Source organism: Taudactylus pleione, unplaced genomic scaffold (assembly GCF_031769625.1).
Source record: "Taudactylus pleione unplaced genomic scaffold, aTauple2 ptg000959l, whole genome shotgun sequence".
NCBI classification, from domain to species: Eukaryota; Metazoa; Chordata; class Amphibia; order Anura; family Myobatrachidae; genus Taudactylus; species Taudactylus pleione.
This window is the reverse complement of record NW_028285360.1, coordinates 4,250,467-4,394,645: the sequence shown is the minus strand read 5'-3', so window position 1 is coordinate 4,394,645 and position 144,179 is coordinate 4,250,467. Positions and strand designations below refer to the sequence as shown.

The window sequence follows — 144,179 nt, the reverse complement described above, 5'->3', positions numbered from 1 at the left end:
CGCACGTTTGAGCATGCATAAACTTACCTACCAGTAGGGTGCCTTTGGTGTGGCATTGCATCTGGGGTATTATGGGTCCTGACTTGGATGAACGATGAAGGCGCCGTGGAAGCAGTGCTGCAGTATGCGTCTCGCCTGGGGATGTGCGTCCCATTTGAGGAGGTCATCCGTTTACTTATGAATGGGCATTGTCGCCAACTTGCAATCAGTGTCCCTTCATGTGGTGGTGGGGTCTGCCTACCCAGGCCCTGGATTGGCGCCGATCTCTGGAGGTGTTAGCGGCTGGTGGGTGATGCAGGATGGTGTGGCCGACAGGGACCGGAGGGGTGGACATGCACCGGTTGTCCTGTCGATCAGAGTGTGGCTGCTGGGTGAGGGGAGCTGAGCTCCGTGCTGTGGTGGGATGCACGCGCCTGGGCGCGAGGGGGGTGACTCCGGTGCCGGTAGCCGGGGTGACCGTATCCTTGGTAGTGGGCGGAATGGGTGGCGTAGGTGTATTTAGCAGTCACCAACGCGTTTCGGCTTGTGACCTTCAAGGAGGTTACTGAGGTGTTGTGAGGGCTGGTGTTTTAAACTGTACTTCCTGGTCTGTGTGGGGTCATGTGACGTGGGCTGGCCAATGGGAAACTTCGTAGCATGGGGTCATGTGCTGTGGAAGGTGGGGGTGTGTTGGAGGAGAGGATGGGCGGAGGCGAGTGGCTGGTGTGTAAAGGCTTGGTCAATCAGGAGGCTGTGGTGTCTGGTGTAAACAATTGTGACGGGGAACTGTGGAAGGGATGGTGTCAGGCCGAGAAATGTGTACGGAGGGGGACGGGGGTGTGATCGAGGGAAGTGGCTGGGCGTGGGGTGTGTGGATGAGGCAGTTGGGTGCAGACTAAGAGGTGTGTGCGAAAGAGCGGTGAAGCCGGGTCCCGTAAGCAGGATGCAATGGTGGAGTGGGCCGGGGGTGGGTGTGTGTTTGTGAGCTGGTGTGTGTCCTAAGGGGTATGATGTGGACGGGTAAGTCTAAGTTAGCTGGTCTGCCTATGTTGTGAGGGGACAAGGGGGGGCTGGAGGCATTTGGTTTGATGACGGGGGAAAAGGGCCATTCCGGAGCAGCACTGTGCCTTCTCATTAAACGGTTTGGCCACATACGACTTTGTCGGTCTTTTATTCACGCAAAAACCTAACAATACGCACACACAACCCTCTACCCCACACTTGGAGAGCACACCCGACCCACCCTTCTTTCAGATTGCATTACCAGTAGGATCAGGTACCACTGCAGAAGGTGCAGCACTCTCCCCCTCCAATTTCCTGCATCCTCACATACAAATACACACACATAACCCCTACCCTCTCCCACCACCCGTCAATCTCCACCCCACACCCAACCTGGCCTTGAAACCACCAGATCCCCCCTGCCCCACTCTCACCACCATCCATCCCCCCACTCCGGCCCTACCCAACCCCCTCCCCCCCAGTCAACTTGTATACAACCATTGAATGAGCGCGGTTCCCCACTACCATATATTAAATGTACCAGTGTCTAAATACCCTCCAAATGACTGTACTAATCATGACAAAGTTATCAAAAGCATGAGAGGAATAAGGTTTCATTTAAACTGCGAGGTACCAAAAACCCCAAATGGTGTATCCATTTTGCCTCACACTGCGAAAGGAGACGTCCTTGGTCTCCTCCTCTCAGTGATTGTGGAATATGGTCAATGGTGCGGTTTCGCAGACTGACCAATCTATGGCCTTTTTCCACGAAATGACGTGCCACTGGATGTTCACTGTTCCCATTAGAGCCATTCTAATACTAGAACTATGCATTGCCATGCATTATTTAAATTTCCTTTGTATTTTCTCTATATACGATAACCCGCAAGGGCAGATAATTTAGTAGATTACAAAAGTTCTATTGCAGTTTAGGGAATGTTGAATATAGTGTTTCTTTCCGGAATGAGGGTGATAAAAAATATCACCTGACAACAATTATCTGCAAGTGACACGTACACTTAAAACATCCTTTTCTCTTAGAGGACAAAAAATGTTTAGGCCAGTATCAGTGGTTTTTCTAGAAATATCTGCTTTAACCAAAAAATCACGTAAATTGCATCCATGAGTAGCTAGACATCAGTTCTGTATCAGTGAGAGGTAATGTCTTATCAGATCTGAAAACATGCTAATGCTTTTTAGCCACATTCTTAATCTTAGGGGATATTTTATTTTTACTACCTTTATTAAGAAAATCTATACAGTCAAGTCCAAGAGCCCGTTCCTTCACATCAGCTAATATTTATGTGGATATCCTCGTTGTATCAATTTAACAATAAGCTTGTCAATTTGGAATGTAGCCATTGTCTTATCAGAATTTATTCTTACTATTCTAACCATCTGAATATGGTAACCCGATTTTTAGGGTGACATCTGTGCATATGGAGTAAAGTATTTCGAGCAGTAGTTTACGAATCCTAAGACCATCAGATGCATGCGCAGTAACATTGGCCAACCTTGAAAATATTGGGTTTGCATTGATCTCTGAATCATGCCCTTAGTAATGCTCTTACAATTGGACTTCTTGGGTTTCTGCAAATCAAGAGGCTGCTTCTGAGGTGTTTTGCCTCAGCCATGTCTGCTACTTTATGCTAATGCCAAGATTGATTTTTTTCATCCTGATACTCCCACTTACAGCAGAGGTAATCCATCAGTGCAAAATCAAAATTTACACCAGCCCTATATACAGTAGGTGCAATTTCTGCATCTGAACATGGCGCGATATGTCAGTGCTATTGCGACTTTAGATGCAGTCACTGTCAGCGACTCTCCGGCATCTGCCTAACCTCCCCCGGTTACCTCTCAGGAATGCCTACTGACATCCAAAACATCTGTCTCATGTCCTTTGGATTTTTTATCCAACATTCATTTTTTATTGAACTTTACAAAAATTAGATACAGGAAGTAAATAGGCAAGGGAAGAAATTAAGGTAGTAGGCAATATTACCCCAAAAAATCACACAAAATTTAAATCAAGAACAAGATAACTTTAACATTAGGTACTAACATCAGAAGAGGGAGACAGGTATATAAGATATTGGAGTAAACAGGTGAATAACATCACATAGGAGTCAGAGTTAGAGCTGATATGCCTCCCGCTACCATCATCCAACCATTTATCGGCCCAGTATTTACTCCATCCAAACCATGTCATAAGCGGGCACCCCGCCATCTCAAACACAAAGTAGTCTTGTACCTTTACCTTAATAGAGTCTAGACTAGGCTACAACAGCTGTACGCAAATGACACGCAATCAATACTTAGTCGCTATTAGGAAATGCCCTATAAACATACCTATCATATGATTTGATTCTGTATGTATCTCTCTCTTATTGTCTACTGGGCCTGGTAAATAAATGCTGAATTCCACTTTCACTCTGTCATTTTACCCAAGTTATTTACACAACGCAACAAATTTATCCAAATAACCATTACTGAGGTTGGGCAGTCATTTTGAATAAGGCCTAGCTCAGTCAGCATTCCAATTATTCCCAAAATGTGTCTGGGCTCTGTGCAGTCAAGTTGTTCCTCACCAAACCATTTATTGATGGACTCACTTTTGTGCATGGAGGCACTGTCATACTAAAACAGAAAAGGGCCTTCCCCAAACTGTTACCAGAAAGGGCCTGATTCAGTACGGATTGCAACTGCGATTGCAATAGTTATTATGCACACAGTCTCACTGCGAAGATATGCTAATCCACTTCGATCACTATGCCATCACAGCACAACATAAGGACGTCCACCTTACCTTACACACATCCGTAATACTTTGCAAGACTGCGAAAACATCTGTAACATCGGAGCCTCACGCACACTGGCATAAGGTCTGACCTTATTCAGAAGTTGCTAACCTCATCGCACGCAGTGGAAACCCAATGCACATATGGCATTGCAGTGGCTAATTTATGCACGCCTCTGCAACGTCGTTCAAACTGTCGAAGCCGGGTGATTGGCTGAGATCAGTTCTTTAAAAATATCTGAAGACGCCATGTTTGCGTTGTCTGCACGACGCCATCTGGCGTAGTCAGTATATCATTTAGCATTGTGTACATCTGCCGTGTTACTGCACACTGTTAAAGTCTTTACATAATAAATGCACACGGATAAAAGACTTTATATATATATATATTTAAAAATGCAAGGTTTGGCCAGTGCTTGGAGACAAGCCCTGTGGACATGTCTGTGACTAGTAATTGAAAAACACACATTGTGAGGTACAGACGAATGTTTTGAATGAAACATTGTCTTTAAGACTGACTATCATTGTATGCCTAAAGGAATTAGTATTTACCTTCCAAATAGGCTGGAAAGAGGCCTTTGATTACCTTGTGATTCCATCAAGTATCTGCTGGCCATCTCTGATCAGGACAACTCCTTTGTCTGTCATTTTTGAACTTAGTTCAGACAGAAGTAAATGTAATATTAGAGGTTTTAGTAGCATATAATTATGTTGTGAAATGTATGTATATGAAATTTAAGGTATACAACATAGTAGACATGGCATGTTTGGTACTATAATGACACCCTGTTTATTTCCAGATATTCGAGTCTATCAGCGAGGGAGTCGCATCCTTGTGTTTCATGGTTATGGATCATAGGAAATTATTGGTTAGAATGTATACGCTCTGTATGTAGTGTCTTAAACCAATTATAGAAAGACAATGTAATCTCAAAAGACTGTGGAGAATTGGGACATACCCTTAGTGAACTGTCCTATGAACTACAGCGTACTACAAAGACCAAGAACCAATGGAATTAATGTTTGTCTGTCTACATAGTTATCATGATCTGTTAGGGTATATAGCCTGTGTCCCAGTCAACAGCCATTCTCTTTGGATGACCACAGGCTTCTGGACTGATAACTGTATGCTGGGACCAGTGCGCATGCGTATGTATTGGGCTGTATCGTATATATTCTGTATTTAATTGTCTTTGCGGTAATTGTGCTAGATCAAAGCGTGCACCTTTCTTTTTTATTGCAATAAGAATTTTTGTGCTTTGGAACCACAATTAATGTCTGGACAGCGATTATTTCTCTCTAGCAATTAAAGGGTATTCATAAAACTCACTGGCACGCCTGCGTTTCGCCGGCCAGCCCCCAACGGTACTTCCTCTCAATCACTCTGCGATGGATCTGCGTAGTCACTGCAATTGTGATGCATGCGCAGAAAGCAACAATCGGCCGATTGCGTACATAATCACAGTTGCGATCCTTGCTGAATAAGACTTCCCTTAACAAAAATTAAACTTACTAAAAAGGGGTCCAGGCCAAACCAAAATAAACCACTGCAGACCATTATTCTTCCCCCACCAACTTCACAATTGGGCAAGAAGCGTTCTTCTGGCATCTGCCAAATACAGATTCATCCGTCAGACTGCTAGACGTTATTCATCACTCCATAGAACAGGTTTCCTTTGGCATTGTACTTGGTGATCTAAGGTTTGTGTGCTATTGCTTAGCCATGGAAAACCAATCCATAACGCTCCTGGCAAAGAGTTCTTGTGCTGATGTTGCTTCTAGAGGCAATTCATAACTAGGTTGTAAGTAATGCAAAAAAGGACTGACAATTTTTAGGTACTATGCACTTTAGTTCTGTGAGCTTGTGTAACCTACAGCTTTGCGCAGAGCTGTTTTTTCCACCTAGCCATTTAAACTTCACTATAACAGCACATAGTGGGCCTCATTCAAATATGCATGCAGATGCAACCGTGTCTGCGTCTTTATGCTAATACTGCGACCAATTCTGAACCAACTGAGATGCCCACTTGCGGTGGCTCTATTCTATCTCGGTGCATCTTTAGACGTGGTAATAAGTCTTATTGGTGAAGAACAAAATGAACCTACGGAATGTGAAAAGGAGGTTAGTCTTTAAGCAGGTTTGGAGTTTATACAGGGTAACAGCAGTAGCACAATGTAATACAGAGTAAGCAGTTATGGCACCAGAGACAGCAGTAGCAATGATATCTGCGGTACTACTTGCCCAGAGGAACATGTGCTACACATCCGCGCAGTACATCACAATCTCAGAGACACTGTCTAAGATGGCGCAGAAGCGCTCTCTTGGTAAAGGTGGCTGTCTGGCTTCAATAAAGGAGCAAGAGAAAGTGCTGGAGCACAATGCTTTCTAACACCCCCCTCACTACAGACTGTCTCCGGCTACTATAAACATATAATCTCATGGACATATGGTATGCATCAAAAACATGAAACTGTGAAAACATATCAACATGTCAAATATTTTTCACTCCACATTTCCCTATGAACATATCCAGTAAGTGAGATGTTAGTCCCTTTGTGAACATATTGGCAGGATTATCTTTACTTGCTACAAAGATAACACTAATAGCTCCACTCCCACTAGCTAACTGATGAAGTGGTGTCTAATAGCAATCTGTTTGGTCTGTCTGTGGAGCTTGGTGCTATAGAACAGATCAATTGCTCATTTGTTGTCACATCCTATATTAATAGTCTCATCTTGGTCCAAAAAAAAAAAAAAGTTAATTCGCAGAAGTCTCTTTTGTAAGTTCCATGTACTCCGCCCTTTGATAGCTCTCATGTCCTCTAGCTCTGAATAACTTGTGGGAGACATGGCTTTGGTTAGTTTAGTGCTCTTGTCAATGTCAAGACATTGGTTTCACATCTGACATTCTATACTTCTCAAGTATTGCTTCAATGTACTGTATGTCTGCTGATCAATGGTGATTGTTCCTGTCTCTAAGATTTGTGATATCCTTAGGCCTGACAGATGATGTGCAGGTCCCAGGTCTTCGAGCTTAAATTTTTGCTTTAACAGCTGCTTGACACTTTTTATGTGAATGACCTGCTAGTAACAGGTCATCCACATATATTACAATGTTGAACAATTTCTGTTCTATGTATTTGTGGTAAAGACCATGAGCAGTCTTTGACCCGTACAAAGTTAATTTCAATTAGTGCTGCATCTAGCTTAATTTACCAACAATGACCACTTTGCTTTAAGCCATATTATGCTTTCTTTCCTCTTGAAACATATCCTCAATAGTGTTGGGAGGTACCATGTAAATTTTTTATAGCAATTCTCCATTTAAGAAAGCTGAGTCAAAGTCTAATTGGTATAGCAATAAGTCATACATGAAAGATATGGCAATGACTGACCATAACATACTGTAACTCACACCACTGGAGAGAAGATCAAACTGGAAATCAGTCCCACAGTTCTGTGTATATTCCTTTGTGAGCAGACATGCTTTATAATGTGCAATGGTTCAGTCTGCATTCAGCTTTTTATAGAAGATCAATTCTTGACTGCTTTGCTATATGCTTTGCATGCTGACTACAGTCCATGTATCATCGTAATTTAAAGATGTCATCTCGTCTATTGATTTCCATTCTTCCCAGTCATTGCTTGAATAATTTGATGTTCATAGAATTTCTCCTGGGTGGTTTTCCCTTGTTGTTTCTGATAGAACTTCTACTTTGTTGTTGAGTCAGGATATCTGTACTGTCAGCTTCTAGTTCAGGCATGTTTTCTGCTGCTGGCATATCCAATGTAACAAAATCGTTGTGTAGTAGGTGGTGCAGTTTCTTGGAATATACAGTCTCTTGAGTTTATGAGTTTTTTTTTTTTTTGTGGTATCCCAAAGTCTGTATCCCTTGCTCTCTTGGCAATATCCAAGCATGATGCATTGCACTGATTTGGGATCCAGCTTGTATCTTTTCTGTTTAGGTATGTGAGCATATGCTTTGCATCCAAATACTCTGAGATGATTGATGCTTGGCTTACTTCCAGTATTCTAATTATAATCAATAAATATTAATATGGTATAACAGTGGAATTGAGTGCTCAGTGTGGGCAGACAAAATAGTGCACTGCAGTAAAGACTACTTTTTTCTTTGTTCCTTTTTTCACCACCATTATCTCCTAGAAACACCTATTGAAATCCTCAGCTCTTAGGTCCAATTTCATGTGTTTTTTTTATACAGTCCAGGACTCCATTAGTCTGAGCAGTCAGAGGCTTTGCAAGACAGTCTACAAACAATCAAATCCAGAGGCAATGCCAGTGTTACATCAGATCAGTAGGGGAACAGGTTTCACTCCAGGCTATTCTTGTCAAAAATTCCACAAGAAACTTTTGTACCATTCTGGACATGTGGATACTCAATAAGATTGTCAATGCCATACAATTTAACATGGATTCAGTAAAGGGGATTTTCAAGATGCTTACATTCATGTTAAAGCCCCCATACATCAGAGATTGATTGCAGCAATCGTGCAATTTGCAAATCGATTGAAAAAGGGAAAGAATTTTAAACACAATCGATTGTGGCAATTCTGCAATCGATTGTGTATAAAAAATCTTTCCCTTTTTCAATCGATTGCAGAATTGCCACAATCGATTGAAAAAGGGAAAGAATTTTAAACACAATCGATTGCCGCAATCAATCTCTGATGTATGGGGGCCTTCAGAGTTGCAGTTCAGCACAGTGAGTTTCTCAGGTTCTGGATTAAGGGAAAACACTTCCAATTCAGTTGCCTGAACATCATACAAAAAGGAGAGTTATGGTAAAACTTACCTTCGTTAACTCTTTTTCTTCGAAGTCCATAGGGTCCACAGGGAGACATTGGGGTGTAGGTGGAACCTGGAGGACCGGACACCTACAGCAAAGCTTTTCAATCCCAGGATTCTCTGGTCCTTCCCCCTATACCCCACAACACAGCCTGAGAGCAACTCAGGTTTGTTACCAAGCACAATGCAGGAGTGGAGAGAAGGAAAACTGGCACACTGAAGAATCACTCTCGCACAGAGAAGGAAATAAGTTACCAAGAGAAGAAACCCATAGAACCTAAGAGCGTCAGGGCGGGTGCCCTGTGGACCCTATGGACTTCGTAGAGAGAGTAAGCAAAAAGTTAAGTATTATCTTAACTCTCCTTTTCTTCTTCAGGGTCCATATGGCTCCACAGGGAGATATTGGGGATGTCCAAAAGCAGTTGTTCAAGGGCAGTAACGCTCCTGCGCTGATAGAACCTTATGCCCGAAGGAAGCATCCTGAGAGGCAAATGTATCAAAGGCATAAAACCTAAGAAAGGTGTGGACAGAAGACCAAGTGGCTGTCTTGCATAGCTGTTCAGCTGAGGCACCATGCCGGGCCGCCCACAAAAGAGACTCACAGAGCAGAGCATAATGAGCAGAGATTGTAGTCGGCACAGGAAGGCCAGTCTGCATGTAAGTCTGTGAGATAGCCATGCAACACCATCTGGCCAGAGTCTGTTTGTTAGCTGGCGCTCCCAATCTTGTGAAAACCATATAGGACAAAGAGTCCGATTTCCTGATGGAAGTAGTACGGTCCACGTAGATCTTCAGAACATGGACCCCATCCAAACAGGCCTCACCTGCCGAGAGGTCTGAGGAAATTGTGGTTTCGGCCTTTAATTCACCATTCAGGTTGAAACGAGAAACCACCTTGGGAACAAAACCTGGGCGTGTTCAAAAAAACAGCCCTGACCTGATGAAATATTAAAAAAGGGGCGCAACATGAGAGCCCCTAAATCCGATACCCTACGGGCAGATGCTATAGTCAGAAGAAACAGTCTTCGCAGTGAGTCCCTTGACATCCACTGATTCCAGGGGTTCGAATGAAGGTTCTGGAAGTGCTTGGAGCACTACTGACAAATCCCATGGAGCCACAGGAGAGATAAAGGGAGGTTGTATATGTAGAACACCCTGCATGAAGGTGTGAACATCCGGTATAGTAGCAATTCTGCACTGAAACTAGATAGACAAAAGTAGAGACCTGCACTTTCAGAGATGCTAGGCGGAGGCCTAGATCCAGCTGAAGAAAGGCAAGAATTCGAGAAACCTTAAAGACTTGAGGGCCCTAGTTTCTTGGAGCGCACCATTGGAAATATGAATGCCATATTCTGTGTTAAATTCTGACTGAGGCCGGTTTATGTGCTCTGAACATGGTCTGGACCTAGAGCTGGAAAATCTTTTAGCCGTTCGGAGGGATGTCTCAAGAGTCAAGCCGTTAAAGACAGACAGGCTAGGTCCGGGATGTAGACATGGACCCTGAGACAACAGGTCTACTCTTAGAGGAAGTTGAAGAGCCTTTGAAGATCGGAGTACCAGTGACATCTGGGTCAAGCCGAAGCTATCAAAAGGACTGTGCCCCCCTCCTGTCTGAATTTCTGAAGCAATCGAGGAACCAGGAATATTGGAGGGTAGAGATATGCCAAAAAGAAGTTCCATTTGTTCTGGCTCCATAAATTGGAAGTTTGTTGTTGTGTCTTGAGGCCATGAGATCCACTTCTGCAAGACCCCATTTGTCTACCAGAAGCTGAAAGACTTCTGGATGTAGAGACCATTCTCCTGCATGCACGTCATGACCGCTGAGGTTATACGCTTCCCAATTGAGAATCCCTGGAATGAACATTGCAGAGATGGCTGGGAGATTGAGTTCGGCCCATGTGAGAATGCGGGTCAATTCTGTCATTGCTGACTGACTTTGAGTTGCTCCTTGGTGATTGAGGTAGGCCACAGCCTCGGCGTTGGACTGTACTTGTACTGGCCTGTTTTTCAGAATAGTCTGAGCCAGGGTGAGAGCCCTGTAGATGGCTCAAAGTTCCATAATGTTGATTGGTAACACTTCCTCGACTGGGGACCATCGGCCCTGGACGGAGTGCTGGCCGGTTACTGCACCCCACCCTCTGAGGCTTGCTACCGTGGAGAGGAGAGCCCAGGCCGGGATCCAAAAGGGACGACCATGGTTCAAATAGGAAGTCTGTAGCCACTAGGCTAGGGACAGGCAAACCTCTGGGGGGAGGCTCATCGTCTGGGATTTGAGCAGATGGGTTAGCCCACTCCACCTGGAGAGGATCAGGTGGTGTTGGAGGGGCCTGGAGTGAAACTAGGCAAACTCCACCATGTCGAAGGTGGACACCATTGATCCAAAAGGCGTGCATTGCAGAGTGAATCAACACTCTGCGGTTGTGAAGCAGTCTGCATAGTCTGTGTTGCAGTGCTGAAATCTTGTCTGCCGTTAGGAAGATTGTCTGAACTCGAGAGTCCAGGACGGCTCCCAAATGTACCATCCTTTGAGAGGATGTCAGGGAAGACTTTATCCAGTTGATCAGCCAACCATGCATTTGTAGAAAGGCAATGGTTACCTGTAGATGGCAGTTAAGAGTCTTCGGGGAGCTGGCAAACAGCAAGAGATCATCCAAGTATAGGAGCAATCTGATCCCTTGACGATGAAGAGAGGCTGTCATAACTGCCATGATCTTAGTAAAGACCCGAGGGACCGTTGGGAGACCAAATGGCAGAGCCTGAAATTGGTAATGTTGCTGCAGTGTAGCAATCCGGAGATATTATTGATGAGAAGGTGCTATAGGTACATTTAGGCAAGCGTCCTGAATGTCTAGGGACACCATAAATCTCCAGGCTTCATAGCTAGGATAATAGAATGGAGGGTTTCCATACAAAACCTGGGCACCCTGATAAACTTGTTCAGAAATTTGAGGTTGAGGATAGGCCGATGAGACCCATTGGGCTTCTGAACTAAGAAAAGGGTAGAATAGTCCTTGCCCCATTGTGGAGTAGGGGACCAGAATTATTACTCCTGAATTCAGTAAGGACTGAATGGCATTTTGGAGCAGCAGGGCCTTGGTTGAGTCTGTTAGAGGTCATGTGCAAAAGAACTGTTGGTGGGGTCGCCTCAGGAAGGAGAGGGCGTATCCGTGGAAGACCACTTCTCTTGCCCAGGCATCTGACGTGGTTTGATGCCAAACCTGGGTGAATTGAAGAAGTCAGCCACCCACCCTGGGAGCCCCCAGGGAAAGGCCTGTCCATCAGGCTGCAGGCTTGTCCTCAGACTTGGCAGGTGGACATCTAGTAGCCCAGGCTTTTTTGGCCCTAGGCTTGGAGGACCTGGCTGATGTCTGCTGCCGTGGAAAGGACTGACCCTTGACCTTGCCTTGAGGGCGAAAGGACCAAGAGGATGATGTCCTAGGTTTTTGTATTACATGTAGAGGGTAGGAACGCCGTTTTGGAAGCCACCAAAGTAGTCACAATTTTATCTAATTCTGGACGAAATAGGATGTCTCCCGAACAAGGCAGAGACTCCAGAGCCTGTCTTGAGTACAAATCAGCTTTCCAGGAACGGAGCCAAACAATACAGCGGGCCACTACCGAAGTGGCAGATATCCTGGAGGCTAGGAGAGCCGTATCCATAGCTGCTTCACCTAAGTAGGAGGCTGCATTCCTAATGTGAGATATGTAGGATAGTAGTTTCCTTGAAGCATCAGGTGGAAATGTCTCTTCTAGGGCCTCTGCACGACTCTCAATGGCTTTCACCACCCAGGCCATAGCCCTAGCAGGACGAGTAATAGCTCCTGTAAGAGAGTAAATGGATTTATGACAAGCTTCTATACGTCTATCTGTAGTCTCCTTCAAGGAGGTTGCAGTATGAATGGGTAATGTGGCATTTTTAACCAGACGTGTTACATGAGAATCCACTGCTGGGGGAACTTCTCATTTAGTGCAGTAAGTAGCTGGAAGAGAGTAAAAGAACCTAAATAGTTTTGGAATTTAAAACCTTTTACCAGGCATATTCCATGCTTCACTCGTGATCAGATAGCTGATCCGATTGAGGGACTCTGGTAAAACAACCTTTTGTCGTTTAAAAAGTGCATTCTTTTTCGTAGGAGCGGGTTCATCCTCTTCTATTTGTAAAATAGATTTTACAGCTCTCACAAGAGCAGTTCAATTTAGTTTAGAGGGTGGCTCTTCTCCTGAGACGGAGTCAGAGTGAGAGGTCTGCGTCTTCTGCCTCCCCAGATATATCAGAATCAGATAACTGAGTGGACTGGGAAGATAACACAGCACGTTTAGTAGGTAAAGGCTTTTCCTTTTGCAGTATTTGCTTAAAAACTGTAGAGGTATTAGCCAAACTCTGTACTGAGGTAGACAGTGTCTAACCATGGGGGAGGCACAGGATTTGCAGAGAGTACCAGCTGTGGCCATTCCACAGGGGGAGCCATCACGGGGACTGCTACATGGTCCACAAGTTTTGGCAGCATCTGTGAAAAATGCGCCTAGGATGGGTCATGATGGAGAGACACCGGGGCTGTGTAACAATTTGTACAAAGACCATCCTGTATGAGGTCCTCTGGGGCTAAGCCCGCAGAGCAGGACTTACAGCACAACAGAGTAGGGGCAGCAGCCTCAGGCTGCTTGTTATTCTTTCCTGCCAGACATAGCCACAAGAATAGAATACACAGTTTGATACAGTGCAATGAACACCCTGCAGTGTGTGTAATATGGAACAAAGTAGTGTGCAATCGCGCTATATAGTATGTGATAGTCCTCACACTTATATAGAAGATGTGAGGTACAATGAACCCCCAATACCTTAGTATGTCAAGAGTATAGTAGAAAAAAAAAATTAGTTATGGCAGACTTACCTAGATAACTTATTTTCCTCGAGGTCCACAGGGATACCATGGGGATATTATGGTTGGAGACCAGGTACCAAACAGTTAAATCTTCAGCTGCCCAAACCTAGCTATATATCTTCAGTTTAGTTAACAAGCCTCAAGGCAGGAGAAGGAAGAGCAATCGTACACCAGAAACACACACAAAATGAGGGAATCTGTGACTAAAAGAAAAAATACTCAATGCAGCCAGGTGCGTCAGGGTGGGTGCCCTGTGGACCTCGAAGAAAAGAAATTAGCTAGGTAAGTCTACCATAACTCTTATTTTCTTCTTCCTTAGAGATCCACAGGGATACCATGAGGATGTTCTAAAGCATTTCCCCTAGGGTAGGGGGTGCTCCTGAACAGAAAAGAGAACATCCAAAGGAAGCATCTTGAGAGGCAAAAGTATTATGGGCATAGAAAAAAAAAAAAGTGTGGACAGAAGACCACGTGACAGCCTTGCACAATTGTTCAGCAGAAACACCACGGCTAAATGCCCACGATGCCCCTACAGACCAAGTAGAATGTGCTGTCACCGTGCTTGGGACAGGGAGATCAGCCTGTGTGTACATCTGAGATAGTCATGCGTAGCCATCTTGCCAGTCTTATTATTAGCTGCCCATCCTCGTTTGTGAAAACCATATAATACAAAAAGAGCATCTGATTTTCTAACAGAGGGCCTGATTCAGACCTGGTCGCAAGCGCTGAGCACTCGCAACCGGGTCGATGGTGGCCCAGAGAGCATGCGCACGACGGAGCCGGCTCCGTCGTGCGCATGCGCGAGACCCGGATAGCGACAGGCAATCCGTCGCTCCGGGTCTCCTACCAAAGGGGGCATGCTGTCGATGTTGAGTGACAGTACACCCCCTTTGGTGGGCGGGCCAGGGCAGTGGCTGCCCAAACGGAGGCGTTCCCATGTGAACGCCTCCGTTTGGGGGCAGCCCCACTGACATCACTAGTGATTTCAGTGGGAGAGATTTCGGCTCTGTTAGAGCCGAAATCTCTCTGGGGCTTGCGGCAACGAGACCCTACCACAAGGGTCTCGTTGCAAGCCCAATGGTCGCGATGGTCTTGTCAGAGCATCCGGCTCTGGATCAGGCCCAGAGTTTGTACGCTCCACATAAATACAGAAAGCACAAACTACATCCAGGGAGGCTTCACCTACAGAAAGATCTGGAGCCTGAAAAGCTGGAACAACAATTTGTTCATTCACATGAAAACAGGACACTACATTAGGAAGGTAACCCTCCCTAGTACGAACAGCAGCTTTGTCCTGGTGAAAAATAAAAAATGGGGAGCGACAATAAAGCGCTGCCAAATTAGAGACTCTGCGTGCAGAAGAGATGGCAAGGAGATAAAGTGTTTATGGCATTTGTCACATTAGTAAGAGAATTAATTCCTGTAAGGAGATCGTTCTGAGAGTTTGTTTCAAGCGAAGACAAAAGGTGTGAATAAGGTGGTAAAAAAAAAAAAAATTCAGGAATTTTCTAACTTTATCAAACCTCTTCCCAATATAGCAGTCTAGTGGTAGCTGTCAGGATTAGAGAACAGGCGGCAGCTGTAATATCTGAAGAGAGTACTGTTGGGAATTACACATACTCCTCATTGGATTACTACATAGCATGCTGTGTAATACTGTGAATTATAAAGTACTCAAGTTTGTGGAATAGTATCATCATAAACAATTACACAACTGTGTAAAACTGGGTACATATGGGTGATATAGGTTTATCTTCTGTGTACTCTGCAGACCATTTGTCAGGCTTATATGTGACATTGCAGTCATTATTGGTTGTGGATATTGCACTACAGGTCTTTGGCATTACCTATACGACTGCCATAACAGGCTGTCGACACCTGGCTACAGTATGCAGCATTGTGTGATACCTACATACTCAGTTATAAGAAATGTATTAAATTCGAGTTTTCTTAATAATCTAAAAATAAACAAACAGGAAAAACAAATGTACAGCACATTAACCCAAATATATATACTGTATATAAATTATACATTTGCCTACAGTCAACTGTACTCCGTGCAAGTTTATTGGATGTTGGCCAGGTGGCTAGAGCTGCATCCTTTCCTGAGCCGGCTACCACTGAATACAGTATCATGCTATTTTGAAATTCAAGTTACAGTCCACCCACTATAGCACATTGTTCCTCTGGAAGTCACATCTGGACTGACTCAGCTCAGCAGGATCCCGCCAGATGATTGCACTGGGTTCTCCTAGAACTCCTACCTCTACCTGCTTTCTATGTCAGTTACAGAAAATGACCTCATAATGACCAGGGCTTTATCCCAAAGCTTGGCCAGGCTGCAGCTAACAACCCCACTTAGCACTACACAAACAAGAGTCATTGTGTGGGATTCAGTTCTTTAGTAGGAAAGACAGTGTACATTGACATGGTTGAAAAGCTAGGAACTCCGACAAAGGTGCAGATGTTAAAAAGAAAAGCAAAAAACAAAAAAATGGGATTTTGGTACCTACCGGTAAATCCTTTTCTCCGATTCCACAGGGGACACTGGAGGTGCTTACGCTGGGGTATAGAAGCGTGGATAACTGGAGCCGGCACTTTAAATAATTTAGAAGTGTGAAGCTCCTCCCCCTCTATGCCCCATCAGCCCCCAGTTTAGAAAATGAAGACAGAGAGGAGATGGAGAACAAGCGGAGTAAAAAGGGAGAGAAAACACAATAATCAAAACATACAACATATGGAACAACCGAACAGGCAGGCTAAGAGCGCAGAGGTGGGCGTCCAGTGTCCCCTGTGGAAATTTTAGAAAAGGATTTACCGGTAGGTACCAAAATCCCATTTTCTCTTTCATCCACTAGGGGACACTGGAGGTGCTTACGCTGGGGACATCCCAAAGTTTTCCCCACGGGCGGGAGCGCTCTGCGGGGCCTGCAGAACAAGACGGCCAAAACGGGATGCCGAAACCGCGAACGTATCAAATTTGTAAAACTTGACAAACGTGTGCACAGAAGACCAAGTTGCCGCACGGCACAACTGTGACGTGGAGGCTCCCCTACCAGCCGCCCAGGACGCACCCACATAAGCCTGATGAATAGTCAGTCGGATCCAACGTGCCAAAGTCTGCTTAGACGCTGGCCAACCCCTCTGAACCGCATCATAGAGGACAAAAAGTGACTCAGACTTACGGAGGCAAGCAGTCCTCTCAACATAGATGCGGAGAGCTCTAACCACATCCAAGGTAGAAGAACCACCAGAGTCCTCCACCAAAGACAGTACCACAATAGGCTGATTAATAGCCGACGGAAGGCGGCTACCGTCCGGAGTTCCGCCCTATCGGCATGAAAAACAAGGTAAGGTGGCTTATAGGACAGAGCACCCAATTCCGAAACTCTACGAGCCGAAGCTAGAGCCAAGAGAAGGACCGTCTTCCAAGATAAGTACTTAATATCAACCTCTTCCAAAGGTTCAAACATGGACGACTGAAGAAACAAAAGCACTAAGTTCAAGTCCCAGGGAGCAATCGGAGGTACAAAAGGAGGCTGCACCTGCAAGACCCCCTGAAGAAACGTCTGCACCTCAGGAATGAGGGCCAATTTCCGTTGAAAGAAAACGGAAAGGGCAGAAACCTGCACTTTTAAAGTTCCAAGCCGAAGGCCAGAATCCAGACCCATCTGAAGAAAAAAGCAGAAACCGGGACAACCGAAAAGTCCTAGATGGAAGATCCCGACTGGAACACCACGAGATATAAGAACGCCAGATGCGATGATAATGCGCAGCCGAAACTGGTTTCCTGGTGCGTAGCATGGTGGGAATGACAGAGTCCGGGATTCCTCTGCGTCTTAAGATATCGGTTTCAAGAGCCACCCCGTTAAACGCAGTTGCGCTAGGTTGGGGTGTACTAAAGGACCTTGCTGTAGCAGATACGGGCACAGAGGAAAGGGCCACGGATCGTCTGACAATAGGGACCGAAGGTCCGCGAACCAACTCCTCCGAGGCCAGTTCGGAGCCACGAGAATGACTGAGGCTGACTCGTGTTTTATCCTTTTTAGCAGTCGAGGAAAAAGTGGAATCGGAGGAAATAGGTAAACCAAGTCGTAGTGCCATGGAACTGTCAGAGCGTCTGCCACTGCCTGCGGATCTCGAGTTCTTGACACGTATACCGGGAGCTGACTATTCAATCGTGACGCCATGAGGTCCACCTGAGGACATCCCCATCGACGTATCAGCGCGTTGAACACGTCTGGATGAAGCATCCATTCCCCGGGGTGGATATCCTGTCGGCTTAGGTAACGTGCTTCCCAGTTGTCCACACCCGGGATGAATACCGCCGACAGGATTACTGACTGGCTCTCGGCCCACCTGAGAATCTGAGTTACTTCTCGCATGGCCATGCGACTCCGAGTCCCTCCTTGGCGGCTGATATACGTGACGGCCGTCGCGTTGTCGGACTGAACTCTTACCGGACGAGTTGTTAGAAACACTGTTGCTTCTATCAGAGCATTGTAGATCGCTCTGAGTTCCAACACATTTATGGGCCACTTTTGTTCTAGAGGGGACCATCGACCCTGTAAATGATAATCGAGGACTACAGCACCCCATCCTCGAAGGCTGGCATCCGTTGTTACGATGATCCAGTCCCACACTCCGAATCTCCGGCCCGCAAGAAGATTGTTGGATTGTGTCCACCAGAGAAGGGCCACTCTGGTAGCTGGGCTCAAACGGATCTGGAGATGTAGGAGCAGATGAGACCCTGACCCCTGTGTTAGTAGGTCCAGCTGAAACACCCTGGAGTGGAACCGCCCGAACTGTATTGCCTCGAAGGCCGCTACCATCTTCCCCAGGAGACGCAGACAAAGAAGGAGAGACACCCTCTTTGGTCTGAGGACCAGCTGAACTAACAACCGGATATCCCGGGCCTTGTCTACTGGAAGGAAGATCCTCTCTGATGCCGTATCTAAGATCATGCCCAGACACAGGAGCTTCTGGGTAGGATTGAGATTTGATTTCTTGAAGTTTATTATCCAACCGTGTTGGATTAGAGTCTGATATGTCAGTAAGGCATGACTTGTAAGAAGAGATACCGACTGCGCCTTGAGTAACAGGTCGTCCAAATAAGGGTTATTTTCACTCCCGATGACCGAAGGAGAGCAATCATGACTGACATGAGTTTGGTGAAGATGCGGGGAGCCGAGGATAACCCGAACGGCAATGCCCGAAACTGATAATGATCCTTCAATATGGCAGAACGCAGAAAGGCTTGGTGTGGTTCCCAAATGGGAACGTGGAGATAAGCATCCTTGATATCCATGGATAATAGGAACTCTCCTGGTTCCAAGCTCGCAATAACGGACTGCAGAGACTCCATTTTGAACCGATACATCTTCAGATACAGGTTCAATGACTTGAGGTTCAAGATGGGCCTGACCGATCCATCCGGTTTGGGTACTACAAACAGGTTTGAGTAAAACCCCATACCTCGATGTTCTGGAACTGGGACTAGCACAGATACTACTAGAGACTGGATAGCCTCCTGTAGAACCCTGGCCTTGTCTGCAGGTATGGGCAGACTTGTACTGAAGAACCGAGGTGGAGGGGGGACCTCGAACTCTATTCGGTACCCCAGGGAATTTAGTCTGCGGATCCATGGCTCTGGATATGTCTGGTTCCAAACTTGTTGAAATTTGTAGGTGGTCCCAGGTGGGAAGGAAGACCGTCATGCCACCTGTTTTTCAGCTGGCTTAGGCTCCTGTCTACGTGCAACCGAGTGTGGGCGACCTCTACCTCTGCCGCCTCTTGCTTGGGAGGGAGCACCTCTGGCTCTACCACGAAAGGAATGTGGCGCACGAAAGAAATGAAAGGAAGGTCCAGTATAAGATCGTCTGGGAGCCGGTGCAGTTGACGGGAGGAAGACTTACCCCCCGTGGCCTGGGATATCCATTTGTCTAATTCCGGGCCAAACAGCATGTCGCCATTGAATGGTAAACCCTCCACCACACGCTTGGATTCTGCGTCCGCATGCCAGGCGCGCAACCAGAGGGCTCTGCGGCCAGAAATAGCAGAAGCAGATATGCGAGCACTAATCTGACTGATATCTTATGACGCTTCTCCCAGGAAAACTGCAGACTCGCGGATGTGTTCAGCTAGTAAGCGTAACTCTGCTCTAGAAGTACCAGAGTCCAAACCTGTAATCAACTGGTCAGCCCAGCAAACCACCGCTTTGTTAACCCAAGCAGTAACAAGGGTGGGCCTAAGTTGAGCACCCGCTGCGGTATAAATAGATCTTAGCGTTGTCTCCAATTTACGATCCGAAGGATCTTTTAGTACTGTAGCTCCTGGTACTGGGAGTGCTGTTTTTTTAGAAAGACGGGAGATGGACGCATTTACTGGTGGGGGTGTTTCCCACTTCTCCATCATGGATGATGGAAAAGGGTAGCTAGAAGGAAACCGGCGCGGAATTTGGAACCGTTTATCCGGTTGCTTCCAGGACACTGAGAGCTGCTGTTGAAGATGCAGTGAGAACGGAAAAACCGCCGAACTCTTTGGTTGTTCATGAAATAATTCACACTCCTGGGACGCAGGAATAATATCCTCAGGTAAGTTAAGGATTTTTCTGACCGCCAAAATTGAAGATTCCACCCCGGGAGAGGTGGACTCTAACTCTGGAGGGGTATCGTCCTGTAATGCTTCCTCCAATTCCCCTTCCTCAGTATCCTCCGTAGCGAGGAATTCCTCGTCAGACTCTTCTGGAGAATAGCAGATAAAGGACGCTTTTGTGTCGGTCCTTGTAAGGAAGTGGAGGGAGCGGACACAGCTGTACCAGGGTGTCTAGAGACTTGGTTAGCCCAGCAACCCAGGGAGGCTGAGACTTGCGTGTCTCAGCTAACTCAGACGTTAAGTCAGTCATTACTCCTACCATGTCAGCGGCCCATGTAGGCGCAGGTGAGGCAGTATTAGCCACAGGTGGATCAATTGCTATACAAGCATCACATAACGTGGACCCAGCCGCATGCGGCTTGGATAGTTTGTTGTTACACCTAGAACAAACGAACATCTTTTGAGACGCCTTTGTGTGTATCCATGTCAAACAGAACAGTCACCAACACAGGGACAGAGTATATACAGAGGTAAAGAAAAAACAGAAGGCTGACTTGGGACACAGAGGAGGAGATACACTGGGGGTGCAGGGAATCTGATCTGTGGGAAGGGAGTGGGGTGTATTATGCACAGCCTCTGCTTAAGTTGTAGCTGCTGTAGCCAGGAATGGGGAGCCAAAGAATCCAGCCTTCAGTTCTGCTGCACTTCTCCTGTATAAAGGAGATGCAGGCAGTTAAGAGTTAATAAACGGCAGCCACGCTGTTATCTACAGCCGCTTGCCGAATATAGAGCCCGCGTTAATTAGGCCCCACCCCCTTCTTCATGCCCTAAGGGCTCCAATATGGCTGCTATGTCCATCCCCCTCACCTCCGCGCTACCCACGTGTATCAGCGGGGAGAAGCAGGGAGCCGCGTGTAGCGCTGTGTATTTCTAACAGCGCAGGGCAGCGCTGACAGCGGGACCTTGTAGCGCTGTCTAACAGCGCTATGCACACAGTAACACAGAGCAGTATGCTGTGTCAGCGCCGGGCAGCGGGAGCCGGGGGATGCGCAGCTTGTTACTCACTGCGTGTCCCCGGAAGCTTCTCTCAGCAGGTCAGCAGAGTCTTCTCTTCTTGTGTGAAGACCTGCTGTGGCGGTAAGGAGCTGTCAGGAGCTCTTGTAATGAGCCCTGCGCACTCCTTCCTGGTGTTTGCTAAAACACCAGGGCGCCAGGTACCCGGACCCCACCTTTTAGATAGGTGGCGAAGGGTACCTATAGGTGTGTAAAAGATGTTTAAAATTAAATAAATGTATTTGCTGGAGCACAGCACAATGTGACCAGCTCCTAGAGGCACATTTTCTAAACTGAGGACTGATGGGGCATAGAGGGGGAGGAGCTTCACACTAAATTATTTAAAGTGCCGGCGCCAGTTATCCACGCCTCTATACCCCAGCGTAAGCACCTCCAGTGTCCCCTAGTGGATGAAAGAGAAATACGGGATACTTTTATTGTGGCTAGCATTTAATGTGTTTAGCGCAATAAAATATGTACTTCATCAATAGGTCTGCTCAGTGCTGATAACATTATTTAGGTGTACCATAAGTACTATGTTCAGAATGATGGAAAATAGTGGATGTATTCTCATGTTCCAGAATTTGATGTAATTCCCTAGAACTGCGGTCGCCAACCTGTCGCTCGCGGTCACATTCCGGGTAACCTCACCTTACGTCGACGGGGGCAGCACCTCGGTAGCTTGATTTCGGCAATGGGGGCAACACGACGGTAGCTCGCCTTATGGCACTGATCTCACGGCGTGCTTAGGATGTCATACGCAGAACAATGGCAGTCACTGCCAGAAGGCTTGCCGCTGACAGTGTGTGACACTTGTTTGGTGGGAGTGTGGGTCCAGGCCATCCACTGTCACACCTGCAGCCATCATGCATCCAACAGCACCCTGCTCATCACTGACAGCTCTCAACAGGCACAGATTGGCACTTTAAAAGGGGTTGTGGTACCTGTCCATCTACTGTTCTGTCTGCACAAATAATCCAGCAGCACCCTGCTACCCCCTGTAGCACTTTGAAGGGGATGTGGGACCAAGCTTAGTAAATAGACCCCTTTATCACTGAATTAATGCATTGTTGTTTTTCTATGTAAAGTTTAGTTATTAGCCAGCTTTTAGCTTTCAAAAATAGAATGTGGCTCTTCAAGATGTCTTTTTTCTCAAGTAGTTCCCACCCCAATTAAGGTTGGAGAACATTGCCCTAGAACAAAAGAGACTGCACAAAATAAAAACCCCACTATTGGTCCATCCATCTTATCTGTTCATTAGTATGAGTCACCAACATAGGGACGGATTCTGGGTTGTACTCTATTGCTTATGTTTTCAAAGTTGGGTGACTGTTTACTTGCGGTGTCATTGACAGGGAGCATTTGGGGTTTTGGCAGCAAAGAACGCAGGCGTACCGTGACCGTTTCAAGACAGTGCCACATCCTGAGTCTGCGATCCCGTAGGCAAGAGATAGGTCTCCAGCATTTCCGTTCCCGCAGCCATTCTGTGACCGATGCTGCATCTTTGTACGCAGAAGCTTGGAATTGCAAAGTTGCCGGAGAGCGGCTCAATACATCTCTAAGCTTCACTTATATATTTTCACATAGCTGAGTGTACACACGCAACAGTTGTGGCATTAGCATACAATGCTGAATTAGGCCCATAGGCTCTTCAGTATTTTTATTACTACAAGTCCCAGCATACCTTGCCACAGTTTTGCTATTAGGGAATGCTAAAACTCTGGTAAGGCATGCTGGGACTTGTAGTTTCACAAAAGCTGGAGAGCCACAGGTTGGCCAGGCCTGCTCTAGACCCTTGCCTGTTGGATCCAAACATCTTTACCTTTATGCCTGTTAAGTTGTCCAAGGTTGCATAAATTTATCAAATACAGTAGCAAAATAATATAATATCCATGTTACGGCTGTTGCCACATTGTATCATGCTACGGTCAAGTTACAGGCTGTCCATGAAGAAATGAGAGGCTTGTACTAAATGCATATAGACAGACCACAGACAGAGATTCCAAAGTTCTGTAATTTTCAAAATAAAGATCACACATCGTTTATAGACATTCTACACAAAGTACAAAAAATAATTGCTAAATCAGAAGCATCCACAGGGCCAATAATGCCCCTTCCCCATTGCCGCCCTCCTTGCTCCATCCGGCAATTGAAAAGGGGATTCTTAATTATACACATACAGTTAAACAAGTGTGCTTGGAAAAATTCATTTGTAATATACACAAAAGAGGGGGGATTTCATGTCTGTTGTAAATATACACCGTTTAACTATTACATTTGTATATTCAAACAAGAGAGAATTAAGTGGACAATATGTTACAGCAACTTACAAGTGAGACAAAATGCAAAACAAAACGTTATAGTCTGTACAGGAAAGAACTACTAACAAGATTTCCAACTGAATTAGGGCTGTTTCAGTTCCCAGATTTCAAATCGGTGAAACATATTTGCAGTTGGCTGATTTAAAAAGATTTGTTCACTAATTTAGAGCAAATTTAACATTTATCCAAATTATTCCTGGAAGTAAAATTAGCTATCAAACACCAACTAAAAAAAGAGAAGGGGAAAAAAATGCGGTTTTGTCTTGCCCGGCAGAAATTACAATTTACAATTTACAACATCACAACCAATATATCTGTAGAAGAATTCTGGAAATGCAATTTGGCCTAAAGTTTTTTTTTTTTTTTTTTTTGCCTTTTCTTATCTCTTACCAAAAAAAGGGGGTTATGTCGATTTTCAAACTCACATTTACATTACTGAGGTTTTACAAATGTACAATTTTACAGTCAAAAGGGTTTATGTCCACTAACTGCAGGATACATCTGTATTTTAAACATCAAAAAAACTAAAAGAAAATACTACAAAGTTTTATATATATATGCAAATATCTATATCAAGTATACACTACATATTTATACAAAGCGAAAAAAGGGTATAGGGGTTAGAATTAAGGTGGACATGCTAAAGTAAGTCTCATTTTAAATCAAAAATACAGTCGTAAAAAGGGCAGTCTTATACCTGCCTCGACTCCAATTTCTGCACGATAAAACAGAATTTGCTTGGAAAAAAAAAAAAAAATGTATGTATACGAACGTACGTATAGAAATGGAGAACTCTGGTTAATCAAAGCATGTTTTAAAATAAACAAAGGTAAGGGGTACAACATGTTTCAGCTTAAAAAAGTTTCAGTATCCTTTTGGACTTTGGAGCGAGCAAATTTATTCACATGGGCTCTGGCGCACATAATGGAGGAAAGTGCGTTCAGCAAAGGGGGGAGGGAGGACATGTACAAGATATGTACAAGTGATTCTATACAGAAATACAGTGAGGGAGGGTTAAGTTGATCTTTAAAAATAATAATAATTAATATGTCAGGTGTAATAAAATTAAAGACATTTACAAAGGTTGGTTAAAGGTTAGAGCTACACCCTGAATCTCCCACGTAGTGGGTAGAAATAGGGAAGATACAGTGGGGTTCAGGAAGATCTCTAGATGATGCCATTGGAAGGCCCACACATTGGACCCAGATCCATACCATTCTTCATATAGTATTTCTCCAGCTTGGCAAGTATGTGTTTGCCATATGTATATTTCCGAAGAGTGGCAATGTGTGGTCGGATCTAGAAAAGAACAACAGGTGTGAGGCTTAACTTATATTTGGAAGCGGAATTCATCCATTATATTAAATTCAGATGGCCCCTTTAAGTGTCGATTCTTGAAAACCCTTGTACAGTAATTATTGTCATGATATGTAAATACACACATTGATGTGTTTAGAGTATGGCACATATGCACAATCAAGAACAAACAAGGTATTCAAGGGTCTGATTGGTAGTGGTACGTAAATCTATGGGTGTGTAGCAGCACTGGCATAGCCTATGTAGGTGGGATAGAGAGGTGGTTATTGGAGAACAGATGTGGGGCGTATGTCAGAGGCAGATCTTACTGGGTGTTCGGTAGAGAATTTGAGGTATAAGGTGTCATCTATATGAAGGAATACTATTAATGAGGGCTTTGTAGGTGCAAGTGTGTAAATTGAATTGGATCCAGAATTATATGGGACAGTTAGTGTAGGGATTTGCAGAGTGGTGCTAGGGTTGTGTAGGTGATAATAAAAGTTCAGTTTTGTCATGGCATTTAAAACAATCTGAACCAGGGATAGATGGACAAAGGTAATGCCAGATTGTAACCTCTTCCTAAGTCAAGGCAATAGATAAGAAAACAGTTAGTTTTGGTGGCATCTTGGATGCGACCTATTACTATTTCAAAGGTGACAGAGAGGAATAATGTAGAGAGTACAAAGGGTGACACCAAGGCAGTGTACTTGGGAGAATTAGGAAATTGTGTGTTAACTGTGGAGATGAGAGGATACAGTGACGCTGGGAGGAGGGAAGTTCAGCTCTGTTTTGGACATATGAACGTTAGGTAGAATTGCAACATCCATGTGGCAACAGCAGAGACAGTTGATAATAAATGACAGTAGAGAAAGAGATAAGTCATGGGTATTATACTAGAATTGTCAGACAAAGACGTGCTGTTAAGAGCCTACCAATGAAAGGAGGCAGAAGCCAAAATCATTAGAATTTAAATCCATAAATGGCATTTGAATCTTTCCAGGTTGCCTGCATTTTAGCCCTCCCGATAGGCTGTGTTAATGAGGCGTCGCACCAGATTTCAAAAGGGCAGAATGCGTCCTGCCCTTTCGGCGGCACCCCTCTAAAACAACATGCCGGGTGCTGTCCCAACCTGCAGACCACAGTGTGCCACGGGTAGGACAATTTGCTGTGCAGCGATCACCGTCGGTGAATAGGTGCCGTGTGCATGTGCATGGCATCTATTCACAGAGAGGAGCAGCCCAGCATTTGCCGGAAGTGCCGGGCACGCCCCCAAGACTAATGAAAATTAGAGTTATGGTAGACTTACCTAGATAACTCCTTTTCTTTGAGGTCCATAGGGTCCACAGTGATACCATGGGGGATATTATGGTTGGAGAGATCCAGGCACCAAACAGTTAAAGCTTCAGCTCCCAGGATGCCTTGGGCCCTCCTCCATATATACCCCGCCCTTAGCCATAGGACTTTAGCCTCAAGGCATGAGAAGAAAGAGCAATCGTACACCAGAAACACTTATAAAAAATGAGGGCATCTGTGACAGAAAAAAAAAATACCCATGTAGCCAGGTGTGTCAGGGTGGGTGCCCTGTGGACCCCATGGACCTCGAGGAAAAGGAGTTAACTCGGTAAGTCTACCATAACTCTAATTTTCTTCTTCAGGGTCCATAGGGATCCACAGGGATACCATGGGTATGTCCTAAAGAAGTTCCCCTAGGGTGGGGGATGCTCCTGAGCAGAAAGGAGAACTCATCGCCCAAAGGAAGCATCCTGAGAGGCAAAAGTATCAAAGGCATAAAACCTAAGAAACGTGTGGACAGAAGACCACTTGGCTGCCTTGCAGAATTGTTCAGCAGAGAATCCATGACTAAATACCCACGATGGCCCTACAGACAGAGTAGAATGTGCTGTCACTGTGCTTGGGACAGGGAGATCAGCCTGTGTGTACACCTGAGAGATAGTCACCCATAGCCATCTCGCCAGAGTCAGCTCATTAGCTGGCCATCCTCGTTTGCGAAAACCATAAAATACAATAAGAGCGTCTGATTTTCTAACAGAGTTTGTGCGCTCCACATAAATACGGAGAGCACGAACCACATCCAGGGAGGCTGCACCTACAGAAAGATCTGGAGCCTGAAAAGCTTGAACAACAATTTCTTCATTCACATGAAAACAGGACACTACCTTAGGAAGGTGTAACCCTCCCTTGTACGAAGAACAGCTTTAACCTGGTGAAAAATAAAAAATGGAGAGCAACAAGAAAGCGCTGCCAAATCAGAGACTCTGCATGCATAAGAGATAGCGAGGAGAAAAAGTGTTCGCTGTCAAGTCTACAGAGTACAGAGGTTCAAATGGGAAAACTTGTAGCCCCTGAGGAACTAAAGACAGATCCCACGGTACAACCGGTGGGACAAAAGGCAACTGGACTCGCAGAACTCCCTGAAGTAATATTCTATTATCTCGCAAAGAAGCAATCTTTCTTTGGAACCTGACAGAGTGCAGAAACCTGTACTCTCATTGTAGCCAGGTGGAGATCAAGGTCTAATCCAGCCTGGAGAAAAGCATGTATCCTGGAAATCCTGAACACCTTAGGATCACATTTTCTGTGGGCACACCACTGACCAAAAGAATGCCAAACCCTGTAATAGATGCGGGTAGAGGCAGGCTTCCATGCCCTAAGCATTGTCTGAATTACAGAACTGGAAAAACCTTTTGCTCTTAAGATGGAAAATTCAAGAGCCACGCCATCAAAGACAGACTCGGTAAGTCCAGATGCTGGCAGGGACCCTGCGCATTAGCAAATCCTGCCATAGAGCAAGAGGATACGGACGGTCTATGGATAGATTTTGTATGTCTGTGAACCAGTGATGTCTGGGCCAAGCCGCAGCCCCCTGTTCCGCCTTCCTGCTTGAATTTCCTGAGAACTCTTGGGAGGAGGGAAATCAGAGGAAAGAGATACACCAGCTTGAAGTCCCATCTTACTGCCAGTGCATCCACAAAGGCTGTTGATGGGTCTCTGGACCAGGACCTATACCCGGGGACTTTGTGGTTGTGACGTGACGCCATGAGATCTATTTCTGGTAGACCCCATTTGTTTACCAGGAGCTGAAACACTCCCGGATGGAGAGACCACTCTCTCCGGCATGTATGTCATGGCGACTTAGGAAGTCTGCTTCCCAATTGAGTACTCCCAGTATGAATATTGCCGAGCTAGCCGGAAGATGACGTTCTGCCCAAATCAGAACCCGTGTCACTTTTTCATGGCTGCGCAACTTCTTCTGCCTCATGGTTGAGGTAGGCCACTGTTGTCGGACTGGATCTGGACCAGCTTGCCCTGGAGCAGGTCCTGTGCCATGACAAGTGCTTTGTACACTGCTCGCAGTTCCCGAATGCTTATTGACAGATGACTTTCCCGATTTGTCCACCTTCCCTGAAAGGTGTGAAGACATGTAACTGCTCCCCATCCGCGAAGGCTGGTGTCTGTGGTGAGAAGCACCCAATTTGGAATCCAGAATGGGCGCCCTTTGTTCAGATGATCCTTTCTCAGCCACCACAAGAGGGAGTGACGAACATCTGGAGTAAGAAGGATCCTCTGGGACTTTATTTGATGATACTGTTCGATCCACTTGGAGAGAATCAATTTTTGCAGAGACCTGGAATGGAACTGAGCATACCCCACCATGTCAAAGGTGGATAGCATTGATCCCATTGCTAACAGAATGGATACCCTTCACTTGCGAAGCAGCTTGCGTATTCATAACGATAGGGCCACAATATTGTCCTCTGACAGAAACACTGTCTGTGCCAGAGAATCCAGAAGAGCTCCCAGACTACCATCTGCTGTGTTGGAGAAAGTGATGATTTCTTCCAATTGATGATCCAGCCGTGCTTTTGTCAGCAGGTTATGGTCAGTTGAAGATGGCTTTGTAAAACAACCAGAGTCTGTGCCATTATAAGCAAATCGTCCAGATCTGGCAGGATTCTGACTCCCTGACGCCTGAGATAGGCCGTCATGACTGCCATTATTTTGGTAAATACCCGGGGAGCTGTAAATAGGCCAAAAGGGTAGAGCCTGAAATTGGTAATGTTGCTGAAGGACAGCAAACTGTAAAAATTGCTGGTGGGATGGTATGATAGGAACATGCAGATATGCATCCGGATTGTACAGGGAAACCACGTAACCCCCCGGCTCCGTTGCCAAAATAATTGATCGGAGAGTTTCCAAATGAATCTTGGGTACATGAATAAACCTGTTGAGGGTTTTTAGATTCAGTATAGGACGATAAGCCCCATTCGGTTTCTGAACCAGAAATAGATTAACTCCTTCCCTGTTGCGACACAGGAAATGGGAATATTACCCCCTGCAGCAGGGAGTGAATGACCTTCTAAAGGGCCAGAGCCTTCACCGCATCTGCTGGAGGATCTGTGTAAAAACTTCTGGGAAGGAGGCCTCCTGAAAGTGAGGGCATACCCCTGAGAGAGCAGTTCTCGGACCCAGGCATCTGTTGTTGTTTGACGCCTACAATCCATAAACTGAAGAAGTCGGCCTCCCATCCTGGGATCCCCAGGAGGAGGCCTGCCCCATCAGCAGAGGGTTTGTCGACCGGCTCAGAAGCTGGACGTCTTGCCGGGCCAGACCTCTGTCGCCTTGATATTTTGCGAAAACTAGATGTCTTAGAGGAAGGCTGTTCCCTTGCTCGTCCCTGGAATGCAGACCTGCTGACTTTGAAGCTGCCAGAGTATCTATGATTTTATCCAACTCTGCTCCAAAAAGTACTTTTCCATAGAAACGTAAAACTTCCAGTACCGCCTTTGATCCTGTTATCAGCTTTCCAGAATCTTAACCAAAGGGCCCTGCATGCCACCATTGAAACTGCTGATGCTTTACAAACTACATTTCCAGCATCTACAGCAGCTCCTCCCAGATAGGAAGCCGCTTTCCGTATATGGGCGATGTACATCATCTGTTTTCTGTTAGCATTTGATAGAGAATTTTCCAATGCTCCCATCCATTCTTCAACAGCTTATTTACCCAGGCTCCAGCCATAGCTGGACGGGTAACAGTTCCAGATGATGAAAATATCATTTTGAGACATGCTCCAATCTTTTTATCCGTGGAACCCTTCAGAGAAGATGCCGACGGAATAGGCAATGTAGTATTTCTGATTAAATGAGTCACATGAGCATCCACAGTAGGAGGTACCTCCCGCTTAGTACATACAGAAGCCAAGAAAGGATACAAAGATGTTATTCTCTTATTCACATAAAAACGTTTGTCAGGGTTACCCCATGCCTCATCCATAAGCTCAGTGAGCTGTTTAGATACAGGAAACTCTGTTCTTACCATCCAAGGTGGAAAAGTGGGAGCAGCCAAGAAGACTTGTCCAGAGACAGATAAACCGGACTGGTGAGGTGGCTCTTTACAACAGACAACACACAAACCATCCTTAATGTTCTGATGGGACAAATAAGCCATACATGATTTACATGAAACCAGCATAGAGGGCTCCCCCTCCTATATTCTTTTATCTTTTGACATTCAATTAAAGGCAATAGTTGCAATGTTATGTGACCGCCTTCACGAAATCTTAACAAATGTCAAGTACTCAGAGAAAATCCTCCACCCCAAGAGGATGGAGAAAAAAAACAGTGATAGTTTTAATTGACAGACAGAAATAAAAGACAGTGTCACTATAGCAGCTAGCAAACAGTCACATACCATGCATATGTAATGAAATTACATATAGACTCTAAATCAACTACACAAACACAAAGGAATGGTAGGATATAGAGCACTATATACTTTAACCAAGGGAGAGGTATACAGGGAGACTGACCCAAACCCTCCTGAGACCAACAGCTACGCAGCACACTGAGCGTGGACCGTGAGCGTTTCATTACATGTGGAGTGTAGGCGAAACAACCCAGACGCACGAAACCCTTCGCAGGGACTGCGTCCGGGTCGGGGGAGCGCCTACCTCCCGTAAGTTGCGTTAACCAGCCGGGTACAGCAGTATCTGCTGCCGATCCCTTACATCAGACGATAAGGCCCTGGCCCTGACAGCAGCGGCATCTGTTGCATCTGACAACAGAAGCAAGTACTGCTGCGTGCGATTCCCCGTAAGTGAGGAATTGCCTTACCTGACATCTCCATGCGTCCAGTTGCAATCCAGGTCGCAGCATTGCGGCTAGCAAGCTTAGCAGCGACCCGCCAAAATCACCAGCCCAGTTACTGGTGTTGCAGCCCAGCGGAGGTAGATGGAGTCGCAGTATATGCGTCTTAATTCAGGCACTTAGTACTGCCAAAAACATAAAATATAACAGAATAAAAAAAACTTAGGACTGCCAGAGCAGTCCCCTGTTACAAAGGTGCATCTTGAATCTGCTGCACCAAACGAACAACTGAAGTCCTACGGCTAGGGGCAGGGTATATATGGAGGAGGACCAGAGTCATCCTGGGAGCTGAAGCTTTAACTGTTTGGTGCCTGATCTCCAACCATAATATACCCCATGGTATCCCTGTGGACCCGGAGGAAGAATAAAGGGGAGCTCCCCCTTTTCTTGTGGCCCAGCCCACTTTTCAGGCGTGCGCGCTAGAGAGCCCTTTCTATAGTCCGGCACCCTGCCCCGCGCAGAACTACAGGGGGCATTTATACTATCCAGAAATTACTGCAAACTATTCAGTAACGTCAACATAACCTACATATATACCTGTATATAGCATAAACTAGATCAGCAAGCCTAAACATTTCAGCGTTGTTCAGTGTCCTAAATTCCATAACAAGTTGATTGTAGTCTCTGTAGGTTTGGGAACATCAGCATGACTAGAATATGTGTCTTCCTGTTAGAATTACCTATACTTGGTCAACAGTCATACATTGGCAAACAGGGTATTCACTTACTTTGTGCATGACAATCTTGCGTTGTGCTGGCTCAGCTACATCAATCATTTTCTGCACCACGTAGTTGGCATACTGATCCTTCATCATGGTGTATAAGGCACTGTGAGGCCCATCATTCATTGAACAAACTTCATCTATTAGCATTGCCCGCTCTGTACGAGAGGCATGTGTCACACACTTTTCCACCACATTACTGTGACAAAATAAAAAGAAGGAGTGGACAATATTTTGTGCATTAGTATCACCATGTGTGTATTATGTACATCTGACAATGCAGCCATTCAAAAAAAAAAAAATAAATAAAAATCTGAAAGCAAGTGTTCTAAATATGCAATTACTACTTTAGGGTAGACCTTATATATTTACTGTTTCCATTTCACCACTCCAATAACACATTTCTCATTCACCTCTATAGTAATGCATCACTGCTATAGTAAGACATTACCTTCCCTCACCCCTGCAGTAACACATTCTCCTCCCTCACCTCTGTAGTAACACATTTCCCTCCCTTGCCCGTGCTGTAACACATTCAACATTCCCCTCACTCACCTGTGTAGAAATACAATCCCTCCCTCACACCTGTAGAAACACATTACACTCACTCACTCACAACTGTAATAACTTATTCCCCTCTCATCACTTTTGGAGTAAAACACTCCCCCACCTTAACCCTGTATTAACACATTTCCCTCCCTCTCCCCTGTAGTAACAGATTCCCCTCTGTCACCCCTGTAGTAACCCATTCCCCTTCCTCATCTCTGTAGTAACACATTCCTCTCACCTCTGTAGTAACATATTCCCCTCAGCTCTGTAGTAACACATTCCCCTCACCTCTGTAGTAACACATTCCCCTCACCTCTGTAGTAACACATTCCCCTCACCTCTGTAGTAACACATACCCCCTCCCTCGTCCCTGTTGTAACACATTCCCTTTCTACACCCTGTGGTAACACGTTTGACATTCCCCTCCCTCATCTGTGTAGGAAGGAATGACACATTTTCCTCTCTCACCTCTGTAGTAACACATTATATTCCCTCACTATTCAAATAGGGGAGCCATACCAACTGCCTGTGATGTTTGGCAGTTGGTGTTTGAATATGACCTGTGCTACATAGACAGTGAGACATGCAGTACATTGCATAGGGCAGAGGTTCCCAAACGCGGTCCTCAAGGCTCCCCCAACAGTTCAGGTTTTAGAGATATCCATGGTTGAGCACAGGTGACTGTGGGCCTCATTTACGAGTTTCATCATCAAAACGAGTGATAAATTTCACTGTGTATGATAAATGGTGCTCCAGCCAATCATCTCCCAACTGTCAACTGTTAGAAAAATGACAGTTGGGAGCCGATTGGCTGGAGCACCATTTATCATACACAGTGACATTTATCACTTGTTTTGGTGATAAAACTAGTTAGTAAATGGGGGCCTTAATTAGAACCTCAGTCAATTTCATTTAACACCTGTGCTCAACCATGGATATCTCTAAAACCTGAACTGTTGGGGAGCCTTGAGGACCGCGTTTGGGAACCTCTGGAATAGGGGGAGGTAACATTATAGCCCTATTCACCTCCTTAGGAGAAGAAATTAGAAAAATCCCTTCTTAGTGGGCACCTTTTTCATGCATCTAGGTCCAGAGGCTTGGGTTTGTGTGTATAATTTATATATAAAAACCGACCCTGTAGGCCTGCTAAATCTTAGTGCACCTACTGGAGGTACGCAACATGTAGAACTGCGCTGGGTACCGGCACTCAAGAGGATTCAAATTAAATACAATAGATGTCTCAGTGGTCAACGTTTCAATGTATTCATTAAAATGTGAATACAATGGGCTTGATTCAGTTCAACGCTAACTGAATAGCACCGGGAGGGAACTCCCGGAGTCATTCAATAAAGCGTGTTGTTAAGCCAGACTAAGGATTAATTCTCCCACCCCTCCTGGGTGAGAGCAGACATCGACAAAACTACTGGCGCTATGCTGCCTTCTGCCCTTAGTGCCGCAGAAACCGCATCCCGCCAGGCAGATAAGTCGAAGAACTCCCGTTCTCGTAACTAAACACCATGTTTAAAGGCACGAGAATGAGCATTGTCCGACATAACAGTACATTGAATTGAATAGCTCCGGGAGCTCCTTCCCATCACAATTTGCTTTGAATTGAATCGTGCCTAGTGAAACATTGACCACTGAGACTTCTATTGTATTTCATTTGAATCCTCTGAGTGTCGCTAACCAGTAACTTGTTTATATTATATATAAACAAGTTACTGGATTTAGCAGCACATGTAGTCACTCTTATGTGCCCAATTTGGAGACAGTAGGGGGAAGATGTACTAAGCTCTGGAAAGTGATAAACTACCAGTCTGGTACTTTATCACTCTCCTATTTATCACTTTAAAGAGCTTAGTACATCTGCCCCTAGGAGGTAAATGTAATAGCCTATGACTTGCAGGTATCAACAAGTTTGGCTGATGTTTTAAAGTGACAATCATTTAAAAGGCAAGACCAATCTGGTTTTGGCTTTTATTATCATCATTTATTTATATGGCGCCACAAGTGTTCTGCAGCGCCTTACAAAGTGCATAAACAAATTGTAGACAAGCGACTTACAGAACAATACAATACAGGACCAGGACATGGATAATATATATTGCTACATTAGCGACCATAACACCCAGATAAGCAACAGAGCATAAGCAAACAAGTGTTAGGTGCCCTAGTGGTGAGTAAGAAGTAGATGAAACTAAAGTAGGGAGAAACACAAGAGGGTAAGAGCTTACATTATTGCCACTTTACTATACAATCAGCCAGACTCACTAATGCCTGTAAGTCACAGAACAAACAAAAAAAAAAAAATAATCATAAGTACCTAGAACACTATTTGCATACTAAGGTGCAAAATTGAGAAAAAGTTGCAAAAAATATGCTGCTCAGGTATCGTGTCAGTGGTCTTGCGCCAATGGGTGTAAAAAGGATAGGTGTATGAGGACATATCAGTATGTGAAATCATAAAGTTAAAGCTTCCAAAGAAATACGAGTGATGCAGTGCACTTGTAGAGGTGCCTTGGTCTCAAATATTGGTAATTCTAAGGTACACCCACAGTAATGAAGTGCGTCTGAGGAGGCATATCCATCATGTGAAGGCAAGATGAAATGGATTAAAAATAGCAATGTAATAATGAAGCATGAAGGGCCCATTTGGAGTATACAATGAGGCCCATGAAAATATTGGGAAAATGGAGTTCATTTGTGCATGCTATCCTCTGGTTTGTTCATGTCAGGGCCCAATAAAGGGTTGTATTGTAATATAGTCATAGCATCCCACCAACATCACCACCACCAATGTTTAAATTCTGAGTTACAACAATAGCAGGCATTTTAGGAAGTATATCAGAGACCATAGTACAATGTAAAGAGCATCCCAGAGGACAACATGTAATACAAAGAGCATTCTAGTGACCGCCATACAATACACAGAGAATTCTAGAGACCAACATACAATACACAGAGCATCCCAGTGACCACCATACAATAAAAAAATCATCCTAGTGTCCATCATACAATAAACACAAAGCATCCATGTGACCGCCGTATAATACAGAGACCAACATACACTATCTTTATCTGTAAATATGTATGTTCAAAATCTACTGCCTGCTTTCAGTAACTGCATAGTTGGGGGCTCTGGATGTGCTGGGTGTACCAGCTAGTATAAGGCATAGCTCCTATCATGAGTTCAAGGGGCTTTTCTGAAGGGGCACCGAGAGCTGGGGGAAGTGGGTTCTCTTTACTGGGCCTGTTGAAGAGGCCCAGTGGGGACAAATGCAGGATTTCTAGATGGGGGTTTACAAATGCTTGATTTTAGATGGAGTGTGGCCAATTAGCATCCCTGGGAGTCTGGGGGTATGGCAAAGGAACCTAGCACCAGCCCTGGACACATTGGTCTCTTAATATACTAGATAGTGTGTGTAATACAGTATTAATAATTAGCGCTATAAATGGTCTAACACAGTATTTCCCAATCTCAGTCCTTTGGAACCCCTAACAGTACATGTTATCCAAATCTTCTAGTTGGTGCACTGGTGAATTCATAACTAACATTTTAACCACTTACCTGGCGTGGTCGCATCAGATTGCCCATGCCAGGCTGGGGATTCCCTGACATTAATGCATCTGATGATAATTCTTCCAGCAGCAGTCAAGCAGACCTCCCGGCTCCCTACATCCATGGCTCCAAGTGTGTCCTGATCACTGCTGGCTACAATGATCATGGAGCGCGGGGACTGCAGAGCAGCCGAGATAGCCATGGAAACAGAGCAGCCATGGCTCACTGTAGCTGCGGCTTTTCTCCTGCTGTGTCTCGATCACTGTAACCAGCAGTCATCAGGCAGCCCCTCTTTGCCAGCGTCAGTGCAGCTGAGTCTGTACTAGAAACTACAACACTGGCTTTGTCCCCAATATGTTCTTATCACTGCTGGCCACAGTCGAGCAGTCAATGTAAATACATATATATATATATATATATCACGTTGTTTGGTACTAATTGCTGTGGTGACTAACCCATAAAGAACCATAAAGGCCCTTATGCAGAGTAAACGATATAGGGGTGCATATATAAAAAAAATTGGTTACAGCATCTGCAGTATCATCTGTAGATTCAACATTTCGGTCCTGTGCGTGGACCTTTGTCAAGATACAAATACAAGTGATACATATCCCCCATATATACCCAACAGTCTAATTAAAAGACCACTCCCCTAATACATCAATATCCCACCTCTATTATGGAGACAATAATACAACAATACATCAAACTAAACATATGGGTCTACCCTTGTAATCATGTATTATAGACGCAATGTCAAAAGGTGCATACCTAATGTAGAAAACAAAATCACTGATAGCGAGTAATCACTTAGTGTCCTCCATGGCTGCCGCTGGCGTGCACTCCACTTTTCACCTGCTGTGTCTCGATCACTGTAACTCGTATTTAATGCTGGTCAAAACTGAGGTATATCTTGCTTTCCCTAATTTCAAAATGTATGACTTTTAAACCAACTTCAAGACTACTATGAGTTTAATTTAAAGTTTGGATGGATGTACTGCTTAACATGCATGGCTCATATCCCATCAGAGATCTTTGTGGCTACATAAACATAGTAGACGATTTTATCTGCACTACTCCAGGGCAATGCTAACCACTATTAAGCCTTGGGATATTAAGCATTTTTGCTATTACCGCTCCTCGCTTAATCAATTTATCTTTGTTTTTTACTCCCAATCAAACATTTTTTAAATTATTGACAGTGTTGTTGTATGGTTACTCTTTAAGATATTTCTAGGGAAATAATTTTAGGACATTTAACTTATTAGAAAAAAAAAAAATAGGATTTCCAATGTATTTTCATAAAGATCACCCATATGTGCCACTGGATTCTCTCCCCCTCTCCTGTTAGTTTTGGATGCCAGCTTCTCCCTCCCCTTCTGTCACTCAGACTAACCTCTTCCAACCTTATAGAGAGTATTGCACAGCGGTCCTGATTCAGAGCCGGACGCTCTGACAGAGCGCTCGCTCTGAATCAGGGCCGGCCCTCTTACTTTTTTGAGCGGCCTCCTGGCCGCTCGCATAGCTGTGGGTGACCACCCACAGCTATAGCGAGTGGCCAAAATGATAGTCGCGAAGGTCAAGACCATCGCGACCATCGGGCTTGCGAAGAGACCCTTGCGGTAGGATCTCGCTGCCACAAGCCCTGGAGTGCTTTTGGCTCTATCAGAGCCAAAAGCACTCCCACTGACATCACTAGTGATGTCAGTGGGGCTGGCCCCAGACGGTAGGCGTTCCCATAGGAACGCCTCCGTCTGGGCAGCCACGCCCCCGGCACGCCCTCCAAAGGAACGCCTCCGTCTGGGCAGCCACGCCCCCGGCACGCCCTCCAAAGGAACGCCTCCGTCTGGGCAGTCACGCCCCCAGCACGCCCTCCAAAGGGGGCGTGCTGTCAATCACCATCGACAGCACGCCCCCTTTGGTGCGAGACCCATAACGACGGCTTGGCCATCGTTATTCAGGTCTCGTGCATTCGCACGACGGAGCCGCCTCCGTCGTGCACACGCACACATGGGCAACTTTGACCCGCTTGCGAGCGGGTCTGAACCAGGCCCAGTGTTACAACCTTATCTCGGAGAAAAAACCTGAAAAATTGGGGGGACAATTTATTAAAGAATGTAAATACCAACAGCATTATTCATTTAGAATCACTGTGATACAAATGAAAATGCCACTAGAATTTTAACAATACTTACCATTCCGTCGAGGTCCCGCAAAGTCCTTCTTGTCTGCATGGGCCATGATTATGCTAAAAACCTCTATTGATTGCAAAATCTTATTGCATATATATATATATATATATATATATATATATATATATATATATATTTATTTATTATTAATAAATTGGAGTTGTGCACCTGAGATTTGTCTGTTTCTGTACCTGCAATTAGTCTCATCAGGTAGCACCTCCCATCATATATATAGTCAGGTTGTGCAGTCCAGAAATCTTTCCCATCTGCGTGGTCCTCCACTGGGCTGCTGGCAGTCTAACGCTGCCAACGACGGGATCCTGTGTTATGCGTATGTGCATGACACGGGGACTCAGTAGTAAGGGCAGCACCCTGTCCCCATTGTCATCAATGAGGATCGCATCATTTTGCCATCTAAAGATAGCGAGAATGATGCTGTGACAAACATCGGTACTCTTAGATTACTGCTGTTTGTTGAATACAGAAAAGATGACATAACCCCTTTAGCGAGCGATAAAGAGGTTATGCATAGTTAATGGGGCCCTAACTGTGCAAATTAAAAGAAGATTTATGTTCTTACCTGTTAAATCCTTTTCTTGGAAACGACACAGGTAAGCTGTAGTCTGGGCATCAAATAGTTTCTCTTCCCAAGAGCCCAGTCTCCCTCTCCCTTATAACCCGCCCCCAGTCCAGAGCGCCAGATAAGTAAACAAGACCAAGGCAAGGAGCGAGACGAAGGACAAGGAAGACCGGCACACACACAGTACAAAACACAACGCACAGTGGATGTGAAAACGGGAACGGATAACACTGCAAGACAAGTGCGTTAAGGGTGAGCGCCCTGTCCACTATGGATTCCAAGAAAAGGATTTTAAACAGGTAAGAACATAAATCTCCTTTTCTCTGCTCATCCATAGGGGACACAGGCTTCGACACTGGGACGTACCAAAGCTGTCCCCCTTGGGGGAGGTACGCTCCTGAAATGTGATGAAAACCCTTCGCCCAAACGCCGCATCCGCGGAGGTGAATTTATAGGCAGAGGACCACGTGGCTGCTTTACACAGCAACTCCACAGAGGCGCCCCATCTAGCTTTCTGAAGTACCCACTTCCTGGGTGGAATGAGCTCGCACTATGGCAGGGGCAGGAAGATCTGCCGCAGAATAACCCTAGTGAATAGTCAAACGGACCCATCTTTCTCTGCTTAGCAGCTGGCCAGCCCCGTTTGTTGAAGTCATACAGAACAAAGAGAATGTGTTTTATGTAGAACATTTGTCCTGTACACACAAATCTAGAGGGCCCGCACGACATCCGGTACCTGGTTGATGTGAAACCTGCATACCACCTTAGGATGGTAGTCCAATAGCATCCGAAGGACAGCCCAGTCCTAGTGAAAAATAATATGAGATATGGTAAGAACTTACCCTTGTTATCTCTATTTCTACGAAGTCCATAGGGTTCCACAGGATACCTTGGGGTATAGGTGTGACGTCAGTCGCTGGGCACCATAGAGTTAAGCTTTTCAGCCTCCCAGGATGCACTAGGGTCCCCCTCCTATACCCCGCCCCCGAGCCGAGGCACCTCAGTTAGTTATCAAGCCATAGGCCGGAGGAGGAGAAGGAAGAGAGAGAAAAAAGATCTGGACACATACAAGAATCACATTCTCACCAGAGGGAGACGGAAAACCGGTGACCAGAGCAAAGCCCATCTGCAGCACAGGTGCGACAGGGCGGGAGTCCTGTGGAACCCTATGGACTTCGTAGAAATAGAGATAACAAGGGTAAGTTCTTACCATGTCTCATATTTTCTACTTCAGGGTCCATAGGGTATCCACAGGATACCTTGGGGATGTCCCAAAGCAGTATCCTTTAAGGGTGGGGACGCTCCTGTGCAGAAAGGAGAATCCGCCGCCCGAAGGAAGCATCCTGAGAGGCGAAGGTGTCAAACCTGTAATACCTCACGAAGGTATGGACAGAGGACCACGTAGCAGCCTTGCAGATCTGAACTGCCGAGGCACCACGTCGAGCTGCCCACGAAGGACCCACAGACCTAGTGGAATGAGCCTTCACAGAAGGAGGAACCGGTAGGGCTTCATGAAGATAAGCTTCAGAAATAGCCATACGGATCCAGGCTGCCAAAGTTTGCTTTGAAGCAGGCCAACCCTTTTTACGGAAGCCATAGAGGACAAACAAAGCGTCCGACTTCCTAAACGAAGAAGTGCGGTCAACATAAGTCCTTAAGGCCCGCACAACATCCAAAGAGGCCTCACCCACGGAAAGACCCGGTGAGTTAAAGGCCAGAACAACGATTTCCTCGTTAACATGAAACTGGGAAACAACTTTGGGAAGAAACTCGGGCCAAGTGCGGAGCACTGCCCTGTTCCCATGAAAAACCAAGAAAGGGGGTCTACAAGAAAGAGCCCCTAACTCAGAAACACGTCTGGCTGAAGCAATAGCCAGAAGGAAAACAGTCTTAGCTGTTAGCCATTTAAGATCCACTGAGCCGAGTGGTTCAAACGGCGGTCCTTGGAGAGCCCTCAGGACCACAGCCAGATCCCAAGGCGCCACAGGTGGAACAAAGGGCGGCTGAATGCGGACAACACCTTGCATAAAGGTGCGCACATCCGGGATTGTAGCAATCCTACGGTGAAACCAGACAGACAGGGCCGAAACCTGTACCTTCAAAGAAGCAAGGCGAAGCCCATGATCTAGTCCCGCTTGCAGGAAGGCGAGAATCCGAGACAGACGAAACTCCCGCGGTGCATAACCTCTCGGTCGACACCACTGGAAGAACGTATGCCACACGCGATGGTATATCCTCGCGGAAGACGGTTTCCGAGCTCGCAACATGGTACGCACCACAGAGCTGGAAAACCCCTGGGACCTCAGCATGGCCGTCTCAACAGCCACGCCGTCAAAGACAGCCGAGTCAGGTCCGGGTGAAGACAAGGACCCTGAGACAGAAGGTCCGGTCGTAGCGGCAACCGCAGAGGACTGTCCACGGACAGACCCTGAAGGTCTGAGAACCAGTGCCGTCTGGGCCACGCGGGAGCTATCAACAGGAGCGTCCCTCCTTCCTGTTTGAATTTCCGGATTACCCGTGGAAGAAGGGAGACCGGAGGGAACAGGTATGCGAACAGGAACGTCCACCGGACGGACAGAGCATCCACCAGAGACGCCCCTTCGTCTCTTGTGCGAGACCCGTACACCGGCAACTTGTTGTTGTGCCGGGACGCCATGAGGTCGATCTCTGGAAGACCCCACCTGTCCACCAGCAGTTGAAAAACGTCCGGGTGCAGGGACCATTCCCCCGGATGAATGTCCTGGCGACTTACAAAGTCCGCCTCCCAATTTAGCACTCCCGGGATGAAGACCGCTGATATGGCCGGAAGATTGCGCTCCGCCCAAACCAGGATCCGAGAGACCTCTACGAGAGCCGCCCGACTGCGGGTTCCTCCTTGCCTGTTTATGTAGGCCACGGTGGTAGCGTTGTCCGACTGGACCTGCACCGGGTGACCCTGGAGAAACAGATGTGCCTGCTGGAGAGCACTGAAGACCGCTCGGATTTCCCAGATATTTATTGGAAGCTCCGCTTCTGTCGGCGTCCACCTGCACTGGAACAAGTGTGGACCCAAAACTGCTCCCCAACCCCGAAGACTGGCGTCCGTTGTCAACAGGACCCAATTTGGAACCCAGAACGGACGTCCCTTGTTGAGGTGGGTCGTCTGTAACCACCACGCAAGGGACAGGCGAACCTCCGGGGTGATCACAATCGTCTGGGACTTCAGAGACTGAGGCAGCCCATTCCACTTGGACAGGATCAGGTGCTGCAGAGGTCTGGAGTGAAACTGGGCGTATTCCACCATGTCGAACACCGACACCATGGAGCCCAGTAACCTCATCACCGAGTGTAGGGACACCCGGCGGCTGTGCAGACAACTGCGCACCCTTGACTGTAAAGCAGAGATCTTGTCCTCCGTCACGAAGATCCTTTGCTGTCCCGAGTCCAATAAGGCTCCAAGATGCAGAATCCTCCGAGACGGGATTAGAGTGGACTTCTGCCAGTTGATTAGCCAGCCGTGACGTTGCAGCAGTGCAATGGTCAGGTCCAAGTGGCGTAACAGGAGCTCTGGAGATCCTGCCACCAATAACAGGTCGTCCAAGTACGGCAACATGCGGACTCCCTGCAGCCGCAGAGAAGCCGCCATGACCGCCATCACCTTGGTGAAAACACGTGGTGCTGTCGCCAGGCCAACAGGTAACGCCCGAAACTGGAAGTGGCGCTGTGGATTGCAAACCTGAGGAACTGTTGATGGCGCAAAAGAATAGGGACATGCAGGTAAGCGTCCTGTATGTCCAATGACACCATGTAGTCCCCAGGTTCCAGCGCCAGAATGATGGACCGTAGGGTCTCCATCCGAAACCCGCAAAGACTTGTTGAGTGCTTTGAGGTTGAGAATCGGACGATACGACCCATTGGGTTTCTGTACCAAAAAAAGATTTGAATAGAAACCTTGGCCCCTCTGGGAGAATGGAACAGGCACTATAACTCCAGCCTGGAGCATAGTGTGCAATACCTTACGCAGCTCCGTAGCCTTGTTCCGGTCTGATGGTAGACCCGTGGTGAAGAATCGAGCCGGGGGTCTGTGCCGGAAGGAGAGGGCGTATCCGTGGGAAACCACCTCCAGAACCCAAGTGTCTGTCGTAGTGGCCGACCAACACTGGGCGAACTGCAGCAGGCGGCCTCCCACCCTGGGATCCACCAAAGGGAGGCCCGGACCGTCAGGCCACAGGCTTGTCATCTGGCTTGGGGGCCGGACGTCTGGTACTCCATGCCTGCTTCCGGGGCTTGGCCGATTTCTTAGGGCCAGCCTGTCGAGGAAACGACTGTGGTTTGGGCCTGCCCTGGGCCCTAGATGACCGAAAGGACGATGGTCCAGAACCAGAAGGAGCAGCGGCCGACGGGAGACAAGCCGATTTGGCTGCCGCCAGCGTGGCTACAATCTTATCCAGATCCGGACCGAAGAGAACTTCTCCGGTAAACGGCAACGCCTCCAGACCCCTTTTTGGAATCTGCGTCCGCCTTCCAGGATCGCAGCCACAAGGTGCGACGAGCAGCCACCGCTGCTGAAGAAATTGTAGACACCAGAGTACTAATGTCTAGGGCCGCCTCGCTGATATAAGTGGCCGAATCACGGAGATTACCAATCAACCGCCTGTTCGGCTGGACAGTCGGATTCAAAAGAAGCCTCTAATGAATCCGCCCAGCGCTCCATCGCTCTGGCAACCCAGCAAATGGCCATAGCCGGCCGTGCTGCCCCCCCCCCCGCAAGGGAATAAGCGGACTTCAGGCAGATCTCCACCTTGCGGTCCGTAGCATCCTTAAGGGAGGACATAGATGGCATCGGCAATGTGGCACTACGGACAAGACGGGTCACGTGAGAATCCACCTGTGGAGGGGATTCCCACTTTGCAAAATAATTATCCGCGAACGGATAAGCCACCGCCAGGCGTCTCTGCGGCTGGTATCTTTTGCCAGGCTGTTTCCACGCCTCCTCTAAATGGTCCACCAACTGACCCGAAAGAGGAAAGACTGTGGCATCGCCCTTCACATCTTTGAAAAAGGCATACTTAGATTTAGCCGCTGGGGGAACTTCGTCCTCAATCACCAAGGCTGTGCGGACCGCCCGAATAAGTCCAGGAATATATACTTTGGACTTAGCATCAGCGTCCTTAGTATGGAGAGGTTCCTGATCGTAAGGATCCAGAATCTCCCCATCATCAGACGTCCCCTCGTCATCCTCATAAGGAGCCGACAGAGACGCCACCGGCCGTTTATGCGGCCGCATCACAGACTCCCCTTGCAACACATCCGACAAGTGCTGTACAGAACTCGTCAGGGAGTTAACCCACGCTGGCTCCTGAGAAACCGGGAGCGGGGAAATAGGGAGACTGTGGGGTACCACCAATTGTCGTGGGAAACCCTGCATGGGTGACGACACCACTGACTGCTGGGATAAACCCATCGGTGTAAACGCGGGCTGCGGAGCTAACTGGCCCACTAAGGTTGTAAGCGCCTGAGCGAAACAAGCCCAGGACGGCTCCTGTACCGGTGCTGTAACCGTAAGAGGCCGCGCCATGGACAAACACTGCCGGCAAAGGCCCTCCGCGCTACCCTCCCCCTCCGCTAATGGTACTTTACACGTAGTACATTGTAGCCGGAGGGGAAAATCACTTTCGGACTTGATGGCACCAAGTATGTGACCTCTCTCACCAATTATATCTTAAATAGGCGAGAGACCACCCTGCAGCACCGCAAGGGCTTAGCAGAAAGAACAGGGACAGTAATAAAGCTGACAGAAGAAAAGTTACAGGCAGCAGCGCTAGCACAGTCACATACAATGCAAAGAAAATCAATTCCTGCACTAACAGCGCTGATCACTCAACTACGCAGACACAGGGCCTGGTAGGACACAGCGCTGCATACACAGACCTGACCACAGCGGAGGAGAGGTATGCGGGGGGACCCAGACCACGAGGCTTCCTTCCAGGCTTCCAGCAGCGTTCACCATGCGTTCTGGAGAAGATGGCCGCCGAGGAGCAGAGAGGAGGCCGGCCTGGGGGAGGAGCGCTGCCACAGGACCAGTCGGCAGCGTGCAGAGAGGGCTGTGTGCAGCGGGGGAGGCGCCGGCTGTGAGACAGGGAAGGCGCGCTCCCCTGGCATGCATTTAACCCCTGGGACGCCGCAGCGCTACCGCTCTGCTGCGGTCCGCTGTCCCAGGGGGTAGTGGAAAGCGCAGGTTGGTCGCCTGGCTCCACGCTGCAGCCAGTCCCCAGGGAGCCCCCTGCCTGGGGACTTAGGACCATGTGACCAGCGGGGACCCACCGCGGGACCCCGCTGCTTACCTTTGTCCTCCTTGGATCCGGCCATGGTCCCGAACATCTGGGGTCACCGCTAGCTGTGACCCCAGATGCTCACCAGAATCCCCGGATCGGTACCGGCGTTCTGGTACCGGCGGGGGTGTAGGGAAGACGTCAGGACTGACCATGCTGTACATCCAGATGTGCAGCCACAGCTGCATTGAAGAAAGCTTCAGGGGCTCTTCTAGCCCCCACTCCGACAGGTGCCCCGACTCCGGCCGGGCACCAAACTAAACTGGGGTGCCTTGGCTCGGGGGCGGGGTATAGGAGGGGGACCCTAGTGCATCCTGGGAGGCTGAAAAGCTTAACTCTATGGTGCCCAGCGACTGACGTCACACCTATACCCCAAGGTATCCTGTGGATACCCTATGGACCCTGAAGTAGAAAACACTCTATTGGCCGATGCAATGGTAAGGAGGAAGAATGTCTTCCATGTAAGCCAGCAAATGTCCATGGTGTCTGAAGGCTAATGGGGAGATGACTGGAGAGCCTGAAGAACTAGAGAAGTTCCAGGGAGCCCCCAAAGAAACAAATGGTGGTTGCACATGAAGGATACCCTGTAAAAAAAAAAAAAAAAAAAGTCTGTACATCAGGTAACAACATGATCTGGCTCTGGAAGAGGGCAGAAATGGCTGAAACCTGTATTTTTAACAAGTGAAGTCGGAGGCCCAAATCCAGATCCGACTCGGAAAAGACAAAGCCCTGGGGTTGAAGACTCGAGCTGAACACCAACCAATGTATGTCTTCCAAACCCTGTGATAAATCATGGCAAAAGACTACTTGCGGGCATTAAGAATGGTAGGAATGACCGACCGTGAGAACCCTTTAGCTCTTAGGAAGATGTCTCAAGAGCCACCCCGTCCAAGTGAGATGGGCCAGATCTGGACGGAAGCACAGGCCTGAGACATAGGAGGAACCGGCCATAGAGGAAGACACAGCGGAGTTTCGATGGAGAGGCTTATAAAATCGTCATACCAAGCCCTTCATGTCTAATCTGGAGCTACCAGGATAACTGAGTCTGCCTCCAACTTCAATTTGCAGAGGACCGCGGTATCATTGAGATTGAAAGGAAAATATCTATGAGATGGAAGGTCCACCGAACCTCCAAGGCGTCCACCAGGAGAGCTCCTAGATCCTGATGCGCGAGTAGCATCTCGGCAGTTTGTGGTTGTGTCAAAACGCCATCATGTCGACGTCCGGAAGGCCCCAGGCAATGAACCAGGACCTGAATGACGTCTGAGTGGAGAGTCCACTCACCTGAGTGAAGGTTCTAGCGGCTTAAAAAGTCTGTCTCCCAATTTTGGATTGTTTCTGTGAGGGAACGAACCAAGGGGTGGGGGAGCGGCTAACAGGTAAAGCCTGCTTAGCTCTTCTAGCATGGACCCCAAGGCAATGGCCGCCACAGTAAGCAGTGCCCTGTTGCATAAAAGCGAATCTGGTGGTCTTGTGGAGGTGAGGAGACAACCTGGGCCCTCACTGCCAACACAGTCGATGGTCTCATCTCTCTCACTGGCGGTGACAGCCGCTATGTGTGCAGCTTCCTGCAAGCAGGGAGCTATCTTACCTTCTCCTCGATGCACCTCCCGTGGTGTGCGTTGTGGAGCACGGCTAAGGTCACTGACCCAGTCACCACTGCTGCTGCTTCCGGCACTGGGGCTTGTGGAGCGGCGGTGAGAGCGTCCCATAGGATGCTGACTCACTGCCTGCTCAATGAAAATAATATATAAACAACTTAAATTAGGCTGCTTAAAAGCAGCCCCTGTAAAACAGGGCCCGCTCTTTTCATGCACCAAACAAAACTGGAGCTCTGGGTTTAGATTGTGTATAGGGGAGAGAGCGCCTGGGCAGCTGGAAAAATAAACTCAACTATTTAGTGACCAGACTGCAGCTCAGCCACCTATACCCACTGTTGAAGCATGTGTTCCCTATGGATGACAAGAGAAATAGTAAACTAATCTCTTCTTAACCCTAAAGTAGAGTAACTGGTGCAGAATTTTCTTCATGGGGTCCAAAATGTGCATCAACCACTTAGAGGGGAATTCAATATGAAACGTAAACTTCGCTGTCGAAGTTTACGTTTCATATCGGAGCTTTTACCTGGCTTATCCCCGTATTCAATTCGAAACTAACGAAAACGGGAGCCTGCGAAGTGGGATTTGCGTAAAGTTACAAAATTTTCCTTAAAAAAATTGTAGGACCCCCCTAAAGTTGTAAAAACATGGGGGATCACTATGGGTACCCCCGTTTTAGCCTGTAAATGAAAGTCGGGGATTTAAATAGCCGCAGCAGGTGTTTTTTCCTGACATTGAAGAAGTGTTGCAGAAGAGCACTTAGGTTATTTTTTTCGTTTTTTTAAGTGGTCCCATCAAATTTGGGGTACATGAAAATGGGTACTAGCATATTTTGATGTCCCTAAAGTAAGTTTTTAAAAATTCTGCAATTGTGCACCTGCCGCTATAAATCTATTCTAGAAAACATCTGCCGCATACTTGCAGAATAGCCCTGAACCTATTTCCCTATTGTTCAACAATTTTTTCCCATTTTTTTTTTTCACCCCAATTTTTAAATACATTTTTTGGGGTGTCCCTATTTTTTTTTTAAAACTTTTTTTGACAGTTCTTTTTTAAAGGTCATTCCCAGGGGTGCAGGCTATTTTTTTAAGCCTGCACCCCTAAACCCCAATTCTGCACTTTTTTTTCGACACCTATTCAATGGTGAAAAGTTATCCCCGTTTTTTATCAAAGACTTTTCGAACCAGCGAAAAGTCTTTGAAATTGAATAGGGTGTAAAACTAAAACCTGCGATACTGACGTCATAGGTGCGATATTAACGCAAAAACTGAGTTTTCGCTCCCATATTGAATACCCCTATTAGAGATAATAAACTTTTCCGTAGAATGTAACACACCCCAGAGAAACCACAGAGGATTTGGCGCAACTGTAGCTACATTGATGATATAAGTACACATCTTTTGGGATTGCCCTGGTGCTAGGTACTTCTGGAAAAAAAATACAGGTTTTGGGTCTTCGTAATGTTCTAACTGCAGTGGTAAGCTCTACTACAACTATATCCAGCAGTCGTTTCACAATATGCCAGGAATGTGCTCGGTCACATTCTCATAGCTGCAAAAGCATCCATCACCCAATTACTTAAGAAAAGTTAAACAAAATCTAAAATTCACTTGAAGCTTTCGGATTGTACCTATTCCACCTCAACTTCCTCTCCAGTAATTGTTGTTTTGTTGGCAATAATGTTACACAAGGTCTGGGAAAAAGTTAATAATGTGGTCTCTTAAGACATTCGGTTTTTGAGTATTAACCAATATTTACAACCTCTGCTTAGTTTACGCCCTAGGAAGGTCTGCCATCTTTATCGGCTTGGAATTCACAAACCTCAAAATTGCATGTGGTCTTATGTCATATTTGAATTTGTATATGTGGTCTATGCACTAGTATACGCTCATGTATCTGCTTGTGTGGGATTTGCACATCCCTATGCCTTGGCATGTTCCTCCACTTATCTTTTTTCTTATGTACGTTGAAAAATAAGCACCCACACACATCATACTAGCTGGGATACCCGGCATTGCCTGGGTTGAAGCCTGGACCCTGAAGTACACCTGCAGCCTTTGTTTACATTGGCCTTGCCTATGGAATAATGTTTTATATGGGGCACTACAACTATGTGGCATAATCTGTAAAGGCTGACTAATACATATGGTCACTTTAAAAAGGAATTAAGGTGTGTATCCAATACACTAGAGTGGAACAACTGCACGATTACAACATTGTAATCGTGCAATCGTTCTTCATCCTGTGCAGTGGATAATGTGTCCACACTGAACGATATGTCGTTCAGTGCAGGCACCCTCCCTCATCCCTGAACATGCACAACCTGTCTATATCGACAGGTTGGCCTGCATGTTCAGGAGACAATAGATGGGAGCACGCATCGCTGGTCGTTTTGCGACATTTTGATGCATGATTTAGGAATGATTAATGAGTGACTGAATGGTAACTATGTCGTAATCTTTCATTTTAATCGCCTAGCGGATACGCTCCTTAACTCTGGATTTAATTGACTTGCATGAATCAAAGTTTGACACTTGTTCAGCCTGTGAGATTGAAAGGATACTTTTGTAGGTGTTTTGCAGACTGCCGATTTCCACTGGAACCTTTGTAAAGTAAGAGAGTGTCCCCATTTTTAGGGATTGCGTGACAGTGTGGCCATGACAAAGTTCAAACCTAGGCAAACACCTAACCCTGGTCAAACTACACCACCATGCCAAATTTGGTGGAGCTAGATCCAAAATTCTGGCTGTGCATAAAGGACAGAGACAGGCTTTCTCACTTATTATATACATATATACGCAGATTAGCCATAACATTAAAGCCACTTGCCTAATATTGTGTAGGTCCCCCTCATACCACCAAAACAGCTGATCCGCTGAGTCATGGACCCACAACACCTCTGAAGGTGTCAATAAATCAGCCAACATTTCAGTCTCTACAGGGACCTTATTCATGGCAAGATTACATTCCAGAGCAACAGCAGGCAACTTACTTGTTACGTTGGCTGATTTATGAATGATTACACATGGTTTCTATAATTAAGGTTCACCTATGCCAAGCAGTCTAGAGCAAAATCTACTTATCAGACTATCACCAAATTTTCAGAATGTCTTAATTAGGCCATGGGAAGGAAATTCACAGCAAAAATTAAGTAAAGACTGGAAGCTTTAAAAGGAGGTTGGAGCTTCAAATCATGGTTCTTCCTCTAACTACGGTTACCTGCAAGGAAACGTGCAGTCATCATTGCTTTGCACAAAAAGGGCTTCACAGGCAAGGATATTGCTGCTAGTAAGATTGCACGTAAATCAACCATTTATCGGATCATCAAGAACTTCAAGGAGAGAGGTTCAATAGTTGTGAAGCAGGTTTCATGGCGCTAAGAACATCCAGCAAGCGACAGGACAGTCTCCTAAAGTTGATTCAGCTGCGGGATGGCAGCACTACCAGTGCAGAGCTTGCTCAGGAATGGCAGCAGGCAGGTGTGAGTGCATTTTCACGCAGAGTGAGGCGTAGACTTTTGGAGGATGGCCTGGTGTTAAGAAGGGCAGCAAAGAAGCCACTTCTCTCCAGGAAAAACATCAGGGACAGACTGATATTCTGCAAAAGGTACAGGGAATGGACTGCAGAGGACTGGGGTAAAGTTATTTTCTCTGAAGAATCCCCTTTCAGATTGTTTGGGGCATCTGGAAAAACGCTTGTCCGAAGAAGGAAAGGTGAGCGCCACCATCAGTCCTGTGTCATGCCAACAGTAAAGCATCCTGAGACCATCCATGTGTGGGGTTGCTTCTCAGCCAGGGAGTGGAACTCACTCACAATTTTGTCTAAGAACACATCCATGAATAAAGAATGGTACCAAAACATCCTCCAAGAGCAACTTCTCCCAACCATCCAAGAACAGTTTGGTGAGGAACAATGCCTTTTCCAGCATAATGGAGCACCTTGCCATAAGGCAAAAGTGATAACCAAGTGGCTCGGGGAACAAAACATAGAAATTTTGGGTCCATGGACAGGAAACTCCCCAGACCTTAATCCCTTTGTGGTCCTCAATCCTCAAGAGGCTGCTGGACAAACAAAACCCCACAAAGTCTGACAAACTCCAAGCATTGATTAGGCAAGAATGGGCGGCCATCAATCAGTATGTGGCCCAGAAGTTGAGTGACAGCATGCCAGGGCGAATTGCAGAGGTCTTGAAAAAGAAGGGTCAACACTGCAAATATTGACTCTTTGCATAAACTTAATTTAATGGTCAATAAAAGCCTTTGACACTTATGAAATGCTTGTAATTTTACTTCAGTATACCATAGTAACATCTGACAAAAAGGTCTAAAAACACTGAAGCAGCAAACATTGTGAAAACCAATACTTGTGTCATTCTAAAAAGCTTTGGCCATGGCTGTATACACACATTTAATATGTATCCAAACAGTGTACAGTACAGAAATCATTTTAGTGTATAATAGCTTAGTCTCCTTGTGACCAAAAATACAGAGAGCCTCCTAATGACCATCATACAAAGAGCCTCTTTGTGACTGCCATACAGAGAGTATACTAGTAACCACCAAAGCAATACTCATAGGACCATCTAATGACCAGCATACAATTCAGTAAGCCTTCTAGTGACAATGCAGATCCTTCTTCGTGACAACCATACAATACACAGAGAATTTCAGCGACTACTTTAATAGACCATTTTAGTGATATACATATAGACTATCCTCTTTACATAAAATGAGATAGTAGAGAGATACAGAGATGACAGCATTAAGTGTTTGATGTTAACTTATAGCAATATACAGACAGAGCGCGATAGAGACAGGCAGCTAACTCAATTTTTAAGACCATAAGAGATGCTATTTTCACATAAACGCGTGTACATACATGTGTACATACATATGTATACATATGCAAAATAGAACACAGGGCAAGTCTACTTGCTTTAAATTAATACATACCTAGCAAACTTGTGCTGACTCAAAACCAAGACATTGCCCCGAATCTCTGCAACAATTTTACTCTTGTCTTCCGGTCGGCCATGTTCCAAAACATGTTGTATGACGTAGTTCCCATACTGATCCTGTGACCAGAAATATACACAGTATTTAGAAAAAGGAAAACCGCAATCAATTTATGTAATTATAGTCAGTGGGGTGCAGTATACAGATGCTTAATGGGGTAATATTTTCTAATGTTGTTCAACGTGCAGAGTAGTTTTTAAGGTGGATTTGACGTATGCTCATCTGTAAGTCCCCTGTTTAAAATGGGCAGGGACCGGATAACCTGTACCCAATCACATAACTGCAGCACAACTTATTTCAGGAAAGGAGTGTGTTTGCCTTGAGGTATTGATAATCAGGAATACAAAACTGCATATGACGGGCCAGAATCCAGATGTGAGGAGGGAAGTGGTAATGGCAGACTTCTGTCATATTGATGCAGAAAGCAGCTCATATATCCAACATGATGTAAAACACATTTTATGCCAACTTCTTAACAAATCTATTGTCTTTTACCTGTACCAATTGCTCCGTGTGCTGGTGTAACTCCTCCAGAATAGGCAGGGTTTGCTCAGGAAGGCAGTGCTCGAGAATCCTCTGGATCACTCTGCAGCCATACGGATGCGTGGAAAGTGCAAACACCTGTAATATTAATGTTCTGTGAGCCTAACAGTGGTCACAAAAAAATTAAAAAACATTTACAAAAATCAGTGAGGACAGTACTTGCAAATGTCCCACAATCATACATAACCCCCATATGGTCTCACAAACCTGACTCTTGAAGGCATCAATGATGAACTGCAGAGACTGCGGCTGGACACATTCTATACACTTCTGTACAACATGATTTCCATTTTGGTCCTTCACACATTTCAAAACATGACCATCCAGCTCCCTAACCATTTCATTCTGCAAAAGAGAATTTGTTATGCCAGACATATTGAATGGCTGATGTATGTACCCAACCCTTGCTTTTATTGTGCACTTCACATAAAAACAAAAAACAAAAAAAAACACGGGCTCCAGTTTTGACGTGGCCCCGACAGATTAGTGAACATAGCGTTTCACCAGCAGTGTGTGCTGATTGTGCAGGAGAAAGTTAGTCCCCGTTGTAATTCTATTAGAGATAACAAGGCTACATATGATAAGGGGTAGTCTCATGGTGTCAGTGATATGAGAAGGGAAGGATAGAGGTAAAACGCAAGACCAAGTTTTATTTTCAATTCATGAGCTTTGCAGATTCCGGTGAGCTGCATAAATGTCAGTAAGTTTTACCTTCAACAGTCATCGGGCTGGTTAAACAGGTTTAAATCCATACCATAAATGGGCCTATTAAGCATTTACTTGCAGCATCTATTGCAGGCCTGGCCATCCTGTGGTACCCTCACGCTTTACCAGCTGATCTGTGGGAGGGAATGCTGGGACTTGTAGTTTCACAACAGCTGGAGAGCCACAGGCCGGCCAGGCCTGATCTATTGATTTGGTATGTGGATTAGAAAGAGCCATTGACTGCTCTGTGGAATGGTGTTCAGGGAAACATGTTTGCGACAGGTTTACTTACAATGACCTGTTGGTCAGGTGGGATAAACTCCAGAGCTTTCTGAATCACCCGACATCCATACATCTGCAGAGCTAGGGAGAGAACATGCCCACGAATTCGTTCTGCCAGTGCTAGTTTCTGTTCTAGGCTTCCAAACTGCAAAATTAATAGTAGCAATTTATTTGCCTAATTGGGGAAATTTATAATAAATTGTGTATGAACTTTAAGGTTTTTCCTAGGGCTGCTACCATGCAGTTTATGCAAGCCCATTAAAATACACCAAAACTTAAACAGAACCTTACCCCAGTATAAGATATAGTTTGCAGAACATTTTTTATCCACTCCTGTTCCTTTTTGTAATTCCGTAAATAAGAGCTCTGATTTCAAGTGCTAATATATTCAGTATAAACTGGATTTAACAGTAACTGAAAGCCTGGCAAGCAGTACAGATGTGTCTACATACATCTATCCTCATTACACAAAATGCGCGAGCGCCGTGAGAGACTGCAGCGCCGAGCATCTGTTTGTGCGAATTTTTCCCTTAAAAACAAAGAGATATGGTAAGAACTTACCTTTGTTATCTCTGTTTCTACGAAGTCCATAGGGTCCACAGGGTTGACCTTGGGGTATAGCTGGATCTGGATCCACAGGCACCACGCAGTTAAAGCTTTCACTGCTCCCAGGATGCACTTGGGTCCGTCCTCCTCTATACCCCGCCCCCGAGCCACAGGCACCTCAGTTGGTAAGCAGCCAAGGCCGGAGGAGGAGACTAAACAGAGAGAAGGAAGACTGGAACACACAAGAAACCATACTCACAGAAATGGGAGACGGAAAACCGGTGACCAGCCACACAGCCCATTTGAAGCCAGGTGCGTCAGGGCGGGCGCCCTGTGGACCCTATGGACTTCGTAGAAAGAGAGATAACAAGGGTAAGTTCTTACCATATCTCTTATTTTCTACTTCAGGGTCCATAGGGTTGACCTTGGGGATGTCCCAAAGCAGTTCAACTAAGGGCGGGGACGCTCCTGAGCAGAAAGGAGAATCCTTCGCCCGAAGGAAGCTTCCTGAGAGGCAAAGGTGTCAAACGCATAGAACCTCAAAAAGGTCTGAATGGAAGACCAGGTGGCCGCCTTACACAGCTGAACAACAGAGGCGCCACGGCTAGCAGCCCAAGAAGGGCCCACAGACCGAGTGGAATGAGCCTTAACAGAGGCCGGAACAGGTAAACGTTCCTGTATATAAGCCTCCCTAATAACAGAACAAAGCCAACGGGCTAACGTCTGTTTGTTGGCAGGCCAACCCCTCTTATAAAAACCAAAGAGGACAAACAAGGAATCGGACTTTCTTACAGAAGCCGTCCGATCAACATAAACTCAGAGCACGGACAACGTCCAACGAATCCTCACCAGCTGTAAGATCAGGAGATTGAAAAGCTGGTACCACAAGTTCCTGATTGATGTGGAACTTAGAGACTACTTTAGGCTAAAACTCAGGACGAATACGAAGCACGGCCCTGTCCTGGAAGGGGGGACAACTCGGATACCCTCCTGGCTGAAGCAATTGCCAGGAGAAACACAGTTTTCAGTGTTAACCACTTGAGGTCAACGGACTCAAGAGGCTCAAAGGGAGGTCCCTGCAGGACCCGAAGAACCACCGCCAAGTCCCATGGAGCCACTGGAGGCACAAAGGGAGGTTGACTCCTAAGCACACCTTGGAAAAAGGTGTGAACATCAGGCAGGGTAGCGATCCGTCGTTGGAACCAAACAGACAGAGCAGATACGTGAACCTTCAGGGAAGCAAGGCGTAAGCCCAGGTCAAGACCTGACTGTAGAAATGTCAAAATCCTAGAAACCCTGAACACCTGAGGATCAAAGTTTCTGGACTCACACCACTGTAAGTAAGTGTGCCACACTCTGTGGTAAATCCGTGCAGAGGCAGGCTTACGCGCCCTCAGCATGGTACCGATGACAGAGGTAGAAAAACCCCCGGGACCTTAAGACGGCTGTCTCAAGAGCCACGCCGTCAAAGACAGCCGACCCAGATCCGGGTAAAGGCAGGGCCCGTGAGACAGCAGGTCCCGACGCTGAGGCAGAAGGAACGGGGCGTCTACGGACAAGCTCCTGAGATCGGAGTACCAAGGACGTCTGGGCCACGCTGGAGCCACCAGCAGAAACGTGCCCCCGTCCTGTTTGATTTTCCTGAGTACCCGAGGTAGCATGGAGATCGGAGGGAACAGGTACGCTAGGTGAAACATCCATTTCACCGACAGCGCGTCCACTAGGCTTGCGCCTGCATCTCTTGTCCTTGAGCCGTACACGGTCAACTTGCAGATGTGACGGGAGGCCATCAGGTCCTTCTCAGTCAGTCCCCATTTGTCCACGAGAAGTTGAAACACCTCTGGGTGAAGCGACCATTCCCCTGGATGCACGTCGTGACGGCTGAGGAAGTCCGCCTCCCAGTTGAAGACTCCCGGGATGAAGACCGCCGAGATTACCAAAAGGTGGCACTCCGCCCAAGCCAAAATCTGAGACACCTCCGACATCGCAGCTAGCGTTGTCCGATTGCACCTGAACTGCTCTTCCGTGAAGAACGGTGCCTGACGACAGTAGAGCACGGTACACCGCCCGTAGCTCTAGAACGTTTATGGGAAGGGCGGCTACCTCCGCCGACCAACGGCCCTGAAGAGACATCGAGCCGGTCACTGCCCCCCAACCCCGGAGACTGGCATCTGTCGTAAGCAGAACCCAGTCCGGGATCCAAAAGGGGCGACCCTGGACGAGATGAGCTGACTGAAGCCACCAAGCCAGAGACCGGCGCACTTCCGGGGACAAAACCAGCATCTGGGATCGGATCCGGTGAGGTATCCCGTTCCATTCCGATAGAATCTGCCCCTGCAGGGGCCTGGAATGGAACTGGGCAAACTCCACCATGTCGAATGCCGACACCATGGATCCCAGGACTCTCATTGCCGAATGGACCGACACTCTGCCACTGCTCAAGCAACGGTGTATCCTCAGTTGTAGGGAGGACACCTTTTCCGGAGTCAAGAAAATCCTTTGTTGACAAGAATCCAGAAGTGCTCCCAGATGGACCATCCGTTGTGATGGGACCAGAGAGGACTTCTTTCAATTTATCAACCACCCGTGTGCTTGAAGACAAGCAATGGTCAGGTGGAGATGTCGAAGAAGCACCTCCGGGGAGCTTGCCAGCAGCAGAAGATCGTCCAGGTACGGCAACAGCCGTATACCCTGACCTCGAAGGTGGGCAGCCATAACTGCCATCACCTTGGTGAACACCCTCGGAGCCGTGGCAAGGCCGAAAGACAACGCCCGAAATTGGTAGTGATGGTTCAGTATAGCAAACCTCAGATACCGCTGATGTGCCGGTGCTATGGGCACATGGAGATAGGCGTCCTGGATATCGAGAGAGACCATATAATCCCCGGGTTCCATCGCCAGAATGATGGAACGTAATGTTTCCATCCTGAACTTGGGAACCCTGAGGTATGTGTTCAGAGACTTCAAATTCAGGATAGGGCGATGAGAACCATTGGGTTTCTGCACCAGAAACAGTAGAATAGTACCCCGTCCCGCGCTGAGACTGCAGAACGGGAACAATGACCCCTGCTTGTAGCAAGGATTCTATAGCTACCTGAATCTGGACAGCTTTGGTCTTGTCCAGAGAAGGACTCGTGCAGAAAAACTGGTGGGGCGGCCTGAACCGAAAAGACAGGGCGTACCCGAGAGACTACTTCTCGAACCCAGGCATCCGTGGTGGTATTGTGTCAACACTGGGCGAATTGGAGAAGTCGGCCTCCCACTCTAGGGTCCCCCAGAGAGAGGCCCGTCCCATCAGGCAGCAGGTTTATCCTCCTGCTTGGAAGAAGGGCGCCGAGCACTCCATGCCTGCTTCTTGGGCTTGGGTGCGGCCTTGGTCGCCGAATGTCTCGGGAAGGACTGACCCTTGGCCTTACCCGGAACCCGAAAGGACCGAAAGGCAGAGTCCTCACTTTAGCCGGCGCAGAGGCCGATGGGAGGAAAGCCGACTTGGACTTAGCCAAAGTATCAACTATTTTGTCCAAATCCGGACCAAATAGTAATTCCCCATTAAAAGGCAAGGCCTCCAGACCCTTTTTAGAGTCAGCATCAGCCCTCCAGGACCTCAGCCACAGGGACCGCCGAGCAGACACAGCTGCAGCCGACACCCTAGCAGGCTGGCATCCAAAGATGCTTCCCCGATATAGGAAGCTGCATCCTGCATCTGTCCCACTAACGCTCTCTGGATATCCGGAGCATCATCAGGAAAGGTATCTTCCAAGGCATTGGCCCAGGCCTCAATGGCCTTAGCCACCCAGGAGATAGCCATGGACGGGCGAGCCACCGCCCCGGAAAGAGAGTAAATGGACTTTAAACAAGTCTCCACCTTCCTGTCCGTGGGATCCTTCAAAGAGGAGATAGACGGCAATGGCAGCGTCGCGCTTTTGATCAAGCGGGTGACGTGGGAATCCACCGCCGGTGGAGTCTCCCATTTCCTGCAATGAGCTTCAGGAAAAGGATAATTTGACGCCAACCTCTTCTGTGGATGGAACCTCTTACTGGGTAATTGCCAGGCCGCCGCCATATGATACGTTAATTGATCAGACAGGGGAAACACATTCGAAGTTACCTTGGCTTTTTTAAAATTAGGAAACTTCGACCTAGGGACCGGCGCATCATCCTCTACATGTAGGATAGACCGCACCGCCCTAACTAAGGCTGAAACATTAATGGAGGACTTAGCTTCCACCTCCTGCCCCACGGCATCAGAGTCAGAGTCCTCATGGATTTCTCCATCATCTGAGGACACTTCCGAGTCCGACAACTGCGCAGCCAGTGAACTCACAACAGGATGTTTGGGCATCCTTGGTGGCACATCACTTTGCAACATCGACTGAAACGCCGAGGAGGAGGCCGCCAAACTCTGAACAGAGCTGGAGAGAACATCCACCCAAGGTGGAGGAGCAGTCGGAGCAAAACTCTGAAAAGGCACCACAGACTGTCGTGTCCCTGGAGGAGACTGGACATACACAGGCAGTCCCGAATAAGGACCCACAGTCTGAGCCCCGGGGGGAGACTGCAATATTTGCGGAATACCCGGGGAATGGGGGATGGTGGGCTGGGGCAACGCCCTAGAAGGGACCGTTGATGGGACCGATAACTGGTCCGCAATGGACGCCAGCACCTGTGAAAACATCGCCCAAGGAGGGTCCTGTGACAGGGGGATTGGAGGGGCCCCGTACCAGCTGGCAACGCCCGCACAGACCATCCTGAGATAAGTCCTCCCCATCAACTCCAGCAGCACAGCGTCTGCAGGAAAACAGCACAGGAACCACAGAGCGCTCAGTCTCCCAATCAGACATGATACAGTAAATACACAAGAAATACGTATCACCAGAAGAATTACGGTGTTAACACCCGCACACTCACCAGTATGCGACACAAACAGCCCAGATATGGTACTGTGTAGCACACAACAGTATGTGACTGACCCCACAAATACGTGAATTATATAAGTGAGGGTATCAGAAAACGCCCTTCCCCCACACACCTGCCGGGCCGTAGGAGAAGGAAAGGGATAGGTATAAGCTGACAGTAATGGAGAATAAGTCACAGACAGGCAGCACTAGCAATAGTCACATACAATGCAGAGAAGTATTACTCACTGCACCTTCCGCTACAATCAACCGCCCAGATTCAGCGTCTGGGAGGGCTATAGCGCTGTGTACACTGTCCTTTATCAGGGGAGAGGTACACAGGGGGACCGGTCCACTTGATACTGCCTGGGAGTCTGCGATGCCTGCCAGTGAAGATGGCCGCCGGAGACCTCAGAGGAGGAGTGGCCGAGAGATAAGAGCAGCTCAGCGACGCCAGACTGCGTGTTGAAAGGCGTGCTGAGCTGAGGGAAGGAGCCGCTAGACAAGGAAGGCTGCCTCCCCTGGCTAGCAATTAACCCCCCGGGTTGCCGGTCCTGCTTCCAGCCTGTCACCCTGGTGGTCTAGCGGACACGCGGGGTATTCCTCTATAGAGGGGGAGCCCGCCGCCGCTGCTAGCGCCTCCGGTCTGTCCCTAGGGACCGGAGGCTCCTGACTGCATATGAAGTATGTGCGGCGGCCCGCGGCTTACCTGATCCCCGTCGCTTCCGGCAGCAGTCATGGGAGTCCCCAGAGCCCGGCCAGTATAGACTCTGGGGTCCCGCTGCGATCCCCAGATCTGTACTGGCGTCGCGGCGCCAGCGGGAAGAAGGAGCGGCAGTGTGGACGTCCTAAAGGACAGTCTGATGCTGCCGCTCTAATAGTGTAAAAAAAGAAGAAAAAAAATAAAACATTTTCTCTTTAAAATAAAGCTTAGGGGCTGCTCCTGCGGAATGGGTATGAAATACCGCCGGTATCCACTAACCTAACCCTCCTTAGGGGTGCCTAACCCTAACTTCCCCCCCCAAGTGCCTAACCCTAATCCCCCCTCTAAGTGCCTAAACCATAACCATCCCCTTCCCCGCTACCTAGACCTAAGTCTCCCGGGGGGGAGCCTAACCCTAACCCTCCCTCCCCCTAGCCTAACCCTAACCCTCCCGGGGGGGTGCCTAACCCTAAGTCCCCCCCGGGAGCCCTAAACCTAACCCTCTTCCCCCCCCCCCCCCCCGCGGCTGTCTGCTCGCGGCGCCCGGCATCACTACGATCGTGACGCCGGGCGCCGGTCTCCCGGCGTCGGGGAAATGCGGGCGTCTACATCTAGACGCCCGGCATTTCACCCTTGCCGGGATAAGACAGTCGGGAAGCCGGCTGCCGGTATATAGGCAGTCGGCTTCCCGATTGCTTCCCGCTCCTGCAGCCCCAATGTGACAGGGTGACCCGACTCCGGCCGGGCACCAACTAAAACTGAGGTGCCTGTGGCTCAGGGGCGGGGTATAGAGGAGGACGGACCCAAGTGCATCCTGGGAGCAGTGAAAGCTTTAACTGCGTGGTGCCCGTGGATCCAGATCCAGCTATACCCCAAGGTCAACCCTGTGGACCCCCTATGGGCCCTGAAGTAGAAATACTTCTTATTCACAAAGCGAATAGGATGCACAAGCATTTTCTGCTGATTAAAATATGTGGCATGCCTATATTCTGTGCACAACTGCAGTTATATCAGTATGCAAAAAGATACATTAGTGTCAGAGGCATTTTAAGGGAAAAAGTAGGACAAAAAGACACTCAATGCTAATGAGTCGCGGTACTAGAAGGGCTGTTGTTCACGTGCTAGGAGGCTAGATGTATGTGGACACATCTGTAGGTTGAGGTTGTGACTCAAGTCTACCTTGACAATCCCTCATCCTACTCCATATTAGGGACTACTCTAGGGATGTCCAAGTATAGGCCAATTGAATGCTGATGCACATGTGCTCGCACATTAAAAACTGTTCATCTTTAAAGTGAGAGGCAAAGAACCAAAACAAAACATTCCCAAATGACACAACTGTCTGGTATTAGTAGACAGGCTTCAACAATGGCTAAATGGATACAGTGACCATTTTACAAGACTCACTTCCAATTCAAACACATATACAACACATTCATATAGTGCTGTGGATGTACAGGGAGATCTTGTTAAATGCCAAATACATGTGTAAACAGACATGAAAAAAAAAAAAAAAAAGCGGCTCCAAAAAACCAACCTCAAAAAATTTCTGTATGACGTAGTTTCCAAACACATCCACCATCAACTGATAGGCAGCCTGCAGGATCTCGTTAAATACTAACTGTCTCTCTGCTGGAGTTGCACGTTCAAGCTTCAATTGGATAAACCTGTTAAACCATTACATAACAGAGTGAGTTGGGGTACGCTATTACAATTATACTGTGAAAGATACCTTTTGATGACTCTTATGCTTTATGTGAGTCGGGGCATGCACCTCCATTTTGGGCCCTAAAGATACCTTGATGAGTACTATATTTCTGAACTTCATGTGAGTTTGGGTACGCTATATTGAATCACTCTACAAAAAGATACCATGATGGGAATATACACTGCTAATATTTTGTGAGTTGGGGTACGCTGACCCAGAGCTTGTTTTTTTATAAAGGACAACGGTTTCTGTGTATTGAACATCGACTAAACTATCCACAAAAAGATACCTTGATGTATAGATATACCCCGTTCCTTTAGTGAGTGGGGTATGCTATTATAGTTATATACAGTGCGAAAAACAGAAAATTTACACTGTTTCGTATAAAATAAATTACTACACATTGTTTCTTTTCTTTGATGTTTTTATTTATATATGTCTGCTGAGCGAACTTCTAAAGCAACAGAACCACAACAGTCCCGATATTCTTCTACCGGAAAATCGCATTAAGGGACGTATTTTAACAGTGTGCTATGTGTATATATTTCAGGTAGTAGCGCCATCAAATTGTCTCTTCCTATATTAGTTCATTACTACACAACATAAAGCTCACCGCAAATTGAAGTTTTACGTTAGATATCTATTGTGCAGCCAAAGAGAAGCTATCCTCATTTTTATCCTCTCTGGGGTAAGATTCAGTTAAATTAATATCCCATATAACATAAAAAAGTGAAAATCTGACTTCTTATAGCTGTTGTGTTATTTGTTCCCTTTTATCCAATAATATAGCTTTCCTTTATTAGTATTGCTATTGCAAATTTGTTTATATATATAAACAAAATATTTAAAAAATGTTAAGTGAGGAGCTCTATGATCAAAACATTTAACAAGTTAGGAATGCACTGTACCTGGATCCATGCTGGTCCTGAGAAAACTCCATAATATGACCGGCTATTTCTCTGAGCTGAAGGTTGGGATAGCGGTTGTTCCTAAAGTCCTCTAGCAATCTGCTTCTCCCTGATGGCATCACATCAGACATGCCATATCGGAGTCGGGAAGAGGGAAATAGGGTGCTGCTTGGGCTGAACAAGCTTGACGCACTACTTGCACTGCGGTACTTAGCCTCTGCTCCTGGGGCAGCAGATATATAACGTCCACTGCCATTTGTCAGGCCGCCTGGTATAAAACAAATACAGTGAATTGCCAATAATTTTTCTTCTAAATAATATATATATATTTTTTTTTTTTATCAGAAGATAAAAGCCCTCTGTGTAACCAAGCTGGATTGATGCTATTGTGTGACCTGTCTTGACAGACCCTCCGGGGTCGAAGTGTCGACTTTGGTGATGTCTGAACAATAAAACTTTGGCTTTTTTCTTCTGATCGCTATAAGTGCCCTCATTTGGGTTTTTATGCCCTTAATACTGGACTACTTTATTGGAACACTGAAGCTATGTTCTCTAGAGGAGCACCCTGCGTATGTGTCCTTATGAGGATGTGAGGGCAGATTTCCTATAAAATAATAATATAATAAAAAACAAGAGATATGGTAAGAACTTACCTTTGTTATCTCTGTTTCTACGAAGTCCATAGGGTCCACAGGGTTGACCTTGGGGTATAGGTTGGGAACCAAATCCGGGCACCACGCAGTTAAAGCTTTTAGCTCCCAGGATGCACTGGGTCCACTCTCCCTATAACCCCACCCCCAAGCCAGAGGCACCTCAGTTTGTAAGTAGCCAAAGGCCGGAGGAGGAGAGAAAAAGAGAGAGAAAACTGGAACACTCAATAACCATACTCACCGAAATGGGAGACGGAAAACCGGTGACCAGCCACACAGCCCATATGAAGCCAGGTGCGTCAGGGCGGGCGCCCTGTGGACCCTATGGACTTCGTAGAAACAGAGATAACAAAGGTAAGTTCTTACCATATCTCTTGTTTTCTACTTCAGGGTCCATAGGGGGTCCACAGGGTTGACCTTGGGGATGTCCCAAAGCAGTTCAACCAAGGGTGGGGACGCTCCTGTGCTGAGAGGAGAATCCGTCGCCAAAAAGGAAGCATCCTGAGAGGCAAAGGAAACCAATGCCTAGAACCTTAAAAAGGTGTGGACAGAAGACCACGTGGCCACCTAGTAAGGTAAAACAGCCGAGGCGCCACAGCGAGCCGCACACATGGCCCGAGAAAAAACAAGCATCAACAACAGGAAGGCCTACCCATGGGTAGGCCCCTGAGGAAGACCTACGAGGCCATCCAGCCAACATTTGGTTATAGGCCGGCCATCCTTTCCTGTGAAAACCAGAAATCTCAGACCACCAATAAGGAGTCCGATTTCCGTAAGGAACCTGAACGGATCACAAAAATCCAAAGAGGCCAGACCACAGTCAATGAGGCCACACCAGCCGAGAGGACTGGGGACAGAATGGCCGTACCATAAGTTCCAGAATAATATGGAACCTGAAAACCACTAAGAAGCAACACAGGGCGAGAGCAACTCCCACCCTGACATGATGCCCTCCAGAAGAGGGAGCCACATGAGAACGCTCCCAATTCAGACACTCTCCTGGTTGATATAAACACCCTGAGAGAAAGAGAGAGCCTAAGCAATAGACCATGTAATGGCTATCACAACCAGCGGTTCCATTGACTGTCCCCGGAGGTAACGAAGAACCACTACTTACTCCCCAGGAGTCCCTAGGGAGGACAAATGGAGGCATAATCAAGAAAACACTCCAAAGGATGAACTGGATACCAGAGTGGAGCAATTCCATATCTTAACCATACTGACAGTGTAGAGATCCGCACTGTCAGGAAGACCAGGCCAAGTGTGAAACCCAAGCCAGCCGGAAGGAATGCCAGAATATCTGGAAATCCTGGACACCGGAGGATTGTATCGACAGGTACAATACCATAAGATTTATGGCTGCCACAGTTTGTGGTAGGTCCCAGCAAAAGCTGATCCATGTGCTCTAATCATTCCAACGATGACAAAGCCAGGGAAGCCGTAAGACCACTGTAAGGACACAGTCAAAGACAAACGACCCAGGTCCAAGGCAAAACCAAAGACCCTGAGACAACAGGTCCGGGCAGTGAAGCATCAGGGATGGAGTATCGATGTAGAGACTCCGAAGATCCAAGTACCCCTGACATCTGGGGCAATCAGGAGCCACCAGCAGGAAAGCATCTCCGTCTCGATTGAAAACACTTCCAAAGACCTTGAGGAAGAAGGGAGACCGGAGAACACAGGTACACAAAGTGGAAGGACCACTTCACCGACAAAGAGTCGCTGAAGGTTGCTTCAGAATCCCCAAAGCTGAACTGTAACACCATAGTGTGATAAAGTCAGAAGGCCATGAGGGTCACCTCAGGGGGGCCCCCCCTGCTCACCAGGAGATGAAACCTCTCTTGGGGAAGAGACTAGTCCCCGGGATGCACGTCGTGACGGCTGAGGACTCCCGCTTCCCAATGGAGAGCTCCTGAAATGAACGCTGCCGAGATGGTCGGGAGGAGACCCTCGGACTATGTCCGAATATGTGACATACCTGTCATTGCCACCCAACGAACAGTGTTGCTAAAAAGGAAGCCACTGTCCTGACCCTGTCGGACTGAACCTTTTCAGGTTCACCGGGAAACAAGAGTTATGCCAGAGTAAGTTAATTGACAGGGTGGAATCGACAGACGTCCAACTGCACTGAAAAGGATTCGATCCAGACACTGTCCATAGCAAAGAAAACCCTGGACGAGATGGCCATAGCCACCCGGACAGGGACCGACTTGCCTCCGGAGAGAGCATCATCGTTTGAACAGTTATCCGACAGAAAAAACTCATTCCATCTGGAGATGAGCCAATTATGGAAAGGCCTGGAATGGAACTGAGCCCATTCCACCATGCATCCCAGAGTGTAAAGACATCTGTCGACTGCGCAGACAACCATGTACTCCTAATGGAAGAGAGGAGATTCCGTCTTACGCCAGAAGAATTCTCAGATTCTGAGAATCCAGCAGGGATCCTAGATGAAGAATACCCAGAGAGGGATGCAGGGAGGACTTTTTCCCCGTTGATTAAACGTCTGCACCCTGAAGAAGCCACAGTCATCCTGACCTGGCCGTAAAGTACCCCGGTGATCCCGCTAAGAGCAGGAGGCCGTCCAGGTACAGGAGCATTGGGATATACTGAACAGAAGAACTGTCAGAAAATCCAAAACGCTGGTAAACCCCTGTGGGGCTGAGGACAGCCCCAACAGGCAGAGCCCGAAAAATTGTAAGTGTTGCTGTGATACAGCAAACCTCAGCCCATGCTGAGGAAAGGTCTCTGTAAGTACCCGTAGGCACGCGTCCTGTATATCCAGTGATACCATAAAGTCCCCAGGTTCCAAACATCGTATGATGGAGCATAGGGATTTCCTCCTGAGCCCAGGTAGCTTTAGGAACTGGTTCAGGGAATTGAGACAGAGAATAGGCCAAAGAGGACCATTCAGCCACCGCACCAGAAAGAAAGCAGAACAACCAGTCCCTCACTGAGATAGTGGGGATGGCCTAATTAGCTCCGCTTACCGCAACAACTGCATAGCTTTCTGGATCTGTAAGGCCCTTGTAAAGAGGGCGTACCCTCCTACCCACGTAGCCGCGGCAACTTGACACTAATACCGGGCGAACTGAGAAAATCGGTATCTCCCAGTTGTAGGCCTGTCCCGTCAGGCTGAAGAGATATCCGTAGGTTCAGAAGCAGGATCGGCTGGCAGTCCAGGCCTGCTCGGTACTGGATATGTCGGCCCTTGTAGATGCCGACAGTCTACAAAGAAACAGACCTTTAGGCTGACCCAGAGGACAAAAAAGACTTAACAGACTTAGTCTGAGGCCTTGTAGTGGGCATAGCTGAAAGCGGTAAACTTGTCGTTAGTAATACTGCCAATGTTACTACAATCTTGTCAAGGTCAGGACCAAACAATATCAACCCTAAAGATGGTATCTGCACCTCTGCATTCCCAGAGCGCAGCCATAGGGTATTACGGAGGATACAGTCGCAGCCGGAACTCTGAAAGTTAGGAGACTGGTATCCAATATAGGCATTTCCACCTATGACAACAGCATATATTACGTGAGCGACCAAATACATTTGAACCCCCGACGTGTTGGAGGGGAAAAAACGTTACAAATGCATCAACCCAATATGCAATAGTATTAACCAACCATGCTATAGCCATGGTAGGATGGGTAACAACTCCTGAAAGCAAGTATACTGATTTCAGGCAGAGTTACCACCTACGGATCCGAAGAATCCGACCACGCAGGAATGGGAGGCGTAGTAACGTCTGTAATCAGACGAGTAACACGCCCATCCCCCCCAGGAGGGGCTCGTGATGACCCTCAGGGAATTTGGGACAGGAGGCCAAACACTGTTGTAACACCTCCTATCTGGCAACAGCCAGAGTCCCGCTATGCGATCCACCCGCTAGTCAGCAACAGGGAACCCGAAGGCACGCAATACTGAGGGTGTATGATACAGGTGCAGGTCAACATTCACTCTAACCAGAATGGACCTGCTACCAGCCCTAAAGCAGGGATAATAATACCTGAAATAGGCTTCCCCCCGTGTAAGAGGGAAAGAGCCCCGAACAGTACCCAGTTCACGGCAGAGCCAACTGGGAAGTAACCACAGGGCGTCAACCACGCCAATTAGCGTTTCGTAGAAAACGACATCCACCCAGGGTGGCTGTTGTGGTAATCTCTGCAAGGGGAATGACAGACTATTGTGGCACCAGGGGGAATTCATATACTGCGAAAAACCCCTGCAGGGAGCGGTAGTCTGTGTCACAGGGGAAGAGTGCAAGAAGCTGCGAGATACCCTGAGATGAAAAGGGCAGTATGGTGAAGTAACCCCAAGTGAGGTACAACAATGGGGCCCGCCCGGCGATCCGCAATTGAGAGGATCCCGAGAAAACAAACCGCCCAAGGGGGTCGTGAAAGAGGCCAGCACCAGATGACGCCACATACAGAACCCTTTATGAGTCAAATCCTCCGCACTAACACCTGCAGCACATGACTTGCAGGATAGTAAAAATGGGTGCAGTATAACGCTCTATCTCCTGGTCAGACATATCTGACCAATCTTGGCGGAAATATTAAGCAGCGCTATACTGGTCCTGACTGATGCCAAAAATTAGCTGCAGGGACCCATTTTCAGCGTATGCAACACACAGTTCCATCTAAAATATGGCAACGTGCAGCACGCAACAGTATGTGACAAACCACACAAATATTAACAAGTATATAAATGTGAGGTCTCAGAACCACCCTAAGTACAGCTGTATTAGGGCAGATAAAGAAAAGGGATAGATATACACTGACAGGTGAGAGAATAAAGTACAGTCAGCACTAGCATAAGTCACATACAATGCAGATATATACATATATACATAAACATGTCATATAATATACTGCACTATTACACTGCATTCAACTGCCCAGATTCAGTGTCTGGGAAGGCTACAGTGCTGTGTACACTGACCTGATGGTGAGGTACGCAGGGGGACTGGACTCACTGCCATCCTGAGAGATTTCTGCTGCACCACAGAGATAAAATGGCCGCTGGAGACCTCAGAAGAAGCGTGGCCCGCGGAGGAAGCAGCTCAGCGACGCCAGACTATGGATACTGAAAGGCGCGCTGAGCTGAGGGGAGGAGCCGCTGTAACAGGGAAGGCTGCCTCCCCTGGCCGGCTATTAACCCCCGGGACGCCGGCTCCCTGCACCGATCGTTAAGTCCCTGGTGGTCTAGTGGACACACGGGGTATGGGGGGCCCGCCGCCACTGCCGGCGCCTCCGGTCTGTCCCCTGAGACCGGAGGCACAGGACTGCATTTGAAATGCGCGGATCACCGCAAGCGGTGATCCGCGACCTTACCTGCTCCCCGTGGATCCGGCAGCAGTCCTGGGCGCCCACAGAGTCCGGCTAGTACAGACTCTGGGGTCCCGCTGAGATCCCCAGATCTGTACTGGCGTCTCAGCGCCAGCGGGGTGACGGAGCGGCAGCTTAGACGTCCTATGGACAGTCCGACGCTGCCGCTCTGAAGAGTCCAAAGTCCATGGAAAAAACTTTGTCCCTAAAAAAATAAAATAAGCTTAGGGGCTGCTAATCAGCTCCCCCTGCGCTAACGGTGACCCGACTCCGGCCGGGCACCAACTTAAACTGAGGTGCCTCTGGCTTGGGGGTGGGGTTATAGGGAGAGTGGACCCAGTGCATCCTGGGAGCTAAAAGCTTTAACTGCGTGGTGCCCGGATTTGGTTCCCAACCTATACCCCAAGGTCAACCCTGTGGACCCCCTATGGACCCTGAAGTAGAAAATAATAATATAATATATATTAAATAAATGGGATGTAGTTGTGAATCCCAGCTCCAGCATCCCGACCGCTGTCATCCTGACGGTAGGTATTGGGGTTATTCAGTAGGGGGAGAGATGTAGGCTACGGGGGGAGGGAGGTTTAGGATTAGGGGTAGGGTTAATATACTTACATGGCTGTATCAGGATTGTAACCCAGTCGGGATGCCAGCGTCAGGATTCTGAGCACCGGCATTCCGTACCTAACCCAAATAAATGTCCAAAGCCCCATATACATCTACAAAAGGCGAGTATAACCACTTAGAGGAATAGTTATCCCATTTTTTTTCAAAGATATACACTATGTTGTCTGCTTTCTCAGTCATCCCCTGAGCATTCAAGACTCCGCATCAGAACACAATGAGGAAACACTATTGCACCAGCAACCACCGCAGGACAAAGGGCGTGAAGTTAGCCCAAAGCCTACCAGAGTATAAAGCTGGGTACACACTAAATGATTTTCTGTCCAACCATCCAACTAGTTGATTGGTTGGAATGAAAATCTGGTAAGGTATGGGGGAGTAACTGACAATCAGCAATTTGCTCCTAAACGCCGGAAAACGGACAAAAACTGTTATTTGAACAAATTGTTTAGATCAAACATTTAACAAACTTGTCTGACGACCATTTTCATCTTTTTTCTGGCATTTAGGAGCAAATTGCTGATCATCATTTACTCCCATATGTTACCCGATTTTCATTCCAACCAATCAACTAGTTGGATGGTTGGACAGAAAATCTTTACGTGTACCCAGCCTAAGAAACGTGTAGAGTATATCACCCAAATCTATCCTCTCCACGAATTTCAACAGTGTACACTATGTATTTTTTATTCAGAAAGCGCCAGGACATATCCTTTTCATCAGGAACTATGAGAAGGCAATCCCTGCACTACTGAGAACATCACTGCCTCAGCTACCAACGCGTAGAGACAGGAAAAGGGAAAGAGACGCTGCAGTACATACCATCTTGGGCATTTTTGTCTATTTGTCTTTACCATCGTAAGTACTTCCATGGAACATTGAAGGAGAGATTACATATTAAAAAGAGTTGGAGGATAACAAGACCATTAGAGCATCTTGCATAAGATGAGGTGAATGACATCTATAAACCTGCACACGATAAAGGATGTATCCAAAAAAAACATGTAAAAACTCATGCAACTGTGTGTCCTGTTTAACTCTATACCAAAAGGCTAAAAAAATACACAAACAACCTGCTAAATCAATCTAAAGTTCTGGTTAGCACGCCCAAACCATGGACTCATCGCACCCGCCACCTCAGCTGAGGGTGCGAGCAGAAATATGTGCCCCTGCTGCTACTCGCGCTTGTATGGGGCAACTATGGATCTGCTATGTCGGATGCCCATTAGTCATAGCCAAGTGCACAAGCAATTGAATTCCCCCCATGGAGTGTAAACTACAAGTCTGATGAGAAGCTCAAATGATGTGTTAACAAGATTCAGTTCATTTTGAGGTAACTTACCAAGATTGAGGCTGGAAGATGACCCATGGGAGGATAAAGATGGCGGCGGCGTCTGGGAATGGCTGGGCCCCTGGCTAGGAAGTGGCATTCCCACAGGACCAGGAGAAGAGGAAAAACCAAGGCCATTGTAGAAACTATGACCAATTGGATTCAAGCTACTGGAAGTCCTTTTGTATAGGTCAGTGCTGCCAGTCAGAGAATCACGGCGAGAGCCACTGCCAGTGTTAGAGTTGGCAACTGGGTAATGTAGGAAAAAAACAGACAACTTGTTGATTTACAGTAATGAGAATGGGAACCATCTTCAACAAGTAATTAAACAGATCTCACATTACAGGCAAAGGAGCATAAAGAACCACCACCAATAGGAGTTACCTTTACTTAATTCTGCCCCCATGAGTCTTTAGGCTCACCTGCTGTTCCAAAGCCACCTAGAGCTGAACTGAGAGTTGCTCCCAGTGATCCACTACTCCCAAACCCTAATGAACTGTTTGCTGGCTGACCCGAACTCTGTGAGAACAAGGAGCTGCTTTGGGAGTTATTCGTCAGGGAGTTGTTGCCATAAAAAGAGCTTGACGCCAAATTCTGGTTGCCTTGCGGCTGTTGTCCCTGAGGCTGCTGAGAATTCATCTGACGAAAGGGTCCATTGGTAGCGCCACCTGGTCCATTTGCAGATGCCGCTGCGGCTGCAACAGCTAAAAGGGATGCACAAGGAATGTAGATTAGATCATAGATGGACAGTAACACTGTTACTGCTGCGATCAGCACACTGCAATGTTCCACATGCATGGATTATTTTTGATGTTATAAAGGCCACATAGACAACATAAAAATGGAGGTTGGAAGACTACCTAATAGGGGTGTCTTACCTGCTTGAGCTGCTGATGGACTGATAATAACAGGTGCAGGAGCTACTAACCGAACAGGACCACCCAATCCATTTCTGGCCCCAGTATTTACAACAAGAGCCCCTGTTTGGTCATAGTAAGCAGCGGGAGCCAGTACAGGATATCCTAAAATAAAATAAAATTTTAAAAAAGTCAAATTTTTTTTTTACAAACGTAAAAATATATATATTTGCTACCAGCTCAGGGAAATACAAGTATATATATATCACCCACCTTGGTGAATTGATAAATGAAAATTAACCACAAAAAGCTTGCCCAAGATTTGAAAAGATAAAGACAGCCAACTGAGACACTTTGTTAAAACAGACTATGTAGCAAATACAAAACTGTATTAAATAAAGCAGAACAAACCTGGCATACCAGCAGCAAGTCCTTGCCCAAAGGCAAGGGCAGAGTTCACAGCAGCTGCTGCCACTAGCTGATCATTCTGTTGTCCTTGTTGGTTCTGGTTAGGGGTTAGAGGTCGCTGGTTCCCACCTGCACGCAGAACCTAAGATGTGGGGAGAACAGGAACTTTAAAATGATATAAAGGAAAAGAAAATAGGCTACAAGGTAATAAAGTCATGAAACTGAAGGTGGAACGTAAAAGAGAGATATACAATCCCTAATGTGGTAATGAGAGGACAGATACGAGAGTGCAGTAAAGAACATTAGCGTAAAAGAAGGTAGTGAGGTACCTATATAAAAGAGGTAGTGAGAAACACTGTACTAATAACTGGAGTCTTGGTCCCAGAATAAAATATCAGGAAAGAAGAGAATAAAAATCTCACAGAACACAGAAGAAATGGACACAGAAGTAGAAGTAGTTAAAATTAATTCTAAATTTCCCTTACACACAGACTTGTATTTGTGTAAGATATAAAATAAGAGACACCTAGAATACATACTTGCTGCTGCCCTTGCTGATTCTGCGGGTTGTTCTGCTGGGACGCAGAGTTGTTTGCTGCGGCTGCTGCTGCCGCCTGCTGCTGGAAGAGGTTGGCAGGGTATACCCCCCATGGAGTCACACCATAATACTGGTGAGGAACCACAGCTGGACCTAGACAAAGAATGCCATTTACTTCTTGCACAATGCTTAAAAAACAATTACAGAACACTAAACTGAAAATGCAAGACAATTAAGCTTATTGTGATGTACTTCATTTTAAAAGTATTTAATACACACATCATTATGAATGTACTTCTGATGTGTTAAATACTTTTGAATTAGAACAAACAGCTGTAAATTGTGTACAGCACACAACTTCATTCTTAATCTGAACATGCTAAAGATATTAGAATTCATGGTGCTTTTTACCTGCATTAATATAGATATAATTGTTAAAATAGTGGATAGAAAATCTTATAACTAATAAAAAGCTCCTAAAGCATGTGTTTTTTCGTACGGTATAGAACTTTTTCCCGGTACTTGAGGGAACAATTGCTAACACTAAAAAAAGCAACGGTTTACAAACTACAAGTGACGCCACTCATGAGAGATGCAGCGTAAAGCCTTACCGAGAGTAGCAGCTGCTGCCAGTCCTGCTGCATAGGGATCGGTTCCAGGTGGGGCCGCACTGATGATGTAAGGGTTTGGTACAAAGGCAGCGGGGGCTAAACCTGCTGAAAACATACCTGTCAGTGAAAGCAAACTTCAGTACAAAAGTAAAAGAGACTTATAATCACTAAGCATAACAACAAATTCATTTACTCAAAGTGCAAAAAGCATTTACTAATTATATTGACGAGTTTACAACTACTTTCCCTCAGAAACACAAGTTGACCCTTATGCAACATCTTTAAACAGCCCTTTCCTTTACCACATGTACATTTCATGAAGTAGAATACATCAATAAGTTCTAGGTATACTTCTTTTGAACACTTCTCAATGTTTTAAAAGCCTTATAAGAATGGAACACTAACATTCAGGTTCTTATTGTACAGAAGTTAACCAATTGCCTGGCGTGGTCACTTCGTATGCGACCACGCCAGGCTGTGCGTCACCTGCCATGGGCGGCTGCTGGAAGATAATCTTCCAGTAGCTGCCAATTGCAGAGGGACCTTCCAGATTATCTGCAACCCTGCCCCAGTGTCTGCCCTTCTGCCTATCACTGCTAGAGGAGCCTGGCAGTACCCCCCACCCGCCTGGGGTGATAGTTATTCTAGTATATCGCCAGTTGTTGTTTTTTTAAAAAAGTCTATATTAAATGTTGTGTTTCAATTTATCATTTTTTTTTAAATAAATGGGCAAGTTGTTCTTGGCCTAATTCAATCATAAAAAAACACAAGACGACAATTTCTCAGAGGTTTTTGGAAAGAAAATTAGCCGGCAAAAGGTTAATCGTTTAAAATTGCATGTAATGTTCGCGAACCAAATTCCAATGCAACACTGTTATCAGACATCAGAGGTAGTTTACTTCAGTAAAATGTTACTCATTACAGAGTATTGTGTACAAATAAAATAGTTTTTCAAAATTTCGCAACAGAACTGTCAGCATTTGTCCTGGTTATAAATTAGAAATCCTCCATCATCTTACCTATGTGCGGTTGGTGTGCCGCTGCCAGGGCATACTGCTGCTGTTGAGCTGCTGTGAGCTGCTGGACTGCCAGGGCATTCGGTCTTTGGAACAACTGAACACAAAAATATAATTCAACGTGACATTATACCATATGAATAGTCGGAGCTGCCTGAAGACGTACCTGAAATGCACTGTACATTCTGGAACAAGTCAAGATTACCTGTTGCTGAGAATTGTAGTCAAAGAGGCCTACTGTGGTAGCTCCTGAATCCACTGAAACTTGGTTGCCTTGGTAATCAAACTGTAGGGGTTCCATGCCAACATGTTCCATGGGATCTAGCTGGATACTTTGAGACTCCATACCGCCAAAATCCTCAACTGGTTTTGCTCCATTGCTGTTGGTCAATTGTGCAAGACCCTCAGAGCCATTTTGGCTTGGTCCAAGAAGGTCCACCTCACTTGCGGAGTTCTGGCAGTTTCCTGGAGTACGGCTGAAAGAAAGACGCAAACGTAAGCTACTGAGAGGAACTTGGTGCTTTAGAGATATTAATTGTGCCATAGTTGATCGATGCTGCATCAATAGTTGATACAAGATAACTTTTGTGTGTGTACAAATAATATAATGCCGGCCATACATGAGTCGGCACAATCTCTGATGCTTTTCCGATCAGCAGACTCTGATGATCAGAGATTTCACGGAGGAAACGGAAAAATACATCATGTTAAAAATCACTTCAACGTGTTAGATTTTGCCGATCACAGGACCCAGAACTAGTATTTGCCCCAGTTAATTGCAGATGTATGGTCAGCATAAGTTTGGTATTTTTTTTTTTTTTTTTTAAAGTAACAAGTTCAAAGTGTGAGTAAAATAAATAGTTTTAAATATTGCAGCTACTAAGAGACCAAGGTCAAATAAGACATTCAATAGATAAAGTGGAAGGGGAAGTTACAGTTTACCGCTAAGTTCTAAAACATACCCATCTGTAATTCCATTTTTATTCTTTAAGACATTACTAAATGTTGCCCACCCAAAAGTTATTTGTACAACCAATAATGAATACAATGACAAAATATAGTGCTTTAAAATAAAAGTGAAATATAAGCCACAATCTGACTGATTTACGTGCCTCTGCACCAAGCTCCTGCCAGATGCCGTCATGTTTTAATCTGCATTGCTGGTGCCATCCTTGTGAGCCCTCCAATTCAGTACAGCAGGAAGGCACCGATTAGGCGCATATTCCCCATCACTCCTTTTTCTCAGCCTCATTGCAGTGTAAGGTTTGGGATTAAAGTTGGGAGAGGCCAGGGGGGTGAACTAATTGGGATTTATAGTCACAGAAGGAGAAAAAGGAGAAAGGCAAAGGGAATTATGCTCCTAACAGAAATAAAGCATTATTGTGTAACCCTAAAAAACTAATATGTATGTAAGACCTTGGTGACTACATGTTCTCCATTTATTTTTAGGTTATATTGATATTATAAAATGGGAAAAATAGGGAAATAAAAGTTGTAGAAATACAGCCAAAAATGCAAGCAGACTTTTTGGATATCGAATACATGAAGTTTACTAACAAAGAAACGCAAGAGGCCAAAAATTCAGGATTTCCTTTCCTCCTTTGATTTTTTTTTTTGGTTTGGTTACTTTTTTACATATTCAATACACAGATTAAAGTAAGCCAGATTGGAACAAATCTTTGACAATGTGCAGTGAAATAAAGGCAACAAAAACAAAAGTGTAAATAGTGTTATACATTAGCATGAGAATAATAGACTAGTAATTCTATTAAATGAGCATACAGATTGTGACATCTACTTATATGTAGCCATATTACGGTTATTACTGCAGAATTTAGATTTTTGATGACTTGTATGCAGATACTATTTGCTCCTATTTATGCAAAAACAATTATCCCATTTATTTAGAGTATAAGGGTAGTATTAGATCAGAAGCACTTTACTAGGATTTGCTTGTGAAATATTACTGGGTGTCCAGCTTTGCAGTGCACAGAGGCAGACACTGAAAAGTTGGTCTCATACATATCAAATGTACAAACATCATATAATTTGCTGCACTTAATTCTATATCTCCATTCTGCTGGATTCTCGCTTTTTCGTTTATTTAAATAGTGTCAATCCTGAAAAGTACAAGGTTGCCAGCCATTAAGTCCTAAAAAGACAAAGACTAACATAGCTATATCTAGACAAACCAGCCTGCTACCTATAATTTATACTGCTTCATACATATGCAAAATACTGAAGTACTCCACCCATGAGGAAATATTTGAACAGCTAAGATGGTATCTAACTGGATGGAAGCAGCAACTGTATAATGAAGTGCCCCCTGAACTATACGCCTCCCCCATTCCCAACAGTTTAAGTAATGCACAACTAACTGAATTTTCAGTGTCGTCAATATAGCTGAACAAGGAGCTCCATTACCCAGCATGGAATAAGCAATAAACCCATCATGCATGTGAGCAGTGTATTAAGAATTTTAGATACATTACATATTTCAATGCTGTAAAAAACAAATTACATTTAACATGTTATATAGTGTTTACATTTACAGAAAAACATGAAATCATATGTTTAAAAGATTGCTGAGCATGTCAGGGAGAAGTGTAATATCACATTACACCCATTGCAGTTACAGCCTGTACCTTTTCCAAGCATCACTACAATGAAAAAGTAGCCAAATCATACTTCTACAAACTATCACATTAAGTAAGAGATGCTACATAGATTACCTATACAATCCATATATGCATTAAAGAATAGCACATGCAAGATGCACATCTGAGTTTCTATAACTGAATCAAATTAGACTTATTGGGCTAAACCTGTGAATTGAGCTTAAGATTTTAGCCCTGAACTTTGATCAAGGCTGGGGGGATTTAACCCAATAAAGCTGCTTTAGTTCTTTTGCAAGACTGAAGTCTGACATCAATCTTTCTCTGACTGCGTACAGACACACAAACTGCTTGTATTGCAGAATCCCATCCAACTACACTGAACACCCCAGCAAGGAAACATATGTATGCATATAGCTGGGGATTAAAACATGTTAAAAGGTTTACAACCAAAAAAAAAACTGTGCGCGAATATAGTCAGCATTGTATGCCTCACCTGAAGTCTTTCACATCACCATCGATTCCATTCTGGACTGGCATCCCATTAGCTTTATCCATACCATCCCCTTCCTCTTTCAGGTCTCCTAACTTGTCCCCTTCATAAACACCTTTGCTCTTTTTATCACCCTTGTCATTCTCATCTCCTTCTGGATCTCGAGGACCCTGAAATAAAGAAAATATTTTTAAGAGGAAAGACCTGACCTTACTAAATTGCCTTAGATTTTCCATCACCCAGTGTTATCCAAATTAGCCACGGGGGAATGATTTCCTTTTTCTTTAGGGAGATAGGAGAGTTCAATGACACTGGAATTGTGTTTGATCATAAATCTAGAGAAGTTGAGTAAACCATCTGTTCGGCTTTACCATTAAACCAAGTTCCTAAATGCCTGATCTAGAAATTAGGCCAAGTGCTATGAGAGTTGTAAATATTGCTTTCACAAAATTGGATTTTTACATTGTTGTATTATCTTTAGGAAGACAGCAGCATGAATAATTTGGCGCTCAAACTAATCTTCATAGCAACCTCGAAAAAAAACTAAAGCTAAAATCGTATACCAGGAGCTGCACTGCAAGCTAGATGGACCTAACCATTCAATTCAGGAACAAACAATGTGGCTTTCACAGTCAGCCTGAATCTGGTAGCCTACAAAAATCAGTGACACTATATTACAGATTCTGACTGGGTGAGTACAGCCATCTTTGTTTTTACCTGCATTTTTCTATATCTTGGCAATCGAAGGGCCCCCCTTGTTTGTATTAAGGGAGAGGCACTTACGAATCCTCCTTTCCTTAGGCAGTTGTCTCCAGGAGAGGAGCTGAGAACATACTCCACCATGCTGACTCCCAAACCACCACTTTCAGAACGAGGGGAGAGCACAGAATTCACTTCGCTGCCAACATGAAATCCCTGACCTGGTCGCCTCTGGACCATGATAGGCTGGGAGACTGAGTGATCTAAAAGGATGAAAGGGGAGAGCATTAGAAAATGATTGATTGAAAGTCTTAACTGTGTAAAACAGCACAGATGATAAGAGGTAACACAAAATTAACAATTTAATAAAATGACAAACACCCTTCAGCTGTAGCCCCTCCCCTGCTTGCCCAAAACACTGCAAGCTCTACAGTACTATAGTAGGAATTTAAATCATTTATTGGTTGCAATAATATGAATGTGTTCTAAAACAGCAGTTTGGTGGCAAATACAACACAAACCCCAAATTCACTCACCTGATGCCCCCCACGCACTCTCTCGCCATTGATCCCCCAGAAAAATGCCTTTTGGTCCATCCTTGTTGGAGTCATCGGTCTCCCAGAATTTTTTGCCAGGCAACAGTTGCTTGGGGGACAAACATTTTAGGTAATGTCACCAAAACGAAAGAAAAACTATAAAGCCCATTATATCTTTCACCCCCTAACAAAAGCTTGAAAAAGTACAGGAATTACTCATGTAGAGAATGAGGAGGACCTTTGAGACAATATAAATAACTTGTTAAACGTTAAATCCATTAAAATAGTCATTTTTAATAGACATCTTCCATTTCACAACAATCGACCCATGGTAATCCCATGCCAAGAATGCTACAGTTTGGGACAATTCAAAAATCACAATTATTTTGAAATCAGTTCAGTAAATAATCGAGCTCTTTACTCTATGTGTACCAAGATATAGGGCCCTTCTTGCCATAAATCACAATTTTTAACAGCTAATGTAGAGACTTCTTCATACTCAATATGTGGCTCTTACTCTGCCTATATGTCTATCGCAAAGTCTGAACCCGATTATAGTAAAGTGGATCAGTGAATGGAAAAAGATTAAATATATGGATCTTTCAAAGAAAGTATGTCCATTATCATGTTACGACATTTTATGTTTCAAAGAAAAATCATTATCGCAATTTCATTTCATCAAAAAACTCAATTCAGCCAATAAAAATCCAGCAAACTCAGTAGGGAATCATTTCAAATAAGATGCAGACTAAAATAAAATCAGACACAGTAATTTAGCAGAGGTAAGAAACGTAGTACACCTCTTATTGTGTTTTAGCTAGCTATGGTTTCTAATTTAAACTCCATTTTAAGAAAAGACGTCTTGTTTTAATTCTCTTAAGTCATAGGAATACTAATTTTAGCCTTGGCCATATAGGTGGATGTAAAGGTCTATCAGTACACTCATCAGGATTCCGCTAACACACAATGATGTAGCTGACAGTCTAATCAATTTTGAATGAACATACTTAGGAGTCCATTTATGAACCGGAGAACAGCCAAATCATTTTCACTGGAGATTCAGTGTACTCCTCTCAATTTAAGAGATTACCCCAAGGAATCAGAGAGGTCTCCAGTGTTAATCTATTTTCCACCCTTAACCGATGTCCCCATATAACTATGGGGATGACAGCCTTACCTTAAAGGATTCCATACGTTTCAAATATGTATGCACATACATGGATATTAGCTTAACATATGAATATCCCTGAAACCCTTTACTGACAGGGTTAGGCTGCAGGGTTTTGACCAGGCTCTAAGAGGATTACCAAAATGTAAATTTACAGTGCAAATCGCTGAGAAAACAGAAGACAACATGCCAAATAAAGAAAGACCAAGAGATAACTTCCGCAAACTATCAATTTCATTAGTAGAAACTAATACCCCTTTCCCTCCTCTGCACAACCACGGGTTATTGCCGTGTCAATCTGGGTTGCGGCTCAGTGGAAAAGGCTACCAGGAAAAAAATCCTGAGTCGACTGACCTGGCATTTCTTCCCAGGTCTCGAGCAGGGTTTTACATCTGTAAGACCCATATTATCAGACAGGAGTCCAGTTCACAGCATAAAGAGAGCTGCATTTCCTGGCGCTTGGAGATTATGTAATCTCCAAAAGCCGGCAGAGGTAAGCCCCGGCAATATCCCGGATCAAGCCTGCAGTGTAAACGGGGTTGAAGTCACTGTAACATGGCTTGAAACCCGTGTTCAGTGTTCCGGGATGGACCTGGTATTTTGGTGGAAAAAAGGTATTCCTTTCTTTCCTCAAGCATGGTCTCAACCACAGTAGAAGAGAAGCCATTTTCCTTTAGAATCATGGCTTCAATAGCCACAGCATTAAAGCCAGCTGCGCAAAGTGTTGATGACAAGTCCTGTCTAGGAGTAAGACATCATGACCGGCATGTTGCCATTTTGAGAATGTCTGTTTACCATAATCTAATTGGCCAGTCCAGTGGCATTACAATTTCATGAACATCCTCTTTTTACCTTCTTTAGAACTCATGGAATGATTGCTACCAGAGGAAACAGATACATTAGATGAAATTTCATGGAACAGACATGGACTGTACCAACAACTCTTTTGGATCATCTGTACTCGAACAGATACACTCCACCTTGTGGATAATTCTTAGGACAGATGAAACCAGTACTAGAAAAAAGTATGGCGAAGGCTTGGAATGGTTCAAGATTTGAAGCATACCACATCACATGTTAAACACTGTGGAGGCAATGTGATGACATGGCATGCATGGCTTCCAATGGCACTGGGTCACTATTTTTTATTGATGATGTAGAGGACAGAAGTAGCCAGATGAATTCCGAAGTGTATAGGGATATATTGTCTGCTCAGATTCAACCAAATTCAGCAAAGTTGATTTGACAGAGCTTCACAGTACAGACGGACAATGACCCAAAACATGTCGCAATAGCAACCGGATGCCGGAAACCCTGGTTGGGGCGGCGGCCATGAAAAAGAGCTTAAAGGCCACCGCCCCCAGGTGGAGATGCTGTATAATAAACATTTAAATATTAAAGTGTATTGTGCTTATTTTAATACTTATTTTGCAGGTGAATACAGGTGCCAGCGGGCCCGTAATGCCCTGCATTCTGGTACTTGTGATTTTCCCAATACCATCATGCAGGGGAGGCTTGCTGGGACCTGTAGTACTACTGCAAGAGACCATATTTTTCTATTTTTACACTACACATTTTACACAATCGACCCGGCACTAACCGCCCTTTATTGGCAGGGGATCCCAAGGGAACCCCAGCCTGGGCTGACCAGCAGTCAGGGGTAATGTTTTGTCAGGGCCTACGTCTTTTGTCCCCTGTATTTTGACAGCCAGGATTGGACCTGAAAAGCCCGATGCTGGTTGTGCTAAATACAGGGGACTCCTATGTCATTTGTCCCCTGTATTTTCACAACCAAGATCTGCTGTGAAAAGTCAGAGGCCGGTTGTGCTTAAAGAGGGAGGGCTGGCTGACACGCCATTTAAAAAAAAAAAAAAACATTTTCACTTATTTTTTTACACAGATGCATGGACGGATCTCACTGATCCGTCAATGCATCTGCGTCTTACTGATTATTTTTTCCCGCCGTGATCCGTGCATCTCTGAAGCTTTTTTTTTTTTTTTTTTTTTTACACAGATGCCTGCATCACGGATCTCACTGATCTGTGCATGCTGTCAGCTATCTTTAGATCTTGCACGATAGTTCTTATGTCAAAATGTGCTGTTTAAGCACCATACCGTGTCCTGGAGTGCCAGGGAGAATTCAAGGGAAATAGTTCACGATATTGCATCCCGTTCTGTGTGTAGGGCCTTAAGAAGCAGTTCACGGCTGGGACCCATCTGCATCACTTTGCCCCCCATCTGTACTGCTCAATCTTCCCCCACCCCCCCCTCTCCACAATGCTCTGTCTCCTCCCCCCATCCACACAGTTCTATCTTCTGCTCAGACCTGCATGTGTGTATTCCAATGAGCACTCAATTCTGTGAATTAGCAGCTGCACCATTTTGTGAGTTACAGCAATCTCACTCTGTGAGAGTGCTGAATCTGCACTTAACCACAGGGTGTGATGACATACCATATCTGTATTGTGCAAGGAACACGTCTCTTAAGGAGTCAGCCTTATTGACCAGAATTTTATTGCTTTTTGAGAGTGACAGAAATTCAGTAGGTTTTGTGAAATTTCGGGTCATGTCTAAGTAGCCTTAATGGGACATGTGAAACCGTAAGGTTTTTGGTCTATGGAATACTTATTTTATCTGACATGATGGAAAATACAACTTCTACCCCTTTCACATCGCAAGGGTTTGTACACGCGCCCAGCCCGGGTGCGACCTGGCTCAGACCTCTTTCAGACTGGAGCCCCGACCAGCAATAATGCAGGGACGATGACGTCACCGCCATCAGTGCTGAGCCGATGTTTGGAGACGAGATCATTTACAAGCGTCGGCTCTTCCTATGCAGTGAACGGGACCCGGGTCGTCTCTGCAGCATGAGCCGGGTTGTACTTGTGTTCAACCCTGCTCATTACCAGAGTTGAAATGCCGAGTTATTTCAGCTGGGCCCTTTCACACTGCACAGTAACCTGGGTTGCTGCGTGTTCATGTGCAATAACCCGGGTTACTTGCTGGCTGTGTGAAAGGGGTATTAGAAAGGGGGTCAGCAGTAGTGCACAATCAGAAGAATAATATGAGACAGACCATGACAGCACAAAACAGGGTAACGACCTACAAAAAAATACAAATCCCCACTCTAACCTTTTAGCTAAAGACAAAAACAGAAGCAGCAGCTATGTGGATGTGGGGAATCAATGACAGTTTAGGCAGGCTTTCCTCTAAAGCAGAGGTCTCCAAACTCGGTCCTCAAGGCACCCTAAACGTCAAGGTTTTAAGGCTATCCATGGTTGAGCACAGATGGCTAAATTAAAGGACTGAGGTACTAATTAAGTCTCCTATGTAAGGAATAGCCCACCAAAAACGAGGTGCAAAGTAAACATGATATTAGGTCAGCCCCAGGTCCATGAATAATCTGGCTACGGTTCAATATAACAGCCCCCTTTATGTCATGTAGTTAAAAATTGACCTTACTTGAGTGGTTAGGTTTTTTTGTTTTGTTTTTATAAACAATTTCCCTAAAAGCTGGGTACTCTCTCTCCCCGATGGCTTTCAGATCTCTTCCAACTGATACCACAAAACATCTGCATCTTCCTCCCACAATATATTCCCCACAGGTAATCAAAAGGCAGTTTACTTCTCTAAGGTTCTGAAGTTGTATTTCTTAAATCAAGCAAGGTCAAATATTAAGGCCTTCACTTATTACAGCTGATCAGCTTGGGTAATTAAGAACCTAAATTTTTCATTAAGACCTTTAGTCAAATTAATTAGATTTACTATGATTATAGAAATCTTTGTTTTGAAACCAATTTCGGCATAAAAGCACAAGTGTCCACTGTATGCTGGCTCTATATTACTAACTTAATAAATAGCAGTTTTGGACGAGTCTTATGATGGGTCCGGGTCCGCCTCGTCACATTATACTTACCCTGTGGTGGGTACTCCTCTTCTGATATATCATGTCTCAGTTGCCAGCAGTGGGAGCATGACAGCCATCCTCGATTATATAGATACCAAACCCTTTAGAGTTGAAAAATATTCTATTTATTAGAGCACTTTCTTCAATAAAATGCGCCACTAAAGACCAAATAGAAATAGGTCATGGTAGTAGTGCATTCCCTCACCTCTTGCTTCCTATGCAGCCATTTTTGGTTGTGCATGGGAAAACCAATCAAAAGGGATTATGGCTGGAGATTGGTACTCCTACAAGCACCTCTCCACTGCAAATTATGCTGGGTACACACTAGGCAATATATCGACGAGCAACATCACACAAGTGTATCAGGTGGCTGTGTACAACTGATATATCTGAACGGCGTCGTTCACAGACATATCATGTCAGGGTTGGGTACTGTACCCCGGCGGTCGAGATGCCAACGGTCACAATACCGACAGTGGCATCCCGACAGAATCCCAACCCAACTAGATAAATATCCTAACCTTCCCCCCCTCGCAGCCTAACTATAACCCTTACCCCCGCAGCATGATAAGTGTGTATAGCTTACCAATTGGCTGCTCTGACGGTGCATCGGTCTACTGAACGATCCATTGTCAAAGTATGTGCCCAGCTTTAGTTAGCAAAATGAAGACCTGCATGTTGCAGGCTGGCAGGCAGCACAACTTTATTATGTATAATGTTCTTTTTTTTTTTTTTTTGTAGGATATTGAAAAGAATCATTTACTTTTTATTCTTTTATTTTGAAGAACTAGTAAAATCCTTCCCCGATTACTTTTCTAATTCAGAATAGTCTTACAGAATCACCTTTAAATGCATTACTCGAATAACCCCTTTTATATCACAATGCCTGGTTGCACCTGGGATTTTGTACGACCCGGCTGAGACCTCTTACAGACTGACGGCTCGACCCGGCTAATTGCTGGGTCAATGATGTCACCGCCATCACGTGACGAGCCGGCACTTGGAAATGAGCTCTCCAAGCGCTGGCTATTCCTATGCTGAGAACGAGACCTGGGTCTATGTTCACAATGCACCGCAAGCCGAGTTAACACGTGCTCAACCCTGCTCGTTACCTGGGTTGACATGCTTGACCCACGTTATTTCAACCTGGTTCTTTCAAACTGAGCAATAACCCGGCAGTGTGAAAGGGGGTATAATTCTCATAGTAATGCCAAATATATGTCCTTTTCTCTACAAATTACTAGGGGATATAGAGAGCAATTCAATTGAATGCGATGTTGAATAGTGCCAGGAATGAGTGCCCGGAGCTATTCAATTGGCCGCGCTGTAAACACGCGACTAGAGGACTTCTGCTCGCACCCTCCTGAGGTGCGAGCAGAATAGTGCCGCAATGCTAGTCGCAGGCTTACCTCGTAAGCTAACAGCATCGTGCCTGGCATTTAATTCTGAAAATGTAATTTAACGTGACTATACCCCTGGCATTAGGCGCGGTAAACTGAATCTCCCGACATAAGTGGGGACATTGCATTGAACTGAATTTCCCCCATAGAGCCAGACACAGCCTGATTTTGTATTGTACAGATGTGTCCTCATACACCTAGCCTCAATACACCAAACACTGTAAGATGCCTTAGAGTAAATGCGCCGCCAGGTCCTCTTGGCTTGGGCCAAGCACCTTTATCAACCAAAAATGTGTCTTATTTGCAAACTGATGAAACAAACCACTTCACGAGACTGCACTGATTTATTTGAAATGCGACACTTTTATATCTGTGAGCGACTGAATCTAAATACGAAAATACGAAGCACAACGAAACTTACCGTAAAAACAAAAAAAACATTGGCCGGTGCTTCATAGCACTTTATATACAGATTCATACTCAGTCGCAAACAGGTAAGTGTCGCATATTAAAATTACATCCGTGCAGTCTCATGAAGCGGTTTGTCGCATAAATTTGTCACTAAAGCTGCATAAACACTTAACGATATGCTCCATGAGCGAAATCGTTAAGCATTTTCGCTAAACTGCCGGGCTCAATGTCGGGAACAACATCGAGCATTGAGAATACACACTGAACGATATCGTTAACCCTCCCTCATCCCTGAACATGCACAACCTGACGATATCATGTTGCCCTGCAAGCTCAGGCGATGAAAGACATTGTTAACGATTTGCAGAAGCGCGCGTCGTTAATGATATCATGCATACATACTGGACGATATTGAACGCTATGAATGGTAATATCGTTATCGTCCAATTTATCGCCTAGTGTGTATGAGCCTTAAGACGTATTTTCGATCAAAAAAAGATGCGAAAAAGAAGCTGGGTGCAAGCAGAATCAGACGGGACCAAGAAGGGCTACTTGACATGACTTCAGCAATAGTGTATGAGGACACATCTGTACACAATGTTGACCTTTGACAAGGAACCCCAAAAAAAGAATTCCTGACCTCATTGCTAGCTGCCAATGTCAGATGGGGCAACAGATCAGGGGTTGTTCAGAAGCATGATTCCCCTATACCCATCTATGCAGATATTTATAGTTGTATTGCATGGATGGATTATAAAGAGACCTCTGGTAACATTCACAATGAAAAACAAAATGCATCAGAAGCGGATATTTTGAAAAAAAAGTTTGAAAGTTTCCGTAATGCACAGTAGGTTTTCTACCAGCAAATCATAAATGTAAACATATAAGTAAGGTTAATTTAGACTAAATAAGGCTGACATAAGTAGCTAGTGTTCCCACTAGGCTGTTTTAGCGGGGCTGCGTGCCCGATTTTAAAAGGTGCAAAACGCACCCTGCCCTTTTAGCAGCACCCCACTACAACAGCCTGCCCTGCACCTTCTGCACCGTGTCACACGGGCGGGAATAGTTTCCGTGGCCATCACTGCGGGGTGAAAAGAGGTCTTCAGCATGCACATAGACTACCTGCACTGCCTGATGTCTAGTGGGAAAACCAGTAGCATTTAGAACCCATGTAATCTAGTAGAATGTAGAACCCATATCTAATCAAAATTCAAAAATGGAAAAGATAGGTCAGCTGACATTGGCCAACTGGAATGATAAAGTTGCATTAGGGGTCTAATAGTGTGGATCAGTTAACAAAACGTTCAACCATTATAAAATAAAAAAACATTAATAAAATTATATTACTATACAATATATAATGTTCCTTCTAGGATGTGGAGGAAGCAGGGCGCTTATCAAAGTTGGGCACTGCTGCGAGTCCCAAAAAAGAGGTGTCCTTGAAACATGCCCCTTTTTCATCACTCACGGAGATGCTGGGCTGCCCCAAAGAGCTCCCGCAGTGTGAATACATGAATCTAATCACTTGCGGGTGATTGTTTAACCGGAACTTACCCCCACAGGACATTGTGCATCCCGCGGGGAGAAACATTAAAGCATCCTGAGACCATTCATGTATGGGGTTGCTTCTGAGCCAAGGGAGTGGAATCACTCAAAATTTTGCCCACAGCTATGAATAAAGAACGGTACCAAAACATCCTCCAAGAGCAACTTCTCCCAACCTTTGGTTTGGTGATGAACAATGCCTTTCCAGCATGAGGGAGCACCTTGCCATAAGGCAAAAGTGATAACTAAGTGGCTCGGGAACAAAACATAAAATATTGAGTCCATGGCCTGGAAACTCCCCAGACCTTAATCGCATTGAGAACTTGTGGTCAGTCCTCAAGACGTGGGTGGACAAACAAAAACCCACAAATTCTGACACACTCCAAGCATTGATTAGGCAAGAATGGGCGGCCAGTCAGTCAGTATGTGGCCCAGAAGTTGATTGACCGCATGCCAGTGTGAATTGCAGAGGTCTTGAAGAAGGGTCAACACTGAAAATATTGACTCTTTGCATAAACTTAATGTAATTGTCAATAAAAGCCTTTGACACTTAAGAAATGCTTGTATTTTACTTCAGTATACCATAGTAACATCTGACAAAAAGGTCTAAAAAGACTGAGGGGTCTATGTACTAAGCAGTGTTATGAGACAGAGTGAAAAGTGATAAGGAAGTGATAAGGTGCCAGCCAATCAACTCCCAACTGTCATTTTTCAAACACAGACTGTGAGATGACAGTTGGGAGCTGATTGGCTGATACCTTATCACAGACTTGTCACTTTTCACTCTGTCTCATAACACTGCTTAGTAAATAGACCCCTACAGCAGTAAACTTTGTGAAAACCAATACTTGTGTCATTCTCAAAACTTTTGGCCATGGCTGTATACTATAAAAACCATCAATGAACTTTGTCCATTGTCTCTTCGTATCCAGTAGCTGTATAAAAGGCACGTTCAGACAACAGAATGAGTCAGGTAAACACTTTAATCGGTAGCGGCTGATACTGGTCATGTGACAGGTCTCTCCCACTTTCTCTGCAGGATGCAAATCATTCACATACCACACAGCTGTCAGAGTATTTTTTCTAACGCCTCTGAGACATGCAAGACTTGCACGCTGCCACAAAAGGGGCATTTAAAGCAATGTGCCATGAAACAAGCTTCTGGTAAACTATATATAATTCATGAGCACCAGCTTTAATATTACATTGGCAAAAACTGTAACTCCACCTAAATCATGTTTGATAGAGAACACAAATATAATTGTTTCCGATATATTGACGTGTGCGGATGCTTCAAAGTGAGATAAATCTGGAACATTTATCAAGAACACATTTGCAGCCATATAATTATTTTATAGATGCAAAATTAAAATTAACCAGGTAAGCAAGTCCTTCATTAGGTATCCAACAAAGGACCCTCATCAGCGACACCTGTTTTCCTATGTGTGCGATTGTGATATAACCATATGGCTGTAAATGTCTCCTATATGCATTTTGTGCTACATTCATTGCAAATCGTCCTTGCACAAAGCACTTTAGGGTATATGAATACTATTGCATTCTAGTATAAAACCAACTCCAAACAGAGTGAGTATTGACGAGTAGAGGGCCATTTACTACTGTAGTCTAATACTCATTTTACTACTAGGGACAACTACTCAAATTAACACACACACGATAGAAAATGAAGGTGACTTTAGGGCAGGCAAACCTAGAAGATCACTTGCAATGCAATAGTACCACATAAAACCATTAAACTTGTTAACATCTACTACTGCTGTAATCTTTAAGAGTCTACAACAGTACATTAAAATACAGAGGTCTGTTAAAATGTAGTCATCTTCTACTATTACCAGATATATGGAAGTTATTAGGCACATCTTTCAAAACCTGTTGATAGTATGCATACTTACTTCTCCCATTGCTCTTCCTTCAAGTGCAAGGGCCTGAAAATCATGATTTAATTCGTCCATGGAACGCACCTATTAAACCCAAAAACAACAAAATAAAGAAAGGTAAATAGCTGGTCAACATTATTAAAATTATGCATAGGATGGGTTATGAAGTATTAGAAAAATATGAAAAAGATGGATGTGCCTATAGTTACTTTTATGTTAATAATGCATATCCCACTATTTTACTCCTAAATGTAAAATGTTTCGTTTTCCCAAATATAAGGATACCAAAAAGGTGCAATGTTCCTCAAGGTCTGATGGAATTATTGTCTTGTGCACACAAGTCTTCAGGGTGGGATTAAAATAAGATAGAGGCAGTGGTATGAAAACAAAATTGGGAACTGAAGCCTTGGACTGACAAAATCCATACATTTCAGGACAGGTACATGACAAAGAATAAAATGTCAGTGTTGTGCAAGCACTGGTGTCAGTCTTGTGAGGGGAAGGGTAACAAGAACTAGTTTGGAGCTTTTTTTTATTTTTAACTTGGTAGGGGGTCAGTAAAGCAGTGCAAGTGAATCTGATCAAGGACTTCTCTGTACTTCAGGTTTGTTAAATTACTATCATACTGTATTAGTGTTCGATAGCATAACAGCTAGTATTAGATTACTATTTAAATGGATATTTGCTTATTTGATTACTATTTCAAGATGCAGGAGTAACCTTTATAAGGACATTAGACATGCAGGTTCCAGTGGGAAAGGGGAGCAGCGAAGTCCTGAACGCAGAACGTACAGATAGCTGTAGAATTCTTGCTTTTACCCCTTTTTTTAGATAGCAGTAGACACTAACATTACTTTATAGGTATGTAGCACATAAAGAACATGCATTTTGCAGACTAATGTATTTTGCCCTCCATCACATGTTGCAATTCCAAAAAGCTTACTTACCTGATGCTCTGCATGAATGTTATCTCCAGTTGGCCAACGGTGCTTGCTATTGTTGTAACCTCCTCCACCGCTTCCACCACCCCCAAGCTGCTCACCATGTTGTCTTTGGAAGAAATAATCCACCATAGCATCATCCTGTGAGCGCCCAGCTACACCCATTGAGCTGCCCACAGGGCTCGCGTGGGGACCAGCAGCCAAGGCAGAATGGGAGGGGTGCTGCGGAGGCTGCTGCTGGCCCACAGGTCCAGACGTCAGGACCACGGGCATGTTGTGGTTAAGGGCACCGTCTGTGTACTGTTTCAGGTGGGGGCTGAAGGAGTCCTGCCAGAGAACTGTTTTCCTCTTCAAGACACATGCAACGCTCATTCCACCAACACCTAACATGATATAGAAGGAGCAAATCAATCAACTGTGTCACTGGCAATAATCAAAGAAATCTGTCTGTGAACGACTTAGTTCTCAGACATATCGGGTGTACACCCTCCCAAAGCACAAAAGATATCGACAAGTGTGTGCCCAGCTTTACATGAATATGCATGGGAAATCCAAATACAACACCATGGATAATAGGCTCTTTTGGTTTCCTTACAGACAATAAATCCAATATGCAAAACTACCTATCACACAATTTCATGGGTTTGGTATAAAAAAAAAATATACAAGAATTAGATGGACAATGTCTAGATAGACAACAGATGTTAGACAGACAATAGGTCGACATGGCCAAAAGGTTGACAAGAGGAAAAAAAAAAAAGGGCGACTTGTTTTGTTTTCTAACCCTAATCTTCACCCTAACCCTCCCTCCTGTTGCCTAACCCTAACCCTTAAAAATATAAGAGAAAAAACAAAATGTCAACCATTTTTGGATCAAACTTTTGTACCTGTGGACCTTTATCCATGTCGACATTTTCTTTGTCGACCTTTTGTTCCTGTCTAACATCTGCTGTCTTTCTAAACATCGCCAACCTTTTTCATGTCTATCTATTGACTGAAACCACAATTTCACATATCTTATTTCAGATGTTATATATAGTGGGCCAGATGAATAAATAAATGAAGTAGAATCCCCCACCCCAGTTAAAAGACAAGAAAAATCAATCTAAACAAGGTCAACTAACAAAGTAAAACTGCGTACATACTAGACGATATTTTGCCCGATTTCCACGCATCGAAACATTAAATCATGTAAAATATGTCCAAATCATGAGTGTCTACTCACGATAACTATGCACGTCTCCACGGGTCGTACATTGCATTTTCTGATCTTGCCTACAGCAGGCAAGATTTGCCAATCTCGTTAAGAAGATTAAGGTCGCTGGTCACATCGTTTGCCAGATTGATATCTTGCATAAACTGTCCATTTGTCTGGGAGTGCAGGGGAGTTGCCGGGGGAGTTCAAGGGAAATAGTTAATGACATTGCATCCTTTGCAAGTCGTCTAGTGTGTACGCACCTTTACTCTCTGCCAAAGAATGGCTGTTTTGCTCATTAAGTGGGCCTACGAAAGAATGCCAACTGTCAGATTTACTGACAATAAGCCCACAAGAACAGAACAGAAAAAACACAAACTAGAAATCTATACTACACTCCTCTGACAGATAATCTTTTTCATATTTTGTTACACTGATTACCCTGTATTTGACAACTGAAGAAAAGACCATATATGTGAGAAAATCTAAAATGGGACTAATTACTTTTCTTCAAAATCAATAACATAACACAGGAAATGCAATTACACAAGTAACTCCAGACAATTATTTTATGCTAAAACCCCTACCCTCCCAAGTAGTGTCTCTTGACAATTAACTCTAAGTAGGGTTAACGCTGTTAGAACCCACTGTATGTACGTCTGTTTTCTGTAATCCAAAGCTTTGATAAATCTCCAGCTGACGTACATTGGCTAAAGTGGCTTTGGCTATAAGGTGGGTGGTGAATGGGGCGGTGACCACACCAATTTATTAGATTCTCATTGACAACATCAAAACTCCAACATGATTTTAGCTTCGCTGCTTCAAAATATCGGATATCACTATCACTTATATTAAACATGTAGTCTGGCCACAAAGTTTTCTAGCAACAAACACTTAGGCCATTAATCAAGGGAATTTTTCTGGAAGATAAGGTTTTTGAGTATGCATGTTAGCACATACATTTGTTTAATCTCAGCAATATGTTAGATTGTTTGAAAAACTATGTTATCCCACCTATTTTGCTTGGTCAGGTTGAGATATAGAGAGCAATATAGAAATATATATATATATATATATATATGTACACATATATACATACACACACACACACACACATACATACACACACAGGTGAACTCTTAAGTGGTTGCAATGACCTTGCTAAACAAGTATCACCCATGTTAGAACAAGGCACATTTCTCCACATTATCAATAAAATTGTATGTGGCACTTCTTTAATTTCCTTATTTAGTCCTTTCAATCCACCTACTCTTACAAATAGGGTACAATTGACAACACCATAAGTTAAACATAGAGATTTATAAGTCAGAGGAGAGGGAAAATAAATCCTATCTATGGGGTCGATTTAATTCCACGGCTGTGAATATCTCTGGGAAATTGGTCCCGGAGCTATTCAGTTCAGCACACTGTTTAGTCCGACTAACAAACTATTGGGGCATATTCAATTCGGAGCGAAAAGTCCTGTACTTTTCGCATGCCGGACTTCTCGCCGACATCGCTGGTTTTCAATGCGAAAAAGTATCGCGCTCATCAACGCTTATACCCGTATTCAATTAGAAATCAGCGAAAATGGGACCCAGCAAAACATGCGAAAAGTACTGTCAGATTTGGGGAAATCAGCCTGACAACCCCGAAAAGATGCACTGACATTGGAGATCACTATAAATACCCCCAAATAGCCCTGCTGAAGGTATTCCGTACTTAAATGATCTCAATAGCTGATATTTAGCGTCTTTGCATAAGTGGTGTAGAATAGCATTTAGCAGGTTTTTTTGGAAAAACTATAGTCACAGCAAATTTTAGGGTACATGAAAATGGGTGCTAGCATATTTTAAAGTTGCTAAAGTGAACTTTAAAAAAAAAAAAACAATATAAAGCCACCTGCAAACTTAAAAACACCTGGGGCACACTTAGGGGCCCCCTGGAGTTTATTTCACTAGTTTTTAAGTTTGTCTCCCAACTTTGTACTTTTTCGCCCCCAAAATGAAAGTTCTTTTTTGGGGTGATCTAAAGTATTTTTTACACTTTTTTTGACGCAGTTTACCTTTGGGGGACTGTCCCAAGGGTGCAGGGTGGTTTTCTGAAGTTTGCACCCCAAAACCCCAATTCTGCACTTTTTTTCGACACCTATTCATAGGCGAAAATTTTTCAACGGTTCCATTACATTGAGTTTCCGCACCGGCGAAAAGTCTCCGGAACTGAATACGGAGGAAACTCTTCGCATGACAAAAGGTCACTCGCAATACTTTATCGCCGAAAACGGCTTTTCGCACCTAATTGAATACGGCCCAGTCAACTGATAGAGTTAAGCTGATTTTTAGTGCACTTGGGACCTTCGTCAGGAGTATGTGCCTGGTGCACTAAAACACGTTGAGCTACTTCCTAGGTCACCGGCTTAACTCCATCAGCTAGAGAAAAATCCGTTACTATAAAGGCATCAGTGTTCAAGGTCCATGTCGGAATAAGCACCTTAGCCGCAAGCAGAGGCCACACACCTGAGATCAGTACTGAGACCGCTATAGCCGGCCAGCATTACCCTACAAACCATCTGTGGCTCAGAGGTCAACGTTCCCGTGGCTCACAGCTACACTTCCAGGACATTATACATACCTGGCTCCATCCAGTCTGCAGAGTCTCATGGAGTAGCCTGCCACAACCCGATGCATGTGTCATACAAACTACGCCCCTGCAGCTTGTCCAGCATATGAGACAAATCACTTTTCAGAACAGCAGTAATATCAGGCTCCGACTTAAAACGGCGGTCTCACTGGTAAGCTTATGACTATGTTATTCAACACGGTGTCCAAAACATTGAGTACACCAGATCTCCGTACTTTGAAGTGAACGGCTTCTTTCTGCTGTTAAACAGCAGCAACGTGTTTACTATGATTTGAGACCTTTCAATATAAGCGGAAATATTTTGACTGAATATTACTACATGTTGCTCAATCATTAGAAACAGAATAATCACTCTTCATATGTTTCAATTAACACTGCTACACAACATTTGCTACATTGTTCTCCACCAATGGAATGCTGGTGACCATGTTTAGTTGTATCAGATCTTAATTGTTTTTTATTTTTTTAAATCTCATTTTTGTAACTATTACAACTGATTTATGTTGTGCTTTCTGGAAATCTTTCTTGCACAAAAATATTACATAATTGTGTTTATATATAACTTTATAGGTTTATTTACATATTCATTTTTTATTAAAATGTGTTTTTATAAAATTCAAAAGACTTGTTGGCTCTGAATAGTCTGAGTGCGCAGTCTATATTTTTCTCTTTATATTTTCTCTATTTCGTAGGAGTGCACACCTCTCTTAATAGACAGCAGCACCATATACAGTCCATCCGGAAAGTATTCACAACGCTTCACTTTTTCCACATTTTGTTATGTTACAGCCTTATTCCAAAATGGAATAAATAAATTTTTGTCCACAAAATTCGACAAACAATACCCCATAATGACAACATGTAAAAAGTTTTTTTGCGATTTCTGAAAATTTAATAAAAAAAAAAAACAACTAAGAAATCACATGTACATAAGTATTCACAACCTTTGTTCAATGCATTGTTGATGCACCTTTGGCAGCAATTACAGCCTCAAGTCTTCTTGAATATGATGCCACAAGCTTGGCACACCTATCTTTGGGCAGTTTCGCCCATTCCTCTTTGAAGCACCTCTCAAGCTCCATCAGGTTGGATGGGAAGTGTCGGTGCACAGCCATTTTCAGATCTCTTCAGAGATGTTCAATTGGATTCAAGTCTGGGCTCTGGCTGGGCCACTCAAGGACATTCACAGAGTTGTCCTGAAGCCACTCCTTTGATATCTTGGCTGTGTGCTTAGGGCCGTTGTTCTGCTGAAAGATGAACCGTCGCCCCAGTCTGAGGTCAAGAGCGCTCTGGAGCAGGTTTTCTTCCAGTATGTCTCTGTACATTGCTGCATTCATCTTTCCCTCTATCCTGACTAGTCACCCAGTTCCTGCTGCTGAAAAATATCCCCACAGCATGATGCTGCCACCACCATGCTTTACTGTAGGGATGGTATTGGCCTGGTGATGAGCGGTCCCTGGTTTTCTCCAAACATAACGCCTGCCATTCACACCAAAGAGTTCAATCTTTGTTTCTCATGGTCTGAGAGCCCTTCAGGTGCATTTTGGTAAACTCCAGGCGGACTGCCATGTGCTTTTTACTAAGGAGTGGCTTCCATCTGGACACTCTACCATACAGGCCTGATTGGTGGATTGCTGCAGAGATGGTAGTCCTTCTGGAAGGTTCTAATCTCTCCACAGAGGAATGCTGTAGCTCTGACAGAGTGACCATTGGGTTCTTGGTCGCCTCCCTGACTAGGGCCTTTCTCCCCTGATCGCTCAGTTTAGACAGCCGGCCGCCCAACTCTAGGAAGAGTCCTGGTGGTTTTGAACTTCTTCCATTTACGGATGATGGAGGCCACTGTTCTCATTGGGATGTTCAAAGCAGCAGATATTTTTCTGTACCCTTTCCCAGATTTGTGCCTCGAGACAATCCTGTCTCGGAGGTCTACAGACAATTCCTTGGACTTCATGCTTGGTTTGTGCTCTGACATGCACTGTCAAGTGTGGGACCTTATATAAACAGGTGTATGTTTAAAGTACAGGATTAGTTATGCAGACTTTGGCTTGTCAGGAGTTGAGCTAAGATGCCATTCTTGCTCAGAAAGGGTTTCTTCCCTTGAGAGCTTGGAAACTAGCAAAATATTTTGCCTAGCCACTGTAAAAACCCTGCTTTTGAGATCTATTCTAGGGAAGAAACTTGCTCTTCCCATCTGTGGCACCATTAATTTAGTCACACACAAACCAAACAAAAAAAAGTCCCAGAAAAGAAAAAGGTGATTTCTTATTAACGGGGTCTAGAAAGAAGGTGTGCAAAGTTTACTTCCCCAATTTTCCTGGCTGGGCTAAGGGAGGCAGAGAGGGGAAGCTCCAAGTTCCTGGCCACAGAGCTGACGGGCTACAAAGGAGTGCTGTCAGGTGAAAGGCTCACTGATTTGTGTCTTTGAATCAGATGACACTCTCAATTGAAGCACAGGGCGATTGACAGCTATGGCAACAGGACTGAATATGGTCACCACTGCTAAGATCATACCATCCCAGAATGATAAAAACTTACCAACAACAACAGTACGCTGTATCTCATTGTGAGTGAAGGAAGAGTGCACCAAGTTGCTGCGGAAAGTAGCTGACACAAAGTACTCTCGCACTGAAGGCTGCATTGGTGCTGGTTTTGCCTTTAAAAAAAAAAATGCTGCTTGTGCGTCCTACTTGCATCTCTGTGCAAATAAGACGCATTTGAAGGGAAAAAGTTGCATGAAAAGACACTCGACGCTACTGAGTGACGCCACGAAATGGTGCGACTAGAAGGGTTTTTTAACAAGTAGACAACATATCTGTAGGCTTGACTGGGTTCATTTCTGTTCACTGAGAAGACAATATATAAATAGCATCAGTGTCATGGTCATTAGAACTGTAGGTAACTAAAGCAGCTTTGTGAGAAGGAGCACTGCCACCTGAGAAGAAATCCCTAGCAATCCCGCTAGGCTGTTTTAGCGGGGTGCCGCGCCCTACCGGAATTCAAAAGGCCCTGCCCTCTTGGCGACGTCCCACTAAAACAGCCGGCACGGTGCAGTCCCGCAGATGGGGAAAATTGCGGTACAGCAATTACCGCTGGTGAATGGATGCCGGGCGCATTCACAGAGACAGGAGTGCCTGGGGCAGCCCGGCACCCCAAGAGTGATGTGAAGAGGGCGCGTCTTAAAGATACACCCCCTTTTCGACGCACGCCAGAGTGTCATTTCTCTAGGTTCGGCACCGGACTTAAAGTGAACACTACACCCTCTACCATAAAATTAGAACTGCTGCAACATACGGTACTCAGTATCATTAACAATTAGCACTGACCTTCCGTTGCCAGGGAAGGACTGCACAATGTCATGCCAGGATACCATGACCCACATTACAGAACCACTGGGGAAACAAACTTTCAGTACAGTAGTTCTGTATTTGGTTGTCGCCATACATGAATGCAACCATTTTGTGACACGTGTGGGGAGGGGGGGGGGGGGGGTGGTTGGTTAAAACGGTCCCAGCTCCAGCTTGAAAAAAAAAATCCTTGTTAGCTGCAGTCTTCAAGCGAATTCCCCCCATATGAAGGAGGACTCAACTGAACAGATAACCTTTTTTGATTAGTCCACTTCCTGTGCTCTCCTCACACTGAATTGACAAACATACATTTTATTCAATGCAAATCCATTTTGATATTTTGTTCTGGGAAATGCTTGTCGTACACTTTTTGATCATACTGATTGCACACATACAACAAGTTAAAATTACACTCAATTGATCTGTACATAACTGCCCGTTTTCCCTTGCACTCCAAAGTAACGTATGGATATCACAAGCCCAGATTATGTGCTTCCATACCTGTGCCCAAGACAGAGTATGTTTTTCACTGGAGTTCCATGCCGACATCACCAGACACCACTGCATGGGAATCATCAGCAAGTTGAGCTGTCTTGGTCACTGCAGCTCCAACAACTACTCGTTTCTCAGAGTCACAGAGATCTACTCTTGCATACAAATCCAGTGCTGTCCAGCTTTTTTTATGAAAGCATGTGTGACCATTTTGGGATGTTATTTGCTTAATTAACGCAGGAGGAGGAGCCAAAACAATTGAATTGCGCCCCAAATATATCAAATTATTATTTCTCAAGGTAACATTTTCCTAAAATGTATTTTATATTCACCATAAGAAGGTCTACATGGATTCTGTTCTATTTTAGTAGCTGCACCACTCAACCCATTCCATTTCAGTGGTAAACCAAGTACAATTACATCTTATTTTTTTGCTAAATAAGAGCTATGAATTAAATAGGATTAAGAAAATGTTAAAAACTCATTCGCGCTATATAGGTTTTCATTTTTGTCTATAGCACAAAATACGCTGCATTTTATTGATGCACTTCCTCGGAATGCAGTAATTAGCATTTTTCAATGGTAAAGCATAAATATTTTATTTAAGATACAGTAGTACACAGGCTATAAAATAATCTAAAGCCGGGTACACACTAGACGAGGTGTGTACCCAGCAACGGCACAATATATTAGGTGGTCCGTAGACACTGCAGGGTATGGTGTACAACCGCCCGATATATCGTTCCTCCGCCGCATCCAGAAGCATGGTTTCCGCTGCCACATCTTCAGACTGGCCTGCACTGCAGGCAGATCTGAAGATACGATGAACGAAGCATGGGAGAGCGCAATAGTGCACACACACTGGACTATATGGACAATCTTGTTACCGAGCTTTCTTAAGACCTGCGCCTGTTTCTCTATCTAATTTGAAAGCAGTGGGTAATGTTAAGTAAATCTCAAGAACATTAGCAGGGATATACCACCTCTGGAATGAATGATGGCACTATGTAAGGAATAATGATTTTATTGGTATTGAGACAGTGCTCTGATACATCAAATTCACTTTTAAGAGATACAAATTGAGAAACAGTAATGGGGTTGCGACAGGTAGTGTAAAACAGGCACAGGTCTTAACAATATTGTGAGAGATCGAGACATCTCTACCAGCCATACCTCCCCCTCTCACTTTACCCCAGTGTGAGTGAGCACCTGAGTACACCCACACCCACATACTATGTGATATGGAAGATTTGTCGTTCCAATTCGCTTCAAAACGACAAATCTAGTGTGTAAGAACATTAAAAAAAAAAAAAAAATTTAAATGCATTGTTTTGCTTGCAGCAAGCGCCAAAAAAGATTGCAGACCTTCACATGCATGTGCTAATGATGACAAATAAAGCAAGAACCAAAAAAAAAAAAAAAGGCGTTATGGTAAAACTTAACTCTTTCTTCAAAGTCCATAGGGTCCACAGGGAGACAATGGGGTGCAGGTGAGTACGTAGAGGACCGGACACCAACAGCAAAGCTTTTCAATCCCAGGATGCTCCGGTCCTTCCCCCTATACCTGAGGGCAACTCAGTTTTGTTAACAAGCCCGAGGCAGGAGCAGGATAGGAGAGAAGAAAGACTGGTACACTGAGGAATCACACTCACACAGAGAAGGAAACAAGTGACCAAGAGAAGAAACCCATAGAAGCAAGGAGCGTCATGGTGGGTGCCCTGTGGACCCTATGGACTTCGAAGAGTTAACAAAAGGTAAATTTTACCGTAACTCTCCTTTTCTTCTTCAGGGTCCATAGGGCTTCACAGGGAGACAATGGGGATGTCCCAAAGCAGTTCAAGGGCGGGAACAACCATGTGGCCGCCATGCATAGCTGTTCAGCTGAGGCGCCACGCCGGGCTGCCCACGAGGGACCCACAGAGAGAGTAGAATGGGCAGATACTGTAGCCGGCACAGAAAGGCCTGACTGCATGTAAGCCTGTAAGATAGTCATGTGAATCCATCAGGCCAGAGTCTGTTTGTTAGCTGGCCATCCCTTCTTGTGGAATCCATATAGAACGAAGAGGGAGTCCGATTTCCTAATGGTAGTACGGTCCATGTAGATCTTTAGAGCACAGACCACATCCAAAGAGCTCTCACCTGCCGAGAGGTCTGGTGATTGAAAGGCTGGAACCACAATTTCCTAATTTAGGTGGAAACGAAAGACCACCTTGGGAAGGCAGCCCAGGCGTGTTCTAAGAACCGCCCTGTCCGGATGAAAGATTAAAAAGGGGGAGCGACATAAAAGCGTCCGTAAAGCCGATACCCTACGGGGAGATGCTATAGCCAGTAGAAACAGTCTTCGCAGTGAGCCATTTGACATCCACCGATTGAGAGATATGTAGGATAGTTGTTCCCTTGAAGCATCAGGGAGGAATGTCTCTTCTAAGGCCTCTGCCCAACTCTCAATGGCTTTTGCCACCCAGGCCATAGCCCTAGCAACACGAGTAATAGCTCCTGTGAGAGAGTATATGGATTTATGACAAGCTTCTATACACCCATCTGTAGTCTCCATCAAGGAGGTTGCAGTATGAATGGGTAAGGTGACATTCTTAACCAGACGTGTTACATGAGAATCCACTACTGTGGGAACTTCCAATTTAGTGCAATCAGTAGCTGAAAGAGGGTAAAAGGAACTTAAACGTTATGGAATTTGAAACCTATTACTGGGCATATTCCATGCTTCACTCATGTGATCAGATAGCCGATCCGAGTGAGGGAACACTGGTAAAACTACCTTTTGTTGTTTAAAAAGTGCATGTTTTTTCTTAGGAGCGGGTTCTTCCATAGATTTTACAGCTCTCACAAGAGCAGGTATATTTAATTTAGAGGGTGGCTCCTCGTCTCTTGAGACAGAGTAAGAGGTCTGAGTCTTCTGTCTCCCCAGATGATATATCAGAATCAGATAACTGGGTGGACTGGGAAGATAACAGCACGTTTAGTAGGTAAAGGCTTTTCCTTTAGCAGCATTTGCTGAAAAACTATAGAGGTATTAGCAAAACTCTGTACTGAAGTAGACAATACGTCTACCCATGGGGGAGGCAAAGGATTAGCAGGGAGTACCTGCTGTGGCCATCCCACAGGGGGGGCACCACGTCGACTGCCAAGTGGTCCGCAATCTTTGCCAGCACCTGAGAAAAGGCAGCCCAGGGCGATTTCTGAGGAGGAAACACTCGGGGCTGAGGGACCTGGGTCTGTGCAACAATTTGTACAAAGACCATCCTGAATGAGGTCCTCTGGGGCTAAGCCCGCTGAGCAGGAGTTACAAGACACCAGAGTAGGAGCAGCAGCATTAGTCTGCTTGTTATTCTTTCCTCTGCCAAACATAGCCACAAAAATTATAAAAAACACACAGTATGATACAGTGCGGTGAACACCCTGCAGTATGTGTAATATGGCACAGTGTAGTGTGCAACTGTGCTATATAGTATTTGTCAGCCCCCAAAAATATATATGAGATGTGAGGTACAATGAACCCCGTAGACCTTAGTACGTCAGGGTAAATTAGAATAAAGGGAAAGATATAAGCTGATAATATAGAAAGTAGAGACCAGCGCTAGCACAAGTCACGTATACACACAGGAAAAAAAAAACAGTGGCTAGTAGGGGGTCTCGGACTATAGAGAGACAGCAATTAGTTAGATAATGTCTAGATAGACACCAGATGTTAGACAGTTAATAGTGAAGACATGGATAAAAGTTCGACACAGACAAAAGTCAGACACACTAAAGTTAGACATGTAAAAAGTTAGACAGGTACAAATGGTCAACACAAAAATGACCGACACTTTATTTTTTTAGGGTTAGGGTTAGGCACTTACCCCCACGGTTAGGGTTAGGCACAAGGAGGGAGGGTTAGGGTGAAGATTAGGGCTAAAAAACAAAATAAATAATTGTCGACCATTTTTGCGTCGACCATTTTCATGTCGAACTTTTGATCCTGTCGACCTTTTTACATGTCTAACTTTAGTGTGTCTAACTATTGACTGTCTAACATCTGGTGTCTATCTAGACATTGTCTAACTAGTATACCACAACCGCTAGTAGGATATTGCGCTGTATAACCTAGCCCGTGGGAGAGGTATACAGTGAGAGTGGACCCAGCGTTCCTAGAGACCTGTGAAGCAGTAAATGGCTGCCGTGCGTCCCTGAGGGGGCAGAGGGTGAGGGAGGAGCAGCTAGACCGCAGTGGAATGATGGCCTGAGCTGGGGGAGGGGCTGCAGGAAAAGCACCTTCTCTCCATGCTGATGTTAACCACCGGGTCCCCTGGTCTCTAAATATTCATTTGCGCCACTATATGAATGCCCAGGTGGTCTAGTGGCGTCTAGTTAGCAGAAGTGTCCACATCAGCGCCTCCGGTCCGTCTCCTGAGACTGGAGGCAAGACTGTGTAAAGACGCGGGGGTCTGCCTTACCTGTCCCCTGGATTCCGGGCTGCAGTCCAGGACACTTGATAGCTAGTCCCCCCAAGAGCCCAGCCGGGAGTACCTAGCCAGGGCGGAGGGGTGATGGAGCAGCAGGGCAAAAACATCCAAGGGACAGTCTTTTGCTGCTGCTCAGTTTAAAACACTAGAAATTAAAAATAAATCATAAAAATAAGCTTGGACTTATTGAAGCTGCCCCACTGTTAAAAATGATGACCCAGCCCCTGCTGGACACCAATGAAAGAGTATCCTGGGATTGAAAAGCTTTGCTGTTGGTGTCCGGTCCTCCAAGGTCTCTCCTACACCCCATTGTCTCCCTGGGGAGCCCTATGGACCCTGAAGAAGAAATAGGTAACATTCCCTTTAATTAATGCATCCATTCATACATTTAAACATATGAAAAACCATCTATGCTGTGAGTGTGTAAGCTTTAAAGAAATGTACTTTTCTTTTCAGACCTTTAAAAAAATTAAAAATAAATAATAATAATCCAGGGTTCCAGAGTATTAAATTAACTCCTCATCCAGCAGATCCAAATGATCACCAAAGACTTCTAGATCTAAAAAGTAAATTTTAGAGCCTGATTTGGAGCAAGGAGCAAATTTACAAAAAAAAAATAAAAAAAAACCCAGGACATTTGCACCTTGGCAAAACCATGTTGCACTGCTGGAGGACAGATTCAAATTGTGCAGTGATTTAAAGTTGGGAAGGATCAGGTTATATCTTAAATCTTAATTTCAGCGTAAAAACAAAGCTGCCCGGTATTTGTTCATTACATACAAAAGTAGCCAGTGTTTTCCTTACATGCAAAAAGAATAAATGTGTATACACCCCATGGATGCAACATGGTGTGTTCCAGGAACAAAATGCTTTTTTTTTTGCTGGTAATTCTGAATGAGGACTTACTATAAATATTAGCAGCCATATATGTGAATGATCTTGTACTTTAGATGCATAGTTATACGGCTGCTAAGAATTACAACATGTATTTTATACACAGGGTTTTCAATATAAAGGTTTCTTGTACAGGGCTGCATCAAAATCAGTTGCCATGGTGATGGGGGGAAAAAGTAATGAAACCCCTCAGCAACAATAACAGTGCGTATATGCCTATCCCCCCTCCCTAAACCTGCGCAGGAAGTGAATTATACCCGACAGGATCGGTTTCCGGAGTGTTGCCAAGCCTTCTTTTCCTATCACTAGGATTTCAACAGACTATTTAAGCGTGGCTCTTCCCACAGTATGGTATGCTGCTTTCAGCTTAAATAAACTGTATTTGAGCCAATGGCGCTGCTCTCTGAAGCTGCAGAGATGTCACAAATAAGTTTCCACATTTATGTCAATCTATACAAATTAAAAGAGTAAACAATCTCACTTGCGCTCCAGATTTTTGAAATTATATTTCAAAAGGCCTGGATATATTTCAAAATGCAACCTATCGGGACCTTTTGAAATATAATTTCTTGGAGAGGACTTTTATACACTTATTTTCTCTTCAAACATCACAACTGGGACATTAAATGTGTTAAATAATATTACACCATAGTGGTATTATTTTTGTTGTTTTCTGTTTTCATATATGAATGGTCCTATGTTTTGAAGAAAAACCACTACCATCATTATTTGAAGTTGAAAAAATCTGGAGCGCAAGTGAGATTGCTTTCATCTTAAGCTGATAGCAAAGTAGTCTAATTATGGGGGGGGAGCTCTGTGTCATTAATACCCCTTTTACACCAAAATCCCGGGTCCGATCCTGGAATTTGAACACTGGTCAATCCCGGGTTGAACTCTGCTTCAGACCCCGTTTACACTGTAACTCGACCCGGGTTATTCCCGGGTTTGCCCCGTTTACACTGAACCCTGGTAATCCCTGCTCTTCTCTATAGAAGTCATTAAAAATGGTCTGCTTTAAGGTCTGACAAAGATGGTCACAAAAGGCAGCAAAAGAGAGGGGTGGGGACTGTTTCCAGCATTGCTACAGGCTGCTGTTCTGGCTGTGTATCAGCCTGCATTTGTGGCTGCTGGTCAGGCTGTGGCAGGCTGTGTATCAGCCTGCATTTGTGGCTGCTGGTCAGGCTGCAGTTCTGGCTGTGGCAGGCTGTGTGCCTGCCTGCTTTTGTGACTGCTGGTCAGGCTGCAGTGGTGCAGGAGGTTAGGCAGGCAAGCGATGGCTTCATGTGAGTATATCTATACAGGGCACTGACAAATTACATCATCTGCCAGCGTCCCAGAAGCTCCAATCAGCATCATTCAGAGCTAGCCAGGTCAAATAAGCAGGGTAACACCCGTTTACACTGCCTCATGACTCGGGAACAACCCGTTTTCAACCCTGCTCTCAACCCGAGTAAGATTGCCTGGTAAATTGACCCGGGTTATTTTTGGGGGAGCCGTTCACACAGAGCCTCAACCCGGATCGACCTGGCAATAACCTGGGTTATTTGTTTGGTGTAAAAGGGGTATAAGTGTGTTGGCAATAGGCTGGCATATTATGCCAATGACTTTAAAATGACACTGCAAGACTGTATTAATGTTGAAAAATACAAACTTTGGGGAAAAAACATTAAGAGATCTGTGAAGCCATGGATACAGCTACACATATGAAAATTTGCACTAGCAAGAAAATAGTCTTGATAATGCACTTAAATGGCCAACATGGGTTGGGGCATGTGATGACCTCGGAGCAGTTCACAATGTATTGAAACAGGAGTTAACATAGAAACATGGGACAAAACCAGAGACTCTCAGTGGGACTTGTACAGTAGATTACACATGGTGACAATTAGTCTAGTGTTTAGAATGTGTCATAGTAGGGCTTATGATGGTGAGCTTTCAGGATGTGAGAGCAGTATTGATAAAAAGGAAAACATGATGGTGAGCTTTCAGGATGTGAGAGCAGTATTGATAAAAAGGAAAACATGATGCTGTCCACGTTTAATATCGTGGTTCAAGTGGGCAAGGGGAACATGACTACACGTGACATATGTATTTATACATCATGTGTGTATGGACCCCCTTAAAGCAAAATAACAGGATGATTATAATAAAAGTATAGTTTGTAGGCATAAGGTGGACCAGCAAAACTTTTGGAAGGGAATGTGACAAGGGGGAGAATCCGGTCAATGGCGCTCAGCATCACTTTAGACCACTGAACCCAGCTAAAACGTTGATAACTTGTGACAAAAAGGTATGTTACTAGACCAAAGTGCTGTCATTCCATTCATAAAAGAGAAAGAAACATTAAGGTCAGTGTATAAACAAATGACATAGTCCTGAAAGTGATGAATGAAACAAAAACTTTAGTAACAGGAAAAGGAGTAATAAATAGGCATAACAGTAAGTGGCATCAGAAATAGAATTCTGTACAAGTCCAAACATTCCACTAGAACGTGCTGCTATAGTGAATGACAGTCATCACGTAACATATTCCTATACCCCCACACACACTCTTTGTTAAAGACAAATAAATAAATCACACATCCTCCAGCTCCCACCGTTTGTATGACCAGTCACAAGCCTTAGGCCAACATATAAACAAATGAGAAGCTCACACTAAATACTGAGCCTCACATGCTACTCCTGCTCTGATATGCTGATTTATACGTACAAACCCTCATATGTGTTTAGAATTTTAAGAGCAAACATCAACACACAGAGACGATCCAGTATATACAAATAAATATCGGAATACATAGTAGCAGCCTGTCACATGCATATTAACAATGTCAGCTCTAACTGCAAGAGATCAGCGGCCACAATAGGCCCAGTTACACCTCACCCACAGAGCCAGCTCCACACAGTACGCACCGGGCTAGTGCTGGGGCCTCCAGATGAGCAGATCCCATGCTGAGGCGATCACCCTACAAAGCCCCTGGACGAGAGAAACTTTAGCAGCTAATAAACCATAAACATAATCCCTACAGTGGGCATCGCGTAATGTCAGCATTTATGTCACATTGAAGGAGTTTAATTTTACATACTAGCGTTAATTCGCTGCCCCCCGCCTGCTCCCGTAACAATAGAGGCCTCAAAACATGGGCAGGGGGAGGACCCAGCCTCGGAGACCGGCCCCTTTTCTAACACCCGTCTCCCCCTTCCGGAGCTGTAAACGCTCGAAATACTGTCGTAATAGGAAAGCCGGGAGCGCCCAGCGCCATCCGGTCCCGGTGTAGAGGGTATACTCACGGGCGGAGCGGGAGGATGAAGCCGGATTGTGTCAGTATCTCTCTCAGCCCCCGGAGCCTTGTCCCTACCGCTGCCTATCACTCCGACAACATGGCGGCGCACTGGGGGGACTTAGAGCCACCTCAGTGCATCATGGGAAGAGGAGGAAGGACTGGGAACTGTGTTACCTTGGTAACCCCGGGGCCTGCTGGGAAACTAGACCAGGCTAGGAGAAAGGAAATGTGTGCATAGCTCCATTATCTACATGTATGTTTTTAGTCATTCTGTGATATATTTACATTCTTACAGGAATATGATTTCACAATACATGTGTAAGTAAGTATCTTTTATCACAATTTCAATTAAAACATTATTAATGACCATGTCAAACATTAATAATCACATATTTAATATAAAGGCGGCAGAATTATGAAAGAAAATGATACTAAAATATTTAAAACACACTTTTTTTTTTTTTTAAAGAGCAATACAATCCAATGAGCAAGTTGAAATATTTTATTCTCCACAAAGGTTGGGGGTGTTTTTAGCTGTTCCTCTTGTCATTTCTCTATCTCTGGCATATTTGTAATTTTTTGTAGCTGTAAAAAAATATTTATATTGCATATGGATTATATATAAGTTTAACCATGTTGTTTAAATTTTATTTATATATGGTATAAGATATCCCTATAAATGAATATATCTATTTCCTAATGTGCAAGCATGGTACAGCTGTCATATTACCATCAGCACATACACCTGCTCCATGTTAGGTGCAGTAGATCCGTCTGAATTTGGTGTCTAAAATACATCCACATGATTCCGCATAGTGAGTAGCTCTGGCTATACACCATCCTGGCGTGCGTTCTTATTGTCTCCTACCAGATACACCCATTTAGCATCCACACAGAAATGGCTGAGAGACATGCGTATGTTCATTAAGATGTGTTAGCAGTCGGGACGCGGGCACATTAAGTGAAAGATCGCTAGATTCGGCTGCTTACAACGTTGCGCACAACTCAGAATCTTCCAATGTCTCTATAAACAGTAAGTTGTTATGTCATTACGTATACTCTGTGAGTTTGGATATAACTTCAGCATTCATTAGACAACTTATTGTAAGGAATTATGCACAACCTACTATAAATTATTATGAATATTAGCAAGTCACATTGGTTTTTTGTGACTTGTATAAAAGTCTTCTGCCTACAGTCTTGTACTTTTGCATGGTCATAAAACTCATTGGTGGATTCTAATATGTCTATAATTCACAGTAGGGAGTCATCCCATATGTTATAAGTCACCAAGGTTCTGTGACCATAGATAGGCTGGGGCAATAATATGAGTAACAATTAGATAATGGACATAAGCGAATATCAAGCATTTAAAATACTAACATTACCAATCTGGGAAGAGAACAAATTTCAGCTGGTTGAGGGGCCTTTGGATGAATATATCCAGATGGGGAGACAGGGAAGAAGGGAGGATGCATAGGAATATTAGTCTAGGGAGAGGAGGGGGATAGGAGAAAAGAGACACTTGACAAGGCTGCAAGTATAGTGTTTAGGAAGGGAGAGATCTTTCTAAATCAAAGTAGTCAGTCCAAGTGATCCAAAGTGTAAGGAGTAGTGTGTTGAGCATAAATGCTTGTGCTATATTGTAACTTGTTTATTTGCCAAACTTTAGCAATAAGGATGTGGAGTACAGGGGAATCAGACCTCTTCTCCTACATTAAGATATCTAGCTACTCTCAGTATGTGATTGATGAGCTTCCAAGTGTGTTTCAGGTAGGGGTGAGCGGGTTCGGATTTCTGAAATCCGAGCCCCCCCTGATCCGAGGCCGATCCGAGTCAGGCTCGACTTTTCCCGCCTGACTCGGATCTGAAATCGAGGCAAAACGTCATCATCCCGCCTTCCGGGTCTCGCGGGTTTTGGATCCTATATAAGGTACCCGCATCGGCGCCATTTTCTCACTTGGCTGTGGACAGTGAAGAGGGAGGATGGGAGTTAGGGCTGGCTGGGCTGTGTAATGTAGTGCAGTGTAGTGTTGTGCTGTGCTGCGCTGTGCTGCTGTTGTCCATAGGGGCTGTGTCCACTCCTCAAAAGTCCATAGGGGCTGGCTGGACTGTGTTGTGCAGTCAGTTGTCCATAGGGGCTGTGTCCACTCCAAAGTCCTGTGCAGTGTCCCAGTCCTAAAGGGGTGCTGTAGTGTTGTCCAGGGGGTGCTCTGTCCATCAGGGGTGCTCCCCCCAAGTGCAAAAAAATATATATTTCTACTTCAGGGTCCATAGGGTATCCACAGGATACCTTGGGGTATAGGTGATGACGTCAGTCTTCAGGCACCACAGAGTTAAAGTTTTCAGCCTCCCAGGATGCATCTGGGTCCCTCTCCTATACCCCGGGCCAAGGCATCTCAGTTTCGTTGGTGCCTGGCCGGAGTCGGAGGCACTGTGCAGAGGGGGGCTATGAAGAGCCCCTGAAGTTTCTTTTAAAGGCAGCGCTGGCTGCACATCTGGGAGTACAGCATGGACAGTCAATACTGACGTCCATGCCGTCTCCCCTACACCCCGCCGGTACCAGAACGCTGGTACTGATCCGGGGATGCTGGTAGACATCTGGGGTCACGGCTAGCGGTGCCCCCAGATGTCTTGGACCATGGACGGATCCCAGGGGATAGCAGGTAAGCAGCGGGGTCCCGTGGTGGGTCCCCGCTGGTCACATGGTCCTGAGTCCCCAGGCAGGGGGCTCCCTGGGGACTGGCTGCAGCATGGAGCCAGGCGACCAACCTGCGCTTCCACTACCCCCTGGGACAGTGGGCCGCTGTTGAGCGGCATGCGCTGCGGCGTCCCAGGGGTTAAATGCATGCCAGGGGAGCGCGCTTTCCCTGTCTCGCAGCCGGCGCCTCCCCTGCTGCACACAGCCTCTCTGCTCTGTCCGATTGGCCATAGTGTGTCAGCGCTCCTCCCCCAGGCCGGCCTCCTTCATCCTCTGCTCCTCGGTGGCCATCTTTGAAGCATGGTGAACGCTGCTGGAAGCCTGTGAGCAGTGGCATTGCGGTCTGGGTCTCCCAGCATACCTCTCCTCTGTTTGTCACAGGTCAGTGTATGCAGCGCTGAGTCCTACCAGCCTGAGGGTCTGAGTAGTTGAGAACCAGCGCTAATAGTGCAGGGATTTGTTTCTTCTGCATTGTATGTGACTAATCTGCTAGCCCTGCTGTCTGTACTTTCACTTTCTACTGTCAGCCTTATTACTGTCCCTGATCTTGCTCTGCTCAAAGCCCTTGCGGTGCGCGGTGTACAGGGTGTTATTCACACTACACCTAGCGTTCCCGCTAGGCTGTTTTAGCGGGGCACGGCGCCCTGCCCTCCTTCTGGAGGGCAAAAAGCACCCTGCCCTCCAGGAGGAGGGCAAAAAGCGCCCTGCCCTAACAGCCTGCGGGAGCCGTTCTCACCCGCAGGATGCAGTGTCCCGCGGGTGGACAAACATGCAGTGATCCGGTCACCGCCGGAGAATAGACGCCGGGCGCATGCGCCCGGCATCTATTCTCCCTTTCTGCAGGGCTTGGGGGCTGCCCGGCATGTCCGTAAGCGCCGGGCACGCCCCCAAGTATGACGAAAAGGGGACGCGTCTTATAGACACGCCCCCTTTTCATAACCACGCCCCCTTTTCGGGCGCGCACATAAGATTGCCCTCTCTAGCTCCGGCGCCCTGCCTGCCGCCGGAGCTAGAGGGAACACTACTATACCAATACGTATAGGTGTGAGTGTCACATACTTACCATCATGTCTGAGACTGACTTTCCTCTCCAGCTCATGTGTACTAAATGTAAGGTACCAATAGCGGAGGGGGAGGGTAACGCGGAGGGGCTATGTCGGCAGTGCCTGGCACTGTCTCGGCCGATTATGGTCACGGTCCCGGTACAGGAACCTCCCTGGGCTTGTTTCGCTAAGGCGCTTACAACCCTTGTGGGCCAGCTAGCTCCGCCACCTGCGTTTACACAGACGGGTTTGTCCCAGCAGTCAGTGGTGTCGTCACCCTTGCGGGAGTTCCCGAGACAATTGATGGTACCCCACAGTCTCCCTGTCCCTTCCCAGGTTTCTCCGGAGCCTGCGTGGGTTAATACTCTAACTACGTCGGTTCAGCATTTGTCCGATGTTTTACAGGGGGAGTCTGTGTTGCGGCCTCATAAACGGCCGGTGGCGTCTTTATCTGCTCCATATGGGGATGACGATGAGACGTCAGATGATGGGGAGATTCTGGATCTATTTGACCAAGAACCTCTCCGTACCAAAAAAGCCGGACGCTAAGTCCAAGGTGTATATCCCTGGTCTTATTCGAGCGGTCCGCTCGGCTTTAGTTATTGAGGATATTGATCCTTCGGTGGCCACATTCATATATGCCTTTTTAAGGATATTAAGGGTGAGGCTACGGTGTTCCCTCTTTCTGATCAATTAGTGGATCATTTAGAGGAGGCGTGGAAAAATCCAGGTAAACGGTTTCAGCCCCAGAGGCGCTTAGCCATGGCTTATCCGTTTGCGGTCAATTATTTTTCTAAGTGGGAATCCCTTACGCAAGTGGATTCACATGTCACACGCCTAGTCAAAAGTGCCACGTTGCCTATGCCTTCGATGTCATCCTTGAAGGATGTCACTGACCGCAAGGTGGAGATCTGCCTCAAATCCGTTTATTCCCTTGCAGGGAAGCATCCAGACCGTATCTGGCCGTGTGTTGGGTAGCCAGAGCTATGGAGCGCTGGGCGGATAATTTGGAGGTGTCTTTGGACTCTGACTGTTCGGCTGAACAGACAGAGTTGGTGGGCAATCTCCGAGACTCGGCCACTTACATTAATGAAGCGGCCTTAGATATTTGTATGCTCACCTCTAGGATCTCCTCTGCAGCCGTGGCTGCTCGTCGCACCTTATGGTTGCGTTCTTGGAAAGTGGACGCGGATTCCAAAAAGGGATTAGCAGGCCTGGACAGGTACTATTTGGTCCAGATCTGGACAAAATAGTAGCTACGTTGGCAGCAGCAAAATCTGCATGTCTTCCGTCTGCTACGATTCCTTCTAGTGCTGGTGGGTCGTCCTTTCGGCCTCACAGGGCCCAAGGTAGGCCTAAAGTACAGTCCTTTCCACGGCAGGCTGGGACCAAGAAATTGTCCAAGCCCACGAAACAGGTCTGGAGTACCAGACGTCCGGCTCCTAGGTCAGATAACAAACCTGCGGCCTGACGGTCCAGGCCTCCCTTTGGGGGACCCCAAAGTGGGGGACGCCTGCTTCAGTTCGCCCAGTGATGGTCGAGGACTACGACAGACACTTGGGTTCAGGAGGTGGTCTCTCACGGGTATGCCCTCTCCTTTCGGCACAGGCCTCCATCCCGGTTCTTTACCACAGGCCTTCCGCTAGACCGGAGCAAAGCCTCGGAACTGCGGAAGGTTTTGCACACTATGCTCCAGGCTGGAGTTTCAGTGCATGTTCCAATTTCCCAGAGGAGCCTGGGTTTCTATTCCATTCTATTTTTGGTGCAGAAACCCAATGGGTCTTACTGTTCAATACTAAACCTAAAGGCCCTCAACAAGTCCTTGAGGGTGCCTCTGTTTCGGATGGAGACCCTGCGGTCCATTATTCTGGCACTGGAACCTAGGGACTACATGGTGTCATTGGACATCCAGGACGCTTACCTGCATGTCCCTATTCTTGTGCGCCATCAGCAGTTCCTCAGATTGGCAATCTGCAACGAACATTTCCAGTTCCGGGCACTGCCTTTTGGCCTGGTGACTGCTCCACGGGTATCACCAAGGTCATGGCGGTCATGGCGGCTGTCCTGCGGACGCAGGGAGTCCGACTGTTGCCTTATCTGGACGACCTCCTGTTGATAGTGGGGTCTCCAGAGCTTCTTTTACACCATCTGGATCTGACGATTGCGGTACTGCAACATCACGGCTGGTTGACAAACTGGCAGAGGTCCACTCTCACCCCATCTCAGAGGATCCTACACCTCGGGACCTTATTGGACTCCAGGCAGCAGTGGATCTTTGTGACAGAGGAAAAGATCCTTGCTTTGTAGTTGAGGGTGCGCAGTTGTCTGCAGTGTCGTCGAGTGTCGATACACTCGGCAATGAGGTTATTGGGCTCAATGGTGTCGGTATTCGACATGGTGGAGTACGCCCAATTTCACTCCAGACCTCTGCTGCTATTGATCCGGTCCAGATGGAATGGATTGCCTCAGTGTCTCAAATCCCAGACGATGGGGCTCACTCCGGACGTTCGCCTGTCTCTAACCTGGTGTTTGCAGACGACCCACCTCAACAAGGGTCGCCCGTTCTGGGTGGCGAACTGGGTCCTGTTAACAACGGACGCCAGTCTCCGGGGCTGGGGAGCTGTCACGGGTCCACACTTGTTTCTGGGCAGGTGGACTCAGGCGGAAGCGGAGCTTCCAATAAACGTTTTGGAGCTCCATGCGGTGTCAAGAGCTCTCCAGCTGGCACAGCCGGTTCTCCAGGGTCACCCTGTGTAGGTCCCGTCGGACAACGCCACCACGGTGGCCTATTTAAACCAGCAAGGAGGAACCCAAAGTCGGGCAGCACTCGCAGAAGTGTTTCGTATTCTGGTCTGGGCGGAGCGCAATCTCCCAGCATTATCGGCAGTGTTCATCCCGGGAGTCCTCAACTGGGAAGCAGATTTTCTCAGCAGGCAGGACATGCATCCGGGAGAGTGGTCTTTACACCACAACGTCTTTCAGAGTCTGGTGGACAAGTGGGGTCTTCCAGAGATAGACCTCATGGCGTCCCGGCACAACAACAAGTTGCCGGTGTACGGGTCTCGAACAAGAGACGAAAAGGCGTCTCTGGTGTATGCCCTGTCCGTCCAGTAGACATCCCAGTTTGCCTACCTTTTCCCTCCGTTTTCCCTTCTTCCGCGGGTAATACGGAAATTCAAATCAAGAAGGAGGTACGCTACTATTGATAGCTCCCGAGTGGCCCAGACGGCACTGGTTCTCTGACCTCCAGAGTCTGTCAGTAGACGTTCCTCTGAGGTTACCATTACAACCGAATCTGCTGTCACAGGGTCCTTGTCTTCACCCGGACCTGCCTCGGTGTGGCTGTTGAAACGGTCATGCTAAGGTCCAGAGGGTTTTTCTGGCTCCGTGGTGCAAACCATACTAAGAGCTCGTAAACCTTCCTCGGCAAGAATCTACCATCGTGTGTGGCATACTTTCTTCCGGTGGTGTAGACCTAGAGGGTATTCCCTTAGGGAGTTCCGCCTGTCTAGGGTGTTGGCTTTCCTACAGGCTGGACTGGATCATGGGCTTCGCCTGGCTTCTCTGAAAGTGCAGGTGTCTGCCCTGTCAGTCTGGTTTCATCGTAGGATTGCTGTGCTCTCTGATGTGCACACCTTTATGCGAGGTGTTCTTCGCATTCAGCCACCTTTTGTTCCACCGGTGGCGCCTTGGAATTGGGCTGTGGTACTGAGAGTTCTCCAGGGACCGCCGTTTGAACTACTGGACTCAGTGGACTTTAAATGGCTTACAGCTAAAACCATATTCCTTCTGGCCATTGCCTCGGCCAGAAGGGTTTCGGATTTAGGGGTTCTCTCTTGTAGACCCCCTTTTTCTGATTTTTCATAGGAATAGGGTGGTGTTTCGCACTCGTCCGGGATTCCTTCCCGAAGTGGTATCCAGTTTTCACAGCAATGAAGAAATTGTTGTGCCGGCTTTCAATTCACCTGGACTTTCAGTGGGTGACGCCACTTGGGATGTTGTGCGGGCATTGAGAATTTATGTTGACCGCACTTCTTCTTCTTTTAGGAAGCCGGATGCCTTGTTTGTCCTCTATTGCTTCTGTAAAAAGGGTTGGCCTGCTTCAAAGTAGACTTTGGCAGGCTGGATTCGTATGGCAATTTCAGAAGCTTATCTTCAATTGAAGGTCTTCCAGTTCCCTCCTTGGTGAGGGCTCATTCCACTAGGTCTGTGGGTCCTTCGTGGGCAGCTAGACGTGGTGCCTCTGTAGTTCAGATCTGCAAGGCTGCTACATAGTTTTCTGTCCATACCTTTGTGAGGTATTACGCTTTTGACACCTTTGCCTCTCAGGATGCTTCCTTCGGGCGGCGGATTCTCCTCTCAGCACAGGAGCGTCCCCACCCTTAAAGGATACTGCTTTGGGACATCCCCAAGGTATCCTGTGGATACCCTATGGACCCTGAAGTAGAAAATATGAGATATGGTAAGAACTTACCCTTGTTATCTCTATTTCTACGAAGTCCATAGGGTTCCACAGGACTCCCGCCCTGTCGCACCTGTACTGCAGATGGGCTTTATTCTGGTCACCGGTTTTTCCGTCTCCCTATGGTGAGAATGTGATTCTTGTGAGTGTCCAGATTTTTTCTTCTCTCTCTTTCTTCTCCTCCTCCGGCCTATGGCTTGTGACGTAACTGAGATGCCTTGGCCCAAGGGCGGGGTATAGGAGAGGGACCCAGATGCATCCTGAGAGGCTGAAAACTTTAACTCTGTGGTGCCTGAAGACTGACGTCATCACCTATACCCCAAGGTATCCTGTGGAACCCTATGGACTTCGTAGAAACAGAGATAACAAGGGTAAGTTCTTACCATATCTCATATTTTTTCTGTGTTTGTGAATTGTGTGCACAGTAGCCGCACGTGCATCAACAAAGTAGTGCCAAGCGTGCGCCTGTGTCATAAGTAAAGGGCCTGCTGGCTTGTCCGTTAAAGGGTGCTGTAACCCCCAAAGTACACTCCAAACAAAATAAAAAAATATTTTCTGTGTTTGTGAATTGTGGCAATTGGGCTGCACGTGCATCAACAAAGGAGTAGCACCAAGCTTGCGCCTGTGTCCCATTAGTAAAGGGCCGGCTGGCTTGTCCGTTAAAGGGTGCTGTAACCCCCAAAGTACACTCCAAACAAAAAAAAAATATATTTTCTGTGTTTGTGAATTGTGTGCACTGTAGCCGCACGTGCATCAACAAAGTAGTGCCAAGCGTGCGCCTGTGTCATAAGTAAAGGGCTGGCTTGACCGTTAAAGGGTGCTGTAACCCCCAAAGTACACTCCAAACAAAATAAAAAATATTTTCTGTGTGAATTGTGTGCACTGTGGCTGCACATGCATCAACAAAGGAGCAGCGCCAAGCGTGCACCTGTGTCCCATAAGTAAAGAGCCGGCTGGCTCATTTCTTAAAGGGTGGTGTAACCCACAAAGTGCACTAGTCTCCAGCAAAAATAAAAAAATATTTTCTGTGTTTGTGTGCACCTTAGCCGCACGTATATATCAAATCAATATAACATAAATGGAGGACCAAACTTTCTCAGATAAAAATAAAATAGGGAAAGATCAAGAACCACTTCCTCCTAGTGCTGAAGCTGCTGCCACTAGTCATGACCTAGACGATAACATGCCATCAACGTCGTCTGCCAAGGCCAATGCCCAATGTCATAGTAGAGGGCACATACAATCCCAAATGACAAAGTTCAGGAAAATGACCTTAAAAAAAACATTTAAATCATCTGAAGAGAAACGTAAACTTGCCAATATGCCATTTATGACACGGAGTGGCAAGGAACGGCTAAGGTCTTTCCCTATGTTCATGACTAGTGGTTCAGCTTCACATGACGATGGAAGCCCTCCTCCCGCTAAAAAAATCAAACGAGTTAAGCTGGCAAAAGCACAGCGAAGAACTGTGCGTTCTAAGAAGATATCACAAATCCCCAAGGAGAGTCCAAGTGTGGTGGCAGTTGCGATGCCTGACCTTCCCAGCACTGGATGGGAAGAGGTGGCTCTTTCCACCATTTGCACGCCCAGTCCACTTGCTGATATGCAAATTGAAGATGTCACTGTTGAAGTACAACAGGATGAGGATACTGGTGTAGCTGGCGCTGAGGAGGAAGTTAGCGAGGAAGATTCTGATGGTGATGTGATTTGTTTAAATCAGGCTCCAGGGGAGAGACAGTTGTTGTCCGTGGGATGAAAAAGCCCATCACGTTCATGCCTGGGCAGAAGACCAAACATTCCACCTCTTTGGTCTGGCAATATTTCTATCCAAATCCGGACAACAACTGTCTTGCCATATGTACCATATGTAAAGGTGAAATAAGTAGGGGTAGGGATGTTAACCACCTAGGAACATCCTCCCTTATACGGCACCTGCAGCGCGTTCATAAAAAGTTACTGTCAAGTTCAGAAACTTTGGCTAAGACCGTAAGCAGTCCAGGGACACCTAAATCCCGTTGTCCTGTTGTATCCAAGCGCCTGCAAACCACACCGTCAAATCCCTCCTCGTCAATTTCCTCCTTAGTCAGGATCGGAAGTAGTCCTGCAGGCATGTCTCTGGCATGACTGACTCTCCTATCCGGGTTTCCTCCGGAGGATCCTGCATTGCTATGCCTACTGCTGCCGCTGCTGCTGTTGCTGCTGCTGGGAGTCTTTCATCATCCCAGAGAGGAAGTAGGAACACCACTACTTTTACTAAACAATTGACCCTCCAACAGTCCTTAGCGAGGAGGATGAAGTACGACAGCAGTCATCCTGAAGCAAAACGTATAACTGAGGCCTTGACAGCTATGTTGGTGTTAGACGTGCGTCCGGTATACGCCATTAGTGCAGTGGGATTTAGACAATTGATGGAGGTAGTGTGTCCCCGGTTCCAAATCCCGTCTAGATTCCACTTCACTAGGCAGGCAATACCGAGACTGTACAGAAACGTCAGAAAAAGTGTCCTCAGTGTCCTGAAAAATGTGGTTGTACCCAATGTCCACTTAACCATGGACAAGTGGAACAGGGCAGACTAAGGACTATATGACTATGACAGCCCACTGGGTAGATGTATCACCTTACACAGCAACAACAGCAGCATCACCAGTAGCAGCATCTCAGAAACGCCAGCTCGTTCCAAGGCAGGCTTCGCTGTGTATCACCGGTTTCAGTAAGAGGCACACCGCCGACAACCTCTTAGAAAAACTGAGGGAAATCATCACCCAGTGGCTTACCCCACTTAGACTCTCCTGGGGATTTGTGATATCTGACAACGCCACCAATATTGTGCGGGCATTACATCTGGGCAAATTCCAGCACGTCCCATGTTTTGCTCACACAATAAACTTGGTGGTGCAGAATTTTCTGAAAAGCGACAGGGGCGTGCAGGAGACGCTTTGGGTGGCCTGAAAAATTTCTGGCCACTTTTGCCATTCAGCGACTGCGTGCCGAAGACTGGAGCGCCAGCGAACACTCTTGAACCTGCCCCGCCATCACCTGAAGCAAGAGGTTGTGACGCAGTGGAACTCAACCCTCTATATGCTTCAGAGGATGGAGGAGCAGCAAAAGGCCATTCAAGCCTATACATCCACCTATGACATAGGCAAAGGAGGGGGTATGCACCTGACTCAAGCGCAGTGGAGAATGATTTCCGTGTTGTGCAAGGTTCTCCAGCCCTTCGAACTTGCCACACGTGAAGTCAGTTCAGACACTGCCAGCTTGAGTCAGGTCATTCCCCTCATCAGGCTTTTGCAGAAGCAGCTGGAGAAAGTGAAGGAGGAGCTAAGACGGAGCGATTCCGCTCGGCATGTGGGACTTGTGGATGAAGCCCTTCATTCGCTTTGCTAGGATTCCAGGGTGGTCAATCTGTTGAAATCAGACCACTACATTTTGGCCACCGTGCTCGATCCTAGGTTTAAAGCCTATGTGGTGTCTCTCTTTCCGGCCAACACAAGCCTGCAGAGGTGCAAAGACCTGCTGGTGAAAACACTGTCAGCTGAAGCGGAACGTGACACGTCAACAGCTCCTTCTTCATTTTCTCCCGCAACTGGGGCTGCCAGGAAAAAACTTAGCTATCCTAAGCAACCCGCTGGCGGTGATGCAGGGCAGGCAGGACCAAGTTTGGACATCTGGTCCGGACTGAAGGACCTGGCAACAATTTCTGACATGTCTACTGTCACTGCATATGATACTGTCACCATTGACAGAATAGTGGAGGATTACATCGGTGACAGCATCCAAGTAGGCATGTCATACAGTCCGTACCTGTACTGGCAGGAAAAAGAGGCAATTTGGAGGCCCCTGTACAAACTGGCTCTATTTTACCTGAGTTGCCCCCCCTCCAGTGTGTACTCCGAAAGAGTGTTTAGTGCAGCCGGGAACCTTGTCAGCGAAAGGCGTAGGAGGTTGCTTCCACAAAATGTGGAGAAGATGATGTTCATAAAAATGAATTACCAACTCTTCCAGGGAGACCAGCCTCCTGAACGTACAGAGGGACCTGTGGTGGTGGATTCCAGTTGGGACGAGTTAATAGTCTGTGAGGATGAGGATGTACACAACACTGAAGAGGGTGAGGAATCGGTGGATGAGGACGACATCTTGCCTCCGTAGAGCCAGTTTGTGCAAGGACAGATTAATTGCCAGCTTGTTTTGTGGGGACCCAAACGAACCAATCATTTCAGCCACAGTCGTGTGGCAGACCCTGGCGCTGAAATGATTGGTTTGTTAAAGTGTGCATGTCCTGTTTATACAACATAAGGCTGGGTGGGAGGGCCCAAGGACAATTCCATCTTGCACCTCTTTTTTTTCTTTACATTATGTACTGTTTGGGGCCTAGTTTTTCAAACTGCCATCCTGTCTGCCACTGCACTGCCACTCCTAGATGGGCCACGTGTTTGTGCCGCCCACTCGTGTTGCTTAGCATAGCCTTTTGGACATAAAAACACTATTGTGAGGTGTTCAGAATAGACTGGAAATGAGTGGAAATTAAGGTTATTGAGGTTAATAATAGCATAGGAGCAGAAAAACCAACACATTCTGTGATTTTAGCTGTTTTTATTCTTTTTTAAAAAAAAATACAGATCCAAAACCCAGAACCCAAAACACGAAAGGGTGGTTTTGGCAAAACCAATCCAGATCCAAAACACGAAGAAAGATCCAAAACCAAAACACGAAAAGTGGCCGGTGCACACCCCTAGTTTCAGGACATTTGGTGGTAAATGCTGAAGAAGATAAAACGAGGAGTTTGAAGGAAGCTAAAGTTGGGTGATTCAGTTGACTCCCTGCCAGAAGGTACTATCTTCCAGTTTTATCTTATGTGGGACAGAGTGCTTTTAGCTTTGCATGGCAACAGAGCTCTGAATTTGATGGGTATATGGCTCTGAGTCTAGTGGGCACCATATACCAGCGCAAGAAAAGTTTGTTTTCTTTAATTTGTGTGCAAATGGAGGACTTGGGAATCTCCTCTATAATGCGTGACCACTTCTCAGGTCCAGAAGTCTCCCCTATGTTCTCTTCCCAGCAGATCTTATAACTCCTTTATCAGTTGCTCATGAGAATAGACAGTGAAAAATATGCTCCATGAATGAGGTCCTGCAAAGGCAAAAGGTCTCAACAGGGGAGGGTTAGTATGAGTGTCATGGTTTGATCATTTCATTATAGAGATGGCAAATCTATAAATTATTATTATCTCTAATTTATAAGGCTCCACAAGGGTTCCATAGTGTTGTACAATAGAAAAAAATGGCAACACTAAAGCATCCTGAGACCATTTATGTGTGGGGTTGCTTCTCAGCCAAGGGAGTGGACTCACTCACAGTTTTGCCTAAAAACTCTATGAATAAAGAATGGCACCAAAACATCCTCCAAGAGCAACTTCTCCCAACCATCCAAGAACAGTTTGGTGAGGAACAATGCCTTTTCCAGCATGATGGAGCACCTTGCCATATGGCAAAAGTGAGAACTAAATGGTTTGGGGAACAAAACATCGAAATTTTGAGTCCATGGCCAGGAAACTCCCCAGATCTTAATCCCATTGAGAATTTGTGGTCAATCCTCAAGAGGCGGGTGGACAAACAAAAACCCACACATTCTGACAAACTCCAAGCATTGATTAGGCAAGAATGGGCAGCCATCAGTTAGTATGTGGCCCAGAAGTTGATTGACAGCATGCAAGGGCGAATTGCAGAGGTCTTGAAAAAGAAGGGTCAACACTGCAAATATTGACTCTTTGCATAAACTTAATGTAATTGTCAATAAAAACCTCTGACACTTATGAAATGCTTGTAATTTTACTTCAGTATACCATAGTAACATCTGACAAAAAGGTCTAAAACCACTGAAGCAGCAAACTTTGTGAAAACCAATACTTGTGTCATTCTCAAAATTTTTGACCATGGCTGTACAGTGATTTTAACAGTATCCTACAATACTACAACAGTAAACAGCAAAAATCTTGGTAATAAAAGTAAAAGCAATGCATCCATAAATATACCATAGAGTAGTAGTATTCGAATCAGGAAAATATTATATAGAAGGGAGAGTAAAGAAACTGGAAAAAGAAAGAAAGAACAATAGTAAGACAGAAGAAAGGTATCAAGGATGGACTTGCGACATATCTGATTTATGGAAAGTGAACCAAGGGCACCATATCTGATGATATATAGACAGAGTATAGTTTAAATACTCCATAGATGAAATGTACCACAACCGGTTAACAAGGGCAGAGTAAGTGGGAGGGTGAGGGGATTTTCAATGTTTGGCTATTAGGCGTTTAGCAGAATTACACACATGTGTAATCAATTTGTTGTCAGATTTAGACGCTGCACACAAGGGCCTCTGCAGCAGAAGCACTAGTGGATCCTTAGGAACTGTGCAGGAGGTGACCACTGACATAAGGTTAACTGGCAGCGACCAAAACGGGTTGGGTATGAAATCCCAGCTGTCTGGATGCCGCTGGTCAGAATACCAACAGTCAGATTCCTGACATCCATAGAGAACAGCGTTGAGTATTTTTGTAACCCTTACCCTAACCCTCCCTCCCCGGTGCCTAAACCTAACTTCCCCCCAGTGCCTAAACCTAACCTCCCCCTAACACCCCGACACTTACATTTGGGATGCCGGCGGTCGGGATACTGGTGCCGGGATTCCGACCTGTTGGGATTTCGGCGCCGGTTTTCATACCGTCGGCATACTGCACACCGGGATGCTGGCTACATCCCACCAAAATTGCTGGATTACAGGGCATTCACACCAGATGTGGAAGAAAGTGCCCACCATACCGCAGTTTCGCCAACACCGTTTAGAAGAATTTGGGTACAAATGGTGTATCTTATCAGGGTTAATGTACCATTGAGTATATACTTTGTAAGATGTTTCCCTGATACTGACACTAAGGGACATTTTAGCGATCCGTTGATGGATGTGAGACCATTCTTTATCGCTAAGTTGAAATCCAAGACCATTTTCCCACGCTTGTTCAAAGATTTCCTTTGGGGAATATTCAGGGGCTATAATTTAGTGGTATAACACTGATATAGCACTTTTACGTCCCACTGAGTGCAGAAACTGACGCTCAAACGGGGAAGGCAGACGAAGCATCCTCGAAGGACACTGGGACTGTACGAAATTAGTGATTTGGAAGTAGGTATAATGAAGAGTTGAGAGGAACCGATAACGCAAACTGGCCAAAAATGTGCAAAAAACATATAATCCCGGATAAACGCCAGGGTGCAGCAAATGTATTAGAGAACTTCGTTGGGGAATAAAAGGCATTAGAGGGGATGGATAAGATGTGACCAAGAAACATCTGTTCGCTGTGTCCCATGTGGTCAGTGTAAATCAGTGGGTATAAGTTGAGGCCGGTCTGTGAATACATTCTAACCATGGGAGAAAATCTACTCCTAGGTCTGGGAATAGATAATTTTCAATATCAGCCCATTTCTTTATGCCAGGAGGAGAGTGCCATGAGATAACATGACTCAGTTGTGTGGAATAATAGTAATTCTGTAGCAGGGGGAGACCCAGACCACCATTAACTGTATGTTTGGGCAAGGTCAGACGGCTCAATCGTGGTTATTTTCCCCCGCCCCACCCCAAATAAATTTACGAAATAGAGATTGCAAGGATTGCGAAACAGATGCTGGGACCGAATGGGAAGTGTTTGAATAAGATAAAAAAGTTTAGGAAGGGCGCTCATTTTTACTGCGTTGAGCCTACCTATCCAGAAGATATACTGTGAGTACCAGGTCGATATGTGCTGATGTAGTCTCCAAAGAAGGGGGGTATAATTTGCATGGTACAAATGGGACTATTGTTTGGTGATCTAAACCCCTAAATAATGAATCTGCATGGGACGACAGTGAAATTTGTATGTGGATTCCAACCCAATCCTGATATGACTTGGCATATGCAGGGAGAGCTCCTCTGATTTGCCATCGTTAACCTTGTAACCTGAAAGAGCTCCGAATTGGCCCAGTTCCCGAAACAAGGATGGAAGAGACACAGTTGGATTGGTCAAAGTAAGAAGTATGTCAGATGCTGCGTCTTTGGATGCAGCAGTGATGCTAAATTATACTAATGCTGCAGGGGCGTCTTGTGTAAATAGACACCTCCTGCCTGCTTCTGTGATCCTTTACTGCATCTGAGGTTACTCAGGATGGCCGGTGTTTTCACGCAGCCAGGGCCAGTGAAGTTACGTCAAAAAATGCAGCCACTGGCCTCGGCACACTCAGAAAACAGCAGACGCCCCCATTTTCTGGGACGCTGGGCATCGCAGCCCTTCCCCGCCCTCAAACGACATTCTACGGCTTATGGGGCGCTGCGAGCTATTGCACGGACTCTGACTGGTACATGTGCAGTACAGATCCTGCACATGCGCCAATCTGCCACCATCGTAGTTGTACTCAAACCATCTGAATCTGACCCCAGATTAGGAGGCAGACTTCTTCAGTTTGCCCAGTGCTGGTATCAAACCACCACGGACGCTTGGTAAGAGAAGTGGTCTCTCAGGGGTACGCCCTCTCATTTCTAAGATGGCCACCCCACCAATTTTTCTACACAGGCCCTCTTTCAGACCCAAGCAAGGCCCTGCAAATCCAGAAAGCAATACAGTCCTTGCTGCAAGCAGGGGTAATTGTGCCAGTCCCACTATCTCAGCGAGGGACCGGTTATTATTCTACTCTCTTTCTGGTTCAGAAGCCGAATGGGTCTCATCCCTGAAGGGTACCCAGGTTCAGGATGGAAACCCTGCGCTCTATCATCCTAGCTATGGAGCCTGGGGACTTTATGATATCTCTGGATAGTCAGGATGCTTACCTACATGTACCAATAGCGCCCTCTCATCAGTGATATCTCCGGTTTGCTGTTCTACAGCAACACTTCCAATTTCTCGCTCTGCCTTTTGGACTGTCCACAGCTCCATGGGTATTTACCAAAATAATGGCTATCATGGCGGCCCACCTGTGCGGTCAGGGTGTCCGACTGCTACCATATCTTTATGACCTTCTGTTAGCAGGATCCCCAGAGGTGCTTCAACGCCATCTGCAACTAACCATTGCTTTCCTTCACAAGAGCCTCTGGTTACTCACAAAGAATGATTCATTTGGGAGCCCTGCTAGATTATCAGGATTAGAGAATTTTTCTAACATCAGACAAGATCTCCACACTTCAACTATGAGTGCATGGATTCCTCCACAGTCGCGGAGTGTTAATCCACTCAGAAATGCAGGTTCTGGGATCCATGGTGTCCACCTTCGACATGGTGGAGTATGCTCAGTTCCACTCCAGTCCTTTGCAAAGGCTGATCCTCTCCAGGTGGAACAGGTTACCCCATTGGATCAAAGCTCAGACGATGGTGCTCTCTCCAGAGGTGAGTCTGTCCCTATCTTGGTGGCTACAGACATCTCATCTAACCAAGGGTTGCCCGTTTTGTGTCTTCCTAACAATGGACACCAGTCTCCGGGGCTGGGGTGCAGTGAACGGTCCACACTCCTTCCAGGGCCATTGGACATAGGTCAAATCAATACTTCCAATCAACATATTAGAACTTCGAGCTGTCTAAAGTGCCCTCATACTGGCCCAGGACATACTTCAGGGAAAACCTGTACAGGTACAGTCCGACAATGCCTCAACAGTGGCTTACATCAACCATCAAGGAGGCAATCGAAGTCTGGCAGCAATGACAGAAGTGTCACGCATTCTGACTTGGGCTGAGGATCACCTCCCGGCCATCTCTGCGGTGTGCATTCTGGGAGTTCTCAATTGAGAAGCAGGCTTCCTCAGCCATCACGACATGCATACAGGGGAATGGTCTTTTCACCCAGAGGTTTTTCAACTCTTAGTGGGCATATGGGACCTTCCCGAGGTGGACCTCATGGCCTCCCGACACAATCACAAACTGCAGGTGTACAGATCCAGAACAAGGCATGCCAAGGCAACCTTCATAGATGCATTGTCAGTGAAATGGACCTTCCAGTTTGCATACCTATTCCCTCCAGTCTCCCTTCTTCCTCGAGTTCTTCGTAAGTTCAAACAAGATGGAGGCACTGTTCTGCTGGTGGCTCCAGCTTGACCCAAATGTCGTTGGTACTCAGATCTTCGGAGTCTCTCCATTTACACTCCGTTCCTGCTGCCTCAACGTCCAGACCTGTTGTCTCAGAGTCCTTGCCTTATGCGGACTTCGGTCTTCTGTCTTTGACGGCGTGGCTCTTGAGACATCCCTTCTAAGGTCCAAAGGATTCTCTAGCTCTGTGGTCAAAACTATGCTCAGATCGTGTAAGCCAGCCTCTGCTTGGATCTACCACAGAGTGTGGCATACATATTTCCAATGTTGTCGTACCAGAAGCTACGACCCTCAAGTGTTGTAGAATTTCCAGAGTCGTGGCCTTCCTTCAAGCTGGATTGGACCTTGGACTCCGCCTTGCCTCGTTGAAAGTGCATGTCTCTGCTCTATCCATTTGGTTCCAGTGTAGACTTGCTCCACTACCGGATGACCATACCTTCCTGCAGGGTGTCCTCCGTATACAACCTCCCTTTGTCCCTTCAGTGGCTCCATGGGATTTGTCAGTAGTTCTCTGTGCCCTCCAGGGTCCTCCATTTGAACCCCTGGAATCCATGGAACTCAAGAGGCTCACAGCGAAGATTATTTTTATTCTGGTTATGGCGTCCACCAGAAGGGTGTCAGATTTCGGGGCGTTCTCTTGTCGCTCCCCATTTCTGATATTTCATCAGGACAGGGCTGTGCTTCGTACTCTGCCCTCGTTTCCTTCCAAAAATTGTTACTTGTTCCACATTAATGAGGAAATTTTAGTCCTGGCCTTTCAATCACCAGACATATGAGCAGATGAGGTTTTTGGATGTAGTCAGTGCCCTCAGGATCTACATGGATCGTACCAGTTCTTTTCGGAAATCAGATTCTTCATTTGTGCTCTATGGATTTCACAAGAAGGGATGGCTTCGCATGACTATCTCACAGGTTTACATGCAGGCAGGCCTTCCTGTACCAGCTACTATTACTGCTCTTTCTACTTGCTCTGTGGGTTCCTCATGGTCAGCTCGCCGTTGAGCCTCGGCTGAACAGCTTTTCAAGGCGACCACGTGGTCCACTGTCCATACCTTTCTGAGGTTCTATGCCTTTGATACATTTGCCTCTCAGGATGCTTCATTTGGACGTCGAATTCTCCTCTCAGCACAGGAGCATCCGGAACATCCCCAAGGTCTCCCTGTGGAGCCCTATGGACCCTGAAGAAGAAAATGAGTTACGGTAAAACTTACCTTTGTTAATTCTTTCTTCGAAGTCCATGGGGTCCACAGGGTACCCGCCCTGACGCACCTGGCTTCACATGTGCTATGTTTCTGGTCACTGATTTCCTGTCTCCTTCTACGTGAGAGTGTGATTCTTGTGTGTACCAGTCTTCCTTCTCTCTTCTCCTCCTCTGGCCTTTGGCTTGTCACGAACTGAGGTGCCTCGGGGGCGGGGTATAGGGGGATGGACCCCAAGGTCTCCGTGTGGGCCCTATGCACTTCGAAGAAAGAGAATTAACAAAGGTAAGTTTTACAATCTCTCATTTTTAAATACTAACCATGGGCCTGATTCAGTAAGGATCACTATTGTGATCGCAATAGCGATTACGCACGCAGTCTTATTGCAAAGATATGCTAATGATTGCAATCACAATGCCATACGCAGCCTAACATAAGGACACCCACATCCCTTCACCCACATCCGTAATACTTAGCAAAATAGCGAAACCTTCAGTAACATTGAGTACAATCACAGCCTCACGCACATTTGCACAAGGTCTAACCTTACTCAGAAATTGCTAACCTTCACGCACGCAGTGGAAGCCCAAGCTGTGTATGGCATCGCAGTGGCTACTTTATGCACACCCATGCAACGGTGTTCAAATGCACTGGCATGCATGCGTTTCACCGACCACCCTACCGTCACCACACCTAAACGGTACTTCCTGTCAACCACTCTGCGATGAGTCTGCATAGTCACTGCGATAGCAGTGGTGCCTTCACACACGCGCACTGCGATGCATGCGCGGTAGGCAACAAACGGCTGATTACATGCATAATCGCAGTTGTGATCACTAGTGAATCAGGCCCTATATGCGCATATTTGGATGTTCCTTCTAGCAACTAACCTTTTTTTATGTGGTGCATGCTATTTAAACAGATTACTAACACAATATTTTGCCATATTTGAACAGTGCAACAGATGAATACTATGTGTATTGATCAATACAATTTATTATGACATTTTGAGCTCTACTGATATATTTATATGGTTGTTTACATTTATTAACTATATTTTATGTTGTATAAGATGTATGCTATTTGTATTAACTTAATTTATTTTAAACTAGTAGTGCCTACCCGTCGCTGCCGAGTGATTATTCATTTTATTCAATGACAAGGAGACAGCACCCTGAGTGCCTTTCACGCCCCGCATGCCCTCTCCTCTGTGCAAGGTCTAATGTTCCCAGCAAAGTTTTGCGGGTAAGTTTTGGATACAGAAGTCGCCCTGGAAATGCGGGGCAGGTAGATCCAAGAGGCAGCGGTGCGTGCGTTGCTCAGAGTGGCTCACCCCCCAACCAGCAGCAACAGCGACGGCAGCCCTGGGGACTCATGCTCGGTGGGAGGGAAGGACGATGCACACGGGTGGGGATTGGGTGGATGCAGCCCCAGCAGTAGTCTGGAAACATTCAGATGGGCTAATGGGGGGCACATATCCTGCGTGGCCGCTGTCAGGAAAAAAGAGGCAGAAGAGACACAATAACAGTGCTGAGCTGCGGGCGGCCCCTACTCCACCTCCCCAGGCACAAAGCGCCAGAGTCAGGTAGTGCAGACACGCTGAGCAAACTTACCCAGTACACCATGCGGCCGGCACCGTACGGAGAGCTCGGTGTGACGAGGCATGGGCTCTGGGCCTTGGCGGAGCCTCAGGTGGAAGCATCGTCTCTCCACAACTGGTTACATTATCACGTGGTTTCACACTCTTCCAGCTAACCAGAGCCTGGCCCCGGCCATGTTGGATATGGTGCTTTACAGCCAATCGCTGCGCCGCTGTCCCAAAGTGGTGTCATGACACAGGAGCCAATAATCGCCCTCCCCATCACGGAAGTCGGGCGCACCCTTTTCCCCACAGCACTGTCACTACCAAGTGAAGATTTTGTCCTAGACATTGTAAAAACTCCATAAAAATGAACCGGAAGCTAGATATGTGTGGCGTGTGTGTGTATGTGTGGCGTGTGTGTATTTATACGTGTGGTGTGTGTGTGTAGCCAATTAACATGATAGTGAGATGATTAATTGGCAGTGGCACCACCTGAATCTTGATTAGCCACGGGGTAGGGAACTGGTTCTCTCTCCACCAGAGTGCAATACAGGAAACCTCTGCCCCAACACCTGACAACGATAATAGTTAGAGAATATGAGACACAAAGGGTCTGCTGCTATAACCACCATGGTACATTTATTAATTGCAAGTATAGGAAAGGGTGGGCAACTTTTATGCAGCTTCACATAAAACAATTAAGTATCAGCAGTAAGTACCACAAAAATATAGAGTAATACAATGGATATGACATGAAGAATATCAATAATTATTAAGACATGAAAAATATCTATAATGACCAAGGTATGAAAATATTGATAATGACTAAGAGCCTGATTCAAAGCTGTACACTATTGTCACCGCAGCTGCGATCCGGTGTGCAGCTGCTGTGCGTAAATATGCAAATATCACAGCTGCCGGGATATGCAGTGAGACCCCTGCCGGCGTCTTTGCAAATCCACACATCTGCAAGGACACAGCATCTGACGTAGATCATTCCATGTTAGCACTGAGTGAGATTATGGTTGCACATACTGGCCGTGGGAACTGAGACGTTAGAGTCGTATTTTTTGCGTATGAGATTGCAGGTGCAGGCTGTGACACGCCCCTGAAACAACACGCCTGCGTTTTTAGCTGACACTCCTAGTAACCACCCCAAACGCTCCCTAATTGTCAGTCACACTGTGACTAAATACTTTCTGCGAGTGACTATGGTAATTACCTTGACTCATGCACAGTGCTGCTCCGAGGAATGCGCAGTGCTCCTCAGAGGCATGCGCAGTGCTGCTCCGAGGAATGCGCAGTGCTCCTCAGAGGCATGCGCAGTGCTGCTCAGAGGCATGCACAGTGCTACTCAGACATGCGCAGTGCTGCTCCTCAGGCATGCGCAGTGCTCCTCAGAGGCATGCACAGTGCTACTCAGACATGCGCAGTGCTGCTCCTCAGGCATGCGCAGTGCTCCTCAGGCATGCGCAGTGCTCCTCAGGCATGCGCAGTGCTACTCAGAGGCATGCGCAGTGCTACTCAGACATGCGCAGTGCTGCTCAGAGACATGCGCAGTGCTACTCAGGCATGCACAGTGCTACTCAGACATGCGCAGTGCTGCTCAGAGACATGCGCAGTGCTGCTCAGAGACATGGCAGTGCTACTCAGAGGCATGCGCAGTGCTACTCAGAGGCATGCGCAGTGCTACTCAGAGGCATGTACAGTGCTACTCAGATTCAGCAAGGATCGCTATTCTGCTAAAACGCACGCAACGCAGTTGCTAATATCAACGGTGATATACAAATTATTGCATTCGCATTACAATCGCAGCCTAACATAAGGACGCCCACTTCCCCTTACTCAGAAATTGCTGAGACATCACACTGCGTATGGCATCGCAGTGGATAATTTATGCACGCCCCTGCAACGGCATGCGAACGCACTGGCACGCCTGTGTTTCCCAGACCACTCCCCCATCACCACCCACAAACGGTGCTTCCTGTCAATCACTGCGAGGGGTCTGCGTCGCAGTCCCGATCGCAATAGCTAGTTCGCGCACTGCGATGTATGCACAGTACGTAACAATCGGCCGATTACGCGCGTATTAGCAACTGCAATCCAAGCTGAATCATGCCCAATTCTCCATAGAAAGTAACCAGGCTATACTTATCTCACTGTTGCTCAGTATCTATTTTTTCTATGAATCTTGCAAGTTACACAAGCTATATACTCCAGGATATTATTTCATTTCTTCAGGGTCCATAGGCTCCACAGGGAGACCTTGGGTGTAGGCGATGGAACTGAATCCGGGCACCATGTAGTTAAAGCTTTCAGCTCCCAGGATGCACTGGGTCCACTCTCCGTATACCCCGCCCCCGAGCCAGAGGCACCTCTGTTTCATTAGAGCCAGCCCTTAAGCTTATTATTTTAGTTTAATTTTACTTCATCTTGAACGCGCAGCAGCAGACTGTCCGAGGGACGTCTACGCCTTCTGGGCCATGACACCAGTACCGATCTGTGGATCTCAGCGGGCATTCCGGGGGTCAACACTAGCCAGGGCCCCCAGAGAGGACCCAGGCTGCAACTGGACTTTAGGGGACAGGTAAGGCGGGTCGCAGCTTGCGGTGACCCGCGTGTTATGGCAGTCGATACCTCCGGTCTCAGGACAGACCGGAGGTGCTGAGTTTGGACACAGGCACCAGCCATCACGATCCACTAGACATCCAGGGACATTTTGGTGCTGGAAACCAGCATCCCAGGGGTTAATAATCGGCATGGGGAGACAGCTTCCCTGTTTAAGAGGCTCCTCCCCTCAGCTCAGGGCACCTTTCCTCTGAGGTCTGGCTTCTCTGAGCTGCTCTCCTACGGCCACGCCCCCTCTGAGGTTTCCGGCGGCCATTTTTTTCATGGTGCAGTCGCAGGAGGTCTGTGTCTCTTTTCTCTACTGTCAGCGTATGGCTATGCCCTTTATCTATTGCATGTTCTAATACAGGCGTGGTTAGGATGGTTCATAAATAACCTCATTCATATAAATAATATTTGTGAATTCGGTCACATGCTGTTGTGTGCTGCACTGTGCCATATTTAGGCAGCAGGTCCCTGCAGCTTACCCAAGCATAAGACAGGACCAGTATATTGCTTCCCTGCTAGTATTTGTACATACCCGTGGTTGCATTGTACCCAGTGCCATATTCTGTGTTGATTTACCCTGCAGAGATGTCCGACAAGGGTAATGAACACATTTCTGCACCCATTCTGCAATGCAGATTATGTAATTGTTATGATTGCCAGTGATCACCCCTAGTAAGCCGACTAGAACTTCAGACCACAAGGTCTTCCGCCAATAACAACCGCCCATTGTTCCCTTAGAGATAACTAGCTCACCGGTACTTAGGCGGCCGCCTGGACTTACTGCTCAGAGTAGTAGCAGCTTACAGGAGTGTCAACTGGAATCCTGAGGTGAGAAGGAGGAGTTTATACAGTAGGAGAGATGCGGCTTTGGAAGCTGATGATGTGCGTCGACAAGTGTGCGACAAGTGTGCCGATGAAGCGACAAAGGTGCCGATGATGCGGCAATAGCCGTTAGTAGATAGGTAATATGATACAGTATGGCTTTGAAAGCTGATGGTGTGGCAATATGCCGATGATGCAGTAAACATGCTGATGATGCGGCAATAGCCGTTAGTAGATAGATGATAAGTTTATGGTTTTGAGAGCCGATGGTGCGGCTTGTGTGCAGGTGGTCCGGCAATAGACGTTAGTAGTTTGTCAAGTAGTATGTTGTGGCTCTGAGAGCCGATGGTGCGGCAAATGTGCCGATGATGCAGCAGATGTGCCGATGATGGGGCTTGTGTGTCAATGGTGCGGCAATAGCTGTTAGTAGATGGACAGGTAGTATGTTGTGGCTTTGAGAGCAGATGGTGCAGCAAATGTGCCAATGATGCGGCTTATGTGCCGATGATGCGGCAATACCCGTTAGTAGATAGTCAGGTAGTTTGAAGTAAATGCTGCGGCTTGGAGAGCCGATGGCAGTACAGAGATATAGATGCAGCTTTGGCGCTGTAGAAGAAGCTGGTGAGCAGGTGACAGCACGGAAGCTGTTGATGCAGCAAATGTGCCGAAGGTGCGGCAAGAGCTGATGGTGGAGGAGTGAATGGTTGGTGCTGCGGCTTGGAGAGCCGATGGCAGCACAGTAGTGTAGGTGCAGCTTGGAAGCCGTAGAGTAAGCTGGAGAGCTGGTAACAGCACGGAAGCTGTTGGTGTGGCAAATATGCCGAAGGTGTGGCAGGAGCCAGTGATGGCAAAGTTAGTGGTTTGATGCTGCGGCTTGGAGAGACGATTTGCAGAACGGTGGTGTCAGTGCGGCTTGGAAGCCATAGTAGAAGCTGGAGAGCCGGAGGTAGCATGGAAGCCACTTTGGGAAAATCCAATTCTGTACCACGAGGAGGATGATCATGCAGCCAAGCCGATTGAACTCATAGATACGCTATAGACGGCGAGGTGGCAAAAGTCCAATGAGTACAAATAGGCAGCACCAATCACGCAACACTGTGGACGATATGTCACTTCCTGAGGTGTGCCGATCACCTAGTGACAGGAGAAACTGAAGTAATTCCGTCCTGACCAGGTAAATTGCTTGAAGGATACAAGTCCTAACCACGAATTGTAACAGTACCCCCCTTGATGCGGGGTTGAAGAACCCCCAGATTCTGGTTTGTCTGGATAAACCTGAAAGAATTGTCTTCTCAGCCTGGGAGCATGTAGAGCAGTCTCAGGAACCCAGGAGCGTTCCTCTGGACCTTAGCCCTTCCAGTAGACTAAAAACTGCAGACGACCTCTGGAAATTCTAGAGGCCAAGATCTTCTTTAAGATAAACTCGTTTTGGCTGTGGACCACAACAGAAGCAGACCTGGAAGAGAACCTAGATTTGAACTTGGCTGAAGAGAAGACCGGCTTGAGTAGAGAACAGTGGAAGGTATTGTTGATACGGAGAAAGTTGGGTAGTTGAAGTTTGAAGGTTACCGGATTCACCTGTGAAATGATTCGGAATGGACCAATGAACCTAGGACCCAACTTCTGCGTAGGTTGGCGGAGCTTGATGTTCTTAGTGGAGAGCCAAACCAAATCACCTCTCTTAAATCCACATGACCTCCAAAGTTTATCAGACACATTTTTTGAGTGGAGAGATACTTTCCGAAGGCTTAGATGGACCTTACTCCAAATCTGACGGAGCCAGGAGACAGAAGATGAGGCTGGTAAACAGGAATTCAAAACCTTGAATGTTGCCCTGTAACACAAAAGAATGGGGATACCGAAAATGCAGAATGGCATGAATTGTTAAAAGCAAACTCAGCAAGCGGTAGATGAGATACCCAGTCATTATGACACTTAGAAACATAGCAGTGTAGATATTGTTCCAGACACTGGTTAACACACTCAGTTTGTCCATTGGACTGGATGGTACCCTGAGAAAAGGCTAAGGTCAATGCCCAGGGAAGTACAGAACGCTCTCCATAACTGTGCCACAAATTGCGTTCCTCGATCCGACACGATATCCTTCGGTAAACCGTGTACCCGGAAGATGTGTTGGAGAAACAGGCCGGAGAGTTCCTAGGTAGAAGGAAGCTTTGGCAATGGTATGAAGTGTGCCATTTTGCTAAAGCAGTCCACCACCATCCAGATCACGGAACATCGAGCAGACATTGGGAGGTCAACGCTGAAGTCCATGATGATGTGGGTCCAGGGTCTCCTAGGTATAGAAAGTGGAAGTAACAGACCTGAAGGAGCTGTCCCAGGCACAGACTTCACATGCCAGGACAAATTCACGCACATCTTTGGTCAATGAAGGCCATCAAACAGAGCAGGAGAGCAACTCTAAGATCTTACTGATGCCTGGGTGACCAGAAACTCGATAAGCATAAAAATCCAGTATAACTGCTTTCCTAAACTTCTCTGGAACAAACAGAAGACCAGAAGGCTTCTCAGGAGGCGACTGATTGACAGGCCCGAATTATATCAGCCAGATCTTCGGGTGATGGCACAATGGAAGAAGGAGTCCAGAATGATAGCTTCGTCTGCCTTGGAGACCTGTTGTATAGGTTCAAAGCTCCTGGATAGGGCGTCAGCATTGATGTTCTTGGAACCAGGATGGAAGGATATGAGAAAGTTGAACCGGGTAAAAAATAATGCCCAGCGTGCTTGCCGAGAGTTCAACCTTTTAACAGACTGAATGTAAGACAGGTTCTTGTGGTCAGTAAGAACCATAATCCGGTGTTTGGCCCCCTCGAGCCAATGTCTCAAGTCTTCAAAAGCCCACTTAATCGCTAGCAACTCCCGATTTCCCACATCATAGTTGCGTTCAGCAGAGAAAAATTTGCGAGAAAAGAATGCACACGGTTGCAACTTATCATCACAAGGGTTTTTCTGAGATAAGACGGCTCCTACTTCAGAAGTATCCACCTCCAGGACAAATGGAAGGTCAGGATCAGCATGTCGGAGAACCGGTGCCTGAGTGAATGCAGTCTTCAGAGCTTCAAAAGACTGGATAGCCTCAACTAACCAATTTTGGGTATCCGCTCCTTTCTTGGTTAGGCTCACAATGGGTGCCACAATGCGGGAGAAAGATTTAATGAAACTGCGATAATAGTTTGAAAAGCCAAGGAAACACTGAATAGCCTTAAGGGAAGGTGTTTGGACCCACTTAAGTACAGCCTCGACTTTACCCAGATCCATCGAAAATCCGAGACGAGATGGTATATCCCAGAAAAGAAACCTTAATGACATACAAATCACTTTTCCCCAACTTGGTGTACAGGTGGTTCTACTGTAGTTTCTGAAGAACCTGACGTACATGCTGATGATGTTGATCCAGCGCTAGAGAAAAAATGAGAATGTCGTCCAGATATATGACAACGAATACCCCCAAAAACTCTCGAAGGACGTCATTGATCAGGTCCTGAAAAACTGCAGGGGCATTGGATAAGCCGAACGGCATGACCCAGATACTCATAATGCCCTGAGTGAGTACTGAAGGCCGTCTTCCACTCATCCCCACTTCTGATTTGAATCCGGTTGTAAGCCCCTCAGAGGTCAATCTTAGAGAAGATGTTAGCCTGGCGCAGCTGATCAAATAGTACCGGAATGAAAGGTATTGGGTATGCATTTTTGACCATGATGTTATTACTCCCTCGATAGTCTATGCAGGGACAAAGAGTTCCATCCTTCTTTCCCACGAAGAAAAATACAACCGACCTTTGGGTAATTTGGCATCTGGGATAAGATTAATGGCACAGTCATAGGGCCTATGTTCCGGAAGGACATCCGCAAGTCTTTAGAAAACACATCGGCATAATCCTGGTACTGAGGTGGAATGGCTGGAGGAACCTCGGCAACCGCAGGTAGAACTGGCCAAGTAACGAGTTTGACATGCATGACTCCATTTGACTATCTCTCCAGACTGCCATGCAATCACGGGATTATGATCCCTAAACCATGACCACAGATTGGGATTTTTTGATCCAAAGGGACAGCTGGTATACCCAGAGTGCGGAAGAAGAGGAAATCCATGAAGTTGCCTGCCGCCCCGCTATCCAGAAATGCCAGAGTAGTCAGAGTGGTATCGGCCAATTGGATGGCTGCTGGAAATAACAATGAGTTTCGGGAGGAAATGGCAGCCAGGCCTAAGTGCAATTCCTCCAGAACACCTAGGCCTTGCCTTTACCGGTCTGAGCGGACAATTATTAACAGTATGTCCCTTGTCACCGCAATACATAAAGAGGCCTAGAGACTGTCTTCTTTTTCTCTCTTCTGGTGATAGGCGGGATGCACCAATCTGCATTGGCTCCTCTGCAACCGAAGGTGGAAAGTGAGAGAACGAAGCGACCTCGTGGGAAGGTTCTGCTCTCATGTTCGTTCCCATTGATACCGGTCAATACTAATGGCCTGTTGCATTAGATCATCCAAGGACTCAGAAGGCGAATGTTGGACAAGTATGTCCTTGATCGCCTCAGAAAGACAGAGACGGTATTAGCTACATAGAGCCGGATCATTCCAACCTGAGTCGGTTGCCCATCTGCGGAACTCTGAAGAGTAGTCCGCCGCAGCCCTCTGACCCTGTCTGGGAGAATGCAACTTAGATTCTACCAGAGCAGTCCGATCCGGGTCATCATATAATAGGCCTAAGGCCATAAAGAAGGAGTCAACGGTCTGTAATGCAGCATGAGTTGAGGGCAATCCAAAGGCCCAAGTCTGTGGATCCCCCTGAAGGAGAGAGATTACCAGTCCCACTCATTGCAACTGCGTCCCTGAAGAGACTGGATGAAGTCTAAAATACAGCTTGCAACTCTCGCGAAAGTTTAAAAACTGTCGGCGATCCCCAGAAAACTGATCTGGCAAATTCATCTTAGGTTCCTCGAGAGGAACTGGATACACAGGAGGACAGCTTTCTTCAACACGCAATGAGAGTTCCTGGACCTTCTGGGCAAGAGCTTGAATTTAAGTTTCAAGCACTTGGGCATTTTAGCAGAAGCTATTGGTTCGATGCAACTCTTTCTTTCACGATGTTATTTGGGCCGACTATTATGTTATGATTGCCAGTGATCACCCCTAGTAAGCCAACTAGAACTTCAAAGAAAAAGAATCCTCTGGCGCCTCCTATAGGTCCCGTGTACAGCTAAAGTAATAATCACAAGGTGAGTATTCAAACTGAATTAGGTTTAATAAAAAGCATAGTAGATACAGAATAAAATATATGTTGAAATATATATTTCTACATCAGGGTCCATAGGGTATCCACAGGATACCTTGGGGTATAGGTGATGACGTCAGGCATCAGGCACCATAGAGTTACGTTTTCAGCCTCCCAGGATGCACTAGGGTCCCCCTCCTATACCCCGCCCCCGAGCCAAGGCATCTCAGTTTCATTGGTGCCCGGCTCGGAGTCGGAGCACCTGTTGGGGGGGCTAAGGATAGCCCCTGAAGTTTTCTTCGCGGCAGCTGTGGCTGCACATCTGGAAGTACAGCATGGACAGTCACTACTGACGTCCATGCTGTCTTCCCTACACCCCGCCGGTACCAGAACACCGGTACTGATCCGGGGATGCTGGTAAACATCTGGGGTCACAGCTAGCCGTGACCCCAGATGTTTTGGACCATGGCCAGATTCAAAGGGGCAGCAGGTAAGCAGCGGGGTCCCGCGGTGGGTCCCTGCTGATACATGGTCCAGAGTCCCCAGGCAGGGGGCTCCCTGGGGATTGGCTGCAGCGTGGAGCCAGGTAACCAACCTGCGCTTCCACTACCCCCCTGGGACAGCAGACCGCAGCTGAGCGGTAGTGCTGCGGCATCCCAGGGGTTAATTGCATGCCAGGGGAGCGCGCCTTCCCTGTACACAGCCGGCGCCTCCCCCGCTGCACACAGCCCTCTCTGCACCTGCCGATTGGCCCTGTGGCAGCGCTCCTCCCCCAGGCCGGCCTCCTCTCTGCTCCTCGGTGGCCATCTTTCAAGAAACATGGTGAACGCTGCTGGAAGCTGCTGATTGGTGGCATCGCAGTCTGGGTCCCCCGGCATACCTCTCCTCCGTTGAAACAGGTCTGTGTATGCAGCGCTGTGTCCTACCAGGCTCTGTGTCTGCGTAGTTGAGGAACAGCGCTGATAGTGCAGGGATTAATTTGTTTGCATTGTATGTGACTTCTGCTAGCGTCTGCTGCCTGTACTTTCACTTTCTACTGTCAGCCATTTCACTGTCCCTACTCTTCTTCTGCTAAAGCCCTTGCGGTGTGGTGATTGCAGGGTGGTTCTACCACTATACTGACGAGTATTAGTGAGAGGGGTCATGTCCGAGAGTGAATTTCCTCTCCAGCTTATGTGTACTAAGTGCAATGTACCAATAGCGGTGGGGGAGGGTAACGTGGAGGGGCTATGTCGGCAGTGTTATATATTGGTGCGGCCAATTACTGTCACCGCTCCGGTACAGGAACCGCCCTGGGCTTGTTTCGCCAAAGCGCTTACAACCCTAGTGTGCCAGTTAGCTCCGCCACCTGCGTTTTCACAGATGGGATTGTCCCAGCAGTCAGTGGTGTCGTCACCCATGCAGGGGTTCCCGAGACAACTGATGGTACCCCACAGTCTCCCTATTTCCCCTCCCCAGGTCTCTCAGGAACCTGCGTGGGTTAATTCACTGACAAATTCGGTACAGCATTTGTCGGACATGTTACAAGGGGAGTCTGTGTTGCGGCCACTTAAGCGGCCTGTGGCGTCTCTGTCCGCTCCTTATGAGGGTGACGACCGATGATGGGGAGATTCTGGATCTATCTGACCAAGAACCTCTCCGTACTAAAGAGTCGGACGCTAAGTCCAAGGTTTATGTTCCTGGCCTTATTCGGGCAGTCCGCACAGATTTAGTTATTTAGGATGATGATCCTCCAGTGTCCAAGTCCAAATATGCCTTTTTTAAGGATATTAAGGGTGACGCCACAGTGTTTCCTCTTTCGGGTCAGTTAGTAGACCATTTAGAGGAGGCGTGGAAACACCCTGGTAAACGGTATCAGCCTCAAAGACGCTTAGCGGTGGCTTACCCGTTTGCGGACAATTATGTTTCTAAGTGGGAATTCCCTCCACAGGTGGATTCTGATGTGACACGCCTAGTCCGAAGTGCCAAATTGCCCATGCCCTCCATGTCCTCCTTGAAGGAGGCTACGGACCGCAAGGTGGAGATCTGCCTAAAGTCCATTTATTCCCTCGCGGGGGGGGGGCATCCAGACCGGCTATGGCCGTATGTTGGGTAGCCAGAGCTATGGAGCGCTGGGCTGATAGTTTGGAGGCGTCTTTGGATTCCGACTGTTCAGCTGAACAGACCGAGTTGGTAGGCAATCTCCGGGATTCGGCCACTTACATCAATGAAGCGGCCTTGGATATCAGTACCCTCACATCTTGGATTTCTTCGGCAGCTGTTGCGATCCTGCAAGGTGGACGCTGATTCCAAAAAGGGCTTGGAAGCTTTGCCTTTTAATGGAGAAGTCCTATTTGGTCCGGATCTGGACAAAATTATGGCCACGCTGGCGGCAGCCAAGTCTGCATGTCTCCCATCTGCTGCAGTCCCTTCCAGTTTGGGTACGTCGGCCTTACAGGGCCCAGGGTAGGCCTAAAGCACAGTCTTTTCCCCGACAGGCTGGCCCCAAGAAATCGGCCAAGCCCAGGAAACAGGCCTGGAGTACCAGACGTCTGGCCCCTAAGTCTGATGACAAACCTGCGGCCTGACGGGATCCCAAAGTGGGAGGCCACCTGCTGCAGTTCGTCCAGTGTTGGTCGGTAACCACGACAGACAATATGGTTCACGAGGTGGTTTCTCACGGGTATGCCCTCTCCTTTCGGCACAGGCCCCCATCCCGATTCTTCTCCACGAGTCTTCCCTTAGACCGGAAACAAAGCCATAGAACTGCGGAAGGTTTTGCACACTATGCTCCAGGCTGGAGTTATAGTGCCTGTGCCATTCTCCCAGGGGGGCCAGGGTTTCTATTCCAATCTATTTTTGGTGCAGAAACCCAATGGGTCGTACCGTCCGATTCTCAACCTCAAAGCCCTCAACAAGTCCTTGCGGGTGCCGTGGTTTCGGATGGAGACCCTACGGTCCATCATTCTGGCGCTGGAACCTGGGGATTACATGATGTCGTTGGACATACAGGACGCTTACCTGCATGTCCCTATTCTTTTACGCCATCAACAGTTCCTCAGGTTTGCAATCCGCAACGATCACTTTCAGTTCTGGGCGTTACCTTTTGGCCTGGCGACAGCACCACGAGTGTTCACCAAGGTTATGACGGTCATGGCGGCTTTCCTGCGGCTGCAGGGAGTCCGCATGTTGCCGTACCTAGACGACCTTCTCTTGGTAGCAGGATCTCCAGAGCTCCTTCTACGCCACTTGGATCTGACGATTGCGGTACTGCAATGGCATGGCTGGTTAATAAACTGGCAAAAGTCCACCCTGATCCCGTCTCAGAGGATTCTGCACCTTGGAGCCTTATTGGACTCCAGACAGCAAAGGATCTTTGTGATGGGGGAATAGATCTCTGCCTTACAGTTGAGGGTGCGCAGTTGTCTGCAGAGTCGCCGTGTGTCCCTGCACTCGGCGAGGTTACTGAGCTCCATGGTGTCAGTATTCGACATGGTGGAATATGCCCAGTTTCACTCCAAACCTCTGCAGCAATTGATCCTGTCCAAATGGAATGGACTGCCTCAGAGTCTAAAGTCCCAGACGATGGTGCTCACTCCGGAGGTTCGCCTGTCCCTAGCCTGGTGGTTGCAGACGACGCATCTCAACAAGGGTCGTCCATTTTGGGTGGCGAACTGGGTCCTGTTGACAACGGACGCCAGCCTTCGGGGCAGGGGAGCAGTCACGGGTCCACACTTCTTCCAGGGCAGATGGACTCAGGCGGAAAAGGAGCTTCCAATAAACATCTTGGAACTCCTTGCGGTTTTCAATGCTCTCCAGGAGGCACATCGGGTTCTCCAAGGTCACCCCGTGCAGGTCCAGTCGGACAACGCCACCACCGTGGCCTACATAAATCGGTAAGGAGGAACCCGAAGTCGGGCGGCACTTGTAGAGGTGTCACGCATCCTTGTCTGGGCAGAGTGCAATCTCCCGGCCATATCAGCAGTATTCATCCCGGGAGTCCTCAACTGGGAGGCAGACTTTCTCAGTCACCAGGACGTTCATCCGGGGGAGTGGTCTCTGCACCAGGACGTCTTTCAACTTCTGGTGGACAGGTGGGGTCTTCCAGAGATCGACCTCATGGCGTCACGGCACAACAACAAGTTTCCGGTGTACGGGGATCAAACAAGAGACGAAAAGGCGTCTCTGGTGGATGCTCTGTCCGTACAGTGGACGTTCCGGTTTGCCTATCTCTTTCCTCCGTTTTCCCTTCTTCCACGGGTAATTCGGAAATTCAAACAGGAAGGAGGGACGCTCCTGTTGATAGCTCCCGCGTGGCCCAGGCGGCACTGGTTCTCAGACCTTCAGGGTCTGTCCGTGGACATTCCTCTGCGGTTGCCACTACGACCGGACCTACTGTCACAGGGTCCTTGTCTTCACCCGGACCTGACTCGGCTGTCTTTGATGGCATGGCTGTTGAGACGGCCATATTCAGGTCCAGGGGGTTTTCCAGCTCTGTAGTACGAACTATGCTAAGAGCTCGGAAACCATCTTCTACAGGGATATACCATCGTGTGTGGCATACGTTCTTCCAGTGGTGTCGACCGAGAGGTTATGCCCCTCGGGAGTTCCATATGTCTAGAGTGTTAGCTTTCCTACAGGCGGGACTAGACCATGAGCTTCGCCTTGCTTCTCTGAAGGTGCAGGTGTCTGCCCTGTCCGTCTGGTTCCATCGTAGGATTGCTGCAATCCCTGATGTGCGCACCTTTATGCAAGGTGTTCTTCGAATTCAGACACCCTTTGTTCCACCGGTAGCGCCTTGGGATTTAGCTGTGGTCCTGAGGGCTCTCCAGGGACCGCCGTTTGAACCACTGGGCTCAGTGGACCTTAAATGGCTGACAGCTAAAACAATTTTCCTTCTGGCCATCTCTTTGGCCAGATGTGTTTCTGACTTAGGGGCTCTCTCCTGTAGACCCCCTTTCCTGATTTTTCATGGGAACAGGGCAGTGCTGCGCACTTGTCCTGAATTTCTTCCCAAAGTTGTTTCACGTTTCCATATCAACAATGAAATCATTGTGCCGGCTTTTAACTCACCTGATCTTTCAGTGGGTGAGGCCACTTTGGACGTTGTGCGGGCCTTAAGGATTTATGTTGACCGCACTTCTTCGTTTAGGAAGTCGGATGCCTTGTTTGTCCTCTATGGCTTACGTAAAAAGGGTTGGCCTGCTTCAAAGCAAACTTTGGCAGGTTGGATTCGTATGGCAATTTAAGAAGCTTATCTTTATGATGGCCTTCCGGTTCCATCCTCTGTGAGGGCTCATTCCACTAGGTCTGTGGGTCCTTCATGGGCAGCTCAAAGTGGTGCCTCTGTAGTCCAGATCTGCAAGGCTGCCACGTGGTCCTCTGTCCATACCTTTGTGAGGTATTACGCGTTTGACACCTTTGCCTCTCAGGATGCTTCCTTCAGGCAGCGGATTCTCCTTTCAGCACAGGAGCGTCCCCACCCTTGAAGGATACTGCTTTGGGACATCCCCAAGGTATCCTGTGGATACCCTATGGACCCTGATGTAGAAAATGAGATATGGTAAGAACTTACCTTTGTTATCTCTATTTCTACGAAGTCCATAGGGTTCCACAGGACTTCCGCCCTGTCGCACCTGTGCTACAGATGGGCTTTACTCTGGTCACTGGTTTTTCTGTCTCCCTCTGGTGAGAATGTGATTCTTGTGTGTGTCCAGATCTTTTTTCTCTCTCTTCCTTCTCCTCCTCCGGCCTATGGCTTGGTACATAACTGAGATGCCTTGGCTCGGGGGCGGGGTATAGGAGGGGGACCCTAGTGCATCCTGGGAGGCTGAAAACTTAACTCTATGGTGCCCGATGCCTGACTTCATCACCTATACCCCAAGGTATCCTGTGGAACCCTATGGACTTCGTAGAAATAGAGCTAACAAAGGTAAGTTCTTACCCTATCTCATATTATATATATATATATATATATATATAGGCTATAGCCAATAAAAAATGGACATACTCACTGACAACATTTAACATGAAACAAAAAACAATGACTACTTAAGTGGGGCAGCAGACACTGTAAGAGTGCGTCTTACTCTGCTACCTTGATAATGTGTTCCAAAAAGGATAGTCCAAAATTAGGAGATCGTTGGATACAAATGTCCTCCTAGGATAATACCAGTCTCAGGTAACAGTTCCAAGTAAGTATAAACGAGTGCTTACCGCACTAGGTAGTGATCCTCCAGGTGGTAGCTTCCAAAGGAGGTAGGTCAGTAAAAATAGTTTGCTGGCAAACTTGGGGTGCCCTACGTACTGCAGACGTGATTCACGTCCCCCTCTACTGTCATCAACGCGTTTCGCCTAATGATAGACTTCCTCAGGATGGTGCGTGGATGTCCTTCTAACTAACCTATTTATACCTCCTCGGTCTGTATTTCCTGCTCAGCCGCATTAGGTTCACTTCCGGCCGGCGGCACCACAGCGTCCTCGTCATTTCCTGTGATTTCCGATTGTGGGGTGGAACAATCACTTGGTCTTCTGTCCTTTGTTGACTTCCGGTCCGCTGAATCACGGCGTCACTGTCACTTCCGGTTTCCGATCGTGGAGTGAGAAAAGCACGTGATCTTCCATCGTGCTTCCACTCAGTGTCAACGCTTCCATTATGGGTATGCCAGGAGTTGTGATGGCCACATTGTGTCTCATGTTCTCCATCAATTTGGAATCATCTTCACAAGCTGGAAAATCTTACCTCTTGAATCTAACTTTGTTTTTTATTGTGACCATGTGCATAAAATTTTATATTTCAAAAGAAGAAGAGTCATCTTACATTCCATTTAATTATCTTCATATTGCGCTTATAGGAGTCTGCATATTTATCCACTAGGTGAAAAACAATCGACAAACATAACAGACAGATACCTTAAACACAATAGTTACACACATTTTGTGAAAGTAATCATATGGCAAATGACTAGTCATTATAAAAAAGAGGAACTAATAAAGCATAATTAGAGAGGAGAGAAAAAAAAAGGGGGTTTTAAAATTAGACAATGGATTAGGATCTGAGGAATGGTGTCAACTCAAAGTAGATATTAAGACCATTAAGTTGTAGTGTTCCTAGTTCGAAAATCATTCTGGTTTCTTCCTTTAACAAGTTATCTTTCAAATTCCCACCTCTCCATGGAGTTGATATTTGTTTCAGACCTACAAATAATAATTTAGAAGGATCACTATTGTGTTACTCCTGAAAGTGTTTAGAAACACTGTGATTTTCCTTATTATTATTATTGTTCGTTTATGCGTAGCTCATACCCCCTGACATCGGTACAGGAGCCCCCTTGGACGGTCTTTTCACAGATGCTGGTCTCCATTGCAGGCCGCCTAGTGGTACCGGCAACTTTTCCTCCTTTGGGGCTACCACAGCAGCCAGTAATTCCCTCACAGGGACTACGGCTCATTATGCAGACCCCTCCTGTGTCATAGCAGGCTGTCATTCCCACTCCGGGATTACAACAGGGTATACCTCCACCATGGGTGGATGTTTTCTCTACTCAGTGCAAAGTCTGGCCGCCAATCAGACCATGTTGTAGAATGAGAGATCTGTACAGACAGCTAAGCATTCTGTAGTGTCATCTCAATCCACTCAGCTATCGAAGTCTGAGATGTCATCTGATGAGGGAGAAGTAGCTTACACCTATAACCCAGACTGCCCTTTGCAAGAGGCAGGGACTAAGTCTAGGATTAATATCCCTGCATGGTGCATGCAGTCATATCCGTATTGGTTATAGAGGATGACGAGCCAGCCCCTAAATCCAAACACCCTCTATTTAAACAAAGGTGACTTCAGCAGTGTTCCCTCTATCAGATCAGTTAGTGGACCACATGGCTACTGCCAGGTAAGAGGTTTCAACCTCAAAAATGTTTGGCCTCATGTTACTCATTTCCTGAGGCTCATTGTAAAAAGTGGGAATCTCCCCCTGCAGTGGATTCCCAAGTTACAAGATTGATTAGAAGTGCAACGTTACCTATGCCTTCCATCATTTCCTTGAAAGATACTACAGATAGGAAAGTGGAAACTTGCCTGAAATCAATATACTCTCTTTCAGGAGCTGTTGCCCGCCCATCCATGGCTATCTCCTGGGTATCTAAGGCCATAGAGTGTTGGGCTGGTGCACTTGAGGACTCCTTCCCCTTGGAAGCTCCGGAGAATCAGGTGTCACTGGTTGGCCGCATCTGGGATGTGGCTGCAAATATCTGTGAGGCCGCTCTAGATACTAATCTACTGACCTCCAGGGTCTCGGCCGCAGCCGTGTCTGCTCGCCATTCCCTGTGGCTGCACTCCTGGAGTGCGGATACCGATTCTAAGAAAGGCTTGGAGGCCTTACCCTATAATGGGGAGATTTTGTTTGGTCCAGACCTGAACAAGATTGTGAACACGTTGGCAAAATCAAAATCTACATTTCTGCCTTCGGCATCTGCTCCTTCGAAGTCTCAAGCCTCGTCCTTTAGGTCCTTTCATCCCCAAGGTAAATTTAAAGGGCAGTCCTTTTCTAGACAATCCACTGCCAAGAAGGCTGCCGAACCTACGAAACAGGCCTGGAGCACAAGATGTCCAGCCTCCAAGCCAGAGAACAAACCCTCGGCCTAACGGGGCCCCAGAGTGGGAGGCCGGCTTTTCAGTTCGCCCAGTGCTAGTGTCAAACCACCAAGGATGCTTGGGTAAGATAAGTGGTCTCTCACGGATAGACCCTCTCATTCCTTCGAAGACCTCCTCACCAGTTTTTCTGTACAGGCCCTTCTTCAGACAAGGACAAGGCCGTACAGATCCAGCAAGCCATACAGTTCTTGCTGCTGGCAGGGGTAATTGTGCCATTTCCACTAGCCCAGTGAGGGACTGGTTACTATTCTACTCTCTTTATGGTGCAGAAGCCGAATGGATCTCTTCAGCCTATTCTCAACCTCAAATCCCTCAGGGTATCCAGGTTCAGGATGGAAACCTTACGCTCCATCATACTGGCTATGGAACCTGAGGCTTTTATGGTATCACTGGATATTCAGGACACATACCTACATGTCCCTCTGACGCCTTCTCATCAGCGTTATCTCCGGTTTGCTATACTACAGCAGCACTTCCAGTTCAGGGCGCTATCCATTGGCCAATCCATTGCTCCAAGGGTGTTTACCAAAGTTATGGCCATCATAGCGGCCCATTTGCGGAATCAGGCTATCCGACTACTACCATACCTGGACGACCTCCTTCTGTTGGTAGGATCTGCAGAAGTGCTTTGCCACCACCTGCAACTGGCAATTGCCTTTCCACAGGCGCACAGGTGGTTGATCAATTGGAAGAAGTCCTCCATGAATCCCTTGCAGAGAATGATTCATCTGGGGACCCTCCTGGATTCTCAACAGCAGAGAATTTTTCTGAACTCAGACAACATCTCA

At 46.3% G+C, this 144,179-nt stretch overlaps 1 protein-coding gene across 8 annotated transcripts; it reads right to left on the bottom strand.

The window, feature by feature from the left end:
• Positions 1-23,115: 23,115 nt before the first annotated feature.
• PUM1 (pumilio RNA binding family member 1) lies at positions 23,116-105,137 on the bottom strand. Of its 8 annotated transcripts, none has more exons than XM_088459996.1 (22): positions 105,013-105,137; positions 88,703-89,079; positions 87,771-87,839; positions 77,427-77,535; positions 76,909-77,153; positions 76,195-76,361; positions 73,289-73,559; positions 73,087-73,180; positions 72,068-72,184; positions 71,458-71,609; positions 70,922-71,060; positions 70,532-70,675; positions 70,076-70,357; positions 69,666-69,902; positions 61,720-61,987; positions 60,641-60,770; positions 52,970-53,104; positions 52,180-52,317; positions 51,925-52,050; positions 51,367-51,488; positions 31,632-31,824; positions 23,116-24,739 (listed from the first exon to the last, which is right to left on the bottom strand). In XM_088459996.1, exons 2-22 carry the CDS (start codon positions 89,066-89,068, stop codon positions 24,608-24,610), a joined length of 3,636 nt encoding a protein of 1,211 aa, XP_088316122.1. In that variant the 5' UTR covers positions 89,069-89,079; positions 105,013-105,137; the 3' UTR covers positions 23,116-24,607. The 8 variants fall into 8 exon arrangements, with proteins under 8 accessions (XP_088316122.1, XP_088316124.1, XP_088316125.1 ...); XM_088459998.1 differs by having other exon boundaries at positions 70,931-71,060; XM_088459999.1 differs by having other exon boundaries at positions 72,068-72,172.
• Between the last annotated feature and the right edge of the window lie 39,042 nt (positions 105,138-144,179).

What these genes read in the sequence shown, in the direction of transcription:
- PUM1 (XM_088459996.1), bottom strand. Translation starts at nt 89,068, where the DNA reads ATGAGCGTTGCATGTGTCTTGAAGAGGAAAACAGTTCTCTGGCAGGAC. An exon ending in GAGTGCGTGGGGGGCATCAG is followed by an intron (nt 77,154 to 77,426) that starts GTGAGTGAATTT and finishes TCATCCTTTTAG; the next exon opens with ATCACTCAGTCTCCCAGCCT. An exon ending in ACTTGCTGCTGGTATGCCAG is followed by an intron (nt 70,676 to 70,921) that starts GTTTGTTCTGCT and finishes ATTTTATTTTAG; the next exon opens with GATATCCTGTACTGGCTCCC.